The 144,179-nt window shown below is 33.6% G+C and overlaps 1 protein-coding gene, 1 non-coding gene and 1 pseudogene across 2 annotated transcripts; all 3 read left to right on the top strand.

Moving 5' to 3' along the window:
* The first annotated feature begins 15,596 nt into the window (after nucleotides 1-15,596).
* LOC126010417 (U6 spliceosomal RNA) lies at nucleotides 15,597-15,703 on the top strand. The gene has a single exon (XR_007496447.1). It is a non-coding gene; the product is annotated as a U6 spliceosomal RNA (small nuclear RNA).
* A 14,215-nt stretch (nucleotides 15,704-29,918) lies between these two features.
* Nucleotides 29,919-134,415, top strand: FSIP2 (fibrous sheath interacting protein 2). The gene is made up of 24 exons (XM_049772930.1): nucleotides 29,919-30,017; nucleotides 30,332-30,457; nucleotides 32,273-32,434; nucleotides 33,245-33,334; nucleotides 34,794-34,930; nucleotides 38,446-38,587; nucleotides 39,055-39,165; nucleotides 42,961-43,087; nucleotides 48,622-48,708; nucleotides 54,010-54,122; nucleotides 55,000-55,045; nucleotides 58,250-58,356; nucleotides 67,307-67,386; nucleotides 75,336-75,372; nucleotides 77,907-78,617; nucleotides 78,654-84,328; nucleotides 84,365-86,784; nucleotides 88,403-97,818; nucleotides 101,084-101,575; nucleotides 103,394-103,494; nucleotides 114,922-114,968; nucleotides 118,684-118,727; nucleotides 132,346-132,385; nucleotides 134,279-134,415. Exons 1-24 carry the CDS (start codon nucleotides 29,919-29,921, stop codon nucleotides 134,413-134,415), a joined length of 20,547 nt encoding a protein of 6,848 aa, XP_049628887.1.
* Nucleotides 99,638-99,746, top strand: LOC126010215 (uncharacterized; annotated as a pseudogene).
* Nucleotides 134,416-144,179: the final 9,764 nt, after the last annotated feature.

Here is a 144,179-nt window from a genome sequence, read left to right as displayed (position 1 = left end):
TTTCTGCCAAAGGTTTATTATTTCTATTTTTCCCCAACTTTGCTGCTGTTATGCAAATAACTGCAACTTTTTAAAAAAATCTTTTTGATAGGGGCTCGTGCCTTTTCCATAAAAACTTTGGACATGAATTACTGTTTTACCTCATATTTATGAGTTTTTTATATAAAATTAAGAAGGGAGAAATAAGAAAGTGGACTATGGGGTCAAGTGGTCTCAGGTGCATTGGTGGAGATAAAATAGGACAGAACTAAATATCCAAGCCAATGACAACAATAATGGAATCAAGAGATCACATTTAGAAATTAAACATAAAATAGGCCTGCTATCTTGGCAGGTCAGGGGGTGAAGATTGGTGGTATAGGATATACTCTGGAAATATTGATGGAGGAAGGTTTACACTGATGGTGGAATAGGCTGGTTTCATTGTATGTCTGAAATTCAACTATAAAAAACATTTCTTTATAGTTTCAATCATTCCAGCCCCTTCAAGTTTTATGATTTGTTTCTGTCAATAAAATAAAATTTAAATAAAATAAGTATATATTTACTGATTTGCTAAAGAGAATATACCTAATTAGAGAACTGAGGCAGTCTTACTTCCAACAGGGATTTGAGCTGCTTGAATCTGTTTCAGTTAGATTCAAGTGGGAATAATTTAATTTTCTTGTAATAGGAATTAACACATATCTTCACATGTTTCCTTAGTATAAACAAATTCCTGTTAGGAATTATTATGTCTAACTTGACAGAATCTTTTAAGATGTGAAGTAAGATGAAATACAATTTAATACAAGTAACAAAATGCTGAGTTAAGAGTTGATTCAATATAAAGAATTTAGTGTCAAACTCTGTAATAACTAACAGAATTTTATTGACCTTAAAGAGAAAGATTTTGCATTTCTTCAAGAGCAATTTCTGGGTAACCAGACATTCTGAAAATCACTAAAATCTCATATTCTAAATAAAAAGTTTACGCTATTTTCTTACAATTTCTTTAACAAAATTTAAAAGCTCTTTTATACGATTAATGTGTCCAAATGACTCTCCTGTCACTGTAGTTGCAGGATGTCTTTACTCTGAGCTAAATTGGGCTTCCTCACAGAGACACCAGATGTCTTTCTTGGTGACTGAAGCATTTTAAACAAAAGAATCAGGTTAAATTGCATTGTTATTAATATAAGTTGCATAAAGCCATTTGTGTAAAGCCATAGCGTTATCAAATTTTCTCTATCAAATGAGCAAGTTACAAGAATTTAGTGCTAGGCATATTAGAAAATAAATCTTCTTACTCAAACTAATAATGTAAAATATCAGTGTATAGTAGGAAATGTTAACTCGCCATCTATAACCAGATGAAATACAAGTGCTATATTATATACACATATATGTATATATTGTACATACTAATTTTCTTTATAAATATACTAAATAGATCATATCACTAAATAAAGTGAAATTTTATCCCCCATTACTTAGTAGAATTTTTAATTCCTACAAAAATGATGCAGTTCTAAATGCAGGACATTTTTTATTGTGTTTTTAACATGCACAACAGTGCTGATAAGGAACCACAGTCATTGCAGCAATGTTCCAACATGATATCAGTGTCTCATGGTTCAGTGCTCAGGACCATTTTAGTATTCTTGTGCTTAAGTCCCAGAAGTGCTGAGGTCCACCAGAGCCTAAAATAATGGAAATCAGGAGCCAGTGGAGGGTCATTCTTTTCAGAGCTTCGGGGACATGAGATACCTAAGTATTGAGATAAAACTCAGGCCTTCCCACATGCCAGGCAAGTATTCTATCACTTTGAACCATATCCAGATTCATAACATAATTTTGAGTTTTAAAAGAAGAAACAAATTTTAGAATAGAGTATATTAATGATTTTAACAATTTTATAATTAAATTTATTTTTTAATTTTCTAATTAAGGGACAGTGTTATCAGAAGCAGTATCTTAATACATTAGTTTTCAGTAACTGAAAATCATGGCTTAGATACAATCTCATTTCTTTATTTTGGTTTATTTTCTCTTGGAAATAACAAGGCTATTATTCACATATTTGCATTTTATTTCCAGATATAAAGCTCAGATATGCATCTGGAATGTTTCAGAGATGATTTTCCATCTGGGTCATTAAAATTTTGTCTGAACTTGGCAAGTGTTCCTAATTTTCTTTTCTCTGGCACGATGTTTTACAAACTTAATAAATTATATATAAAAATGGGAATTTAATGGGAACTTGAGGTTGGGAAACAAAAGAAGGTAGAGCAAAAGGGAGTTTTAAAATCAGAGAGGAGTATTTTGAATGAGATGCTAAAATAGGTAAAAACTAGCAAAACTGCAATGTTTGAATACAGGGGCAAAATGGTCATGGTTATAGGGAAATGCTATAATATGTAATTCCCAGTTCTCAGCAATGTATAAATATAGAAAGTGAATATGCAAATCTCAAAAAAAGAGGAGAAATGTGAACTTGCTATAATAGTTTATGAAAATATAATGGAGGCAATGCCTATTCTGCTAGCTAATTAATGCTGCCATTCCAGAAAACATCAGCAAAGCTAATGAGATTTCTTCCAATATGCATCTGGTTTCTATATGCATCTTGCAATATGTATCTGGTCTTATGAATTTGTTACCAATGTCACTACCTATATGCATCAATCCAGATCTGGTTCTCAAATCTTGATATTTTTCATTGCCAATTCTATATCAGCAGCTGAATCTCAAACTGATTGTTCAAACTTAAGCTCTTACCTGCACATTTGCCCCCAAAGTCAATGGATTATTTTTTTACTTTGTCTTGCAAGTCTTATTACTATCCTTGACTCTCAATTCTCTTATACTTTCTGCCAGATTAATCAGAATATCCATTGGCCTTAACCATACATATATTCATAATCTAACCTTGTTTGTAAACCTTCACAACTCACATTTTGCTCCACCCACCCTTTCTCACTTAAAAAGAACAGTCTTCTTTGTGTGTTTTCCTCTACCCCATCTAGGTTTTTGTTGTTGTAATTGTTTTGTGGTTTTTGTTTGTTTGTTTGTTTGTATGTTTTGGCTTCATCCAGCAGTACTCAGAGGTTATTCCTGGATCTGCACTCAGAAATTACTCCTGGCAACCTAAGGGACAATATGTGATGTCTGGTATCAAACCCAGGTCGGCCTCATGCAAGGCAAAGCCTCTGTGCTATCGTTCCAGGCCCCCCCCCCCATTCAGTTTTTTTAATAGAACATTTTTTATTTTATTTAATTTTGTAGCTTGTGATGAAATTACCCTACTCAGGGCAATGCCATGTTACCATCTCACTTTGTCTCTTCCATCAACACTGCTCTTAGTATACCAAATATACTGTTTGTTCCAATTGCACTTTAGTTATTTAAAGAAAACTTAAGCTGTTTCCTTGTCCACAACACAATAATAGTTCAGTAACTTGCAAAAAAATGTCAATTTTTGTTTTAGTGGTTTCTTAGTTCTCACATTATTAAGAAGTTCTACTTTTAGTGAAATATTTAATGTTTTATTTACTTCACAAGTCCTGAGCCTTCTTTTCTGCTCTATTATTTTCTTCTACAGCACTTATCATTAAAGCATGAAGAGTTGTTTCTTATCTTTATTGCTTGCAATCTGCCTCTCCTCATTAAACTGTAAACCAGCAAGGCAAGGATTTTTGTTTGATTTGATCACTGACACATTCCAGATACCAGTAACTAAAATTGTATCTGGTATTTAAAGTGTACATACCATACATAGAGTTTATAAAAATGAAAACATTTATTTTTTTAAGCTAGGAAATAGTGGCCGGAGTGGTCTGGGGGGTAGGGTGTTTGCATTGCATGCAGCTGCTCCAGGTTTGAGCCCCTTTAACCCATATAGTAGTCTCCTAACACTAACTACCATGACTTACCTGTGAGCGCAGAGCCAGGAGTAAACCCTGAGTACTGCCAAGTGTGGCCTACAAAAATAAACTCTAGAAAAAATTTAAAGGAAAAATTAATAATGAAAACATTCATATTTAGATTATGAAGATGAACTTCATATAGCAATATCACAAATGATCTGCATATTACATTTTTAATACTACTTTAACTTCTGTCCAGATCGCTTATTAAATTATTATTTTAAAGAGTATGTATATATTATACCAAATCGAACTTTATCGGTTTATTTTATAATATTTCATCACAGGGGAAAAAAACCATTTTTTTAATATGTATCATTGAATGACATTATCTGAGGAATCATATTTGATTCTTTTCCTGTACAAACTATTGAAAAAAATTGAAAATAACAGGGACCAGAAAGATAGCTTGAGGTAGGGCGTATGCCTTGCATGGAGAAGGATGGTGGTTCTAAACCCGGCATCCCATATGGATGCCCAAGCCTGCCAGGAGTGATTTCTGAGTGTAGAGTCAGGAGTAACCTCTGAGCACTGCCGAATGTAACAACAACAACAACAAAATAAAACAAAAAAAAATAAAAAAGAAAAGGAAAATTTGAAAATAACATTGTTTTCCATAACTGGTAAGATATTCTACAAACATCTACAAAATAGTCCTTATTTAATTTCTCTAGATTTTTACATATGCCATTGATTATTTTTGTTAATTAATTGTTTTATTATTTTCCTGCTCCTTTTTATGTCTCAGTAAATAGAGAATAGATTTAAACTGTTTTTCCTGATGGTGAAAAAAATATACAGACTTAAATTATTCAATAAAGATAATATTACATACAGTCCTGCCTCACAGTTTGATATATATGTTAGAATTCATAATAAACTATAATATTCTGTATATAAGGTACTATTTCTAAATCTGAAGGATGTGCCGCACTTAACCAAAGGAGGCTTCTAAAGTTCCTTCTTTGTCATCTCATCAGGAGGTAATAATAGAGTATGAACTATTTCTAAATAATGAGATTGATTTATATCAAAGGTAAATACAGGAGAAACCCAGTGATAATCTCTCAGTAATTTATAATTTTCTAATATTGAGGACATAGTTTACAATGGTGTATTTTTCGATATCTTCGATGTACAAAATTACTGCACCGTCACCCATGTCTCTCCGAACCTTCCATCATTGTCTGTGCCATTTAGAAGGTCCCATCTGCTCCTATCCTAATCTCTAACTCTTCCTTTGATCTTCCAAGTTATAAAAGTTAAAAAAAATTTGTTTTATTCATTCTATTATTTCATTATTTTTATATTCATATAAATAATATCATCTGGCATGTCGTTTTTCTGAGTTACTTCACTTTAGATATCTTCTGGAGCTATCAAAGTAGCAAAAAAGTAAAATTTAATCCATCTTTAGAGATGGATGATATTCCATTGTGTCTATGCATATAATTCTTTTGTCAGTAATGCAACCATTGGGTGTTATCACATCCTGGCTATTGTTGAGTGCTACAACAAACATAGATGTGCATCTTTTTGAATTTATGATTTTTTATTCTCAAGATAAATGTGAAGGAAGTAGACTAAGTTATTTCCCAAATTCTTGAAAAAATTAGGTTAGTAGAAATACTGTTAACATGAATTAAACAAGACAGAAAATGTAAATTAAAAAGTGTCTATCAGGGCCCGGAGAGATAGCACAGCGGCGTTTGCCTTGCAAGCAGCAGATCCAGTACCAAAGGTGGTTGGTTCGAATCCCAGTGTCCCATATGGTCCCCCGTGCCTGCCAGGAGCTATTTTTGAGCAGACAGCCAGGAGTAACCCCTGAGCAACGCCGGGTGTGGCCCAAAAACAAAAACAAACAAAAAAAAAGTGGCTATCAGATCATTAATATTTTACTGATTGTAAGCATGTGAATAAAACAACTTATATTCAAGCATGTGATGACTTTTCTGAAAAAATAATAGGGTCAAAGTAGGAACTTTACGTTTTGATATTTGAAATTTCAAAATACTTTACTTTTAACTTTATCATATTTGGAAGATGTAATTATTTTTAGCCAAAGTACTACATTTTTCTCTACTTCTTGACAATTATTTTCATCATTATGCAAGATATGATTTATTTTGCAACTTATTCAGACACATTAATACTGAAACATCTTTACAATAACATATTTGTTATGTATAATAATATTCAATGTTCATTGATATTATAAAAACACAATTTTATATTCTGGTTTTATTATAATAGCCATAGATTTAGGACTTATCCACAATTTAGGAGTTAGAAAATGAATATTAGTTTTATACTATGTGCTGCTTCTTTAGTAGAATCTCCAATGTTGGTTATATAATCTCTTTTGCAAGTATGTTATTTTGTCTGGAACCAAAATCCTGTATTTAATCATAGATTAGTTTTTAAACAGTGTATTTTATCATTCAAAATTAAAATCCCTAATTAACTCTTGGATACTTCAAATTATAATTATCAAGATTTTTGCCTGCGGATAGAATACTTTGGTTAAACTTTATACGTATATGTGTGCTCACACGCATAGACACATATTTATATAAGCAGGTAAACTTGATCTTGTAATTTGACCTAATGATTGGTGTAAAAGTGTTTTTGCAGCAACTTGAAATTACCTTAAATACTTTAATATCTCTGTTGGTTTGAATGATAACCTTAGTATCTCATTTCAGTAAAATACTTTTTTTGTGTTTAGTTTTAATAGTTGCAAACAATGAAAAGAGCTGAATTTAAGCAGTTCAAGTCAGTTTTTATTTGCCATGTATGGAAATCTTTTTCTCCACTCCCTTCCATGTATGGAAACCTTAAAAATAATAAATATCTGAACTGTATATGAAACACATTGTATTTCCTCAATGCCTCATAATATCATTTTTGTTATCTATCTTGCCCACAAATACAACTGAAATAGTATTTTATGGATTAAATATCAAATATTGTTTTCTCAGTTTAATATATACAAGCTTTCTAAGTATATTTTTAATAACATACTTATTCCTATTAAAAATTAAGTGTTGGGGTCAGAGAGATAGCATGGAGGTGTGGCATTGCCTTGCATGCAGAAGGTCAGTGGTTTGAGTCCCGGCATCCCATATGGTCCCCAAGCCTGCCAGGAGCGATTTCTGAGCATAGTGCCAGGAGTGACCTCTGAGTGCTGCTGGGTGTGACTCATAAACCAGAAAAAAAAAATTAAGTGTTATATTGGGCCAGGGTGAATAGGGCATTTGCAGTGCACGCAGCTGATCCGGATTCAATCCCTAGTATTTCCTATGGTCCCCTGAGCTTGCCAGGAGGAATTTCTGAGCACAGAGCCAGGAATAAGCCCTGAGCACTGCTGAGTGAGGCCCCAAACCAAGAAACAAAATAAAATTGGGAGAAATAATGACATAAGTATCTACAATAGTGGTTTAATTATCTAATACTAAAATGATAATCAGTCAATATTATTATATGGATTCTAAATTTGAAATATTGATGATGTGTTAACAGAAACTAAGTACCAAGTTCTTTCTATATGTAAGTAACTAAATAACATAAATTCCTATCTACTAGCATAGGATAGTTGAAATCAAGGTTTGAAGCTGAAAATTCATTATTTTCTTTTTTAGGCTGAAGGCTGGAAATGCATATTGAACACTGAATTCTCATAGAGTGTGGGAGTTTATCTTGTGAAGGGAATTTGAATTTTGTTCATAAATGTTTTGAGCACATCTGGCACATAGAATAAGCAAAATGATAAGTCATTAGACAAATGGCAGAGTCACAATGGAGCATGTGTCCATGCATGAATTTGAGGACTGCACCCTAGAGAAGTGTAAAGCATGTTTGTCTCCTACTTTAATTTGTCCTACATGATTTGGTAAGCAAACAAAAGAGTATGGAATGCTTGCTTGTCTGATTGGGCCAAAGTTGCAATTAGGCACGGCACCCATTCTTTCCAGCCCACCACCTCTCAGAGAGTTGGAGATGCATCAGAGCTTGCTGCAGTGCTAAGGTAAATATAGCATTGTAACTAGAAAGGGTTTCAGACAAAAATAATGTCCATTGCAGGTATACTGAAAGAAAAAACAGGGGTAGAAAAAATGAAAATAAAAGCAGTCAAAAATATGCTTGGGGGCCCGGAGAGATAGCACAGCGGTGTTTGCCTTGCAAGCAGCAGATCCAGGACATAAGGTGCTTGGTTCGAATCCCGGTGTCCCATATGGTCCCCCCTGCCTGCCAGGAGCTATTTCTGAGCAGACAGCCAGGAGTAAACCCTGAGCAATGCCGGGTGTGGCCCAAAAACCAATATATATATATATATATATGCTTGGAAGGCAAATACTAAAATCTCCTTTTAGATAGCTATTGTGCTCTTAAACATGGCACAGGTATTTTTTAATAAACATTAATGTGCATATTATTATAGAAACTTGAGTATAATAGAAAAATAACTTTTAGGGCAGAAATAAAAAACCCTATACCATTAAAGGGAAATAGTTTACCATAAGACACCATAACTTAGAATAGGAATAAAACTATAACCTGAATCTCATAACTCCCAAGTTTAATCTTTCTTTTCTTTTGAAGCATGCTGCCCACCTATAATAACTTTCATATTTATTAGCATTATTACTCATACTATGTTTTCAATATTAACTGTTTTCTTAAATATTATTAATTAACAAATTCTAAAGTGTCTGTTTTATAAATTTAGTAAAATGTATAACTTTCAGTAAATTTTTCTTTATTAAATAATGTGAAATAGTAATTTAAAATTTTTGAAGATGATCATAATATATAATGAACTTTTTTCAAAAATTTTCCTTCTACTTTTAATTTTTATTTGTTTGGGTTCTATTTACTTATCTAAAAATACTCCCTACAGGGCCAAATAGTCCAAAGTCTGAAGTGCATGCAGTTGACTAACTTCAATTCTCAGTACTTCATGGTTCTCTGGACACATAGAATAATATACTGAAGATGTGGCTCAATGGTACTATGCCAGACTTGCATGCATTATGTTCCAAGCACTGAAATCAATTATATGTGCAATTCTTTTAAATAACTTTTGTTATAATTTTTAAGTATTTGAAATTTAGTTATAAAATTAAAAATGTCTTAACTTCTATCTGCTCTTCAATTCCCATACCAGGTTAATTCTGTGGAATATCTATATCTAAAGCAATTCTGGATTTTTAACTAAGGAAAAATGTAAGCCAGTAGTTCCTTATACACAGCATGTATATATTTTGAATGAACTCTTTATTACCAAGGTGTCTCTTGCATTCTGATTCTTAGTTATATTCTCTTCTATGCAAAATTACTTATATCCTTGTCATCAGAAGCTCAAGTTATCTTGCTTTTCCAGAGATGAGTCGATTCTTCCTTCTATTGATGACATAATTCCTTATTTTATAGGAATATGTTCTTTTGTTGTTGGAATGTACTGAAAAGATTTCAACTAGATTTTTTTTTGGTTTGATTTAAACTAGATTTTTATATATATATTTTATTTAAACACCTTGATTACATACATGATTGTGTTTGGGTTTCAGTCATGTAAAGAACACCACCCATCACCAGTGCAACGTTCCCATCACCAATGTCCCAAATCTCCCTCCTCCCCACCGGACCCCCGCCTGTACTCTAGACAGGCTTTCCATTTCCCTCATACATTCTCATTATTAGGACAGTTCAAAATGTAGTTATTTCTCTAACTAAACTCATCACTCTTTGTGGTGAGCTTCCTGAGGTGAGCTGTAACTTCTAGCTCTTTTCTCTTTTGTGTCTGAAAATTATTGCAAGAATGTCTTTCATTTTTCTTAAAACCCATAGATGAGTGAGACCATTTTGTGTTTTTCTCTCTCTCTCTCTTTGACTTATTTCACTCAGTATAATAGATTCCATGTACATCCATGTATAGAAAAATTTCATGACTTCATCTCTCCTGACAGCTGCATAATATTCCATTGTGTATATGTACCACAGTTTCTTTAGCCATTCATCTGTTGAAGGGCATCTTGGTTGTTTCCAGAGTCTTGCTATGGTAAATAGTGCTGCAATGAATATAGGTTCAACTAGATTTTATGAGGAGAAAGGATAAATGTATGGACTCTGCCATCTTGAATTTGATACTCATTTTTTATCTTTATTTTATACTGCTTCTCTTGAGCGACCATGAAAAGTCAAGTAAATCTTTTAGTTTAGTTTTTCTCTTTATAGTTTCAATGTTATGCATACCATACCAGTGATGCTCAGGTGTTGAACCACTTAATCAGCCTTGGTGTTCCTTCAGTGGGATGCATGGCTTGTGGGATGCATGTGCTCTAATTACGGGTCACATCCATGACTGCCCCACCTCTGTAGTTTTATTAAAGATATTTTGGCCTCTCTAATAATAGTATTTTACGGTCTTACTCATTTCTAGGTTTTATCTATTTTTTCTCTTTCTGTATAATTAGGAAAAACAATAAATAAAATAAATGAACAAATAAAGGGCAATAATATATGATTTATTTGACTTTTTTTAGACAAGAAATTAAGAAGGAATAGAGATGATGTGTAATTGAGTTTTAAGTATGAAATTATAGCAAAAGTCCCCCAATTTATTTGATTTACTTTTCTAACTAATTTCACTTTTTAGGGAAAAAGGTTATTGGAGCACTTCTGAAAATTGTTCTTATTTATAAGCAATCAGAAAGTGCACCTGTGATTGAACTCAAGGCTACTACTGGCTCTAGGGGTTATTGAGTTGACCCCACTGCATTAGACACTGTCACCAAATGAGAGAAATTCTGCTATAATAAGGCAATTAAAGCATATCGTAGGACACAACATCCTTCTTTTGCTCCCATATGGAATGTTCTATAACTGAGTTAATAAACTAATTATTAAGAAGTTTTTAACATTTGTATGTATTTTTATGACAGCTTCCAGAAGAAAACTTCAGAATGAGAAAATCATGATGTTCATTCCTAGGCTTCACTTGTGATCTGGAGTATGCTATTTTAAATGGTTTTCTTATTTCTCACTTTTACTAAACAAACTCAAATAATTACGAAATAATTCTTTCATGAGCATTCAGGATGCCTTTTATACCTTCTAGCTCTAATATTTGAACCTTTTAAATTCTGTAATAGAATAAATGTGTTTATATACTAGATTTGTGACAAGTTTCTTTGTTCAACTGTAGTATGACTTTAAAGTTTTCCCTTTGTCGAAGCCATTCAAAGCATAAGTGTTTATTTTAATTTGGTTAATGTATTATACACAAAAATTTGCATCTCAATTATTTTTCTCTAAGACTTATTTTTGAATCAATTAAAAATTCATAGCAAAATTAAAGCGAAGATATAGAGATACCCTATATCCTATTTCCCAAAAGTGTGTATTTTGAACCTAAGAATTCTTGTATCCACTTCTTCATTTCATTTCTTTCTGGTACTAGAGATAGTTTTTGATTTTGTATGTAAATGTACTTATAATTATATCTTGACATTTTGTATTTTGAGTTAATGTATTTTGCTTTTGTAAACTATTTTTGTAGAGACTTTCATTAAAAATAGCTTATTTTTATCACTATTTGTAGTAAACAATTACATAGACTTTTAAATTCATATTTGTTCTGCAAATGCCATGAAAGCCTGACATTATTTACTTAATTTTCCTTCCAGAATTCTTAATATACTTTGTCCAAAGTCCTTCTCACCTTTTGCTATATCTTTCATTATCCCATCTATGAATCAGTTTTATACATCCTTAATGGGGAAACTCTTTTATCCTTCTCTTTTCTTCTTAATAGCAATAAAAATCTCAAGAGATAGATATTGATACCAACACTAATAATAAACACATCAGCAATAAATATATACATCCCAGTTTAACAGTGTACAACAAGTGTTTGAAAAAAACAGTGTACGAAAAGGATATACAAATATGAATAGCATCTGAAAAAGCACATCATTGTTACTTATCAGAGAAATAACAATGAAATTCCTCTCTGTTGTGCTTACTCCTGACTCACTCCTGGCAGAATCAGAGGATCTAATGTAGTTCCTGGATCAAATCCTGGCTAGATACCTTACCTTATACTATACTATATCTCATGTGCAGAAAGGAGCTAATAGTTTTTGTACCATAAAACACATTTTTCCTTCAAAAGATGGGGGGGAAATGTCTGTGGTGGTCTGGAGCTGAAGCCTGAGTGAAGGGAAGGAGAACATATAATAACCACTTGACTTCTAAAGTGTTATGCCCCTTTATTGCGCAGACATACCCACATAGTATAAGCAAACAGGTTAAATAACGTTTACTGTCGCATATAAAGATTTTGTTTAAGACTATTGATTGCTGCTGCGACTTTTACTTTGCATTAACAAAAAAGCATTTGAAAATGTTTTTTTTTAATTTTCTGATGTAAAAAACAAAAGTTAGGTATATGTATTTAAACAGCTGTTGGACCAGTGTATTGTAAACATACTTCGGCCTCGCAGGCTGGTTTTCCCAGCCACCATCTCCTGAAGGTGTCTTGTGTTGAACCATTTGCTTGAGAATATATTTTTTCTTGTTTTACTCATCTAAAAACTGTGTATGGTCAGTGTGTCTTATAGAGTGAAAAATAAAGAAATACTTTCTAGTTGAGTAAACTTAAACTAGCTAAAAATACAAAAAAATTTAATTTTTAAGAAGTTTAAATCATTCAAAAATCTTATTCTAAGGATTTCAAAATTTTATGAAGTTTTAGTAAATCACAAAATATAAGCACAGTCTAAGCAACTGAAGTCTGGGATGTTGTTTCTGTTTGTACTGGCCATTTGTTCTCAAAATTATTATACATAAAATAATATATGCCATAAATATTATATGTTTAATAACTACAAAAGATTTGCTATATACAATAATGAATAACTATTATGTAAAATTATGAGAAAATAATGTTAAGTATTTAGATAATCAAATATTTTAGTACTTCTCTCTGAAATAGTATACACAATTTTGTCAACCACTTGCCAATATTTTTCTAGATGTTTAGCTCAAAAATTGATTATCAATAGTCTATTTTCACTAGAAAAATAGACATTATAAAAATATTTTATTTCAGATTTGAAATTTTTGTTTTGTTTTGTTTTTCATACATATTCAGCTATGCTGGAGAGAGCTCCTCCCAGCTTAGTATTTGGCGATCATTTTAATTAGTGCTCAGGGGAACATGCATTAGTAGGAATTAGATTCAAGGCCTCATGTATGCAAGACAAGTGCTCTAATTATGGGCTTCATCATGTCCTTCAATAACAGTGCTTAATATTTTCCAATTGGAGAAATTAAAAACAGTTTTTTCTGGGGTTAGAGCAATAGCACAGTGTAGGGCATTTGCCTTGCATGCGGCTTATCCTGGAAGGACCTGGGTTTGATCCCTGGTGTCCGAAATGGTTCCCCAAGCCAGGAGTAAATCCTGAGCATCACAGGTGTGGCCCAAAAATGAAAATAAAAAGTTGTTTTTGTGTCGTGATACAAAAATTATTAAAGGTAACTTTACAAGTCTACCTCTTTTCAGCAAAGTAAATAATTTTCACTGAAAAACAAACTGATATGCAGAGATATTTGTGAGAGAGAATTATGCTTAAAGAAAAAATTCAAATTTTACATTATTTACTGGTTGGGGCCACTCTCAGCAGTGCTATTTTTCATCCTAGGTAACCTCTAGAGGGCTCAGAAATGCCATCAGGGATCAAACTCAAATTGGGTATTTGCACAATAAGCATGTTACCCACTGTACTATCTCTTGAGCCTCTCAAATTTCACACTTCTGACAAAATTTGATGCATGCAATCTTCACGAAGCTAATTTAAATAAATCAATTGCTTTGTTCTTCCTCCTGTGAAGCAGAAAAGAGTCTTCATAAGGAAAGAATAATATGCTAGGATCGAAAACCATAAAAACTTCTCTTATAAAGACTAATTTTCAAGATATAATTGTTTTATATAGTTATTTTACATAGTCTCTACAAAAAGTAATAGTTTCAGTAATTACCAAGACTATCAAGAAAATTTACAGTAGAACAAATTTAAAACTTGCCTTTCCAATGTTTAGACCTTCAACTACTAATAAGATCATATTTAAAATAAGCTATTAGATACATGGTGGAATATTTAACTCTTAAAAGGCAAGCTTTTTCTGAACTTTAATCTCTCCAAACAGTTGGATATTGACTAGTATATGGACAGTACTCAGAGGCTACCCTTAATTCAGTGTCAGTGCTGACCCAGTTTAGTGTCTATCTAATAGACCACATGGTATCATGGTGATCAGTCTGTATCTGCAGCCTGTATCTAACTCAAGACCCTTTGGATATCTCCCAGTCCCTTAGTTTTGCTTTCTTATTTATTTATTTATTTATTTATTTATTTATTTATTTATTTATTTATTTATTTATTTATTTATTTATTTTGCTTTTTTATGGGGTTGCACACCCAACAATATTCAGGGGTTATTACTGGCTCTCTATTCAGAAATAACTCCTAGCGGTGCTCAGAAGACGATATGAGGTACCAAAAATAGAACCTGGGTCAGCCATGTTCAGAGCAAACACCAGACCTGCTGCACTATTTCTTTGACTCTTAGCTTTGTTTTTATATCCAAATGTTTCATCGTGAAATAATGGTAATTTTAAGCAGCCAGAATTTAGAAAACTTTGAACATGTGTTTTGAAAACTTAAAAATTTGACATGTTTCTAGCCCATAATGAAAATATCAAGACTAAATCTGTGAGTCAGAAATAAAAAATAATATCATTTATTTTGATGGGTAAGCCATTAAAATGATTTAGAAACAATAGCTTAAGGACAGTTAGAATCTCTAACAAGCCAAATCAAAAAAAAATATATCTAAAAAATTTAGTAACTATAGCACAAAATAATTTGATTATAAGAACTTCTCTATTACTTATGTTTATAAAATTTGTTTTATTATTTGTAAATGAAAAAAATATTTGATATCATCACACATTTCAGGGTGCTCCATACAGGTGGTAGTAGATCCAAGTAAAATTAGAAACACTTTGTTTAAGGTGCAGACACCAATATACCTATATACGTATATATATATATACGTATATATATATATCATATATGGATGTGAAAAGGGGAAATAAGCCAATAGTAATAATAATGTAGATCATATTAAAAGGCATTGTACTAGGGATGCCCTGGTCTTATCTAATTTTCTAATGATAGCAAATGGTATCATGAAACAAAACCCAACTGTTTTCTATATATAGGATCTATATTCAGAATACAATTATTGAGAAATATTGAATAGAGAACAGATAGATAGGCTTATAGTATTGCCTTTTACGCACCTGAATCAGGTTTGATCTTCTGCATCAGAACAGCCAATGACTTGGGGAATCATGCCGGGGTCTCAAACTCGCGGCCGCGGGCCGCAAACAGCCCTCTGTACAACATTTTGTGGCCCTGCCCTAGAGGAATCTTTTTTGTTTTATTTTGTTTTAGTTGTTTGGGTCACACCCCTCAATGTTCAAGGCTTACTACTGACTTTGCACTCAAGGATCACCCCAACTTTGCCTCATGCGACCCGCAGGTAAATTGAGTTTGAGACCCCTGATAGGATCAGTGGATGTGGTCCAACAATTTCCCCACAAAATATCAATAAATAGTGCTCGCTTCGGCAGCACATATACTAAAATTGGAACGATACAGAGAAGATTAGCATGGCCCCTGCGCAAGGATGACACGCAAATTCGTGAAGCGTTCCATATTTTTAAAAAAAATATCAATAAATAAATAGATGATAATATGAGAAACAGGATATACATCCAAATGGACGGATATCAGAAAAGAAATGAGAGAGAAATAAAAGTGCACTCCATAAAAAGTAATAAATGAGGATTTTTAATAGTTTCTACTAAGATCTCTTTTAATATGATCCACATTATTTTTGAAATTGTACAGAAGAAACTTTTCTCATGTTATTCATTAAGTAGATGAGAAAGTAAACCAAGCAAATAATAAAAACTTCATAACTGATTTACTGTCTTCTGAAATAGTTCTGCAATGTCAATATAAAAAACCAGCAAGCAGAAAATAAGGCTGTAGTAGTATTTTTAATTGAGGCATATTCTGAACACTTAGATTGGAGAATATTTATACTAAGAATAATATAAAGAGGTGCCAATTTTTCATGTTAGTAGGTGACAAATCTTTAATTCCATTCTAGGTATATAAAAGAAATTATAAACCGCAGTCACTATTAAAATATATGTCAATTCTTTAAATTAAATAAAAAGTACAACCACATATCTATATTAATTGCATTTACTGTAACAAAGGTATTTATTCAAAAGTACCTAATCCCAATTGAATACCACTTTTATTTTAATGAGTTTGGTTGGACAGCATAAAATCTTTATTCTCAAAAAACTATCTAACTTCATGGAAAACTAACAGAAAATAAATTACAACCTTAAATCTTTCACTAATCTAGTCTGGTATGCTGAAAGATAATTTTATTTAATTGTATTCTTATTTATAAAGTGTTCATCAAAGTCTTGGCTTCTTAAACTGTGAGTCAGGATTATGTCCCATAACTGGATGTGGGAGTTGTAAAAATGGGACAACAGGAAAAGGTTTCTGGCTATGCAGTGACCAAAAATTCATTCAAAAGTCCTGACTGTGTGCTTAGGAGTCACTCAGTGTGGTGCCAGAAACTGAACAAGAGTCCTAGAAAAGCAGCAATATGCATGGCCTATATAAAATACAAAATATGTTTTGTTGTAATCAAAGAAAGTATGCAATAAGATATATACTGTATAGGATTAGTCATTTACATTCTCATTGAATTAGTAAAAAATAAATTATAATCTATTGTACTCTTTCTTTGGGAGGATGACCCACCCAGAAGTGCTCAGAGTTTATGCCTGGCTATGTGTTAAAGGAGTTATTCCTGAGGCAGTTCCTGAGATTGAACCAGGGAAATGGTTCAACAATGCATCTGAGTTGATTTTGCCAATGCTTCTCTGTGTTGTATGTTTTTTCAATAGAAAAAGGAGTTCTTATTTGTACAATGCTCAGTAACATTTGGAATGTTTTTCACTTTTCAGAATTTTTTATTGAACTATATATATGTATAATCGAGTTCCTGGTGCAATTCTAAATCTTTCCTGAAACTCAAATATACATTCATGCATAATTGAAATAAATTTGAATAAAGTTGTATATCAGAATACAATTTGCATAAAATAGTATCTTGCTACTCTGAAAAAAACACTTTAATTCTCTCTTATTTTTTTATAAAAATATTGCCTTTAGAGCACTCAGTTAATTTTGCAAGCTACTAACAAGTGTGATCCTCCACTTGGAGATGGCATTGTAATATACAATAATATTCCCTGTGCTTCAATTAATTGACACCACTGACAAGTTTATAAATATTGCATATTAAAGTCAAAAATCATAATTGAAATATTTTGTTGTAGTCAAAGATAGTATGCAACAAATTTATCACTACATTAATGATATACTTATTCATTTAAGTAATAAAAATAAATTATAATCCAAATTACTATGTTTCGGGGGGTGGCACTCAGAAGTCCTCAGAGTTTACTCCTGTGTGTTCAAGAAGTCATTCTATTTTTTTAATTTTTAATTTTATATTTAATTATGAGAACAATGATGCAAAGAAAGAGGACAAGGTAAAGTTACCATGGAAGGACAATCACCAATAAACAGAGTTCTCAGAAGAAATCCTGTTGCTGACACCTTAATTTTGAACATACAGTCAAGGAACATTAAGAAGAAGTAAAACAGAACCCATGTATAATTACTTTGTCCCTCAAGTCTCCAGATATACATTATAACATTTCTTAGTGGTACACAGAGCAATTTAAAGCCATATTTGTGTAACTCCTTAAACATTGAAGGCATAGTATTTTTTACATTTCCATGCATATGCATATTAGTTTATGTTAACCTCAAAAGTTTAAGTAGGTTTTTTTTTAAATTTTATTTAAACACCTTGATTACATACATGATTGTGTTTGGGTTTCAGTCATGTAAAGAACACCACCCATCATTCTTGAGACAGTGCTAGAGATTGAACCAGCACAGCACCTATAGGCAAGACACATGTCTTACCTCCCATATTATCTCTCATACATTTATCATACTCATTGAAATGTCTCATAAAGAATACTTTCAATGTGTAGAGGAAAAACAGTAGTTTAACAGTAATCCTATGTTCTTCTTGTGGGGTGGGGAGGGCCACACCTGGTGATGCTCAGGAGTTACTTCTGACTATGCACTCAAAAATCGCTCCTAGCTTGAGGGACCATATGAGACGCAAGGGGATTACACCACGGTGGGTACTAGGCTACCGCCTTACTGCTCTGTGCCACTGCTCCAGCCCCAAATTCTACACTCTTAATGTGGGATGCTAAGACAAATCAATTAGAAGAATCATACTTTAAAGATCGATTAAATGACCACCTCAGTCAACACCACGGCATGGTCTTTTCTCTATCATTGAAAAATGGAATAAGTTGTATGGAATAAGATTTTTAAGGTGCCCCTTAGAGGGAGTTAGTTTAATTATATTGTTTATTAGGGTTTCCATGATGAAACATGGATTTAAAATTTTAAAAAGTATCTGATTTAAAGATCAGAAATGTATGTTTTTACAATTTTATGGGCTAAAAATCTAAGAATAGGGTGTTACCAGAGATAATTTATTTAGCAGCAGCCTTCCTGGTTCCTAGAAGACCACAGGGATATCTTCACATTTTCTTTGTGCCTATCTTTCCTCATCTCCTCTTCTTATTACTATGCCAGTCATATCAAATTAAGACTCAGCCTTCTAAGGTCACATTAAGTTACTAATCTATAAAGTCAGTTCACATTGAGAGAATAGGGTTATTACTTATAGGCATTCTCAGTGCACACAAATCAGACTATAATCGAGCTTCAGGCTTCTATGGGGGCTGGTCATGTAAGCACCTGCTCTTAGCACATATTAACATTCCAGATACACTGCTAGAGTACATGTGTTCAGCTTAGATCACAGATTAGACACATTGATATAGTTAGAGTTCATAAAGAGTTCAGCTGCCAAATTCCCAGACACAGCCCAAAGAGAATCTTATTAAATTGCTTTTACTAAAATATAATCAATCTCTGACCAAATGTAGTCACTCTTTGGTGCAGTCAAGCTGTCAAGTTCAATATTATCTTAAATCTGTGACATGTTTTAGATCATATGCACATATACCTGCATATATGTATATCAGAATTATTGTGATTTCTAAATTTGTTTTAGTTTTGCCTTGTCTTAGTTTTGCCAAAGCTGCAAAAATTATATGCCATAACAAACAACTTGGCCTCTATTTTTCTTTTTCTAATATACTCTCAGCTTATCTAGTTTACAAATTACAAAATAAAATAATGATTTTCTCACTGTAAAGCTATTTTACTTCCTGAGGCCTAGAGCAACAGAACAGTGGCAGGATGTTTTCTTGCACATGGCCAACTTCAGTTTCATCTCCAACATCCACATGATTCTATGAATACCACCATGAGTAATTTCTAACTGCAGAACTAGGAGTGGCCTCTGAGAAATACTGGGTATGTGTGCCTGGCTACACACACACACACACACACACACACACACACACACACACACACACACAAATACCTTTATTTGTTCCTGAGTTACCATTTGGGTTTTAGTACATAAAATTAGTGTACAAAAATTGATACTTTTTTTTTAAATTTTTATTGTGACCAAAGTGCATTACAAATCTTTCACTGCATCATTTATGGTACATAGTGACAATGAATGAGGGGCATTCCCACCACCAATGCTCTCCTCCCTCCACCCCTGTTCCCAGCATGTATCCCACATCTCTCTCCTTTACCCCCCAGAATGCTAGTGCAACTGGTCTCCACTTAACAGCTCATGTAGATTGAGCATCCATTCCACCATCATTGGAGATAAAAGGATAAAAAAAAGAAGAAGAAAATTTGGTAACAACTATCAAAAAAAGAAAGAAGAGAAAATAAAAAATACAAAAGGAAAATGGAAGGAAAAAGAAAAATATGCACCCGGCAAAGAAAAATAAAAAAAAAAGACACCAAATAATAACCACAAGAGTGAAAAAGAAAGAGAAAAGTGGAAGAAAAAAGAGAAGGAAAATAAAGTAAAAAACTAACAAATCAAAACAAAACAAGAAAAAGAAATTTTTATTTTGACCAAAGTGGATTACAAATCATTCACAGTAGTATTTTAGGTACATAGTGACATTGAATCAGAGGCATTCCCATTACCAATGTTGTCCTCCCTCCATCCTTGTTCCCAGCATGCATCCCATATTGCCCCTCCTTTGCCTTCCCAGGCTGCTCATATAAGCGCTTCCTTCTGTTGTAGATAGGGTATCGATTCTGTTGTAGTTGGCTTTGAATTTGGTGTTTAAGTCTGATCATTTTTTATTTCTACTCAATGTTCATATGACTGGTCTTGGTGCCCTCCATTATTTCCCCCTCAATTTGTGAGGCAGAACAGGATGGTTCAAGTTATGTGGTTCTATTTGAAGGTAAGGAAACAAAGAAAGAAAAAAGGGGGGGTGCAAAAATTCAAATAAGCAAAAAACGAGAGGAGTCCTTTTAAAGATAAAAGTTTTATCTGTTTAACTTCTTTGAGAATGTAGTTTTAGATCCCATCATGTTGTCTCCTAGTCTCAAACTCATTTCTTGCTGGTTTTCTATAGACATTTCTCCCACACTAGCACTTTCCTGTTGAAAGGTTAAAATAGTTAAATGCTTTGTAAATTTTATGTACAGAATTAACCTCACTTTATCAATATCAAAGAGCCCAGGACTCTCCACCACAATCCTATAAAACTTCTTTGTTACTTCCTTATTACCTCCTTAATTCACTTTCCCCCACTGCTTAGTAAATTCAGATTTGAAATCCAATGCCAAGGACTTGCTTTCATAAATCATTCATATTTTATAGCAAGAAGTTGTATTAGATTATATAATTTTCCATCTAGTCATTATACACAAATTGGAAAATGAGGAAAGTCTTATTTATTAAGCAGTTCTATCAATTTGATCAGGCTCATTGTACTAAGAAAACTTTCTACAAAACTTTTTGCTAACAAAAATATTTGCTTCTGAGGCTGGAGCAATAGTACAATGGGTAGGGTATTTGCCTTGAACACCACCAGCTAACCAGGGTCACATAAGGGTCTCAAACTCACCAGGAGTAATTCCTGGAGTGCAGAGAAAGGATTAATCCCTCCTCATCTCTAGTTGTGTCCCCCAAACAAACAAATTTTTGTTGTTCTATTGGGTATTTTGCTAGCATGTTTATAAAAGTATAATTTCATTTTATTTTCCTTCCTATTTTTTGCCCTCCTCTACAAAATGGCTTCTTAAATGGAGTGATTATATATTATTACATATTACAAACAGGCAATTTTCTTTTCAGATAAAATGAATGGGCTAGCCTTGACATGCTGATTGAATATATTTGCATTAAAATGAGAAAAGAAGTAGTTAAGAAAGGTCAAGAAAGAAAATTAGTATAACATGGTAAATTTACATTATTCTGTATTAAGCACAATTACCAAAATAATAAAAAACAAAAATAGATTTTTATAGATGAGTTGATTACAGGAAATTATTAAATCAGGCAAAGAATTGAGAAAATTGGAACACCTGGGATACAAAATTTAAGGAAAAAATTAAGAGCTTCAATACTCTACAATTGTTTACAATCATAAAATAGTCAAATACTTCATGATTCAATGAAGAAAACCCAAGTGCTTTTTGATAGATGTTTTTCTATTGTTTCCCTAATTTTATACTAATAAAGTAAAACATGAAAAGCACATAGGTATTCTTAAATGATATGGAATAAGGATAATATTTAGTTGTTTAAATAGTTAATTAGAATTGAGCCAGTTTCAGAATTTCCTCACAATAGTAACAGCTACCCTAAATAAATGAAGTACATATATCAGGGGGAGATGTGGGCAAACAGTTGATTTGGTCAAAGGAAAGAAATAGGTATCTCAGGTAGAGATGCAGGAAAATGTTCTCCTTTTTCTCTGTCAGGTAGTGAAAATTTGCTTTACCATATTGTACCCAAAGAGTATTGCTAGGATAATTGCAAACAGGTGAGCTTGGAGCTCTGTTGGCCTTTAATTTCTTATTCTTTTTTTTTTTTTGTTTTTTTTGTTTTTTGGGCCACACCCGGTAACGCTCAGGGGTTACTCCTGGCTATGTGCTCAGAAGTTGCTCCTGGCTTGGGGGACCATATGGGACACCGGGGGATCGAACCGCGGTCTGTCCAAGGCTAGCGCAGGCAAGGCAGGCACCTTACCTTTAGCGCCACCGCCCGGCCCCTAATTTCTTATTCTTACTACACAGCCTCCTTCCACAGATGGAGCTTCTTCAGGGATCTAATTGTTTTATGAATGGTTTTCTAGGTTGGATTCCTCAACTGGCTCATGTATTTATCTCAAAGACCTTCATAGCTTTAAGTTGATAGGCCCCAGGCAGTATTCTTGTCAATATATATGACCAAGATCAGCTTTCTTACTGCTTAGAACAAAGGGATCTAAAGTTGTATGCCTTAACATCAGGATACAACAAGGAATAGCACATAGTAGGCATTAAATATCTGGTGTGTGTGTGTGTGTGTGTGTGTGTGTGTGTGTGTATACATACATATTTACCAGATAAGGGCCGGAGAAATAGCATGGAGGTCATGCATTTGCCTTGCATGCAGAAGGACGGTGGTTGGAATCCCGGCATCCCATATGGTCCCCCGACCATTCCAGGAGCGATTTCTGAGCATAGAGCCAGGAGTAACCTCTGAGTGATGCTGGATGTAACCCCCTCAAAAAATAAATTTACCAGATAAAACAATAAAAACTGGCTTCTCAAAGTTTCAGGGCACAGCTTGCCTATATACATCTGGCTCAAGATCTCTGAAAAGGCTGAAATTAAACTGTTAGTCACCCTTGAAAAGTACTCATATAAGGTGTTGCCATTAATGGTAGTTATTAGGACTTTGAAGTTAATGTATTCAGCAATTAAATAAAAATAAATCTATAACAGAAAGTACAGTTCTCTATTTTATCTGTGTCTGTAAGCTAGAAGTCATGGTAATACAATATAAGCACTATGCTGAGATAAAGCACTACTGGCTAATATTTATTAAAGTTCTTATTAATGCCACTTAATCAAAGTAATGCAAATAGTCTAGTCATCACAGGTTTCTTTCTTTCTTTCTTTTTTTTTTGTTTTGTTTTGTTTTTTGTGGTTTTTGGGTCACACCCAGCAGTGCTCAGGGGTTACTCCTGGCTCCATGCTCAGAAATTGTTCCTGGCAGACACGAGGGACTATATGGGACGCCGGGATTCGAACAGATGACCTTCTGCATGAAATGCCTTACCTCCATGCTATCTCTCCGGCCCTTCATCACAGGTTGCTAATAATAAAGGTATCCTGGTTGAACATCACTGTGGGCTCTACTTTCCGAGTGCTTATGAAATTAACAAATTTGGCAATTAATGAAATAAAAATTATTATATTTAAAGCTTATCATTATGCTAAGTTAAGCAATGAAGAAACTAATGTCAGGAGTTAAAATAAATAGGATGTGGGATCTGGAGTTTTAGTACATTAAGGTATTTACTTGCAAATACACAGGTTAAATCCATGACATCACATATTGTCTCCTGAACCCACTAAGAGTGATCCTTGAGTTCAGAGTAACCCTGAGTGCTGTTTGGTATGACAAAAATTAATTAATCAATTAATTAATTAATGAAAATAATATGTAGGATTTTAGCTCTATATCTATACTACTGATAATACTTCAATATTCTGAATGCTTATTTATATTACTTTTTACCACCCTCTGATGTATTTTTATGTACTCTTGTATTTGTATTTTATATAATCTTGTCAAAGTTTAAAATACATTTAAAAATTACCTTTAGTTTAATATTTTTAAGATTTGTCTATCACTAAATAAAAGATATAATAATGATATTTCAAACCAATATTAATTAAGTATATATTTTTGCATCATTAATATATATTAACAAATCTGGAATTTGCATATAGTATTATCTTATAGTCATTATTAAGATATATCTTTTTTGTTTGTTTGTTTGAGGGGGCACATCTGGTGATGCTCAGGGGTTACTCCTGACTATGTGCTCAGAAATCTCTCCTGGCTTGGGAGACCATATGGGATGCCGGGGATCGAACCAGGTTCGTCCTTGATCTGCCACATGCAAGACAAATGCCCTACCTCTGTGCTATAGCTCCAGCCCCTAAGATATATTTTTTAATGTTTATTTTTACTACTGGCTTATACTTTATGAACCAATGCAAAAATATAAAATATGTTGCAAGATATTTTATAACGTGGAATATTAACCACAAAATACACTTCATATACCATCTATACTAGACTTTTGTTCCTGTATATGTGTGCACATGGTTATGTGTATGCAAGTGTATATCTGTGTGAGAGAGAAAAAAGAGAAAAAGAGAGACTTATAAATGCCTAAAAAAATAATCAATATATTATCAACAGCATAAGATCTTAGTTCTTGGTACTGTTGACCAAGGGATCTATCAATTTAACTTATCTAAAGGTGTTTAGAATCTTATTGATGATATCAGGTCTTCAAATATCCATTCAAAAAGAAAAAGTAAAAGCCAGGAAAATAGAAACTTATGCCAGGTTTTAAGTTTCTCAATAAATTGAAAGGCCTGCTCAGCATGCAGGAGACCCAGTTTCTATTCCTAGCACTGCATGATCTCCCAAGCATCTCCAAGAGCATCCACAAGTACTGAGTCAGGAATATCTCCGGAGAACTGCTGGTTTAGGAATCAAAACCAAACAAATTAAAAAAATTCCAGAAACAACTAAAACAAATACACAATACATAAAAAATATTTTTTCAATTTATTTTGCATCACACAATAAAAAACAAAGAATTCTGAAAGAAAAATAAGTAAAAGTGAGTCTTATGGACATTAGGAGGATGTAGAATACACAATAAAATTCATCTGATACCCTGTGTCCAAGACATAGAAGCCTGAAAATAAAAAGACCAATATGACTGGAGTCTTTGACTATAATTTGTAACTTTTCTCAATGAAAACTAGGGAGATAAGGGTTGAGCAAAACCAAGTTGCCCAGAATGACATTGTAGTATTTTATCTATTTGGTTTGTGCATATTATAGAGGAAACTGCCAAATAAATTAGAAATAATCACTGAAAATAATTTTAGACAGCAAATAGTATTTGAAATACATCGAAAATATATGGTTTTTATCAACCTACCAGACTGGGAAAATACTCCTATTAGGAACTGGTAGGATATATAGAAGGCAATGCCTTATTATTGAGCAATAATGGATCCTAGATTTAGGACTATATTAAATTCTCTTGTATAATCTTAAAAGTAAGCACCAAAAAAAATTCATAATAACTTTTGGAGTTGATTCAATGTTAAGCATTCAATCTTCCAGCTGAGTTCCAAATCTCAAGAGAAACAAACTTACTTCTTGTGCCCCATCAAAATTAATATGCAACAGAAACCTCTAGAGATAATAAATGATTAGTGCAAACTAATTTTTAGTTCATAGATCTTCAAAGAAAAGCAACCCTAAAGAAGTTACCACTATACATATTGGCAGATGTATAATATTGTAATTTGAACCTGGTAATATAATTGAGACTTTTGAGGAGAAATATTTACAAATGGGAAGAATGTGAAACATAGGGATTAAAGAGTGCTGTGTGATAAATTTCAAAGCAATAACCACCAAAATATAGCTTAACTGTAGCCAAATTTATGTAAGGATTCTTTGTGCTGGTGCTAAGTTTAGTTATGTAAATTGCTTTGACCAATGGAACTTTAAAAAGTATAATATTGCTTCAATATTTGAAAAGTATAATAGTGCCTGAAAGATTACTTTCTCTAGCTGGAAATCCTGGAATTCTTCTGTACTTCTGTTCTTCCATGGTCGACTCATCTGTAGGATCTATAGAACATCAAATAATATCTTTTAACAACCTGAGTCATATCAGCCATCATAGTTGAGGCTAGAATCACATAAATTAAAATATTCTAGATGACCCAGCCTTACCTATCACAAACCAGAGCAAAGAAGTATCAGTGAACTGACAAGTTCTGAAAAGTATAAATATTTAATAATTACTTTGAATGATTTATTAAGCAAAAGTCAAGTCCAAGAATATAATTATTTCCTTACACAATTATACTCCACATTCACCTATTCTTACTTTTCCTATTTTCATTCTAAGATAACTTTTACACATTATAAGGAGTTTATTATCTCTTGTCTTTTAACATATATTATGAAGTCTATTGGTTTATTGTTTCTACTCTTTTAATATATATTATGAGGTCTCTTAGGAATTTCATCTACAGATTCACACTGTATATTGCAGTGAGAGTGGCCTTTAACTTAAATTTATTTCTAGAGTTCTCATTTGGGTCTATTGAGGTCAGAACAACAAAGATAATACACTTGGAGCTTACAAAATACTGGATGTCATTGTGCAAGTTATAATAAATTGAACATGTCAATATCATAAATGTTCATTTTATTTAATGAAGATGAGTTGATAAAGAGATTTGTGGTGTAGTGTAAATAAGACTCTGATAGAGAAAAACATAAAAGAAGACTGTTTGGCAAAAATATAGAATATAAGAAAATCTTCTTAGAGAAGATGAAACTAAAGTTGTCCTAAAAGCTGATAGAAATTTGTAAATTGGGGCCGGTGAGGTGGCGCTAGAGGTAAGGTGTCTGCCTTGCAAGCGCTAGCCAAGGAAGGACCACAGTTCGATCCTCCAGCGTCCCATATGGTCCCCCAAGCCAAGGGCGATTTCTGAGCGCTTAGCCAGGAGTAAGCCCTGAGCATCAAATGGGTGTGGCCCAAAAAAACAAAAAAAGAAAAAGAAATTTGGAAATCAATAAAGTGCAAAAGATTTAAGCAAGGGTATCAACACAGATAAACAATATCTATGTAAAGAACCACCAAAAGTTCTACATCATTAAAAGCTCAATTTTGAGGAGGTGTATGTTAGTTATTTTTAGCAATGGGAAAATGAAACCATAGTAGATATATGGTGTCTCACAAAGATATCACCATCCTCATTTATAAGACATATAACTATTTTATATTTTATAGTACTGGAGAATTAAAACTGATTTTGTAATTAAGATTGTGAGTTTTTCTTAAAATAATGAGCTATTCTGACTTATCTAGATGTACTCTATGTAATCAGTTCATTTAATTATAAAGGAAGAAAAGAGAGGCCTGACCTATGATTTTAAGCTGCTATAAAATCTGAGGTAGGAGAATTCTGAAATAACAAAGGTTATTTGTTATTTCTGAAGTCTTCAGAACAAAATCTTCTTTTTTTATTTGTTTTTAATCTATAAATTCTGGGTCTAAATATCTTATAGCACCAGTCCAGTAGTATTACAGGGAATCTGATGGGAAAGTTACCTAGTAATCTACTCACCTCAGTGAGCCTATACAGTAATGACTTTAGTAATATAATTTAGTAATATCATGGATAAAAATAACAGTCATTTCAAATTGACCTAGGTTGATCTAAGATTTGATTATTCCACTTGCCTTTGTGTTGTAACAAGCAATATGGATTAAATTTGTTTGTGTCTGCATGGAAGCAGGCTATAGTGGTAGGTGGGTGACTTTAACATTAGGTAGGAGCATATTATGTATTGTTTTAGTAGGAAATATATAAGGTATATTATGATCAAGTCTGATCTTAAGGCTTTATATCATACTTTTTTTCTTTATTTAAACATCTTGATTACAAATATGATTGTGATTAGGTTTCAGTCATGTAAAGAACACCCCCTTCACCGGTGCAACATTCCCACCACCAATGTCCTTCTTAATTCAGATCTAAGCGATTAATTGCAAACTGTTGACCTTACTATCATTAGTAATGATAGAGCTACTTTATCTGTTAACTTTCTGTAATTTGTTTCAGTAGTGATAGGAAACTAATATAGGGGGCCATGTCATAAAATTTATGCATTGTGTTGTCTTCCATGAGAGACTGCTGAAGGAGAGAATGATGGTCTCAAATCTCAAAGATGAATTTGAGAAAATCTAAACTATTGGAGTTCTAGAAGAAATAGATATCTGCTAATAATAATGCTTGGTGGGGTAGCAAGGAAATAGTATAGGTTTAGGGCCAAGGTCCATAGATCATGACCAAGGTTTGATACCTAACATCCCATTACAGAGTATAGCAGTAGACCTGCATAATGCCCTAAAATTTTACCACCACTTGTAGCTCTGAAGACTCCAAGCATCAGCAAAAACCTAAGTGGTTCCAAACACTGAAGTGTGCTAGCAATACTGCAACTTTTCAAGTTTGTCAGGTGGGTTAGGTTCCAATGGTGTTCTTTGAGCACTGTTTGGGAGATTCACCTCTGGAATCTACCTCTAAAATATAATAATACCTGGTTTGGCCAGGTAGAACTGGGAAGCAATTAAATTTATGATAAAAAATAAACTGAACTGAAAACCAAACTGAAAGTGGATAGGAGATTATCTAGGGCAAATTCTGGTTCTGGTTTTAATATATCTTGGTACTCAATTTATATGGGAAATAAAAGAAGAATATGGGCATTATTTTGCCTTATTTTGATGAATTGGAGGTGTATGATGAAATTTGAAGTGGAAGTGGTGGTAAGAATCCTCCTGGAGGACAGTTAATCCCAAGACTAGATTTCAGGTTTGAGAATACCAAGAACACATACGTGGCATGAAAATAAGTGGACACATGTAAGAATGCAACAATTAAGAAAGTTTCTTTAGGTTCACTATTTAATAAATATTATCACCTATCACAAAAAATAACTACTTAAAATTTTAGGTAATTATTGACAATACTGTTGCAGAAATTAAATGTGATTAGTGTTATATATATTTATATATACATACATGTATAGATTAGTAAATCTCTTGTAAACTATTATCAGAGGTATTACTATTAGCTCTCCTAAAAAATAACAGAGAAAACCAAAAGCTCCAGGAAGCCAAGTTCCAGTTCTGGGGAAAACCAATAGTCTCTGTCTTTAACATATTTGCAGCCCAATTAGCTCTTTGAAGGGAGGAGTTTTTTTCGCTCAACTCTATATTTCTATTAAACCACCAAAGCCTCCAATCTACATATAGTTTATGATTCTAGACCATAGACCAAAGTGCTAACTGATAGTCCATCATTGGCATTTATAAACAATCACAGTTTATAAATGTTTGCAGGAGGATTAGCAAAGATGGAGATATTATAGCAGACAACTGAAAATAGGAGATGTAAGGGAGGCAGAGAGGACAGGAGAGTGGAAGACAGAAAAGAAAGACCAGGAGACTAAAGGAGGCTGATGAGAAGCTGCTCAAGAGACTCCGAAGAAGAGAAGGATCAGAAGGGAGCAGAAGTCAGAAGCATCTCTGAGAAATTACACGGGAGCCAGAGGAAACCTAATTTTAACCTTGGAAGGGTCTTTGCTATTCCCTTTGTAGAAAACAGGAGACTCAGCGAGTGAGAAAGGCCTTGTCTGCAATTTTAGAGCAATTTCCTGTAGGAGATGAATCATGGCCTCTGCAACAAACCCCCAAATGAGTAGTTCACCCGCCCAAGTCCCGAGTCTCAGAGGAAGAAATAGTGAGGGGCCCGAGAGGCCGACGGTGCAGGGGGGGTGGGGGTGGAGATACATTCTGAGGTTGGAACCTCTAGGTTGGGGCTCGGGCCAGGGGTACTGGCCATTCCCGGTCCGGTGGGGACAGAGGGACGACGACAACCACAACCACGGGAAAGGGGTGCGAGGGGCAGTGGAAAGGCAGGACTGTGCGGGCTAATGCAGGGGCCCAGGCCAGCCATGAACCTATACTTCAGCACCTGCTCCAAGGCTGCCAACTCCGCTGCCAATGAAACTACCACCAGCAGCTTGGCCACTGACAGCCAACAATGTGGAGACGTGAGTGGATGCCAGATGGGGCAGGACTGTCAGGGTGGTGTCCTTGGGCAAGGCTGAGGTCTGCAGCATGGGGGGCTGGGACAGCAGCGGGTCCTACCTCAAGGGCTCTGGGGTGCCAATCTAAGTAGACCAATCTAAGTGCCAATCTAAGAGGTCTGGCACCTTGGAGAGCTGCAGCAAGGCCACTCAGGGCTGTTTGAGTATTCTTGGAGAATGCTTGAAAGCATTTCTTCGTCCTCTTAGCGAGGAGTCGAGCCTAAAGAACAGATGTCAGATGGAGCCGATAGCAAACCGTCGCTTTTGTGTCCCAACAGGGCGTTCACAAAACCCACTTTCCAGGGGTTGGAGCCACTGAACTTCTGGATCTGCCTCTGGGGGTCAAACTGCCGATGCTCCCAGGGGGCCACACGGTCTACTACACGACCAAGCTAAGTGAAAAGGTCCGCCACACTCCCTCTCATCAAGGCAATGTGTGCATCACTCAAGGGCACAGGATAGGGCAGGTGGCTCCCACTGCCAAATTAGGTGTAGCTTGGCCTCTTCCAGCTGAGTGACTGCATCTAGAATGGTTTGGGCAGAGTGATGGATCGCAGGTCAAGATTCATGCTCACAAACAAGCACCTCATTTCTATTCTTTTTTTTTGGGGGGGGGCAACACGCCCGGTGAGGCTCAGGAGTTACTCCTGGCTATGTGCTCAGAAATCGCTACTGGTTTGGGGATCAAATGCGATGCTAGGGATCGAACCTTGGTCCCTCCTTGGTCAGCTGCATGCAAGGCAAACACCCTACTGCTGCGCTTATCGCTCCCACCCTAGAAGTGTCTCTTAGTTTTTTGGAGAAGTGGGAGACTTTAGGACCACACTGCTGCCAATGCTCAGGGGTTACTCCTAGCTCTGCTCTCAGAAATCATTCTTGGCAGGCTTGGGGATGCTGAGAATTGAGCCCCATGGGCTGAAATTAAGGTAAACGTCCTACTCGTTGTAGTATCTAACCAGCATATCGAATAAGATACACACACACACACACACACACACACACACACACACACAAAACACTATTATTAGCTGCTATTTTCCCTTCATTAAATAGACTAATAGTGCATACATTTGTGTTTGGTACTTATGATGAAACTTCAGTTCTCATCATTATTCTTTGTAGTTACTTCTTAAGTATGTCAAATTTGATTATAAAATTTTTGATTTTTTTTCTTACTAACTTACTGGTTATTGGCTTCTCCTATCAGATATAATTGGGCTGGAGATAAAGTACTATGGTACTGTGCTCACGACACACTATATAGACCCCGAAGTTGTGGCTGTAGTGATCCTTGAGCACAGAGCCATGGGTAACTCTTGAGCACAACTGGGTGTGGCCAAAATCAAAAATAGGGAACAAAAATACAAAATACAATTGTTCTATCATTTTTAACACAGGAGTTTTACTTATTTGTTTCCAGGATTTCAATGAAAGATTATTTTTCTTCATTTTCAGATTTCAATGCTATATAATCATAACCAATATTCTATGTCTCTCTCTGTCACTTTTTGTCTCTGTCTCCTGTGATTATTTGTCTCTGTATCTTTCTGTCTCTCTGGACATCTTTTTCTCTGTCTCTGTGTGTTTGTCTCTGTGTCTGTTTCTCTCTCTCTCTCTCTCTCTCTCTCTCTCTCTCTCTCTCTCTCTCTCATTCACTCTCTTGATTGCAGTAACACCTGAGCTGGAAGAGGGAAAATTAAAAAAAATTTTTCACCACAAACTATGTTATTAGAGACAAATTTAATCCTATTTCCTTTCCTCTACTCTTTTCTCTTCTGGATAAGGAACTGGGGACCTGATAAAGATCTGGAAAGAATTAATTGAATGAGGATGGTTTTTAAAAACAATTCAGGTAAATGTTGGAGGGGGTTGGGGTCAAGGGCTTAAAACAGCAGTTCACGGAACTGCAATGATAGCATAGAAGTAGAGCATTTGCCTTGCAAGTAGCTGACCTAGACAGACCTGGGTTTGATTCCCAGCATCCCACATGGTCCCCTGAACCTGCCAGGAGTAATTTCTGAGTACAGAGACAGGAATAACCACAGAGTACCTCTGAGTGTGGTCCCCAAACAAACAAAAATAAAATAATAGCAGTTAATATTGTTCAATCAAATGTATTTGTTGTTTTGTGAAAGCTCTTCATGCTTTTTTTTTGTGAAATATTTTATATTAAAAGTCATTACTTTTAATCATAATTTTAAATATATATACAATTGCAGCTTTTTCGTCCTTCATATGGTTTTAACCTGACTGATCCTTATTGTCGACTTTTGGAAAATCAATATCAAAGTCTCCATGACCCACATTTAAGAGCATACTATAAGCGGAAAGATAATCTGAGACGGTTAAAAAAAGGTGGCTACATCACCAGCAATAATAAAGTATGTAGAAGATTACTTATTGTTAATCACTGAAATGTCTAAGTTGAATATAAATTTGCTTCTTTCCTCACTAGGGAACTTCTACCAACTTTAACTTGTACATGAGAAATACTTACTAGGAAATTTTGTAACATAATATTACAGAAAAGTGAATTAAAACAAGAGTTTATTAAATAACTTGTTAATTTTACAAGTTTTCTTTGTAATCAGAAGAGGACTAAAATAATGTGAGAATGCAAAGATAATTATCCCAACCCTTCTAATATGGTCCCCTCTTCTGTCTCTAATGATAATACATACTTGTCAAGTTTTTGTTTTGTTTTCTTTTGGGGTCACAACTGACCATGCTTAGGGGACAATTCCTGTGTCTATGCTGAGGAATCATTCCTGGTGGTGTTCTGGATACTTGGATAGATTGTGTGCAAGGCAAGCACCTTACCCACTTAATATGGGTCTAGTCCTGCTTGTCCAGTTTATTGTCCCATGTAGTAAACAAACAAACAAAAAATGAAAACAGGGCAAATGAGGATCCTAAGAAATCAGTCTATAGAATTCTGAAAAATGCAATTATTCTTACTGAGTTTAACTATCATTAATTTGTTGCTTTAAAAAAAGTTAAAAAGTATTGTATATAAATTTTGGGTGACAATTACAAAAATGAAATTATAATTTTAATAGGTGTATTAAACTTGACAACTAAAACGTTACGAAGTTATATATTATTATTCCTTTTCCTCTTAAAGTGTTTCTATGATTTTTAAAATTTATAATTAAATGTTTGTGATTATTGTTATTTTGCTTTTATCTTAGATTATATGTTCATTGAGAGAATTGAATAAGTACAGGCAATATCTCACCAGTTTGAAATTAGACTTTGAAAGAAACTATATAAAAGAACAAGTAAGTTAAATATTTATATTTACCTTCTTGTAAAGTGTGGAAAATAGCTTATTTGTACATTATTTTCTTATAATAAATTTATCTTAGGTTTTAACAAACTACAATTTTTCTAAAATAAAATCTAGAGCAGAAATAAATATTTTGAGGATGCTGTGTTGAACCAAAAAAGAAGGAAAGATCAGGACATCTATTAAAATACAAATGACAAACCAAGTCATAGGTTACTATGCCAGTAGCATCTGGTATAATTCTGTAGAGAAGTTGTACTTCATTCATATTCCTTCTATCAATTTTGGGCCAATAAGGGGAGTCTTTTGTAATAGTGAAAAAAAAAGTTTAAGAAATGTTGTGAGTAGAATGACAGATATCTATAACTCAAAGAATATACACAGGCTGTACAAACATGCATTTATATTCATGTACTGAATACTGAGGAAGAATATTATGCAGAGTGAATAGGAATAGTAATTTTCTTTCAATTTTTGATGCAGCGTTTTGTTTTGTTTTGTTCTGTTGTGTGTGTGTGTGTGTGTATGTGTGTGTGTTTGTATGTTTGCTGGCAGTGTACAGTGAGTCAGTTTGAGAATGAATTCAGGTATTTGAAAGAAAGACTAAACAAAAATGAGAAAGTTGTGTGTATTTGTACTTTTATAAATTTATATTATAGTTTTAGTGTTGTATAAATGTGAGAATATTTCATTGTTTTAAAATACTCATTATTACTCCTATTTTCCCCTCTATAATTTTTCATGTTATTTTCTTATTTAATTTTCAGGGTGGTATATAAATAAATTTAAATATTTATGTTTTAGATACATAAAATTTGACTTTGGTTCAGTTAGTTACCCAGGTCTACAGTTGATTAAAAGTAGATTGAGGGGCTGGAGTGGTGGCACAATAAGTAAGACGTCTGTCTGCTTTGCCTGTGCTAGCCTAGTATGGAGAAAGGTTTACATCCCCTGGCATCCCATATGGTCCCCCAAGCCAGGAGCAATTTCTGAGCATCACTGGGTGGGGCCCAAAAAGCAAAAAAAAAAAAAAAGTAGATTGAAATGCAATTAAACATAATCATCTTCTTCAAAGTAAAGAAATTTAACTGTGCCAAATATAAAAAGAAAAATCAAAGGGAATTACTGTCTCTGGAAAGTACATATTTATATGTGTGATATCAAAATATATGGCTTCTCTCTATATATGCACATATATATCATAAAATATCATAAAAAGACAAGAAGAAACAAATTTAGATAAACAGGAAGAAATCCAGCAAAAAACAGTGTTAGAAATCTATGCACATCAGTTCTTCAAATAGCATTTATTTAAGCTAACACTGGGAAGTAACTGTTATGTGAGAACTTGACCTTACATTTCTTGTTTTCATTGAAATTAGTTTTCATATATAATGATATATAGCAATAACAGAGGTACACATATTTATATTTAATATACAATTTTTTAGCGAATACTTTCAAAGGAATTCAATAGACTACAGGACAATAATCAAACACCTCGGCATAACACGGAAAATTACCAAAATTGTTCATTACAAGAGAATGGCCAATTTGTAAAGGAGCCAGACCGATTAATAAAAAATAGGTAAGATTAAAATCAATATAAAATAATATATATTATGGCTCTAAACAAATTTAAAAATGAGAAAAAAATTAAACACAGTGGCCAGACTGGTGGTGCAGGGCCTTGCTCACGCTAGCCAAGGAAGGACTGCGGTTTGATCCCCTGGCAAACCAGATAGTCCCCCAAGCCATGAGTGATGTCTGAGCACATAGCCAAGAGTAATCCCTAAGCATCACCGGGTGTGGCCCACCCCCCCACGAGAAAATTTTGAATATAGCTTTTTTTTTAATTTAATCAAAGTGGATTACAAATCGTTCAGAGTAATATTTTAGGTACATTGTGATATTGAATCAGGGGCTTTCCCATCACCAATATTGTCCTCCCTCCACCCCTGTTCCCAGCATGCATCCCATATTCCCCTTTTACCCCCCATGCTGCTAGTATAAGTGGTCCTCTCTGCGTCTAGTAGTTGTAAATTGGGTATTGGTTCTGTTGTAAATTGGGTATTGGTTCTGTTGTCGTTGTCTTTGGATTTGATGTTTATGTTTGATCTTTTTTTTTATTTCTACTTAATGTTCATATAACTGTTTGGTCTTGGTGTCCTCCATTATGGATATAGGGTTTTTTAAGTGCTACTAACTATTTGAAGAAAAGAGGAAAATACAATGATCTCAATATGGAAAAAAAATACAAGAATTGGGAATTTTGGTACTAAGGTTATTGAAAAAAATTCTCTAGTTTCTAGAATTTCAAGAAGTAATCAATCAAAACTGTAATAAAGAGCAAATCAAATCCAGATTTTTTCTATAATGATATGTCTCTAGTATATAACTCTAATATATTTATTTATCTCTAAAGACTGGCAGCATTAAGTTCAAGGAATGCACTGCAAAGTCCATAAAAAGTGGTAAAGTATTGTTACTATATTGTGTAAGATTTTCACATATTTCTATTGATTATAATATTGATTATACCATGGCTAGCTCAATTTCTTTGAAGAAATTATCATCCTTCTTCCACCTATAAAGTGAGGTATTGAGGCGCATTCCATGACCATTTAACTTTTAAAAAAATTTTAAAGTGAGAAACTATATTTAGAAAATTGAGGTCACAATTCACATTTCAATACTAAATTTATTATAATACTATTTAAAATTGTCAAGTTTTATTTTGTTTGTTTGTTTGTTTTTGGGTCACATCCGGCAGGGCTCAGGTGTTGCTCCTGGCTCTACGCCCAGAAATTGGCAGTGCTCAGGGGTTATTCCTGGCTCTATGCTCAGAAATCACTTCTGGCAGGCTCTGGGAACCATATGAGATGCCGGAATTCGAACCACCAAACTTCTGCACGCAAGGCAATTGCCTTACCTCCATGCTATCTCTCTGGCCCCAATTGTCAAGTTTTTGAAGCAACTCAAAGTTGAACAACAAATATGTGGATATAGAAATTGTGTTCATATATATTTAGCTATAAGAAAAAATAAAACCTTGTATTGCACTACAATTTTGATGAAGTTGGAAGATATTTTGATAAGAACAGTGAATGTGAAGGAAAAAAACAGATAGAAAATGAACTCTATTATGTAGTGTATAAATACACAAGGCAAAAAATAGATGTTGTTCAATAAAAATAAACTTAAGGCACTGCCAATACAACTAAGGCTGAGAGAGCATTCTGATATTGAAGTTGGATGTTAAGTCTTGCTCAATATCATTAAGAATGTATAAATTTAGTATTGAACAATCCTGTTTTGGAGGAGCTTACTCTTGGTTTAATACTCAAGCAGATTTGGAAAAACTGTATGCAATGCCAGTGATTGGTTTATACTCAGTCATATGAGGGCAAGCACCTTATCTATTGTACTATTAGCCTCTCTCCCTGCTTTACTTATTTGCTTAAATATTTATAAATTCACATTTCATGTCCTTGAGTTATATTCCAAGGTTTAATTTTTATATATTGTAATTCATATTTCATTGGTTAGGGGGCCACACGTCCTGTGCTTAGGGCTTACTCTTGGCTCTATTCAGGGATCACTCCTCATAATGTTCAGGGAATTATATGTGGTGCTGGGGAGTGGACTCACCTAAGCCACATACAAGAAAGAGCCTAACGAATTGTACTAGCTTCAATATTTCATGGAGTGGAAATTCTGTTTCATTTTGAATTTGGAAGTATGTCTCCATACTATTTTCCACAGCAGCTCAATCATTTTACTTTCTCACGAGTAATGAAGGAGTGTTCTTTTTCAAAGCATTTGTGCCACTGCTGGCTGTTTCTGGATCCTTTTGATATAGTTCATTCTAAATGATATGAAGTTATACCACATTTCTGATTGATTTGCAGTTCCCTTATTATTGCCAATAATAAGGTGTATTTATTTATATATCTATTGGTCATCCATGCACCTTTCTTGAAGGTGCATATGTTTATATTCTTCCCCATATTTTGATTGTATTTTGGTTTTTTAATATTGTTCTGTAGTTTAGATAATTCTTGGGTCAAAAATATGTTATGTAAATATTTTCTCTGTTTACTAGAAAGTCTTTAGTTATCATTTTCTTAGCAGAAAGGCTCTTTAAATTTCAACGTAGTTTTATTTTCTTGAAATACCTCTGAAATTGATGTAATGGAGAGCTGTGCCTCTTTTGCCTTGATGTATTTCATTGTGTGTACTATCTACTTCTAAGTCATTTTGAGTTGACTTTTATGTATAATGAAGTTAGGTATATAATTTAAATTATTTGCATGTGTCTTATCAATTTTCCATACAGTGTCTGGGAATGAAGCTCTTCTAGTTCCATTTAATGTACCTAGGTGTTCTGATATAAATTGATTTTTTATACATTGGAGTGGTTTCTTCTGGACTCTTAATTATAATTTACTGGTTGGAGTCTGCCTATTCCACATGTACTTAGAAATATGCTTGATTTTTTTATTCAATGGTTTGATTTTTGACTTACTGAAAGCCTACTTTATGTATGGAAGATTTGTTAAAGGTATTGTAAGTAATAGTGGACCCAGAATGCATCTTATTTTCTGATTTTGGGTCACACTCATGGGTTACTCCTGGCAGGACTCAAGATACCAAATGTAGTGCCAAAGACTGAACCCAGGTTAGCTGTGTACAAGGCAAATGCCCTACTCACTGAGCTATGGCTCCAGTCCAGAACATCTTTGATCACAAAACTCATTTCCCACTGATAATTTTTCAGTTAATTAAGCTTCCTTACAAGCTTATAATCTCATACTAAGTTATTAATAGTTAGTATGGAAAATATTTTAAACAGTCTGCTCCACATTTATAGATATCTTGACCATAAAAACAAAGATGTATAGTAGGTATATATTCCTATTTATAAAAGGCAAAATGGCCAGTTGGGGATTCAAATTAAGTAAAGACCCATGAATAGAACTGATAGATAATTGGTTAAATGTTTGTTTGTTTGTTGAAATATGAAAAAAACAAGTTTAGAAATAGGAAAGCAAATAATCCCATAATAAGGTAACTCTTACTTCACCTTGTATTTGAACTTAGATATATGGACATGATAACTAAGGAATTAGAACAACTTGAGCGTGCAGCGGAAGAGCAACGCCTCCTTCGGATGGATAGAGAAGACAAGCGACAACGGGAACACGCGAAACGAAAACTTAATCTTCGCAGAAAAATGGAAGAGGTGAGAGATATGCTTTAAATATTATAGAAAAATATCAGGCTGCTTCTATCTTATATATTGAAAATCAATTAGTTATAAATAACTTATATTAATCTTTATTTAGAGATACATGATTAAAGTTGTTACTCATAACGATGATGTTACAAATTATATAAATATAAGCTAATAGATGACTTAAAAAGACATATTTCTAGACAGTACTTTTCCTATAGCTCTATGAGTGGAGAGAAAAGCTTTTCAAATTTAGCCTTAACAAATTAAGTAAATCAGTTAAATAAAGCACAAAACTACTACCAGGCTTATAGTGTTAAGAATAAGGAAAGCCTAACGACTGTATGTGTCTGACTCATTAAGTTTGGCTTGATTTATGTTGGGCCTTTGGCTTTTTTTTAACTTACTGAGAGTGGAAATAATACAATATCTTATTTTTAAGTCAGACTGATTTCAATTACCATCATATTCTTCAGGAATGGAAGACAAAAGAGCTATTACTTCTGGCAAAAATTGGAGAAGATGTTAAACGAGAAGCTAGGATAGAGGAACAACGACGTAAAAATAGAGAAGAAAGTGACAGAAAGGTAAAGTGGGTCTTCAGTTTTACATGGAAGATTGAGGTACTCTTGCCAATTTTAGTTAAGAAAAATAAATATTGTTTTGAGATATGCTGATCTATTACATTTAACATGCATTGTGATAAACTAAAATAGTTGAAAATATTAGCTATATTTTCACACCACACTTTATTTTCTGGCTGTGAAATAATAGTTTTGGGAGTGATCAGAAGTGACTACTGCAAACTCAGTGCCCAGGATTTGCTCCTGACTGTGCTAGGTACCATCTGGTACTGGAGGTCAATCCTAGGCCTTCTCTACACAAGGCATGTGTCAAACTCATTGAGATCCCTGTCAATCCCTAGCTGAGTCTTTCTCTGAATACACTATACTTTAGTTCTTACATAAACAATTTGAGCCCTAGAATCCCATATGAGTCCTTGAGCCTGCAAGGAGTAATTTCTGCATGCAGAGCCAGGAGTAGCCTCTGAGTGGTGCTGAGTGTAACCCCCCAAAAACATACTAACAGAAATATTTCTTTTATGTTACAATATCGTGGAATGAATTCTCAACTTTTCTTTTATCAGTTTATTTTTAAGTGTTTTTGTAATTTAAAATCTTTAACATTCTGAGGTTTAGAGTATAAAATTGGTATAATGGAAAGGAGAAAATAAATCTTAAATAACTTAATATTATCCTATACATATTGACTAATAATTATTGGTTTAAGATTCTAAACAATTGTTTTAATTAGTTTCTTGTATAAAATCCAGAATATAAGAGAGAGACTTGCATGATTGGGTCATATTAATATTCATAGTATATAAAATTTTTTTTGACATTTGCTTCATATACATTAGTGCTTAGGGTTCATTCATGGCTCAGAAATAGGGGTCATTGTTGGCAAGACTCAGGGAATGATGCAGTGTCAGGAATAAGAACCCAGGTTGACTACCTGCAAAGAACCTACCAACTGTACTAACCCTTTAGTTCTTAATATTAATATTTCTATTAATTTTGAAATATGAATGATGCATTTTTATACTTTATACTATTGTGCCTTTTTTTTTTTAGCATTTCAGGGAGTCACTAGTACTCTAATATATTATTGAAAGTCTTAGCTTGTTTCAATTTACTAGAATTGCTAAATTTTTTTTGTTTTTGGATCACACCCAGCAGTGCTCAGGGGGCCACTCCTGGCTCTATGCTCAGAACTCGCTCCTGGCAGGCTTGGGGGACCATATGGGATGCCGGGATTTGAACCACTGTCCATCTGCATGCAAAACAAATGCCTTTACCTCCATGCTATCTCTCTGGCCCCAGAATTGCTAATTTTTAACGTTCAATTTCCAACATTTGTTTTTTCCAGTGGGTAATTTCTCCAGATGGACTCTTGGCTCCTAGATATTTCTGAAAGTGTTTTTTTATTTTTGAGAGCAACAGAATTCCCAAGCAAAATAAAATTATCCTGTTATAATTTTTACAAAAAATTTACAACTGAAAACTAACCAATTACTATATAAGGAATTCGAATCATTTTAGTAGTAAATTAGTGCAGCTGACTAAACTTTGGCAATGGGAGTGTCCATTAGACATAATAACTGATGATAGGAATTATAATACAGCTAGCTACTTGAGCCACATTCATGGCAAGCATTTGAATGATTGATATTCAAATCACTGGTCATTCAAAATTATCTTTTGAATTACGTTTTAACAGTAATATTTGATTCAGTTCTTTAAATATTTTTATCTTATTAGATCACATATTATATTTCAATTAGTGTTCTTTAATAACAATCAAGTCCCTTAAACATCTTTCTCCTCCATCTGTCAAAAATATTATCTTTATTTGAACTCTTTTCTGTTCTTTTATTCTGTCCTTTTTATTGTACCAATAATAATGATTTAAATGAGTCCTTTTCCAAGTTCATTCTTCTAATTGGAAGTTATTTTGACTAATTTAAGCCTCTTACATTCCTTAGTACAATATTGAATAAGATTGTTATAATGTTGTCTTTATAGGTCAGTTTCTGCCTTTAATCAAATATTGTTTTTCAACTCTTGAAAAAAATTAGATTTTCCATTTATTTAGGTTTCCTTAATCTTTCTCATTATTGTTAGTTTGCTATATAGTAATCTTAAATTTATGTTAATATTTTCATTTCAAAATACTTAGGAATATGTGCAATCATTTTTAAAATTCTGATTATTTGATATATAATTAAACATGTTAATAGATATCTATTATCTTTGTTGTTACAATTAGTTCTCATGTGTTTTCATAAGATATGAGATACTCTACATAATTATCATGCTACCTCTATAGTGTTTTTATTTCTCTTTAAATGTAGATGTCCTGTCTTTTCTTTCTTTTTTAGAGGGGTAGAGTATCATATTTAGTAGTGCTCAGGGCTTATCCTGTGTTGCACTCGAAACCTAAATCTGGGGCAGGAGCGGTGGCACTAGAGGTAAGGTGTCTGCCTTGCAAACGCTAGCCTAGGACGGACCACGGTTTGTTTCCCTGCCATCCCATATGGTCCACCCAGGCAGGAACGATTTCTGAGTGCATAGCCAGGAGTAACTCCTGAGCATCAATGGGTGTGACCCAAAAACAAAACAAAACAAACAAAAACAAACCTAAATATGATGCATATAAAGCCGGCTTCCTGCCCATTGCACTATCACTCTGGTCAACATTTTCTTTTTCTTCCATGATTTCACCAAAGCTCACCACACAGAGTAGTAGTAGAGTTAGGGAAATAACTACACTAACAATTATCAATCTTAATGAGTGAGAGAAGTAGAATGCCAGTCTCAAATAGAGACAAGGTTTGGGAAGGAGGGAGGGGGGCATTGATAGTGGGAATGTTGCACTGGTGAAAGGGGGTAGTGGTTTTGTTTATGACTGAAACCCAACTACAATCATGCTTGTAATCATGGTGCTTAAATAAAAATTATATATCTATATGTGTATATAAAAGAAAGAAATTATAGGGCTGGTGTGATAAAAAAAATGCCCTCATATCTACCTTGTGATAATTTTCTTTGCTATCTGAGAGAATAAGCATGATAAATTGGTGTCAACTATATGAATTCCTTAATATTTTAGGTGGTCTTTTTTTTTCTTCAGTAGTAGTAGTAGTTGTTGTTTTTCACACAGATGTATTGGACTTTCATTCTGACAGAAGTTTTAGGAGAAATTCTTGAGAATTTATTTATGGTTATACAATATTTGATACAGCCATATCAGTCTATCAGTATAAATCCATATATTCACAAATGGAAATCACATTTCCTGTTTTATTTTTTTAATTTGGGGGGCAGGGCCACAATTTGCAGTGCTCAGGGGTTGCTTCTGGCTCTACTCTCAGAAATCAGTCCTGGCAGACTTAGGGGATCATATGGGATGCTGGGCATCAAACCCAGCTCCATCCCGGGTTGGTAGTGTGCAAGGCAAGCAATCTACCACTGTGTTATGACTCTGGTCCCAAATTTTTTGTTTTAAATGAATGTTTACCTTGGTAAATCTGAAGAACCTTTTGTTAAATTACTCATGAATTTATTAAATTGAAGATTATCTAGAAATGACTTAAACCCATCAGGGTAACTTACAAATTAAGAATATGTGTTTCTCCAAAATCATATAGTAATATATAAATTTACTGATTATCTTCTCCAAATTAGATTTGTATAATTTTCCAGGTCACAAGACTACATGACTATTTATTTTCATTATACTGTCACATTTTAGGGGTTTTATTTTGTTTTAAATTTCTAAAGCAAGCTAAAACGAATGTAAAAATTTTGTTAATATTTTAGAAACAAGCTCTTCTAGAGAAAAAAATGGCTCATCATTTACAAAAATTTCAAGAAAATGGCTTTAAAAGAGAAGAGATGGGAAAAAATGCCTATGAATATAGAGGACAAGATGTGGCTAACATTGAATGTAAGAACATTAAAAGTGGAAATATTTATGTGAAAGGTGCTTTTCTATATATTTCTTTAAAAAGCATTTTGTATTTATTTACAGACAAGTGTATCTTTTTATTTATACGTGATATATAATTTATGTATCTTCTTTATACTTGAAAAACCAACTTTATGCCTATATGATTTGGCATTTTCTATGACAGCTGAAGCTGAAAACTAGATATATATTAAAATGTATCTTGAGAAGACCAGTTTTTATTAAAACAAGCTTGTCCTTATCCCTATTTTAATCAACTTCTCCCTGATAATTAAACATTGTATAATTTTGCTTTTAAAGCTTTAAAAATTGGGTATAAATTAATTTTCACTTTATGACAATATTCTCAAAATTGAAAAATTATATAATACCAGAAAAGAAATGGTCAACATATGAGAGGAAAAAGGGAGATAAAATTAAAGAAAAACAAATAATAATTTTGCAGTGCTCAATATAGCTAATTAATAATATTTTTCAAATTTCCGATTCTATATTATAATTTTGTTGTATGTGGTGATGAAAAAAACCTGAAAAAAAACATGGTAATCTATGCAATTTTCATCATAGTGTCTTATCACATTCTTTAAGTGACAATTCTTTCTTTTACTCTAGTAGATTATTCACAGGTTCCCATAGGCTCTTACTTTTACAAACTCAAATGCATTTTGTAGACTGCTATTCAGTTATATGTATATCTCTGTTTTGGTGTATTTGCCTTCCCAAACCTAAAGATCCCTATTTTTTTTTAAACAAAACTTAGCATCCAACACAAAGACAATTAAGTCCAAGATAAACGTTTGATATACTATTAATGTAATAAGTAATTGGATGAATTATTTAAAACCTCTTTAGTCACTTTTTTTTTTTTTAATTCTGCAGCATTCAGGTGTCATTCCTATCTCTGCACTGGAATTGAAGCCAGGTTGGCCAAGTGCAAGGCAAACACCCTACCCACTGTGCTATTGCTCCAGGGCAACAATTTTATTATCTGAAGAGAAAGCTTCAGATAAAGCTAGTATTCCAAAGTATCTTTCTAAGAAAATTGAAAGTTTAAGTTATATTTATTTTATTATCCCATCATATAAAACTACTGACAATTCCTAGAACTCAAGTTACCTTTCCTCTCTATTCAATTTTCTCAGCTTAGAATGATATGCTCATTAGAACCATATATCAGAATGTTACAATTCTTTAAATTTTATGTAGTTTATATTTTATTTTTTAATTATGATTATATCTTCATTTAAGCACCATGATTACAAACACATTTATAGTTGGATTGTAGTCATAAAAAGTACCCCTCCCCCAAAACCAATGCAACCTTTTGGCACCACTCTCTTCATCTCCCTCCTCCCCTAACCCCTTCTTGTCTTTGAGACAGGCATTCTATTTTTATATTATCATTGTCATGATAGTTGTTAATGTAGTTATTTTTCTAACTGCTCTCAACACTCTTTGTGGTAAACTTCATATCATGGCCTGGTCCTTCCAGCCCTCATCTCTATTGTTTCTGGGTGTTAGTAACTTACTGTCTTTTATTTTTCTTAATTCCCACAAATGAGTGAGACTACTCTATTCCATGTGTGCCTCTCTCTCACTGACTTATTTCATGCAGCATAATAGTTTCCATGTTCATTCATGTACGGAGAAATTTCATGACTTAATTTCTCCTGTAGTTGCATAGAATTCCATTGTGTATATGTTCCACAGTTTTTTTAGTCATTCATCTGTTGTCAGGCATCTGGGTTGTTTCCAGATTCTAGCTTCTGTAAATAGTGTTGAAATGAACATATGCACATGCAGAATACATTTTTAGTATTTTGTTTTTGGGTACATCCCTACGAGTGGTGTAGTTGGATCATATGGGAGCTCAATTTCCAGTTTTTTGGAGGAATATCCATATTGTTTTCCAGAAAGGTTGGACTAGATGGCATTTCCACCAGCAGTGAATGAGCGTTCCTTTCTTCCCACATCCCAGCCAGCACTGACTGCTCTTGCTTTTTGTGAAGTATGTCTGTAGCATGAGATGGTACCTCATTTTGTTTTGATTTACATCTACCTTATGATTAGTGAGGTGAAGTATTTTTTCATATGGTTTTGGCCATCTGTATTTATTCTTTGAAGTGTCTGTTCACTTTTTCCTTACCATTTTATGACGAGGGTTAGATATTTTTCTTGTTCATTTCTGTCAGTACCTTGTATATCTTAGATATTAACACCTATTTTGATGGGTATTGGGTGAATAGCTTCTCACAGTGTGTGGTAGGTGGCCTTTGTGTTCTAGTCACTATTTTATTTGAGGTATAGAAACTTTCAGTTTAATGTAGTCTCATTTGTTTATCTGTTTCAATTTATTTGGACAGTGATGTTTCTTCCTTGAAGATGCCTTTAGTCTCAATGTCATGGAGTATTTTACCTATCTTTTCTTCTATTAAACTTTGTGGTTTCAGGTCTGATATCGAGATTTTTTTTAATTTGTTTTTTGGTCACACCTGACAGCACTCAGGGGTTACTTCTGGCTCTACACTTAAAAATTGATCCCGGCAGGTTCGAGGAACCATATGGGATGCCGGGATTTGAACCACAGTCCTTCTGCATGCAAGGCAAACACTCTACCTCCATGCTATCTCTCTGGCTCCATGATATCAAGATCTTTAATTCATTTGGATTTGACCTTTGTGCATGGCATTAGATGAAGTTCTGAGTTCACGTTTTTTGCATGTGGCTGACCGGTTTTCCCAGTATCATTTGTTGAAAAGGCATTCCTTGCTCCATTTTATACTTATAGCCCCTTTACCAAATATTAATGGATTGTTTGCCTGGCAACATTCTCTGAATAGTCAAATCATTGATCTGAGGGTCTGTCTTTATTCCAAATATCATGTTGTTTTAATGACTATTGCTCTGTAATATAATTTAAAGTTGGAGATATGATGCTTCCCTATTGCTTAACTATTCATGGGCATTTATTGTTCCAAATGAGTTTCAGGAGTGTTTGATCCACTTCTTTGAAGAATGTCATGGGTATCCTTAGAGATATTGCATTAAATCTGTACAATGCTTTATGGACTATTGGCATTTTAATGATGTTAATCTTGCCATGAGCAGGTTATGTGTCTCCATTTTCTTGTGTCCTCTTTTAGTTTTTGAAGAATATTTTGTAGTTTTCTTTGTATAGGTCCTTCATCTCTATAATTAAGTTGACTTCAAGGCATTTGAGTTTGTGTGACACTACTATGCTGCAGGCATCTTGTGTCTCAGCATCTCTAGTGGGGAGCAAATCCTTCACGAGAGGAAAATGGATAACACAAGTGGCCAAATATGAAATAATGAAACCACACACAGAGTATGTGGGGTCAACCATCTTCTGGCAGGAGTGCGACAAGTTTAATTTTTTAAGCAAGGGGATTTATAAGGGTAAAACCAGCCATAAGTATAGAGAAGAAAGCAAAGTTTAACAGTAAACATGCTTAAGCTATGGGTGTGAACTATAAGGATTCTGAGTTACAAAGGAGAAGGTTATAACTCAAGGCAGCTCTTTGCAAGCTTACCTCAAATGCAAAATCAGGGATTATTAGGAAGTAAAAAAATATCTAAAAACATGGTCTTCAGTGAGCTGGGTTCTATTGTTTTAGAAGTCAAGTAAAGGAAGGAACCAAATCCCATTAGGCATGGTTAGGTGTGGTTCCCTTTTTCTATAGAAGTCAATAGCCTCTAGGGTCTGCTTTCTGGCTTAACCCTTCACCAGAAACTGCAGCTGCAAGGACATATTTGAAAAAGAGAAAAAACATTGTCTTTGCTTTTAGGTGCTAGATATTATCCAGAAAAGGGGTTTGCTTAGTAATCTTTGGTGCTGAAATTTCTGAGCCAATTTATTTGATAGAGGCCACAATTTTACAAAGGAAAGATAGCCAAATAATGACCGAAAATGTAATGCCAAGCATCTCTTTGGAAATTCCTCAACCATCCAGGGGAAAAAGGTGTCCACAGTGGGCCTTTGGAAGAACCCCGTGGGGTTATTTCAGTTTCTTCCCACCAGAAAAATCTGAGGATACATTTGGTGGACTGAGCTCTCCTAAAAGTTTATGTATGCCGTGGCACTATTGTGAATGAACTTGTTTTTTTCCTTTATTTTTTAATGTTCATTATTTGTATTTAAGAAGGCAATTGATTTTTGTGTGTTATTTTGTACTCTTACACTCTGCTATTGTTTCTAGAAGCTTTTTGTAGAGTCTTTGGGATTTTCTAAATACAGTATTATGTCAGACTCAAACAATGAGGACTTGACTTCTTCCTTTCCTATCTGAATGTAGTTGACATGTTATAGTTTTCCTTTAGAACCACAATTAAGACTAAAGGAGATAGTATAGGGGTTTATATATATTTATTTATTATATATTATAATTATATTTAATATATAATGTATGTTATATATCATAAATATAATTATATTTGATATAATATATTAATATATAATATATGTGTTTTTCATGTACGTGCCCCCAGGCACCAAATGGCCATAAGGCTCATGATCACTATATCTGCAAGGTCTATGAACAGTAAGTACTAGCTCTTCAGGGTGTAAGCAGCACAATGCCAGGCTTAGTCCTAACATTTAGCCATTATAGCTTGGTTGGCCTCTAATTATTTGGAGAGGCCCTTGGACCCAGTAAGCATTGCTTAGTGACTTTCTCCCAAATAATATAAAAAACTATATTTGAAAGGTTTCTTCTGATTTGGTTTCCTGTATTACTTTGTATCATTCTTACAGCATACTTCACATTATCAGTATCATTCATATATATATATATATATGTATATATATATATAAATATAAATGGATTACACACACACACACACACACACACACACACACACACATATATATGTGATCCACACCTAGCAGTGCTTATGTGTTACTCCTGGCTCTTGGCTCAGGATTTATCCTGGCAGTGCTCAGGAAATCATATGGCATCCTGAGGATAGAACCTGGGTTGGCTGCATGCAAGGCAAATGTACTTTGTCTTTAGTTCCATATTTTTATTTCATATCTTTTTATTTCTCAAAGAAACTTATACACATGTGTCTACATGTAAAATGTGTATATAATTTGTGACATATAGATATTCATATAATATATATAACATGCATGATATATGGTATATAAAAGTACCTTTAGACATATATGTACTTTCACATTATCTAGTTCTAGATCTATACCTGTATATATACAGAAGCAAGCAACAAACATATAGGTATGTAGATATTGAATATGTGCCTAAAATAATATTATGTTCATTAAAATATATTTTTGTCATATTTTTAACTGGTAAGAATAATATTTCAAGGTAATTATTTCCTCCCTCTACATATCCTACCATCTTTCATTTTCAATACTTCATTGTTTTATATATGAACTGGAATATTCAATTTCTCTTGGGCATGAAAAGATAGCTGATCTTGGGCAATTTTACTAACATCATTAAGAGCAAGTGTTTTCTTATATTTTAAAGCTTTATCTCCAAAGAAGAAAAGGGCCTATGATGAGCTGAAGTTTGTTTATCCTGTTTCTGAGCAGAAAACAAATAAAGGAATAGATGGTAATTAAATATGTTAAATACTAAGTAGCAATTTTGGAAAAATTTTGTTTGGTGTTGGTTTCTCTTGCTTAGGTACAAATGAATACTAAGCAACTATAATACAATCTCGTATTTTCAGAATTTGGTTTCTGACTATGGTATTAACATTTGAACTTAAAGTTGTCATTATTTTGAAACAATTAAGTGATTTGTTGAATTGGGGTGAACAGAAATGTAATGTAAAACTTTACAGCATAATTTAAAAAAATTATTTTATAAATCTCTTATATGGGTAATAAATTAAGTACGATCTATATATCTCATGTCTATTAAATGTAGTCAAACTAGTTTTTGGAAAGAATATAGATGAAAAAGTGATAGTCTTGTACGACATTTGGTTCCATAAGCACTGTAAAACTTGACCCATAGCACAGAACAGGAGAAATCTATGAACATAATCAAGAATCACCCACAAACTAAAAAATAAAACTAAATATGTGTAGCCAAACTGAATGTTCTGTCTTCAAAGAGTGATTTTTCTAAACTTTGATATTTAGTATAGCCCTCACCAGTTTCATTTGTTTACAAATCTTAGTTGTATTAAATAAAAAATGTCTTTAGTTTCACAGGCTTCTGGTCTATCTGTGGCAATATCCAGGAGCAGATATATAAACTTTACTCCATTTCAGGATGAATTCTGAAATATTTTAATATATATTCAAGGGAGGAATTCTCTTTTTATCTTGACAAAATCTAAAAGAATGGCATGAATTGTTCTATTGATTTTTAAAATTTAGTAAAATACAAAGATGGCATCCCAACTCAATATAAATTGTTAATTTAATGTGACCCTCATTTTCATTTTCCATAATCAAATTCTTGTGGTTTGCAATTCATCATTGACCTCAACCATTAACTGGACAATGTTATACACAGCCTTTACATTTTCATAATTATCTTATCCTCATGTTTTAGTAACTGTCTATTCTAAGCAAAATTCAGAGCTGTAGATTCCCAATAGTTTCTTCTTTCTTCCTTGCTTGAAAATATATATCCTGTTGCTAAAGCTATAGCACATTGGATAGGGCTTTTGCCTTAAACATGGCTAACCTGGGACTAACCTGAGTTTGATCCCCAGAACCCCATATAGTCCCCCAAGCCTGCCAGGAGAGATTTCTAAACACAAAGCTAGGAGTAATCCCTGAGGACAGCGGGGTGTGGCCCAAAAATAGATGGAAGGAAGGAAGGAAGGAAGAGGAAGGAAGGAGGAAAAGGAAGGAAGGAGGAAGAGAAAGGAAGAGGAAGGAAGAAGGAAGGAAGGAGAAGGAAGGAAGGAAGGGAAAGGAAGGAAGGTGAAGGAAGGAAGAAAGGAAGGAAAGAAGGGGAAGGAAGAAATGAAGGGGAACGAAGGAAAGAAGAGGAAGGAAGAAAAGAGAGGGAAGGAAGGAAAGAAAGGGAAGGAAGGAAGGAAGGAAGGAAGGAAGGAAGGAAGGAAGGAAAGGGAAGGAAAGGAAGGAAAGAAAAGGAAGGAAAGGGAAGGAAGGGAGGGAGGAAAGGAAAAAAGGGAGGGAAGGAAAGAAGGAAGAAAGGAAGGAAAGGGAAGGAAAGGGAAGGAAAGAAGGAAGGAAGGAAGGAAAGAAGGAAGGAAGGAAAGAGAAGGGAGGGAGAGAGGAAAAGAGTGAGGACACAGGGAGAAAATAATGGAAGGGAGGAGGGAGGAAGGGAATTAGGAAGGTAGGGAAGGAGGGAGGGAAGGAGGATGGGAGGAAAGGAGGTATAGAGAGTAGAAAGGACAGAAGGAAGGATGGAAAGAGGAAAGGAGAGAAGGAGAAAAGAAAGGACGGAAGAAGGCAGGGAAAGAAAGGGAGGGATAGAGAGAGGAGGAAAGGAAGGAAAGAAAGGATAGAAAGTGGTAAGGAGGGAAGAAAGGAGAGAAGAGGGAAAAAGGGAAGAGGGAAGGAAGAAGGGAGAGAGTGAGGGAAGGAAGGAAGGGAAATGGGGAAGGAGGAGGGAAGGAGGGAGGGATGAGGGAAGGAAGGAAGAGACAGAAGGAGAGGAGGGAGGGAAGGAAGGAAGGAGGGATGGAAAGAAGTTAATATATATGCTAAGGCAAGGTCTAAAATATTTCTTTAAAGTAATATGTGAATTACTTTTTACAATAACATGAATTGGAACACATGTATATATACATATATATACATTTATCCACCACAATTATTTACAGAACAGTTTCAGCTTTGCAGAAATTTAATTTTGATGGTAGTCACTTCTCCCTCTTACTGATTAACCACTAATATGTTTTCTCATAGCCTTATTCCTTGGGAGAGTCTTCTATTTGATTTTTCATAATGGCGTACTTCAGTCTGCTTAATGTGTTGAACTTCATCCAAATTATTGAATGTGTCAACATTCAACCACAGTTGAGGGATATTTGGGTTGTTTATAAATGTTGCTGATTTTGAATTGAAGTATTAAAAGTACTTATACTGAGGACCAGATGATAGTGCAGAAGATAGGGTTCTTGCCAATCCAAACTCTCAATATGGTCTCCACCATAAATGATTCTTGAGTGCATAGCCAGGAGTAAAATTGGCTAGCCACAAAACAAAATCAATCATAAATATGAAAGTATTTGTATTGAAATGCAAAAGTTTCATTATAATACTGTATTAAGTTTTGTTTGCAAAACTTTAGTTAATGTATACTTAAATTTCTGAATATGACTAAACTATTTTCCTTAAATAAGTTTATATTTTCATCAGCAATGTATGACACAATTTATTCTAATCTTTGTAACCATTGATATTTTCAATAGTTTTAATTTTAGTTATTCACAAATATATAGTGATCCCTTTATATGGTTTACTTATGATTGTCATTTGCATTACAGGAGGGTTCATTGTAGTAAATATGTTATAAATCTGTCATATTTAATAACTTATATTTAGCATTTTAACATATAAATATTTAATATTTAATATTTAAAATATTTAACATATTTTAATTTAACATATAAATATATGTTATAAATATATGTAAATATATGCTATATTGTGTTTCCCTTTTATAAATTCTGATTGAAGAACATCTATAAATTTATGCTCACACAAAATTAGATAGGTTTAATACTCTTAAGTTAATATAGTTTATATCTCTGTATACATTGGCTTTACAGAGATGTCAGTTCAAATAGTTTCTGACTTTTTCTATATTTTTGTTTTATTACTATATATATACATATATATATATGCATCTGTCCATGTGTCATTGTTGATTTGCTTTGATAAATATAATCTTCATTTTCTTTACTCTGGGGCTATACAAACTTATTTTCTTTTTACATGTAAATTTTATTAGCAGCTTGCTTAAAACTTTATATTAATATTTTTAAATAAATTACATTAAATTAAAATTTAAGTATTTTATGGAAACATTACCTTATATTTATCTATTTCCCTGTTCTTGTGTGAATATGATATTCTTCTAATTTGTTATTATAGAAAAAGCATATTTATTTGGCATTTCTCAAAAATTTTATTACTGCTAGGAAGTCATGGTTACCAAGGACCTTTGCATCTCTACATATATATTACAAACAACTTTTGAAATCAATATTTGAGAATTTTATTTGATTTTAACTTTTATTTATTTTTCTTGCTGGCAAGGACATTCAGAATGGTGTTGAGAATAGATGTTGACAATGTTCATCCTAATAATGTTTCAAAACTTAAGGAAAAAATAATGCAAACATTAGCTAAAGAGATGCGACTGAGTAATTATTATCATATATTTTCTAACTTTTAATATATATACCAATATTTTCTATTTTTCTGTTAATGTGATAGGCGAGTTTAATTATTTCTATTAAACAAACCCTGTATTTTTGGAATATAATTCTCTATTGATTATGCATTAGCTTTGATATATAGAGTTATATCTTTTACTCCTAAAATTATTAAAGATTGACTTAAAGCTTTCTTGATTGAGCTTTTTCTTTTTCATAATATCATATAATAATTTTGAGGAAGAGTTAGTCGAATCTCAATTACTTGGAAGAGAAATTCACTCTTAAATTTTCTAGAAAATTTCACATATATTTTGTTTATTCAGATACATTCTTTTATATCTATATATATCACAATATATATTCTTTATATATGTTTCTTTCTCTGCTACTAGGTCTGACTCCAATAGCAAGTAATTTGAGTTTAAATTTTTCTTTGTGAAAAGTTTTTAGCCAAAAAACTTAATTTAATTTAGTAAAAAGGAATTGCTTCATATTATCTGTTTAATTATAAATTACTTAATATGTTGTGCTTTTAAGAAAATTAGCCCTAGAATTTGTTGTAGGCTTAATTGTCATATATTTACTAATTACTATTTTGAAAATATCTATAGATTTATATAGTTTTACTCTTTTATTTCTGACACTGAAAGTTTAAGTCATCTAAATCTAAGTTTTCAGTTTCCTCGAAATTAGTCTTCATCTACTTATATATTTAAAAATACATATACTTAATTTTCACATTTTATTCTCACTAGAAATATTAACAAATTGTATAAAAATTGTAACCCTGATGGTCTGCTAAAATTATGCTAAATGGTATAACTATTTTTGGAAGCAGTTTCTTCAAAATTTAACATATGCTTACCATATAACTTTGCTAGGTATTTAATAGCTGAAATGAAAATAACATATGTTCAGCAAGTAACATGATGAAAATCCATAAATGTTATATGTAAAAGCAGCAAACAATGCAAGCAATATGTGCATTAAATAGTGACTCATCCAAATAATGAAATACTACTCAAATAAAAATCATCAAATTATTAAAACTTACAGCAAGAGTTTGGAGCTAGTATCAAAGAATACATCAAATATAATTCTAGAAAATTTATACCAATCTTGTGTGAGAGAGTAATTAGCAACATTGTCAGGATATGTAAAATATAAACAAATTACAAAGGTACATAAAGACCTTTTATATTTGTTTGCTTTTAAGACACACCTGGCATGTTCAGGCAATACTCCTGGTTCTGTGCTCAGAAATAACTTCTGGTGTGTTTTGGGGGAGCTATATGGGATACTGGGCATCAAAGCCAGGTTGGCCACAAAAAATGGAAGTGCCCTACCCTCTATACTAGCGCTAGTCCTGGGTAAGAAAACTTTTATAAGTTTGTGAAAGCTATTTAGATTGCAGTTATGGACTCTCAATTTATATATTTTTTTAAATTATAAAGTAATTCAGTTAAAATAATTATAGTCTTTCTTTTTTCAAGCCATTTGAAGTAATGTGGTGTTTCTTATTCATTTAATTTTAGGACCTACAATAACTTCTATTTATCAATCGAGAAGTAGTCCAAAGAATGTTTGGAAATCTTCAGCAACTTCAGTTTATCAACCAGATATAAAAGATATTTATACTGAAAGAAAGGTACAAAACTATGTCTCAAATTTTTGTGTGGTGATTATTCTTTTATCTAGTAACTTTTAACTTCTATAAATAGTCTGATTACTAGGATTGATTTATTTTATTAAATTTTAGGAAATATTCATAAGACGTTCTTTCTTAAAAGCATTATTGTACTGAACTCACTAATTTAACATATACAGCTATCATAAAATATTAATAGCTAGTAATTACTAATCATCTATGGCTGACTAAACACTGTAATATAAAAGAAGAAAGGGAAAATTAAAAAAATCAGTAATTTGGGACAAAGATTAATAAGATGTAATCATATTCCAGTAGAGCAAAACAGAAAAATGTTATTACAATAAAATGAGAGTCTGAAATGGTAAATGTTGATATTAAACCAGTATGTTCAAAATCAGTACATTGGATTGCAATTAATTAATTGTATTTTCCTGGAACAAATTTACTCTGTGGTGCTCTGCGCATGGGAATCATGCCTGGCAGTACTAAGGCCACCATACATTATGCTGAAGATCAAACCTGGTCAGTCTTTTGCAAGGCAAGATCATGCCTTCCCTCCTATCTTTCTGATTCCAGCTCTAAACTGAATCATACAGCCATAAAATAAATTAAGACTAAAAAGATAGAACAAGTGAGTACACTAATACATATTAAAATTATTTGGAATTAAATGTGAGATGCCTGTGAAAGGTATCCTAGGAGTTTGCTAATGCCTTTTGTCCCCAAGAGAACTTTCAATACACAGTTAAATGTTAGAGTAATAATAACAACAACAGTAACAATTACATTTTTTTAATTTAGCTGATTGGCAGAGGGTTTATCTCTTCCAGAATATGTAAATGACTTTTTTCTCCTTTACTGTTGTACTTAATAGAAAAGTGGAACACTTACCATAAAGACGAGTGTCGCTGATGTTAGAGGTAAGATACAAAAAATAGCTTTTAGTTGATAATTATTATATACAAATTTTAGTATGTGTTAATACTTTGTCGTATTATTTTAGGTTGTTTTACTTAATTGTAAAAATCATAGTTTTTCTGGAAAGTGAAGGATTTTATAAAACTGTTAATGTATAACAATAATGTATTTGGCCAATATATTCAAATGATTGGTGAATATTACTTTGAAATGTTCTAAGTATGGTAAGTTAGGTTCGCTGCTGTGTTGTTAATTGGGTGAGTCTGTGACTGATATACTGTCATTAAGAAAGCAACAATACAGAAAACTCACCCTAGAAGTTTCTACACATCACAATCACAAACTAAACAACCTATTTCTCATCTCTTTCCAAGTAAATTATACATTTAGTTTTCTATGCTTTATTAAATTTCTACATTGTAAAAATATCCCAACTAGTCTGCATACACACAAATATTAGAAACCTTAGATATTGACTAAATAAAAGCCCTCTCAAAATCAATATAAAGTCAAATTTATAGCTTCTATAACCTCCCTTCTTCACTCAAATAAAAGATCTGAGTTATATTTTGTAACTCGTCTCTTCTGCAAATAGCATTTCTCTGTTAGATTTACCATATTAGTTTCTTTTTTGTAAGATAATAGGCATATTTTTATTTTTAAATAATTACTTTATTTAAATATAGTTACAAAATAATTCATGATTGAGTTTCAGTCATTCAATGTACATTACCCTTCACCAGTGCATTTTACCAACACCTATATCCCCATTTTCGCTCCCGTTCTACATCTGCCTGCCTCTGGAACAGGCATTTCATCTCTCCCCTCCCCTCCCCTCCCCTCCCCTCCCTTCCCCTCCCCTCCCCTCCCCTCCTCTCCCCTCCCCTCCCCTCCCCTCCTCTCCCCTCCTCTCCTCTCCTCACCTCTCCTCTCCTCTCCTCTCCTCTCCTCTCCTCTCCTCTCCTCTCTCTTCTCCTCCCCTCCCGTCTCCTCTCTTCTCCTCCTCTCCCCTGTCCTCCCCTTCCCTCCCCTCCCTTCCCCTCTCCTCTCCTCTCTTCTCTCCCCCTCCCCTCCCCTCTTCTCTCCTCTCCTCCCCTCTCCTCCCCTCTCCTCCCTTCCATTTCTCTCCCCTCTTCTCTGCTCCCCTCCCTTTCTCTCCCCTACCCTCTCCTCCCCTCTCTTTCTCTCACCTCTCCTCCCCTCTCCTCTCCTCCCCTCCCCTCTCCTCCTCTCCCTTTCTTTCCCCTCCCCTCCCCTCTTCTCTCTTCCCCTCCCCTCCCCTCTCTTCTCCTCTCCTCCTCCTCCCCTCCCCTCCCCTCTCTTCTCCTTTCTTCTCCTCCCCTCCCTCCCATCCCCTCACCTCACCTACTTTCCTCTTCTCTCTTCCCCTCCCTTCCCCTCATCTCTCCTCTTCTCTCCCTCCCATCTCCTTTCCTTCTCCTCCCTCTTCTCTCCTCCCCTCTCTCTTCTCCTCTACCCTCCTCTTTTTCTCTCCTCCCTTTTACTTTCCTCCCTCTCCTCCTCTCCCCTCTCCTTTCCCTTCCCTCCCCTCCTGTCCCCTCTCCTCTCCTCCCCTTACCACTCTCCTCCCCTAGCCTACATGCCCTCTCCTTTCCTCCCCTCCCTGCCCATCCTTTTTATTCTCCTCCCCTTCCCTCCCCTTCCTTCTCTTCCCCTCTTCTCCCCTCCCCTCTCCTCTCCTTCCTTTCCTCTCTTCTCCTCCCTTCCCTTTTAGTCCCCTCTCCTCCCCTCCCCTTCTCTCTCTTCTCTTCTCTCTCCTCCTCTCCCACTTCCCCTACGCTACCCTCTCCTGTTCTTCCCTGACCCCCTGTCCTTCCCTGTCCTTTCCTCTCCTCTCTCCTCCCCTGTCCTTCCTTGTCCTTCCCTGTCCCCCCTCTGTCTCTGTCTCTCTGTCTCTCTCTCTTTGTCTATCTCTCTCTCCTTTACAGTGTTTTGCACTATTGTTAATGAAGGGCTTCCAGAAATAACACTTTCTCCCTTTTTAGCACTCAGTTTTATCAGTTCTCTTCCAGAGTGATCATTTCTAACTACCATTGTCATAGTAGACCCTTCTCCACTATAATTGCACTCACAACTCTTTGTGTCAAACTTTCTGCCATAGACTAGTCCTCCTGATACTCATCTCTTTTGTTTCTCTATATTATTAACATATTATCTTTTATTTTTCTTATATCCCACAAGTGAATGATATTATTTTACATCTATTTATCTCCTTCTGACTCATTTCACTCATCATAATAACTCTGTATCTATGTATAAATAAGCAAATTCTATGACTTCATTATTTTAACAGCTGCATTGTATTCCATTGTTTACTAAATACATAGCACTCCTTTGTGTAGATGTACCACTGTTTCTTTAGCAGTCATATTTTCTCTGGCACTTGGATTGTTTCCATATTCTGGCTATTGTAAACAGTGCTACAATGAACATAAGAATGCAGTGGGCTTTTCTTCGTGGTGTGTTGGGGTACATAAAGCTATATCTCTAGTAGTATTACTGTTTTATATAGAAGCTCAATTTTTATTTTTTGTGGAATATTCATATTTTTTTTCAGAAAAGGTAGACTATCAACCTTCCTATGAGTAGTGAATGAGAGTCCCTTTCTCCTAAATCCACATAAGCACTGGTTGCTCTTGTTCTTTGCAATTTATGGCAGTTCTGTGGTGTGAGATATTTCGTTTTGCTTTGATCTGCCTCTCGCTGATTCATTAGTTTTTCTTATCTTCTCTTTTTCATTTCTAGAACTCCCATTCTCCCCTCTACTCCTGGTGATTTCAAAAAGTTTTCTCCTCTCTAAAATCTGCTATACATCTTCTTGAATACAATCTTCCAAAAACATTGCATTGCTGATACAACTGCATTCGTCATGAATGCGGTTAATTTAAAAGCAGTTATATAACAGGGGCTGCAATTAGCTAACGCTATCATAATGTTAATATATGGTCAGAAGTCAAAGATCTAATCTTTCTCTTTAAAAGTAGTGATGAATAAAGAGAAATTTGTACTAAGTAATTATTAAAAATATCCCATTGTTACTGGAGGTCCTAGATTCAAACAAATTCTAATTTTAATAATCTAGAAGATATAGCAGTGCACCAGGGAGAGTTGTATCAGTCCTCAGTAACCCTTGTTTAAGCAAAATCTTTTTTATTCTCTTTAAAGTTAATTCTTATTCTTTCTAGATGTGATCGACAATACAGAACAAGAGTCAAACATTTCACCTGAACCATCACCAATGAGACATTCTTACAGGTCTTCAACTTCTCATTACGTTCCTCCAAAGGAGGAGGTATGCAAACATATGCAAACCAAAATATTAGCTATATCATATTGGCATAAAAAACTAGATTTAGAGAGATTAGTATAATGGGCAAGGCACTTGCCTTGCAAGTGACAACCTTGGTTCAATTATTTATTTATTTATTTATTTATTTATTTATTTATTTATTTATTTATTTATTTTTATTTTGGGGCCAAACTCAGTGATGCTTGGGGGTTGCTCCTCAATATGAGCTCAGAGATGGTTCCTGGATTGGGGGACCATATCTATATGGTTCTAAAGCTGGAAGATCAAAACACAGTCTGTCCTGGGTCAGCCGTGTGCAAGGCAAATGCCCTACCATTGTGCTATCTCTCGGCACCTTGGTTCAATTCTTTTCTGTTTGTTTGTTTTTGTTTTTATTTTTGGGTCACACCTGGCAGCGCTCAGGAGTTACTCCTGGCTCTATGCTCAGAAATCACTCCTGGCAGGCTCAGGGGACCATATGGGATGCCAGGATATGAACCACCAACCTTCTGCATGAAAGGCAAATGCCTTTCCTCCATGCTATCTCTCCGACCTGACCTCTTGGTTCAATTCTTATCACAGCATGTCTAATCACTGTCAGGAATTACAGAGTTCATCCAGTTATGTCACCAAAACACTACAAAAATTACTTTATGAAATTACTATAAATTTTTTATACTTCAAGATAAATCATGTCATTAAATTTTAATTGACTGAGTTACATTCAATTATTTGCAATATTTACTTGTACCCTTTGGAGTAATAATAAAATTGGGCTTTGACAAGTCAGCTATATTATTTCTTTTTCATTCTCATTTGATTAGTAATCAGCAACTTGATTTTGGAAAGTTAATGGCCACAGTTTGTAGTTTGTATTCTGACTTCTGACTATAATAGTTTTTCTCTATAAATTGTCAATTTGTTGTAGTCATCAAAACTATATTCTTTGTTTCATTAGTAGCAAAGAGTTAGCTTGTTCAGTTGTTAATTAATATGGGTTATAAGTGGCTATCACACTTTTAATTTTATTATTGTAGCTTAGTAATATTTTTTACAAAAACATTAATCTCGAGAAATAGTTATTTTGCCTTACCACTTCCAAAATCCCCCACTAATATTTTATTTTGCTTCTACTGGCAGACCTAATCATGTTCTCATACCAAAACTCACATTCTTATGTGATTTAGAATCACTATTTTGTAATCCAAGGTCAAGTATTTCATTGTTTGATACTGTCTATTCCCTAGTTTTACTTTTCAATATATGACAGATGAGGAAAGTTAAGGAGTAGTAGTAGTTATTCTACCTATTATTTTAATTAACATAAGATCCTTCAGATGCATCCAGGTTGCAGTGAACTAGATATTTTATTCTTTTTATTGTGGCTGCACAGTATTCAATTGTGTAAAAAAATCCCATCTTATATCCATTTATCTTTTGTTAAACATATTGGTTATTTTCATATCCTGGCAATTGTACTAAGTAATTGCAATATAAATAACTATAAATATAACTTTTTATATTATTTTTTTGTGACTTGTGGATAAATGCCAAAACGTAGATTAAAGGGTTATATGAAAGCTCCCTTTTTTGAAAGCTCTTTTATTACTTATTTTTTTTGAGAAATCTTCATACTATTTTCCATAAAGGCTGAATCTGACAAAATTACCATCAACAATAGATGTTTTATTTTCACTGCATCACCCAAAATATTTGCTATTTCCAATCATTTTGGTACATGAAGTTCTTACTTGTGTGCGATGTCTTATTGTCACTTTGATTTGGATTTGACTAATAATAAAAGAGCATAAACCCTTTTCATATATATACACTGCCCTCTTAAAATAAAATTTTCTTGTTTTATATCATTTTTGATGAAATGATTAGGTTATTTTAGCTATGGTAGCTTGTGTGTGTTATATAGTTTAGATATTATCCTGTTTTTGATGTTAAGAACAAATGTTTTCTTTACTTTCAGTGAGATATTTTTATTTTAGATCTATGTATCTTCTGCCACATAAATAGTAATATAGTCCCTTTTTATTGTTATATTTGCTGTAGAGTTTGGTGTTGTTGTTGTTGTTTGTTTGTTTGTTGGGCCACACCTGAGGACACTCAGGGGTTAGTTACTCCTGGCTCTGCACTCAGAATTTGCCCCTGGCTTGGGGGACCATATGGGACTCTGGGGATCAAACCGTGGTCTGCCCTGGGTCAGCTGCATGCAAGGCAAATGCCCTACCACTGTGCTATAGCTCCAGTCCTTTTTGTAGGATTTTTTATTTAATTGCTTTAGAAAAGAATAAAGTATAATTTTAAAAAACTAACTTTCCTGTAGGTACCATGAATTATCATACTGATAATACTGAATTACAAAACTTGTAGAGTTTTATACATACAACATCCCAGCACCACTCCCTCTTCCAAATGCCTGTTTCCCTCCATCATTGTTCTAGTGCCTTCTTTACTTTACTATCCCTATCCTTGTGTTCCATGGAATAACATGCTTCCATGCTTCTGGAGAGAGAGTACAATCAATAGAGTGCTTGCCTTGAATGCAGCTCATCTGTGTTCATTTACATCTGGCTTCTCATATGGTCCTATGAGCCTGTCACATGTGAACCTTGAGCGCCAGTAGATGTAACTCCAAAACAAAAAATATTAAAGATGAGTTCTCAGTTGCTGTAACTTTTTGGCATTTGTTATTTCCTTTATTGTATTACTTTATATTACAAATATAAGATCATTTATGTATGTAGATATATGAAGAAGATAGTTTTGTATATGTCCCTCTGCTCTTGATTTTTTTTTGCATGATACTCTCGAATGTATCTAAATAGCAGCAAATTGTATTACTTTATTTTTTTCTTATGTCTGAATATTATTCTATTGTGTACTTGTAGCATAGTTTCTCTATTCAGGTCATCTGTTCTAGGACACTGACTTGTTTTCAGATTTGGGCTATTGTGAATAGTTATAGGAGCTCAAATACTATTTTGGAATGAAGTGGTTAGGCTTTGCAGTCAGTAGTTTATTGTGAATTGTTATAGGAGATCAAATACTATTTTGGAATGCAGTAGTTAGGCTTTGTAGTTGTTTCCAAGAATTGCAAATGAAATGAAGTTCAATTTCAAGTTTTTTAAGAAATGTCCTAATTGTTTTCCAAAAAGGACAAGATGGTCAACATTCTCACCAGCAGTGAATGAGTATCTTTTCCTCCTCATCTTTCCCAATACTGATTATTCCTGTTTGTATGTTTGATTTAAATTTCTCTGATGAAATGTGATGCTGAATATTTTTCATATGCCCCTGTGCCATATATATGTATTTAAAGAAATTAGTTTATTTTATTTTACAGGGTTGGTTGTTTTATTATTCTAAATTACTACTAGTGCTTTATATATCTTGGATTTTGACCCTTGGTCAGATGTGTATGGTGGGAAAATATTGTCTCCAGTCTTTGAGGTGTATGTTCACTCTGGTCATTATTTCTTTTGCATAGCCTAGCTTCTTTATTTTATAGTTCTATTTGCTAATTTTTGCTTTCATTGGCTTGTTCATTGTAATTGAATTATTATATATATTTTGGATTCATACAATATTCTATGTATTTCTCAATATAGTTTATGGACTTAATTTTAATATTTAAATCTTCAAACTTTTACCTTTGTGGCTAGTGTTAGAAAGGGGTCCAAGTTCCATTTTTGTATGTGACCTACCAGTTTTTCTTACAACATTTATTTTACAAGTTTTCCTTGCTCATGATGATTTTTCCACCTATCTTGAAGATTAACTGACTCTTAACCTGAGGATCTGACTGTGGGTTCCCTTATCTATTCCATTGATCTCAGAGTCTGTTCCATATAAAACATGTTGTTTGGAGTTACTGCAACTTTACAGACTAATTTAAATTAGGAACGAGAAGTCTCCAATTTTCCTTTTATACTCTTTTTGTTTCTATTCCAGGGGGTTATTCCACCATATAAATTTCTTCAGCTTCTGATTTCTGACTTTAAAAAATGTCATGGGGGCATGTAGCAAAAATTAGGACATTTGCTTCATATGTGGCCACTTCAGATCAAATCCTGGTATCCCGTAAAGTCCTTCAAGCCTTCAAGGAGTGATCTCTGAATGCAGCACCAGGAGTAAGCTCTGAGCACTGCTGGGTGTGGCCCCAAAATAAAAATAAAAGACAAATAATGCAGGGGCCTGAGCAATGGTACAGTGGTAGGGTGTTTGCCTTGCATGTGGCTGACCCTGGACAGTGTGTTCCATATGGTCCCCCCAACCCAGAAGTGATTTCTGAACACATAGCCAGGAGTACCCCCTGAGCATCACCAAGTGTGGCCCAAAAATTAATCAATCAATCAATCATGTCATGGATATTTTTATAGGGAGTGCATTGAATTCGTATAGTGCTTTGGGCAATATTGCATATTGATGATGTTAATTCTTCCAATCCATGAACCGAGACTGGACTCTCACTTTCCTGTGTCCTTTTTATTCTGTTGGAGTGATTTGAGTTTCACTGTATGTCTTTCACCTCTTTTGCTTAATTTGTAGATACATGATTGTTAATTTTTTTAAATTTCTTTCTCTCCTGTTTCATTATTCAAATGTGTCTCCTAATGTGAGAAAAAGACCATGAAGAAAATTTCCTGGTAGTTTAGAAATTCAATATTTTTTTCTCCTTGTTAATTTATAGTAAATCCTTTTACAGTAATAAATTGTAGGTGCAAATAAAGCTATGTTTTTTTCTTAATTCTTCAAGTATTTTCAAAATGGCAAATGTGTGGTGTTCTTGTTGACCTAGTTTGATAGTTGTGTGATTTGTTTGTTTGTTTGTTTGTTTTTGGGTCACACCCAAAAGTGCTCAGGAGTTATTCCTGGCTCTATGCTCAGAAATCACTCTTGGCAGGCTCTGGGGACCATATGGGCTGTTGGGATTTGAACCACCCGAACCACCATCCTTCTGCATGCAAGGCAAATGTCCCACCTCCATGCTATCTCTCCGGCCCCCATGTGATTTTTTTTATTTATATAAGTATAGTTATAAGTGTAGAGGAGATAGTGTTATATGGCTTAAGACTATGTCTTGCATGCACCTAATCTAGGTTTAATTTTTAGGGTAATACAGCTTCTCAAGCAATGTCTATTGCATTTCCAGAGCCCTTAATTACTCCAGTGTTTGCTAATATCACAGAGTCTAGCACTGAACCACCAGGCTAATTGACAAAGAATCACTGAGAGTAGCCTCCAGACCCACCTAAGCAAAACTTGGGAGTCCCATCCCCCTAAATACGATGTCATATAAATACCACAATATGTGTACCTTTCTTTATTTTTTTTTTCTTTTTGGTTTTTGGGTCACACAGGCAGCATTCAGGGGTTACTCTTGGCTAACACTCAGAAATTGCTCCTTGCAGGCACGGGGGACCATATAGGATGCCGGGGTTTGAACCACTGTCCTTCTACATGCAAGGCAAACGTCCTACCTCCATGCTATCTCTCCAGCCCATATGTGTAGCTTTCTTAAAAATGTATATTTAAGAGAATTTCTCGAAATTTTAGTTTCATATATATTCAATAGATATTTGATATTAAAATTCTGGAAAAATTCTTAAGATGTTTGCTTTATCATTTGTATTATTAGAAAGACATGGATGCTGTTTGGTATGAAAAATCAAGCATGAAATCAAACCACTACTATAATGCAGGTAAATATCAGCAACAGATATTGAATAAGTCATCCAATCTATGAATTTATTATATCAACTACTATATATTAAGCTCATGCTTCATGACAGGTAACTGTTAAATACAGAATGAAGAGAACCAGTAGTGGTTACTGAGGGCTATTACTATGCAGTGAGGAGATAGTTATGCCAATAACCACAGCCCAGTATGATAAGTGCAATAAAGAAAATAGCCATGTATATAAATCGAAGAGTTGTTAGGTCTTTCTAGGCACACCTAATCATGAAGAATAATGAGGAATTTACAAGTGTACTTTTGAGAAAATTAGTATTTTATGTTATGTTCTCTTTATTAGGAAAATGACCATTTGTTTGAAATATGCCTTGAATATTATTCACAATACATAAACATCTCATGTGACATAAATCTCTCATATGACTTGTAACAGATACTGCATATTGTTGGTTTAATTTTTATAGTTCTAAATTACTTGATAAATTTTTGCATCTTATAAATTGAATGAATGAATACATTGAATAAATTTATTTATAAATGAAAACATTTTTACATTTGATTATACATTTCTTTCTTTTATACATTTCTAATAGTATAAATTTTTTTATCTTTCTTTGTCTTTTGGGGCCACACTCGGTGATGCTCAGGGATTACTCCTGGCTATGTGCTCAGAAATCGTTCCTGTCTTGGGGGACCATATGGAAAGCCATTAAACCCTGGTCTATTGTAGGTTAACACATGCAAGGCAAATGCCCAACTGCTGGTGCCGCCACTCCAGCCCCCCAAATTTTTATCTTGTAGCAAATTACTAAACTCACAACTTTAACAATTTTGTTAATATTTTGAAAAATAATTTCAGGAGAACATTTATTTTTCCCCAAATTACTTCACTTTTTAAAATATTTTTCTAACCATTTACTAGGACTTTCTATATTAACTAGCCATGATGTTTTAAAAAATACTCATCAAATTCTGCCTTTCAATAGAAATAGTATTTCTAATAGATATAGTCTCAGTAGAAATAATTTCTAATAAAAATAGTTTCAGTAGAAATGGTATTGGCCACTTAGGGTAAATGTTATTTACTCTGAAACATATAATTAATTACCACTAAATCATGCATGTATTTTTCTTTTTTTGCCTGAAGATGCAATTATGAATTTAATTCTACTCTGATGAGATAATAAACAAAATTATAAGTTTATACTGAAATTTATTAAGTATATGAAGTCTTTTTCATATCTTTAATAAAAGAATATTTTTTCTTTAACTCATATGGATTATATTGATATTCTATGAAATATAAGTGGGCAGGGCAATAGTTTTTCATGGAGCTGACTCTGATTTGATCTCTGGCACCACATATGATTTTCCAAGCACTGTAGTGATGGGAATTATGTGTAAAACCCCATAATTAACAGTATTGTAAATTGCAGAATCTCAATCAATTTTTTAAAAATACAAAATAATTTTCCATAATTATAGAGGAGTGCTGGGCAGTTTTCTCCTCTTCACTTTGCTTTATCATGACCCTTGTGATTATTCAATACACTTTCTATCTACATTCCCAATTTGAATTTCCTTTTTGTATTTCTTATCTAATTCTTACTAGTATTTTCAAAACTGCCTGCAGTATAGTTGAGAATGAAAATCCTGATCTTGTACACTTGAAATAGAGGGAATTTTTTCTTCCTTTGTTGCTAGCAAGTATAATGTCTATAACACATACTGTGTTGAGACATGAACTTTTAGTGATCAATGTATTATTTAGATCATAAATGGATATGTTAGAACTCTTCACACTTCTGGCTCTCGGTACTCTGCATTGTATCTCAATCTAGAGCTCAGTTAAGAAGCAACATGGTACTTCATCCTAACTGTGGAGACCATCTGTGCTAGTTTTGGTGGACTAAAGCATTCCACCAGCTATTTCTCAGTCAGGAATGATTGGAGCTGAGGCCTTCTTATCCCTTTCTATATGACAGCACATCACACCAGTGAACAACCAGACAACAACCTCAGAAGAAAGTGTTAGCAGCTTAAGCCAACAAAGTAGATGACTTGATGAGACTTCTATGTAGATAATTGTGGATTATCTTAGTGGAGAGAAATCAGTAGTCTATTCTGCCATGTCATATCATATCAAAAATCGTCTTAAAATTGGGTAATTTAGGTCATGTGGTGCAAAGGGCTATCACTAGTGCTGAACAATCACTCCTGGACATACTCTGGGAACAATATGTGTGTTGGGGATTAAACCAGGATGGGCCACATGTGAGTTTACCCACCTTTACCTGCTGAATTTTCTCTTGGTCCCCATCAAATTCTTATATTCAAAGATTTCCCTTATTAACAGGTACCTTGTTGAAGTATTAGCTACTTCAGAGAGTGATTTTAATACTTTTTAGATACTTAAAGTATTTTTTTAAGAATTTTTACTACAATATATTAATTACTGCACACCACAGGAGTATTTATTAGTATTTATTGTGCTTTTAAAATAGTAATTCTTTTGGAGATGGAGAGATAGCACAATGGATAGGGTGCTTATCTTGCACACAACAAATTATATTTTGCTGCCTGGCATCCTATATGGTTACCTGAACCTTGCTAACAGTAATCCCTGAGTGTAAAGCCAGGAGTAAGTTCCAAACACCATTAGATTTTTCCATGAACCTGAAAATACACAAACACACACACACACACACACACACACAAACACTCAAAAAGATTCACAGAATTTAAGACCTATAATATACAGTTCGGTACCTATTTATTTATTAGGAGAAAGAACTATTACCATTCCAAATTGACTGTGAACTATTATTATTATCACTACATTTTGTAACTCTTGTGAAAAAATTTTATTAACAGTGAGGTCAGAGAAATAATTCAGTGAAGTAGGGCATTTGTCTTGCAGGCAGCTGGCCCCAGCATCCCATTATGGTTTCTCCAAGCAGCCAGAAGTAACCTCTGAACACCGCTGGGTTGGTTCCAAGTCAAACAAACAAAAGCTTTTATTTATGATGGGGTAGTAGTGACAAATAATAGTACAGCAGGCAATCCACTTGGCTTGCATGTGACTGACTGATGTTCACTACCTGGTACTAACGTGGTCCCCAGTTTGCCAGGAATGATCCCTAGATGCACAAGTAGGAATAATGTCTTCAGCACTTCTGGGTATGGGACAAAAAAAAGTTTAATTTATTTGTATATTTGTGTAATTGACATATACCAATTTAAGATGCCCATGGAAATGACATGTTGTGTCGGAGTATTTACTAAAACCCAGATCTTAGTGAATATTTCTAGATTACATGTCAAGTAAGTTAGATAATATTTGAATGGGAAGAAATTATGGAAATTCAATCAATAAATTGGTATAAATAAAAATAATAAAATAACAAATATATGCTATTGAATATTTACTGTGTTTAAATTTAGTACAAAGAAAGGAGTAGTTAACTTATTCTAGATTCAGGGAGATAGAAACAAACAATTATGACACATCATAATGACTTTTAATAGAAAAATGTTTCATGTGCTTTAAAAGCACTGAAGAATATTTATCTGAACAAGGTCAAAGAAGGTTTCTAAAGAAGTTAACACAAACAGAATGATACCCAAAAGATGAGAAATTAAGTTATGTCCAGATTCTTTAGGCAGAACAGATTACAAAAACAAGGGTCTTGAAGTACAAGGAAAAGTGAGTTTCAGGAAATTATGAATTGTTGTGGATCTCTGGACATAAGGTACTTACAGAATACTGATAACAGAAACTATTGGGTAGATTAGTAAAGAATCAGATTTTATATTTCATATCTTCATGAGGAATTTTGACTTCTTTGTGGAGAAATTCTAGAGGCTTGTAAATAAAACTATGCCAACAAAGACCAACTAGTTTCTGGAAAAATATATGAACTGATTATAATATTATTTTTCTAATAAATAGCACCTCAATTTTATGCCAAAGCCCACGATGTTTACCATCATCATCCTTTTACAAATGTGTAAGTATCTGAGAACAATACTTTCATAATAGTTAAAATGCTATTCAGCTGCAAATTGTTCCATAAAATTCTCCAGCCTTTGTAATTCCTAATGAAGCAATAAAGATCTTATAGCTTATTAAATTTTGAGAACTAAGATTTAAGTTGTAAAGTTGAATAAGTGAATGTTCTTCCTCCTTTTCAATGATCTTATGATGTTATATTTTCCTATATTATATATATAACATGATGCTATGTTTTCCTATATTCAGGGCTTTGTTTCACTTATAAGTACATATGTACTTTCTTCTTTCTTTCATATACTTTGTTCTTCAAGCTTTTCACAATATGGACTTGTCTCTGCATTTTTCCTTTCAAACACTAACATTTCTTAGAATTTTAAGATCAATGACTTATTAAGGATGGGTTAAGAATTAATAGATTTTGGGGTCAAAGAAATATCACAGTAGGTAGGAAGTTTGTCCTGGATGCGACCCACCTGAGTTCAATCCCCGGCATCTATATGGTTCCCCTAGCCTACAAGGAGTGCTTTCTGAGCTCAGAGCCAGGTATAAGCCCTGAGCACCTCCAGGTGTGGCCCTGAAGCAAACAAACAGACAAACAAAACAATAAATAATTAATGGATTTTAATTATCCTTCAGAAGAATTTTTTAGTATTATAAAACTAACATTTAATAATAAAATTTCAAGTCTCTGAAGAAGAAATTTTGGGAATAAGGGTTTTTAATTTCTTAAATCTTGGTTTATATATGACTTTCCTCAACTTTAGTGGAGAAGGTAAGAGTATATTTTGGACCCACTGTGATAACCTTAAAAAAGACCAGTAAGCCAAATAAGGCCAGTAAGTCAAATATGGTCAAAGAATTTTAAAACAAGTTAAATGTTAACAACAACAAAATACGTTTTGGCATATGATAAATTATTTTGATATATTCATATAAAACTTTATTTCTAAAGGAATCTTGACTTTACAAAAAAGAGATGTCAGTTTGACTGAGTTTATAAGAGGTTATAGGTTACCTACTACACTAATGGATCAAATAGGTCAAAAGGAATGATGTTAACTAATCCACTTAAAACAATAAAACCAGAAAGAATAACTGCCACCTTGTGTTAAATATTATTTTATTTAGCATGATTTTATAGAAAATATAAAACTATATTAAAATCCCAATATGGCTGCATGCAAGAGAAGCCCCTTAATGACTGTACTATTGTTCTAGTCCCCATGTGAACTATTGATGACAATTCCAATTTCTGAGCTAAAACATTCTTTTATTTAATGCTAAGACTTAAGATGCATAGAATTCTATGAGAATTATGTGCTGGTTACAAAATTGATTTAATACTTTACAATAAAGTTATAATTCAAAGCAATGCATAGACCTTAGAAAAAATTAGATATATTTATTTTTTAAGAAAGTATGAAGAAGATCTGGGAGATAGTATAATAGAGAACATGTCTACCATACATCTAAACCAGGATTCAGTTTTTAGCACTATATGGACTCTTGCACTGCATACAGTCTCCAAACACTGCTGGAACTTTAAGGCCTAAGTAGTTTCTCATTTTTGGACCTTTGTGCTCAAACACCGGAATGATTTATCATGAATTGTTTGTAGGCTCAGATATCTGAGTCTTCATCAAGTAGGAGTACACCTGAACCCCACACAAGCAAAAAGAATAATACAAAGATAATCAAAGAAGCCCATGTTGTCAATATACATGAAAGTCAGTTAGAACTACAGTATTAGGTCTTGCTTTGTTTTCATATTATTCTCTTTTAAATTATTTAGTATTTTGTTACTAGTCACAAAACAATTTTATTTAATTAGTTTGTGAAAATCTTTGATTAATTAGAACATATGATATATCTGAAGAAACTAAACAATGAAAATTGTCTCAATTAACTTCTTTATCTTTTTACTATCTATATGCACTTCTAAATTCAGTCTTTTAAAAATAATGCCCTCCTCCTTCCACCCTGAACATTTGTTATAGAAACTTGACTTAGGCCTCAATTGATTGGATAAAAACCGTCCAACCTCAAACCCTGAGTCTTAACCTTAGAACTGGCACAGTTTCCTGCACCAGCACCAAGATTCAAACTCTCCCAGGGGGAGGCCCTTTTACCACTCTGGCACCAACTTGATAGGTTCATATGACATCCTGATGATGAGGGAACAGCAACTACTTGATCTAAGAATAGGCTGCCTTACCTCACCACCTAAGGTGACATGAAATCAGAGGACACTCCATCCTAGGATCTGTGCAAAACCAAGATCTCTAATTACAGAAGCCTGACTATGACAAACACAACTGAGCAGAACTTCCTGAGACCATAGAGAAAGACCTTGGGATTGGACAACTAACATGCCTGGAGTCTGTAGTTGATATTTTGACAGTATGCTTCACAGATAGAGATACCCTGTATCTCTTAGGCTAATGGGAATTTCCTTTCTAATTTTCCCAATGTTTACAGTGCCTATGCAAAAAAGGGGGGGCACTGCACATCTAGCCCTCTGCCCCTATATTTCTTTTCTTTTAATTTTATTTATATTTTTTCTATAGGGTCTCCCACCTTTTTTGTAGAACATTAGAACATGAATCATTTTTTTCTACCTAATATGTCTGGCTTTCTACAAATTGAGAAAAGAAAAAATAAGTGGATGGTACCCAGGGGCCAAGTAGTCTTAGAAGCATTGAGTGGAAAAAAAAGTTAACTCTAAATACCTAAGCCAAAGTCAATGACAATATAATCGAGACCCAAACTATAATAAGCTAAACATAAAATGGATGTAGTTTATGAGTAGTCCAGGAGGCTAAAGGTGGAGGAATGGAATGCAGGCTGGAAATTATGGTGGAGGGAGGTCAACACTGATGGTGAAAATGGCCCTAATTCACTGTCACTATATGCTTGAAATACAACTGTGAAAAAAATTGTAACTTATAATGTCAATAAAATATTTGGGGTCACACCCAGCAGTACTCAGGGGTTACTCCTGTTCCTGTGCTCAGAAATTGCTCTTGGCAGGATTAGGGGACTGTATGGGAAGCTGGGGATTGAACCCACCTCCACCCCAGGATGACCAAATACAAGTGATATGCTATCACTCCAAGCCCTGAACTCATCATTTTAATTTGCTAACTTTGAGAATCAATAAGTTAACTGTTGCTAGTGTAAAGGCCCATTGTTATTTTTAGGTCATCAAAGATGCTAAGCTATAGGTGAAGAAAATCAAATTACTTCTATGACAGAGGGCCTGTTGTTGTGAGCCACAAACTAAACCAATCAAAGCCTCTGCAACAAAAAGGAAAGACATTCAATAGATGCATAGTAATGAAGCAGAGATACTCTTAACTTGATCTATATACACTGAACTATTATTAAGTGAATAAAGTTCAAAAGAGAGATCATATTTCAAAACTCATTTCTCTTTCCTAACAAGAAAGTTTCCAGTAACTTTGAAGAAGTCTTTTGAATGACTTTCTTTTTATTTTAATTTCTATTTTTAATTTTTTTATTTTTAATTATAAGAACAAGGATGCAAAGAAAGAGGACAAGGTAAAGTTATAGTGGAAGGACAATACATAACATAATTCTCAGAAGTCCCCTTGCTGATATCCCAACTTTGAAATTTCATCCAAAGAACATTAAGATTGTAACACACTATAATATTTCTTAACAGCACACAAGGCAATCTAAAGCCATAAAACTTACATAACTCCTTAAACATTACAGGCATAGCATTTTTTTTTACATTTCCATATTCATGCATATTAGCTTAAGTTAACCTCAAATCTTAACTGGGTTATTTTTAAGGATTAGAGTCAAAGGAGCACAGCAAAAATGGTGTTAGAGTGGCAATTGTTGTTTGCATAGGCCCACCAAACGTAGAAATGAGTAATCTCTCAAATGTTGTAGAAGCGCAATACTTTTTTCTGTTTAATACATAAGAAAGTATTGCGCTTCTACAACATTTGAGAGATTACTCATTTCTACGTCATCTCTAAGGCATTGCAGCATCTTGCTTCTGAGGGAATAGACTAATTTTGCAAAGGAAGAAAGTTCTGTCAATTTCACTTTTATAAATCGAAAGGAGATTATATTTATGAACAAATTACACTTACAGCATAAATGTTAGCATGTTTATTAAGCATAGATTTTAGGTCTTGTACTCTCATTTTTTGCTTTATATTAAAATTCAGAGTCCAACATTGTGCTTAAAACTTTTCTTTCTTTTTAAATCTAATTTAGACAATCAAATTCATTAGAAGTTGCATTTATGTTAATTATAATGATGAATCTATTATGAATTTTTAAATAAATTTGAGACTCTTAAAATTTTGATTAGGGATATAGCAATAGTACAGCAGGTAGGGCCTTGCATGTGGCTGAACTGGGCATCTCATATGATCCCCCAAGCCTGCCAGGAGTAATTTCTAAGCACAGAACCAGGAATAACTCTGAGTGCCACTGGGTATGACCTAAGGACCAAAAAACAAAAAGAAATAAAAATAAAATAGAAAATAAAATTAAAAAAGTGATAAATTTAGACCATTCTTGCAAATTTTGACCAAGTAACACCTAGATAAAGTTGAGCATTTAAATAGGTTAACGATCTCTTTTATATATGAGGTAAATATAATCTTTCTCGGGGCCGGGCGGTGGCGCTAAAGGTAAGGTGCCTGCCTTACCTGTGCTAGCCTAGGACGGACCGCGGTTCGATCCCCCGGCGTCCCATATGGTCCCCCAAGCCAGGAGCGACTTCTGAGCGCATAGCCAGGAGTAACCCCTGAGCGTCACAGGGTGTGGCCCAAAAACCAAAAAAAAAAAAAAAAATAATCTTTCTCTCCAAGGTTTCTGGACATGCTCTTACTGTTTTTGAAGTACATTCTTTCTAAGTTGTTCACCTCAAAAAGGCAACTGAGGGGCTGGAGCAATGGTGCAAGCAGTAGGGCAACTGCCTTGCACGTGCTAACCTAGGACAGACCATGGTTCGATCCCCTGGCTTTGTATATGGTCCCCCAAGCCAGGAGTGATTTCTGAGCACATAACCAGGAATAACCCTGAGCATCACCGGATATGGCCCCCCCCAAAACAAAAATTATCAAAAAAATTAAAAAAAATGGCAACTGAGTAGGTAATTCTCACAGATAGGCATAATAGCTTAGTTTTCAAAGTGTGTAAATGGAGAGCCTGTCTAGAGTACAGGCGGGGGTCGGGTGGGGAGGAGGGAGACTTGGGACATTGGTGATGGGAATGTTGCACTGGTGATGGGTGGTGTTCTTTACATGACTGAAACCCAAACACAATCATGTATGTAATTAAGGTGTTTAAATAAATTAAAAAAAAAACTTTGGTTTTGGCAAAGAGAGAAAACCCTGTGAAATAGTTTATATCCATTAATACAATATAATGTCATCTTATGATAATGTTTTCATAAATGGATTATCTCATAATTTCACTGATATGACTTTAGTATAAAACTTATGAAAGACATTCTAACTTCAATGGCGTTGTCTTACAGATACTCTTAAATAATATTAGGTCTTAATGATGATACTGTGAATACCTCTTGGGAATACCAAAAGGAATTAAGGTGTGGCCCAATAGAGTCATTTTCAGGAATCTATATTCATGTTGTTTTGTATTATAAGAAAAGTAGTAGAACACTGAGAAAAATACATATTTACAAATATTTAGCTATAAATATTGGCCTCTTATAATATGATTGTTAGGTATTTTATATTAATTTTGATGTATGTCATTGTTTTTATTAGAAGGCCAGTAAATCAGGATGACACCAAAGCTTATGCACTTTGTTTATTGTTGAAATACAAACTTATCCCTCCCTAGCTCTTGATAATATGAAAAAAGAACACGTTATTTCAACTCACTCTGAAAACTAATCAAATCTATACTGTTCTATGAATGAAATGACATTTTCATAGGAACAAACCAAAATTTTGGAGACACATCACTTGTCAATTATTTGCATTTTTACTTTTTAATTTAATTGTTTAAATCTATAGCTGTATTCATAGGTGTTTTCATAGGAGAAAAATATTCACATTTTTAAAGTACTGATTATATATAACAATTGTCAAATTTACTAATTGTTGTTAGTAAAGAATAACAGTTCAAACTCTTTTATTCTATTTAGGTAAGTTACAATTTTGCATTAATCTCTGAGACTTCACTCACCCAAATTAATATCACAGGAGTTGACTTATTTTTATTATCCATAGACATTTCTGATGTTCTTTATACTAAATGCCAGAAAGTATATATTGTGTGTATATATACATATATTCTATGACTTCTGTCAGTATGGTAAAAGTCACTTAGCTTTAGACCTAGTCTCACAGTTTACAGTTCTGATTTCTTATTATATTTTGTCTGAAAAAAGTAACTTTTTATACCTGAAGTCCTAAATAACAATGAATAGTTAATTAATACATCAAGACTAATTAGTATATTAAAATTGCAGTGGGGAGTGTTGCAAGATAGCCCAAGGATAAAAAATGTGTGTCGTGCATGTGCGGGATGTCAAGTTTCATTCTCCCAGCACTCACTATTACTGGAAATAGCCCCCAAGTCTCCTGATATATCAGTTTGGAGACAAACATATCAGGGATTAGAGAGAATATAAGGTCAATCATAGAAGCCTCTAAGACTCTGTGTCTGACTTGTAGCAAAAAGCTAGATATCAAATTTGGGTGAGTTTCCCTGTTTTTCATACATATAAAAATACTTCATCTATTGGTGTTGAATATTATATCACTGTTATAGCCCAGAATTATTCAATTATCTGTATGCTTTTGTTTTTATGAAATATGGTATAATTGTGGGATTTGAAAGAATACATGGCATATTATGAGAAATATCTGTTCAAATTTCTTGCCATCTTATTAGATCTCTTATAAAAACACTATTGTATTCCAATTTTTTCCTTCTTGTCTAAGATAGGTTAGAAGTAGAATTTATTTATACATATACATTGATGTGATTTGTGAATATATATACATACAATGCAGCAGCTAAATTCTGTTTTGATTTATAAGTATGATTCAGAATTCAACTAGCCAATATAAAAGAAAAATAAAAAAAAGTTGGGAGGGGACAACAAACTTTACTTTTTCATAAAATTTCTATTATAAAGCTCAGTTATAAGAAAAAATTATTACTTATGTTGGGAAAGTTGTATACAGATTTAGCCCAAAATAAGGACTAAATTTCTAACCTTCTGATTTTGCAGAAAGCATAAACTTCTAGAAAACTGCTTTCAAGAAAAAGTATGTACCATTAGCTTATTGATAAACTATGATACTTTTTATTGTATAATATTTAAATAAAACAAATCACATAATGATATATATTGATAATAACCATATTTCTTGCTCATTTTTTATTTTTAGTTTTGTTTTGGTTATATTGAGCTTTTGAAGTTGTCTAAGTTTTTATCAAAATATGTCAGCTATTGGTTAGAAATCTATTAATTTGAGAGTAATTAATTAAAACTATTTGCTTTATATTTTGAAGATCTTAGTTCGAACATTTACATTAAGTCCTTCAAGTATTGCCATCTTAGTTCTGGAGGCCCTTAAACTATTGAGCTTAAATAGTATCACATTGTAGGATTTGAGTATTTTGAACCTGTTAGCCCAGTTGTCTGTTTCTGGGAATGTCTCTAGTTTTTTTCTTTGATAACAGCCCCTGAACAAAATAACCCAAAAAATAAGACACCCCTTTTCCAGGAAATTGACTCATGAGATGTGTGGAATAGTAAGCAACCTAGCCAGAATAAATACCATCAAACATCACAAACCAAACTATCATCAATTAAAGTGATTGGATGGTGACCTGAGATACCTAAATTGGTTTAACGACTTTTATGAACAAGAAACCTTGTCACTTAAGTAGAATAAAAGTATCTAGCTACTTGTGAGTTCAGAGTCAGAATAGGTGGATAAATGGTGTGTTTTTAAGACCTGATTCTGGATCTTATTATAAAAGTAAAAGAAATGTTGAGAAAAAACATATACGTTCTTCTTCACATGTGTAGTTGTTCAATTCATAGCTATATAGCAATTAAGTATGAATAAAATGACTCACTTTTATCATGTCAAAACTATTATAATAAAATATAGGTTCTATTATTATATTTTAATACATAAGAAACTAGTAATATAATTATTGTGTCAGTATGAGAAGCTCACATACCTTCTCTATGAAGATTATTACATACGAGTGTCATATATCTTAGTAATAAAGAGTAATCAATATTTAATGTCTTAATTTATATGTGTTGGTAATATAGTAAAATAATTAATTTGTTAAAATTGATATTTTTTCTGAAAATATTTCATTTAGGATGTGATTACATACTAAAAGTATTATACCTCAGATATTGCTATGCAAAGTATTTTTAGTTTAATCAATTATTTAGTTTTTAAAAATTTAAACCATCATAATTTAAAGAAAGAGATTTAGTCAATGATTTCTTTGAAGTGCCCTCAAACACATTCAAGTAGGTCATAAAAAATTATGCTATATAGACACTAAATTTTTGTTGAATGATGACTTGCAATGTAAATAATTCTACATTAAATTAAGGCAATATGTTAAGTGTTAATGGCCAAATTTTAAGAATCCTATTAATTAATTAATCCTATTATTAATTATTTATCCTATTAAGGCCAATATATGCCAGACACATTTTATATTTTATATATAATATACTTAGTGTTTATTATAAAAGATAAATGTTATATATTTATGTATTTTAGTAAGTAGAGTCATATTTCTATATGCATATACATCCTATTTTGAGTCCTTTACCTATTATTGAGGACAGGGCCACTAAAATCTGTCTCCTGTGTTTTTATTTTTATCTCCAATGAAACATTTTCTGGAATTTTTATGCCACACTCAGTTTGGCCTAAACTATATAGCTTAGTTTTTATTTTTTTAATGAATCCTTCATTGAATCATTTTATTAGCCTTATAATATTTTTCATTTGTTTATAATGCCATTTAATCGCTACAAACTTTTAAAGAGTTTAGTTTGTGATTAATGCCTATCAAATAATTATTAACAATCAGCTACAATCATTGTATAAAGATCACAGATTCCTTGCTGCAACAGAGAATAGGGAAAAAGATACTTCATTTGCCATTTTCCCAGCTTAGCCACTGAAAACAAGCATGTGTTTTTTGTGTCAATATTACCTGTCTGTTCACTTATACAAATACTTTTGTGAATATTTTGGAAGAAGGAACCTCGTAATAGTGCTTCATGTTCACTCTCAGTGACACTCAGCTCAGCTGTGAATGTTCGATGATTTAATACTTCAGTCCAGTTATGTAGTGCTGTTCTATCACAACAGTGCTGTGACTACTTGGTCCACACCTATGATGTCAGAGGCCACCAGAGCTGTATTCGATAGTTTTCAAGAGTCTCCATGCTAGATCCAGTAATACCTAGGGCTACATGACCAGGGATTCGGTTAGTGGCAATGTAGGTACTTTAGCCCTTGGACTAACCCCCAGATCATAGTGACTTTTTTAATTGAAAATATTAATTATCCTGACAATAAATGTTTTAAAATGTTCAGAAGGATTTTGATGAAGTGAGAGCTTATACAGAAATATTTCATGGAGAGCTTCAGAATATGTAAGCTTGTAATTAGTTTAAAATTCCAAATAGATGCTTTACTAGTCTCTCTATGACCATGTAAATATTACTTGATATAATTAAGTCATTTGTCCCAATACAAAATAAGTAACTAGATGACTTTTAAAAAATCATGTCTGTCTCTTTTTTCAGGTAACTTCTAGAGAACTGAATAATATAATTCAGAATATAATGACCTGGGTTGTGGCTACAGTGACTAGTATATTATATCCAGCCATTACAAAGTATGAAGAAAGGTTGCATAATGCTGCCTTCCGATTGTCTGATGATTCTATTCTCTCTTCAGATAGTTCAAGTTTCTGTAGCACATGTAGTGATGAATTTACTTACAGAAATTATACAACTGCAACAACTAAATCATATCAAAGAGATCCCTGTACCATTGCAGTTGACATGCCAGTAAAACGACCAACTACACCTTTAAAACCACCTTCCCCCGTTAAGGAAGTGGCAATTGTGAAAAAAAACTATCACATGCAAGAACAGACTATAACATCTCAATTGGACTGCAAAAAAACAAAAATGATATGTGATGCAATGGTCCTAAAAAAATCTGATGCTATCCTTGTAGCACCATTTGATAAAGAAGTTAAGGATGCTACTACTGAAACAGACAACTTAATGAGTGTGTTGATTTCTGATACCAAAGCAATAGCCATGAAAGAATTGGAAAATTTAAAAAATGTTTTTGTTAACTTTAAATGTCACCTAAAAGGGGAAACTGAATTGATCTTAGAAAGCATTTTTCATGAATTAATGTCTGACTTAAAGCAAGCCATTCCTTCTATTTCTTCTGTTACTGCTGAAGTTTTTGTTGGCGAACATAATACTGAAAAAGAAGTGGTTCCTGAAAAAGAAGAGCCGTCTGAAAAAGATGAGCTTTCTTTGAATGTTGATATTTCGACAGCAGCATCAGAGATTGTGGACACCATACTTGAAAATCTACATTTTGCAGTTGAGAAAAGATGTGTTGAGATATCATCTGAAGAAGATTTTTCACAAAGCATTGCACCAAACTTGCTACCCAGTAGAGAAAATGTCCCTTCATCGGACAGAAAACCTTCACAGTCACCCTTTTCTGAAATGGCGGAGGATATAGTTCATGGCATTTTAGAAAAGCTAAGGATTCTTGCATCTTGTAATCAAAATGAACCTCATCATGTACAATATGCAACCAAACATCCAGATCAAATAAATGTGCCCCATAAAAGAACCAATACAAATATATGTACTACGGAACTGGATGAGTCTGATTTAATTGTTAAAGAAAAAATACAAAATTTAATGTCGAAGACATTTTCAAAATCCTCTTTGGTAGGTTATATAGAGGAAGCAATTGGGACAATATTACAATGTATACAAACTGAACTTAATAATGACAGATTTTTTACATCTGAAGAAACAATCGTGCTCCTTCAGGTACTTGATGATATCTTTACTGAGCTCCATAAGGAACCAGAAAAAGCAAATGTTAAAAAATGTCGGCATTCTATGCTAAGGTCTCCTGATACTGAAGAAAGGTACAGACTCACGGGCACTAGATTATGTCACGGTCGCCAGGCAAAAAGACCATTTTCACCTGTCAATGTTCCTGGCATGGTGCTCTATCCTGAAGATAATGATGAAGAAATAGACATAATTGTAAAAAATGTAATTGATTCATCTTCTAAAGATAAAGAAGAAAAATCGAAACATCTTCCTGAGAACTTATTCACAAAAGGAAACACTTGTTTTGAAAATAGGAGAAATCAAAAAACAGCTACAAAACCTGCTCCTGAAAATACCAAAGTCTCCTTTCCTGATGGGGAATTAAAGACTGAATTGCCATTTTTTAACTGTGAAGAAATTTTGAAAGAAAAATCATGCATTAATAAAGATACCTTGCTTTTCACTCAAGATCAAAAGCGCCAAATACAATCAACTTCAGAAACTACAGTTAAATGTATCTTAACAGAAATGCTAGAGGAATTATGCTCTGTTCCTCCTGGTTGCTTGGATAGTAAAACTGGCAAGGAAAAGTTATTTTTTCCTTCAGGAAAACCCCATGGATTATCATATCAAGAATGGATGAATCAGATGTTCTCTATGTCAGAAATTAGTACCGTGGTCCAAGAAGTCACAGATGATGTGTTAGATATACTTATGAAGGCATCAGACTACATTCCCAATGTTATCAAATGTTCCTCATCAATTTATAAAAATATTCAAGATAGTTCTGATACATACCACATGGTTAAAGAAGTACCAAAGGAAGAGACATTAGATATATGGTTTGAAAGTGAGAAGAAGATGAAATATTTATCTTCACTTAATTTGGATCCTGAAGGTATGTCACTTTTACAATTGTCAGAAAATGAACCTGGACTTATTGATAGAATTAATAATAATATTATTAACACAGTTTTTAAAAGACTTAAATTATTAATTTTTCCAAAATTACAAATGACCTTTAAACCTTCATTTATGGAGAAATCTGCATTTCAATCTCAGCTTAGTACTTATACAACGAAAGTGGTAAATATTGTTCTGCATGCTATCCAGAATGAGCTTGATCTCAACAAGAAAAAATTAACTCTTAAGGAGACAGATTGCCCCAAATCCCTTACAAGTAAAAAGTATTATTCTGACCATGATGAACTGGAATCTCTTCTCTCCAGTATTGATGATGAGTGTATGGCTTCCCCATTATTAACCTGCATTTGTGATTTGTTGTCATGTAGACAGTCAGATGAAGGCAGTATTTTCTTCTCCTCGGATAAGTCAGTACCTGGAACTTCCTATGGAGCAACCAGCACTGGTAAACAAAATGTTTTGTCAGATAGACATGATAAATCTTTTAATAAAATGTTGTCAACTCCATGTTCTCTCCATAGTATATCTAATGGAAAAGATTACAAAGAGGATACCACAGTGCAAGTGTTGGATAATATTGGGGAAACACTCCATGAAATGTTACGGAAAATGATAGGAACCCATTCTCACTCTCTGCCACCTTGTAGTAACCTTAACACGAAGAGCATAAAGAATGATGAAAAAATAATGACTGAACTGAAGTCCAATATTCAGTGTATCTCACAAACAATTTTAGAATGTATCCTCACAAAACTGTGTAGTTTTGACACAGACAATAGTTTCACAAGTCCCAGATGTAAAGTTCTTTTAGGGTCTCTTGATACTGACAGCCTATCATTTGCTTCAGTTACTGAAGAAATAGCCAAATGCCTGAAAATAATTTCAAAATTAGTTTCCAGAATAGTTAAGAAAGATAATACAGAAGTTATTAAAAGTATACCAAAAACAATTACTGTACCATCTAATACACCAGACCCAAAAGTATTGTATCCAAATAAACCGAAAGATATTGCTTTAGATATTCTTAATATGGTTTTTGATAAGCTGGAAAGATTTGTCAATGTAAATGTAGAGAATTCTTACTCTATTGATCATGAAAATAAGGAAAGCAGTAAGACTGACTGTGAAATTATCAGTGACACACAGGAAGAACCAATGCAGTCTGCTTTATACATGAATGCAAAGAAAGTAGCAAAAACTATTTTGAAAGCTATTCAAACAGAATTAAACATGAACTCATTAGATTTGAGATCTAGTGTAAAAAATGTGCCATCTGAGAAACAAATTATTAAGAATATAGTTAATTCTATTTTAAGTGCAGTATCATCAGATATATTTGATGAAGCTAAATCTGAAGAGATAGGAATGAATGATTTTCATTACAAACCAATCTATGGAAATTACCTTCCTGGAGGAGGCGAATCAAATTCAAATACAAAAGATTCTGAACAGACGGAAAAAGAAACAAATGGAGAAAAAACATCACAAAGAGATGAAACTAAGTCCAATAGTCTGAAACAATTGATTTTAGAAAGAACCCTAAATGAAATTGAAGTGAAACTCAAAGAACCACAAAAATCTCCAATTATTCCCATTGTAAGAAATATTCTGAATGAAATTTTTCAAGGTTCTCTCATAGACCAATTAAATGTGCTTCCCCTGCCCTACTCTAAGTTAAGGGACTTATCTCACACTCACAATGTGAATGAACCCATTTCTCAAGCATCCTTTCAACTTATAGATCAAACAATAAACCCTTTAGTTTCTGAAGCAGATGTTAACATAGTGGCACATGATGTGGTTAGAACTGTATTTCATAAACTCTTTATAGTTGCCATGACAGAAAGAAATGCAAGTGACAGTAGGTATAAAACGATCACTTTTTCAACAAACGTTTCTTTTCATGAACATACCTATGGAGGAAAGTCCACTCTTACTCTGCTGAATAAAAATCCATGTACTCTTCAGTCCAGAGTCACTGTTGACAAACAGACCAAAATGAATGTAGTTGAAGATATTGTAAAGGCAATATTGACACATTTGGAAAGCTTTGCTACTTCCAAAGTAAAATCTCTCTTTTGTCATGAAATCAACTTCACAGTCCCAGCACATTTATCTAAGCATTCAGACAAGACTATAGTAAGCCAGGTATTGTCAGTCAAAGACTCAAATTCTGATGATCCACTGCCCTGTTTCCCAGTGGATCATATTACACCAAAATACACCAACTCATTGGCTCAACTCTCTTTTAGTAAATTAAATGTATATGCTACAGAAGTAGCTAGAAAGATTTTACAAGGGATCAAGCATGAGTTAGATAAAGAGAGGGAAAATCCTCTCTTAACTCATAATATTGTGGTTTCTGAAAATATTGCAAGTCAAATCGTTAATGCAGTATTAGATATTGTTTCATCTAAAAGTAAATATGAAAAAAGCAGTCCTAACATAGAGGTTGATTCAAATCACCAAGAAGGCATAATTGAAATGTTTTTTAATAAGACTGAATATCGGGAAGTACTTCAGTTTCAAATACAAGATACCATTGAAGATGTGTTATGTGATATTTATGAAAAAACATTACATCAGAACAGTCTTTCTATAGGAAATCTGAAATCTAACATAGATAGTGAGTCTTCTGGAGCAAATTCTGAAATGCTAATTGAGAGATCAGGTGGGATAGCTCCAAAACTTTCAGTTCCTAAATCAGATGTTATTTTGATATCCAATGATATAATTGATACTGTTCTTCATAATCTCAGTTCTGCTGTCATGCTGGGTATAAATGCAAAAGATTCTACTTCTGTAATGTTTCCCCTGACCTTCTCTGATACATTTCCAAAAAGAGAATGTCAACAGTCACTACTGTTCGGGTCAAAAAATGAAAGAAAAACAGTGTGTTTTCCATCTTCAAGAAATATAAAATCAGATTTAATGAATGATAAACAAATAATTGAAAATGATCAAAACAATTTCAAGAATTCTATTCCTGACCTATGTGAAGAAAATGCTAATTCCATTACTAAAACCATTTTCAATAGGTTAGAATTCTTTGCCACAGAGAGAATAGATTCATTAATTACTCTTGCTTTCCAGCATAAAGAGAAGTCATTTGTTAACCCAGAACTAGAAGATTGTAAACAAGATGACATTGTTCATGAATCAAGCCAAGTAGAATCAAATATAAATGTTCTGAAAATATCAACTGAAACTCTTCCCACAGATTTCACATTTGCCAATTACAGAGAAAAACATGGAGCAACAGTTCATCTATCAAAAGCTAGTCTTAAGGAATATGCTGACATCATTGCTAGTGTCATTATGAAACTTATTAAAGATTACTTAGATCTAGAAATCCAAAAGTCATATACATATTCAAACAATATTTCATTCCAAGAAAATATCTTTGTCAGTGAGATTGTTAACGGTATTTTAAAGATTTTATATGATAAAAGATCTGTTAAGGAAATTACTTTTTATTCCAGAGATAATTCTAAATTATTCTCACAACTAAATATATCAGATAAAATATTGTTGGGACAAAATGAAGAAAATACCATACTGCCACTCTTGTCAAAGCATCCATTAGAACAAAACCAAATGATATTAGAAAAGGAACACAAGAGAGGGGTTCTGGAAGAGATATTTATGAGAAATGAAGAATCAAAACAACAAAAAGAGGCCATGCTAATCAGTGCAGTGGAAGCAGTTTTATATAAAGTGCATCAAAGAATAATGGAAATCATACACGACTTGCCTCCATTAAGTGAAATTTCACACCTTGTACCTAATTCTAAAATTAAAGCAGACACAACAAAGAAAAATGGCTTTCAATCACATATGAACAGTGTAGCAAACGATATCCTTGAAAGTATTTTGGAGAAAATGTATTCTGTAGTAGTGTCATCAGTATATGAACTTAATAAAAATAGAGAAGTAGATATACATGATCATGTTACATTATCTGAGAAACCATCATGCATCATAGAAAGCAATCAAGGAGGAAAAGAATGTAATCCTACTAGGTATGTGGTACCACAGGTTTATCCTAATGCAGGCATTCAGAATGCGTCTCTATTACAAAATACTTTTTCGCAATATTCACCATCACAAGTGGGGAAGGATTTAGTCCAAATGGTTGTCAATAAGATCACAAATTTTGCTTCATTTCTCTTAGACCTACAACTTAAAGGTCACTCTGATAAGTTGCTGAAAGATTCTAAAATGAACTCAAATTATAGCCCTAGGCCAGGTTTTAAAACAAATTTAAAGGCAAAATCAAAAGTTACACCTTTACCTAAATTTAAACCAAGATCACATATTGGATCTAGCTGTGCTAAAGTCAAAAATATAAAGTTAAGTCCTGGAGAGAAAACTATAAAAGATACAGGGGCAAAAACCTATGTTGGGTTGCCACACATTCTATCGACAGGAGATGCCAAAAATTTATTGGAAGCCAACTTGACTACTTTAGATTTTAAAATGTATGCCAACAATATCATAATAGATATCCTGGAGAAAATTGTCAAAGAATTTGAAAGGGTGGAGCAAGCTAGAACAACAACAAATGTTGAAAGGTTACCATCTGATAAAATAATGGAAGCAAATAAAATTGTTAAGACAATTTTGCAAGGATTATGTACTACTGCAAATAGCCATTTAACTGCTCATGTGGTTAAATGCTCACATCTGGATGATCTCAAGCCCTCGCAGGAGACTATTGCCCAAACTCAAGCATCTTTTTACTTAGAAAATGTTTCTTCACAGTTAGAACAGATTTTTCCTAAGGAAAGTATATTTAAAACAATTGAGGAATGGCAAGCAGAATCAAGTGACACAAAAAATGAGAAATGTAAGTTATTGACAATAGCTGAAAATATTTTGACTGAAATTTCAATAAAGGCAAAAGAATTAGAATATTCTCTTTCTATTTTAAATTTGCCACAGCTTTACGATGATGAAACTAGGCTCCACAATCCTGTTAGGGAAGCTCCAACCAGAGCTGAAGATACCAAATCAAAAATTAATATGTTTGGAAAGGAAATTGTTGAACTGCTATTGGAAAAGTTACAGCTATGCTTTTTATCTCAATTGCCTTCACTAGATAATAAACAATATCCAGGAAGCAGGAATGAATTTAGTAGTACTACTAAAGGTAAAGACAGTTTTCCAACAACGGACACCCTTAGCAATATACCAGTCTTTAATAGAAAGATGAAACACCAAATATATTCAGGATCCAGCAACCAAATTATTCAAGAGATTATAGAAAAGGTTCTAAATATGTTAAAGTCATTTGTAGACTTGCAATTAAAACATGTTTCTAAATACGAGTTTTCTGAAATAGTGAAAATGCCCATAGAAAACCTTATTCCTGTTCAACAGAGACTATTAAACAAAAAGACATTGCCAAACTCACAATCACTGAAACAATTCCATGAATCCAAACCAAATACTATTTCTAAGGAAAACATAGAGAATACCCTTATACAAGTTCATTCGTTCCATTCAGAATTGCTTACTTATGCCATTAATATTGTCACCGACATGCTTGGCCTAATTAAGAACAAACTCGACAAAGAAATAAGTCAAGAGAAACCACCTTCTGTTGACATATTGAAAGAGAACCTCGCTGCAAGTGAGCTCATTGGTGCCCTGATGAATCAGTGTACGCATTTCTATGAGTCTTTGATGAAAGATCTTCCAAAGGAAACATTCTTCCAAAGAGTTGAAAATACCTACATTGTTAATCAGGTAAAATGTCCAACTAATCCAAAAATTCCAATACCAAAATTGAAAAAAGTGAAATTGGAGAATAATATTTCACAAAACAAGGAACCTAGTTTAAGGCTTTATTCAGGAGAAATGAAAAAAAATTGCAGATCTTTATCAACTGTACCCTCAAATGGCAATGCCCTTGTAGAAAACCAAATTAAAAGCTCAGAACCAATACAAAGACCTGCTTCACAACATATGCCATCATGCTCTAGACAAAGATTACAAGACTACAGCCCCGGGAGATCAGACTTTGATGTTTTTAATCAAGATGGGAAAGAAAATAACTGCCCCCCTGAAGGTAGTGTCCTACAAAAACTGTTTAAGAACGTGAATGAATCCACAAAAGCAGTATTAAAGGAAGTTATATCATTCATGGAGTCAGAGAAAAGTGAAAACCCAGGAGTGTTTCATTATGAGACCCTGAATCCTGTCTTGCCAAACCACATGGAGACAACAGTTTCTCCACTCAAAATATGTTTAGCTGCAGAAAATATTGTTAACACTGTGCTGTCAAGTTATGGCTTTCCAAGTCAGTTTCATACAAATGAAAACATGGAAACTATTAAGCCATTTTTCATATCAAAGAAAGATCCTTTGTCTGAACTATCTGGAAAGCAAATGAATGAGGAAAAAGGTTTTCTTAGAATATGGGATAAAAGAAACAGATATACATCTGAAGAAGAAAACCTAGAGACTGAAATCAGAGAAAATGTTTCTTTATTGCACAAATGGAAAACTCACCTGTACCCCAAAATAAAGGGTATGAAGGAATTTGAATTCATTGCTATTTCTCATTACGAACTAGGTCCAAATGAAATCCATTGGCTAGCAAAACATGTAACCACATCTGTGATCATACATTTCAAGAACTTGAGAAACAGAGGTAAGCAAAAAATTCAGTTAGAAAAATTAATAGTTTTAAAAGTTAACGAATCCAAAAATTTATATTCACTGTATAATGTATGTGTGTGAGTATGAATGTATGTGTGAATATAATCTTGAGATATGGAGCATTTAATTTCTTTCTTTGAGTGATAAAAAATTAAGTTAAACATTTATGTGATTTGAATCTGTAAAGGATCTGTTGCCTTGTTTTCCTCTACTTCAAAGGAGTAAGAATATAATTACTATAAAGTAGAGGATTTTGGTTGACTATTACAGTTTTTACAGTTCTTATTACTTTATAGGCATATCAAATATAATTGATATGATGTGACAATTGATTCAAATAATAAATTTCTGAGACCAACAGAGGTGCATTTTATAAATTTATAAGTTTATAAGGACAGTGGTACTAAGTGTTTTGTTTTGTTTCAGTCTGATAGTCAGAAATTATTTTTAATTATTTAATCACATAAATCAATATAATATTCTTCAAATGTTACCTATATTCTCCTTCTAAAATGCCAATCTGTATTAGGTTGAATCATAGATTTTTGGTCAAAACTTGTTGATTTAAAAGCCTTGAATCTGACTCAAAGTTCCAGGTTCAAATTTTTTGTTACACACAAGTCTAAGAACTTCACTTGAATTTGAATAAGAGAATCACACTACCAAACCTACCAACCAGCACAAAGAGGTTATATCCCACACTTAAAACTGTATTCTTTTATGATGAACAGATTTGTGTCTGGAATTTCAAGGACAGATACAATTTATCCAAGAATAATTTAATTTGAAAAAGAAAAGTAAAATAAGCTGGAGAAAGTATGGGATTCTATCTCACTGGTATTTGTTACTATCAAATGTTTTTATTCCCAGATATGTTCAGTGCCTCTGTACCTGAGAGCAATTTCTTTCATGGTCCTCCTATGTGGAATACTCTTTCCTCTTTCCTTGTGACTCAACATTACCAAATCTTGTCTAGACAGTCAAAGCTAATATAAAAACTGCTCAACTCAAAAACTCTTACTTTAATTCTATATCCAAAGATATATACATGCATGTATACTGAAGAAGTTCTAAGGAAATAGTTATGTTGCTCTAGCTACTGCTAGAAGTTAACTTTCCTGAGTAGTTATATAATTTTCAATAAATAATACTGAGTTGAGTAGAAGTAAAGAGTTCTGTACTTGACTAAACTGAGACTGACTTCAGCCATGTGACAAACTATACTAGTCAATGCCCTATGTTATGTCAGTCTATAACTCTTTAGAATGATCATACATATATCATTTGTTATTTAGCTCCACAATTTCATAGCTACCTTAAAAAAATGCATAGTATAATATTAAATGTTTTTACTAAATATTGTAAAGTAATTATATGAAGTCTCTTTAAGATCACTAAAAACATTGTAGAGTATAATGCTAAACTTAAAAAAAATATTTATTGTAGCCAAGCTCCTATTGTTACTGTAGCCAAGTAATATCCAAAAAGGATTTGACCTAGAAAAATTGTCAGGCAAATCAAAGGCAAATCTTATATTTCATTGTTTGTATTGAAGATTATGCACAAAACATTTTATGAATGGTAAAATTGGTAATGTCTTCTTTTTTAAGTTTCCAGTGAGGCAAAAGTGTCTATCATTTCTACGTTGTCAAGAAAGTATTATGAATCAAAACAGTCTTTAAGAAATACATACAATGACTCTTCACTTTATCTACTTTGTGACCACCTCAGTGACTCTGTCATTTGCCACCTAAACTCAAGCATTTCTATTGGTTCTAAAGAGGACAGAGAAAAAGAGAAGATATGGAAAAGCCGAAATGAAGCATTTAACAAGATCATTTCAATCAATTCTCAGGTGTTTGATAACAAGACAATTTCAGTTGGAGAGGTTGCTTTAAGTATTTCTGAGACTATTATTGAAATTCTTTTTAATAGTAATCTCATAAAGGTTAACATTTCTCAGGAAACTTTTTCTTTAAGACCTAATTACATATATTGCCCAGAAATATCTGCTGCTGACTTTGATTATCTTTTTCAGGATATCTTAGTTGGAGTAATTTATGTGCTGTCCAAAGAATTTGGGTTAAATTGCCACCTAAAAGACAATTGGAGAAAATCATATTTTGTGCTTAGTAATAATACTGTACCAAGTTGCAATGAAACAAATTCTATGGAAAATCAAAAAGTTTCCGGATATTGGGAATCATCTACTCACCAACTTGATCACATAATTAAAAAAAACAAACTAAATTATCTGGCTAGTAAATTAGACAGTCTTGTTGTTAATGTAAAGAATCAAGAATCTAAAGAAATAGTGAATAAGGTTTTTCATATTGTTGTTGACTTATTTTTACCAGATGAGTACAAAAATGAGATCACAGATTCTTATAAAATAGCAAGAAGTTTTTCTTTATCTTCAAATGAAAACACACCTGAAAATAATCTAGGACTCACCAACAAATCAGTTTTTCTACTAAATGTAGTATGTGAAAAGCTTATTAGAACACTTTTGGAAAAATGCACAAACACTGTCTTTGAGAATTTTGATAACGGTGGACATTCTGTAGAAACATCAGAAGAATGTCTACATTTAAAAATGCCTCAAAATGTAGAAGATTACCATAAAGGAATTATGGACTGTGAGCAATTACAAGGATACTGTATGCCCAACTTTTTGGACAATCTGGCAGAAATGGATCAAGATTTATTGTTATCAGACTCAATACTTACTGAAATTTCCCACAGCTTGGTTAAATCACTGATGGAAAATCTATCTCACAGTATACAATTTTCCAAAAGTCCACCTGTTGAAAACAAACATTTAAAATATAGAACAAGAGAAATAAATTCTAACTTTGTGAAAGCAAAAGGATCTGAATTAACAGAATTAATCCAAGGCAAAGGTTCTTTAGGAGTCACAAGTGATCAAAGTTATGCTTTGAGAAAATCTCTAGGTGATTGCACAAGGAGGAGTGACTCTAAGTTACAAGCCCAATTTGGCAAGAAATATTCATTAAAATCTCCTAATTTGTCACATCTTAAGAGAAAGGTAATAAACAATATGAATACACAAGCACTTCAGAGTTCTCTATATTTAGGAGATATGAATACAAGTGTCTATTCAGCCACATTTTTGGAGGAGATAATTTCAAGACTGTTTTTTGATCTGACCATTTCACTTTGGGGGCAAAGTGAATACATCACTGTGACCCGGCTCAATGAGATGAGTACATTATACATCAATAAAATAGTCAATGAGTTCAATAATACTCAGATCACTGTGTTGCGGGATGCTGAAGAAAAGCTGTGTTGCCCACCATTCAATAAGCAAATTGTTAGTAAGATTGTTAACTCTGTGTATTATGATGTTTTGAAGCAATATAAATTGGAAGCAACCTACGGAGTTAATCTGGCATGTGAGAATAACTTGATAGTAGAAAAAATAACTAATGGTATATTATTAGAGATTTTAGACTACCAACTCCCATCTTGTTATAAGGGAAAGCTTAAACTTAATTCATATCACTCTCTTAATGCTGAAATTATACTGAGAAAACTTCAGAGTAAACTGAAGGAATTTATGTGTCAGCACAAAGATTCGACAAGCTACAGCACCATGTTATCACCTTTATTTTTAGAAGATATCATTAGAAGACTCTTGCCACAACTCATCCCTCCACCCAATACAACTTCATCTTTTGGAAAATGTCATGTGAGTCAACATTTTAATGAAATGTCTACCAGTGTAGCAGACAAGGTTAAGTCAGCCATTTTAAAACATAAAATTTGGCTCACTATGTGTGATGATCAAAGTCTATATGCAGGAATAAATCTCCAAACTATGGTGGACTCTGTCTATAGCAGTATTGTGCAGATATATGGCACTCTTGATTCAGTACAGAAAAGTATAGCCAGCCAATGTCCTATGATGGTTGACCGAATAGCTAGTCTTATTATTCAAGAAATTGTTGAAAATCATCTCCAACCATTTTTGCAAATAGAGAGTTTATCTCGTTCAAAATCTCCATTGGATGAAGTATCAAATATGGTTAAGCAGGTTGTCGATGAAGCTGTAGATTCCCAGAGACCTTCAAAAGTTTTACACACAAGTATTTATCCAGATCAATTTGTAGAAGAAATTGTTGTCAGACTACTGTCAAAGATTTTTAATACAAAACATAGTACTGAAATAGATATGGAAAATGTGTCCCAAAAATTAGTTAAGTCAATAACTAGACACTTTGATAAAACTAAACTTCACATTGCAAATTGTGACCAAGAACAGTGTTGCCCCACTATAGATAACAATATTATTGATGAACTTGTCACTTCAATTTATAACAATGTTTTAAAACAACAAGGTATTAACCCTGAAGTTGATGAAGCACCTAGAGACAATGATATTTTTGTGGAAAATATCACCAAGTTAGTTGTAGCAGCGATTTCAGATTACCTGCTCCATCCATTGTTTTCTGGGGATTCATCTACTTCTTCCTATTCCATTTCAACAGCTCAAAATATTATTCAGGACATTATTAGTAATGCTAATAAATCCAATAAAGCAAGTCACAATTTAACTCCATATAACAGCTTGATGCCATACACATTTTTAGAAGACATGGTAAGAGAACTATTACATAGAATTTTTCCTTCTGCATCTAACATTCCAATCAAAGAGAAGCCAGATGATAGACCAAATACTAATTTCAATGAAATAGCTTCAAAGCTTATCAGTGATATCAGAAAGAAAATTTCCCAATATGAAATTAAAATTTCAAAATATGAAGAAGACAAAGTTGCTTATTCAGACTATGAAGTTCAGCATATTGTTGACTCAGTCTTCAAAAATATATCTCAAAGCTCTGAGTTTGAAGAATCACCTGAGCAAAATACCACAAGCATTAATGATACTCTGATTGATAGAATTGCAGGTTTTATTATTAAATATATCTGCCAACACTATCTTCAGCCATTTGTAGATAAAAAGTCATTATCTTTAAGACACACATATTCTGATGAGAGAAAACATAGGTTTAATTCAAATAGTTTTTCTGAAACTTTCATGGAAGATGTTGTATTTGGGATAGTAAGCAGGATAATTCACAGGGTATTAGGAATTGTACAAACAAATTCCATAAAATATTCAGATAATGAACTTCTTGACAAAGCTGAAAAACTTGTAAACTTGATAGCAGAGAATTTTTCAAAAGCTCAAGTTAACATTATAGAGAATGCCGAGGAACAATATTGCTTACCTCCAGTGGCCAGAGAAGATGTCAAAAACATTATTGATAAAGTGTATAGCAAAATTTTACAAGAATATGAAATGAAAATACTGCCTGATAAAGGTTTTCTTAGTGACACAACGACATTGGCAAAAAGAATAACTGAAATCATTCTAGCGGAATGTTTATGTTTCCAAATTCATTCAAATGTTATAGCAAAGCTGCCTTCAACTTTGCACTCCAAACTCAATACAAATTCTTTGATAAGAAGACTACAATGTAACATTGTTAAATCAAAACACCAAAGACAGTTTTCAACATATACAACTATGTTGTCACATTCTCATTTGGAAAAAATTGTCACCCAACTTATGTCCCAGATAAGTCCATTGGCCTCCAGTACAGAAAACGCAGAAACCTCTCGATCAATAATAAAACTGATCAATGAAATCATGTCAATAATTTCAAAACATGCAATATGCATAACTAAACATGGGAATGAAAAACAGAAGTCTATTTCAGAAAAAGACATTCAGTCTATGGTTGATTCCATTTATGCTGATCTTTCTTCTTCAAATACATACAACTCCCTTACAAAAGACAAAAAGGGTATAAGTAGCATACCTGTTTCAAAAACAGCAAGTTTTATAATAAAAGAAATCTTTAACCATCATCTTCAAACATTTTCATCCGAAGACAAAACTTGTTCATCATATGAAGTTAATCAAATTTATAAAATGAAAGAGACTGATGCTAAACAAAAAGACTTGTCTTTCATTGTAAACTCAACGTTCTTCTTTGAAGAGGTAATTTCTGAGCTTTTAAGTAAACTCCTTTATGTTTTCTCACATAATGTGTTAGCTGCTGAAAACCCACATACAGTAAAAGTCCAGATTACTAACATTGTAACAACATTAGTAAATTCAATTGTTCATGAGTTCACCACCTCAGAGATCTTGCTTGCAGATAATTTTGATAAGACTATGTGTGATTCAGAGGTATATAAACAAATGGTTAAAATTTCAGTCGATCAAATTTATGAAAAAATATTAGCTGAATATTCATCTATGGCTCATTTATATGTGTCTATGCAAAGTGATCCTGCTTGTTTTGGCAAAAAATTATATAATTTGTTGTTGGAAAAAGTGTATGAGTATCAAGTACAATCATTAATTTCAGGGGAATCTATGTCAGCTTCCTATTCTTCCCTGAATGTTGACAATATCATCAGAAAGGTGTTAAAGACTGTCATAAATGATGACCATGCCTTGCCATCATACATTACTGTGTTGTCTCGTCCTCTCCTAGAAGATATTATTTTCAAGCTTCTAGGATATCTCTTCCCTTTATCTAACAAAGAAAGTAAATTAGATAAGAAGAATGTTTTGCCAGATTCTAATTTTGTGGATGCGGCTTCAAAAGTAACTAATGAAATCATAGAGGAAATTTTTGAACATGAGATTCATCTTGATGTTGCAGAACAAAACCCAGAAAATGTGCAATTAGATTCAAGAGATACCATTGTTGATTCTATATGTAATAATATTTTGAAAAAATCTGAATTTAAAGCTGATATACAAAAAAGTACAGCAAAAAAAGGAGACTCATTTCTCACAAAAATAGCTGGTTTTATTATAAAGGAAATCATGAATCATCATTTGCAGCCATTTTTAAATGACGAAAAATCATCTTCCACTGACTTACCAGACTCCAACCATACTTCTGTTCCTACTAAGCCTGAAAAAGAAAAGAAACAGCCTTCATTATATTCAGCACAATTTTTGGAAGATGTAGTTGTTGATCTTGTTCATAAATTTTATTCTCTTCCAAGTAAGATTGAAGAGTCCGATATAAAGAAAATGGCAGAGCTAGACATTGTGGACTTGGCTATAAAATTTGCAAAATCTCTGATAGAAGAATTTAACAAAAGTGACATAAAAGTTCTACAAAATGCCGAAGAGATGTTTTCTTTCCCATCAATTGATAAAGAGACAGTTGATATGTTATCTGATCTTGTGTATGATCAATTTATAGGAAAGAATGGATCAAGCAATTTTCAAAAAGATGACAAAAATAACATTTTTATAGAGATGGTTGCTTCTTTAGTCCAGAAAGCAATTTCTGCTTTCAAGATTCAAACCTTATTTTCAGGAGATTGGTCTTCTACCTTGATTTCATTTCTAAATACAGATAATATCACCCAAAGGATTCAAAACCTTCCACAGAAAATCTCAACTCAGATAAGCAGATGCCTAAAAGAAAACCAGTTTCCTTTGCCAGAAACACCACCCAAGCATATTTCGCCAGCCTCAGAGCAGAAAACATCAATGCATCCTTCAAAAGTAGATGGAAATACAGTCAATAAAAAGAAAGTTTTTCAAACTGCGACATCAAACAAAATGTCTGACAAACAAGATCTGAAATGTACTTCTCTAACTAATTCTCTGAAAAGAAAAGTGGCAAATCTCTTATCAGGGTCAGGTATAGCCCACAAAAAGGAGAATGAAAATAAAAGAGGAATGTCAATTAAAAAATATAAGATTACAGCAAAAAACACTTATGCCACAAGTGGAAATGTGGAAAACAAAGCCACTAACGATCCAAAGTTGATGGTTACATTTGAAAACAATAAAATTGAAGAGAAAAGCATATCATCTTCAAAGGAAAAGGAACAAAATTCTGAAGTATATGAAGAAATCTCGGTATTTGCTGATACTGAATCTAAGAAAGAATTACATGAACCAGATTTTGAAATAGACAATGAAAAGAAAATTGGCAAAAGAGAAACCTCACTTAAAAAAGATGATAGTTCTAGGCAGCTAGCTTTAATACCTCAAGTGAATGATCAAGAGAGTACAATAAAGCCAACTTTGGAAACAGGCAACTATGAGACAGACAATGTGAACAGAAAAGAAGGCTCCTATGCAGATACATTTGAAGAACATTATTCAAATTATGAACATGTTCAAAATGTCGTTGAAAACATTTATGACAATATTCTAAAAATGTATCAATCTCATGAAACAATTAATCCAAAAGTGAAAGACCTCCCAAGCGACAAATCATCATTTTCATTTCAAGCATCTGTCAGAGATTTTGAAGAGTCTGTTTCAACACAAGAATTAGCACCCTCAGCTAATCAACATGCCAATGATGAAGGACAAAAGAAAAAGGAGAAAGAGCAAGAGGAAAAAGATAAAGTTAAACGTAAGGAGATTAAAAATGAATCTAGTAAACATCCTGAGTACTCACCAAAGAGCAAACCTGGAATATTTCATGCTAAATTTTTAGAAGATATTATCACTGAAATGATTAAGAAATTGATCTTCTCTTCCTCATCAGAAATAAAAACATATACAGATAAAAAGGAAAATGTAAAAGATGATGAGATTCAAGCTGAGATCTACAACACAGCTATGAAACTTATTGATTCATTATTAAAAGAATTTACAGATGCTCAAATTAAGGTATTTAAGCCAGACAAGGAAAGTCAGAATTATTCATCTGTAAGTAAGCCATCAGCAAGTCCTAAATTACCTCCTGTGAATAAAGTACCTCCCATGAATAAAGTACCTTTCATGAACACAGATAAATCATCATTCAGCACCAAGGAAATAACAGTGAATAAAATGCAAAATATGTCTAAAATAAGTGAAAAACCCTCTTTGAATAAATCATCTTTTCTAGATAAAATATCAAAAATTGATAAAACATTGGTCAACAAAATTGTTCATTCCTCTATATGCAATATTTTGAAGGAACTTAGATCTCAAGACTTCACTTGTAAGAATATTAAAATCAATGGGGAAAAAATAGCTAAAATACTAACTAGTACAGTGATAGATGAAATTTTTAAACATGAGCTTGATTTTCGACTGTGTGATGAGGTTCGAGATTCAGAATGCTTGCCTCAGGAATCTAAGGGCGTCATTAAAGAGAGCCAAAAGGTGGTTCAAACAGCCAGCAGAGAATGTCAAACTTCATCACCATATACCATCATGCTAGCTCACGAATTTTTAGAGAAAATAATTTCTGCTCTTTTAATAAAAATATTCTCTTCAGTACATAATGACAAAGCAGAGACTTCAGAGGGTGACTGGTTTACAGAACTCAACTTTCTTCAAATCAAGTTAGTAAGTACCATTAAAACAGAGATTGCCAAAGATGAAGATATGATTATACAGTATGTAGAATGTCTACATTCCAGTGATGACGAGATTATCAAAATTGTGGTTGATTCTATCTACAATAATCTCTTGTCACAATTTGGATCAAATCATAGCTTAAAAGATTGTGCATCCACTGGATGCAAAATTCTTTCAGAAACCATAGTGGACTTAGTTCTACGAGAAGTGACTGGCAATCAGTTGCAGAACTACTTTTCTGGTGAGCTAACCCCAAATCAGTGCGCAGAAGTTGACAGTGTTGTTGAAAATATTCTTAAAGGTGTTTTCCAAACTGCTAGTCCTCCCCAGAATGCACTGTCACATTGTCATATACTGCCTTACAATATAATAGAAGAAATTGCTGTAAAATTTTTATCAAAGCTCTTGTCAATGTTTCCAAAAGTAGAAAAGGAAAAATCTAAATCCTTAGAAAATGAAAAGCAAAAAATAGCCTCAAAAATATTAAATTCATTACAAGACTTTATCTCTAGGAGTAAGGTTAAACTGGTACCACCAGTCAAAGAAGTACCTACTGTAGCCTCTGCCAACAAAGTAACTATTGACAAAGTTGTTGACACTGTTTATGGGCGAGTTTTAAAGCATTCTGGCTCACATACATCTGTATTTAAAGATTTAATGGGTAAGAGTAATGTTCTCTCTGATATAATAGGTTTTTTAATGGTAAAGGAAGTTGCTAATACTGAATTCCAACCTCAAGTACAGGAAGCATCAAGTTCACAATTAGTTCTAGAAGCTGTCAAAATCATAGAAAAAGTCCTCAAAATTCTTGATGAAAGTAAGACCCCAGATAAATCCTTGTCCAAAAAAGATATTATGTTAGATACCACACTTTTAGAAGAAGCATTGGCCTTATTCTTGGCAAAAGTAGTAAAGTTGCCAAGTGCCTCAAGCAAAGAAGAAAAAAAATTATCAAAGGTAGAGTTAAATAAAATTGCATCTCAACTGACAAAATCTGTGACAGCTGAAACTTCCGAAAATAATATCAGTCTTGTCACTGCGGATGCTGAAGAACATGTTTTAAGTTCAGAGAGTATAGAAATTATTTCTCGTGTTGTTGATAATGTGTACAGTAAAGTGCTGCAACAATCTGGAAGCCAACAAGAACTTTATGATGATATAAGAAAAATAAACAATCTCTTCCCTAAGAAAGTGGCTAGCTTAATTATTAGTAGTGTTTCAAATATTTCATTAGACACTACATTGTCTAAAAATTCCAATTCCGATGTATTTAACGACCTAGACATTAGTAGAATTGTTGAGAAGGCAGAAGAACATGCTGACCAAATGAGCCCTACATTAGATCACGATTCAGATGAACACATAGCTGAAGAGGAATCATATAATAAAATCGTTCCACATATAGGGAATAAACCGCTCAAAATTGACCCAGACATTATCTCAGAACACTTAGCAGTAATTTCTGTAAAAACTCTTTCTCTGGAGAAACTTAAGACTGAATGTTTAAGAACCACAGGGCATAGCATAACAGAATTGAGAAAAGCATCAATAAGTGGGAAAAGTTACCAAACATCAGAATTATCTGTAGAGAAGATGAAAAAAGAGAGAAGAATCTCATTGGATAGGACAGGACGACTAGATGTAAAGCCCTTGGAGGTAAGTGAAAAAGCTATAACAAAATGAAGTGAATATTGAGTCTTGGTGGTTTCTGTTTCCTTCTCTCTCTCTCTCTCTCTTTTTTTTTTTTTTTTTTTTTTGTTGATTTGTTTGATCTGGATCACACCCAGCAATGCTCATCGTTTAATCCGGGTGCTAACATTCATGTTTTATTCCTGGCAGTGCTTAGGAACTATGTGAAATGCTGGGTGTTGAGCCCTGCTGAGGAGCAAGACCAACGCTGTATCCCATATACAATCTCTGCATCCTCTCAACTGATTTTTTTGTTTATTACCTATATTAATAAGAAAATTGATTGATTGCAGCAGTTCATTAATATAGTAATATGATTCGATGGGACTTCCAAATCACGAACTCTCACTCAAAAGTTTTCTCAACTATCGATTTAAATTGACACATTATTTTAAAGGAATAGCAACATAGGAACATACTCTTTTTTTTTTTTTTTTGGTTTTTCGGGCCACACCCGTTTGATGCTCAGGGTTTACTCCTGGCTAAGAGCTCAGAAATCGCCCCTGGCTTAGGGGAACCATATGGGACACCGGGGGATCGAACCAAGGCCTAACACAGATTGACTAAAATCATTATCATCTGGTGATTCAGAAAGAAAGAATACAATCTGATATCTACATATTATCATATATTAGCTCAATTTTTAGAGAGATTCTTTTTTTAAATAACATTTTATTTAAACACCTTGATTACAAACATAATTGTGGTTGGGTTTCAGTCATGTAAGAGGACACCCCCCCATCACCAGTGCAACATTCCCATCACCAATGTCCCAAATATCCCTCCTCCCCACCCCAGTATTTAAGACTATTTTAAAGAACCATAATCTAAAGAACCAGATAATAACAGGGGTCCTCAAACTATAGATCCGTGGGTCACATACAGCCCACCATGGACATTTATCTGGCCCGCTGGTTGTTTTTGCTGCTGGCTATCCTTTCTTAGCAGCTGACTTGTACTGTGCCACAGTGCGCATGTGTGGGATGTTCGCCTCACTCGCTGACTCTTCTTCTCTGTCTCTCAACTCCTCAGTTTTAGGCATGGGTCCTCAAACCATAGACCGCAGGCCACTATTGTTCATAATTGTTTTTGTTTTTGTTTATTAAACTATGGTCCCTGGCCCTCCAAGAGTCTAAAGAACTGTGAACTGACTCCCTGTTTAAAAAGTTTGAGGTGGACCCTCCAGTCCTCCTCTATTTTGTCTCTGAGAATCATTACACAAATGTTTTTCATTTTTCTCAAAACCCATAGATGAGGGAGACCATTCTGTGTTTCTCTCTCTCCCTCTGACTTATTTCACTCAGCATAATAGATTCCCATATACATACCAGGCCAGAGAGGTGGCACTAGAGGTAAGGTGTCTGCCTTGCAAGCGCTAGCCAAGGAAGGACCGTGGTTCGATATCCGCTCCCCATCCCGTGACCCATATATTCCCCCCAAGCCAGGGGCAATTTCTGAGCGCTTGGCCAGGAGTAACCCCTGAGCATCAAATGGGTATGGCCAAAAAAATTAAAAAAAAAAAGATTCCATATACATCCATGTATAGGAACTGGAGGGTCCAGCTCTCGACATGAAGCTCACCACAGGAATCATTTAGTGCAGTCACAGAAATAATTACACTGAGAACTAGCATAACAAAATCTGACTGAATGAGGGAAGTAGAAAGCCTGTCTAGAGTACAGGCTGGTGTGGGGTGGGGAGGAAGGTCACTTGGGATATTGGTCATGGAAATGTTGCACTGGTGAAGGAATATATTTATATATAATCAAAAAAAGAGAAAAGATAAGGCTTCCAATGCTTACCACAGGCTGTGTTCTTTACACTGTATAGAAAGAGGAGGTACAGTAAATGCACCCCATATACAGCTGGTCTGTATTGTGAATTGAGGGACAAAAAAAGTTTGAGGACCCCTGTAATAGAATGTCAAACATGAAAAATTGGTAGCAGAATATGTTTTAATCATCTTTCAACTAACAGAGAAGTACAAAACCATATCTTTTCAATCTTGCACTTAGACTTTCTCAATATTTTTTACACTTTTAAGAAATCATTTTTCCCTATTCTATATCTTGTTTTAACTGCAGTATATGCAGCTATTCTAATGCTGCCTCTTTTTTTTGGGGGGGGGTGTTTTTATGACACACTTCAGTGAGGTATTTGGGGCTGAATTCCTGGATCTGTACTGCTGGGGACCAAACTCTGGTCTGTTTTGTGCAATACAAACACCCTTACTCTCTGTACTATGTCTTTTGCCCTTCAATTATAATAATTGGGTCAGTATGTTATTTTATGAACTATATGTAAATTTATATTTGGGCGGTAATTGATGTTCACAGAGTCGCATAATATTAAAAATCAGTACTTAATTATCTATAGTTTACTTTCAAGTGTCTTATCACATTAAACACAATTATGATATTTAATCTTTAATAATTGTCTTAATGGCAAAAAACATTATTTTTTACATTAAAAAAACGAGCATACAGGACTATCTTCAAACATAAGAACTGCATCATTCTGGATGCCAAAGTTTTATACCTCATATAGAGATTGAGACGATATCAAAGAGCAGTAGATTAGAGAAGAAAATAAAAAAACCCATTAAGTTCTGACTCAGAGCTGTATTACCTGGGCACAAGGAACTGAATAGGATGCCAGGGATCAAACCCTGATTGACCTCTGGCCTCTCTGTTTGAAATTTTATTTTGCTGCAACATAGCTTGTATATGATGTTTTCATTTACCTTGAAAATTTAGTTTCAAAAATGGAAATTTCAGAAATGGAGATGAATTTTTATTCTTATTAGGGAATTACAGAAAAACACATATACATGTATATATCATCTGAATGCATTTTTGGTAGAGTGGGTTTGGACTATACCTGGTAATAGTAACACTGCAAAGAGATTCCAGAGTGCAGAGTCAAAATAAATCTCTGAGCATCATGGGGTATGACCCCCAAGCAAACAAACAAAAACAATGATGACTATACGCAGAAAATTGAAAAGCACATTTTAGACATTTTCTTACATTTTAATAAACAATGCTAGATTAATACAATCTTTGAAAAATGATAGAAACAAATATTTATCTTTTTTAAATATTTCTAATAAAAGAAAGTGGCATTTGGAATAATACATAAGTTAAAACTATAAATCATAATATAATAACTGTCAAAACACAGAAATGTGATTGAGACATTTGATTAATATTTATTATATCTTCATTTCCAGGCTTATTGCAGAAATTCATTCCAGAACGTAATAAAACCTGACATCACCAAGGTAGAACTTTTAAAAGATGTTCAGAACAAAAAAGAACTAATTATTCGACTGGTAGCTCATGATATTGATCAAGAGGAGATAGAGAGAAAAGACAGTTATGAAGATGAAGTTATTTTAAATGAAGTTATACAAGAAGGTTTTGAAGATATAGTTGAGATGAAAGAATCAATGAAACTAGAAGAAAACAAAAGTATTTCTTCCAAAACAACATTAAGCAATGGTAACCTGAAAAAAATGTTGTCATTAAGCAAATGTTGTCTATCCACATCCAGTGTAAATATAAAAAATGTTGAGACAACCTTGAAGAGTACTTCAGAAACTAAAAAAGAGCTAAGTAAAAATCCCATCATTGAGCATCAAACAGATGAACGCAGCAAATCAGTTCACTCAACATCGATGGTTCACAGTCACTCATATTTAGATAAAAAGCTACAGCATGAAGTAAGTGAGAAAAAGCATGACAAAAAATGGCCTATACCCAGGGAAAAGATATTTCCAGAATGTGCAAGCATGCATCTCTGGTAGATAGGTTAATCCAAAATTATTCTAGACAGTCTCCTCCTAATTTTATCAATATTTATCGTGTAAGAAAAATAAGAAACAGAGCAACAGTAGAATAAGTAGTGTACCTTCCTTTCATGTGGCCTACTTGGGTTCAGTCTCCAGCACCACATAAGGTCTCCCAAGCCCCACCAGTAGTGACTTAGGAGCACAAAGCCAGGAGTCAGTTATGAGCGCCTGAAGAATGACCTAAAAGAATAAAACAAGTGAGAGAGATATAAAAAAATAACAAAAGAAGTCACAAAATTTAATTGTGATATCATAATGTAAAGTGACCTAAATTATTAGAGGTACAAATAGAAAAATGAAAATAAGGACTATATTAGCTTAAGAGAAATAGCTATAACTAGAAAGTACTTAAATCAAATAGCCATTTTTTTTTTGCTTGCGTTTGGGCTTCATGTTTTGTATTATATTACAATGTGAATACTCATGGAATATTGTGTGGAGGAAGCTTATGCAAACTAGATGGCAATAAAAAGGAATCCAAAGTAGTAACAATTAAATACACACACACACACACACACACACACACACACACAAATTGTGGGTTTAAATCCCGACTCTAGAGAACTACATCACTTTTAGGTAAATTATGTAGATATCTTTTAAATCTGTGGTACAATACTTTCCAAGTAATGATCTTGATCAGAGATCCTTTGAGCTGACTCTATTTAAATATCTGTACCAGTAAGTTTTGTTGTTTAGATTTGAGCATGGTTCAGGATTTCCTGTTGTCATAGTTCCAAGATTGTATTATTCAGAGAACATTTATCTATGTGTAATTATTTCTCTATTCACCCCAAAGTTGAGATGAACCAGAGAAAAAGAATAGTATATAATTCTGTTGACAGTAAAACATTTAGCATGTAAGTTAACACAAATTTTCATCTCTCTTAATTAGGAAGCTATGTATGATTTCATGACCAGATGTAATCTGCAGAATTATTTTCATGAGCTTTATGATAGAAAATGTTGGTGGCGGGGCCGGGCGGTGGCGCTGGAGGTAAGGTGCCTGCCTTGCCTGCGCTAACCTAGGACGGACCGCGGTTCGATCCCCCGGCGTCCCATATGGTCCCCCAAGAAGCCAGGAGCAACTTCTGAGCGTATAGCCAGGAGTAACCCCTGAGCCTCACAGGGTGTGGCCCAAAAACAAACAAACAAACAAAAAAAAAAGAAAATGTTGGTGGCATTGTAGGAATATTATAGTATTATATTTACAAAGTTAAAATGGATTCCATGAACAGTAATCCCAGTTATAGATACCACAATAAAGACAAAGTTAGAAAACTCTTGGCATAAAACAACACATTACTTCTAAATAAATCATATGAATTAAGATGATTGACTTATAAAGATTCTGAAATTGATCAGGTTTATATGTCTGTTGTTTGTCCTTTCAACTCAATAACTATTATTTCAAATATTTTAAGTATATACAGGACAAACTTTATCTTTCAAACATTGTTTTTAGACCTGTCTTTAAGATTCTTTCAGCTTCTCTTTTATAATATAATTTTCACTGAGTTATTTCCAGGTAATTTTATTGGAAAGTGTTCATTTAATTTGAATTATGGTGTTAATAATATTTTAAGTAAATTTTAAACTTTGTCTCACTACAACATAGAAAGTAAAGAACATACCAACAGTGTAAAGAATTTTTATCTCAAATTTGTAAAATAATTTTAACTTTCACAGAAGGAAGAACATGGTGTTTCTTCTGAGCCAACACATTATTTTATACACAGAATTATGAGTACGTCTTCATATAACCATGAAGATCTTGCTTCTTCAGCTGGGTAAATTAAATTTTTTAATGTAAAAATATAAATAAGATAGAAGTAATGCTTGCAGAATAAGTGGATCCATTGTAAAATTATAATTAGACATTTGGCTCTCTAACTTTCCTCTCTATCCCTTATTCCACAGTGGGGTTACTTTAGTTGTATTTTATTTATATTTTTATGTTTAGAGGCAACACCCAGTATAGATCACATTTTATTCCTGACTCTGTACTCAGAAATCATTCCTGGCAGACTCAGAAAATTATATGGGGTCCTATGGATTGAACCTAAGTCAGCCATATGCAAGGCAAATGCCCTACTTATTGACCTAGCTCCCTTTTCTACCTAGTGTTGGAATTTTATTTATTTGACCTCTAAATTCATTTTACTGGACAAGAATTTGCTAAAGTGACCTTGTTTTTTGTTATACTCTGGTAGGTCAGCACTGGGTCACAATAGTACCTGTATTAAGAACTGAAGGAGTCTTGTTCAACTCTCTTTAAGTAGTTGGCTGTTTTAGTTTGCTTAACTACCAAAAAAAAATAAAATGAAAAAAAGCGGTGTAAATTGCAAAATTTAGAAATAAATTCTAACAAGATATGGCATTTATAGCAAATGAAAGCATTGTTTACATAATATGAATAGAATATGGGGCTAAAGAGACAGTACAATGGGTAGGTGCTTGCCTTGAATGTAATCAGCATCCCACACAGTCCCTGAGCACTTTCAGGAGTAATTCCTGACCATGGCACTAGGAGTAAATCCTAAGCATCACAGGATGTTGTCCAAAAACAAATATAAAAAAATAATTTGAGTTTGGGTGACTATAAGAGTGAACTCTGAACTGTGACATTGGTAGAGGTGTGATAGATAAAAGTACGTACACTAAAATCTAATTAACGATGACTTAAATGAATAGTCAAAACTTGTCTAAAATTTGTTAAAATGCTAAGAATATTTACACTTGGAAGAAATAGATATTCTATTATTAAAGGTGAACTCTATTTCTGGCTACAATAGCATGATAAAATTGTTTCATTTTGAAATTGATATAATAGAGTGGAATATTATTTATGAAACACCATTGTCTCTTCTACAGAATATCTATTCTTAAAGAATAAGAAATTCAGACATCTATTTATAGTAATGAAGAAAGATTGTACACATAAACTAAATAAACATAAATTTAGAAAAATATGGAAGAACAGAAAAATTTCAAAGAGTTCATTCTCAGGGAAACAAAAAATACACAAGTACTAATTTATAAAACAGTAGTTTTGCAGCAAAAATTCAGTAATATAACTGCAGTAATAAATGCAAACACAATTAACAAAAAGTTACACTCATATTTGTAATAACGTACACAGATTTTGATTGGCTTGTGATAACCATCTTGGTAACATAATGTGGAAAGGGTACAATTTATTCTTTGAGATGAAAAAGACTGAAATTCGAGATGATTTTTTCATATTTCTTTGGTTTGTCTGAGGGAATAATTTCTGCCTTAGATAAATAGAAAGTTAGAGTGAAGTAAATAAGTTGAATATAAGTTTGGAAACCACAGAGAATAGTTGATGGCAGCAATATTACATGAAAATCAGGATAGTAACAGATGCACAAATACTGGAGAACAAAATATCAGAAGCAAAGAAACATTGTGTGAATGCAAGGACTTGGAAGGAAGCATGATGAGAACCTTTAAAAATAAAACACTTAAACATGTAGCTGGAAAACTGGACAAAGACAATAGTATATAAATGCAGCAGATCAGATCCGAGAAAATAAAAAACCTAGGACTTTATTAAAACTTAGACACAAATTAGACGCAGCCGAGCTGGCATGCCTATCTTCAAAAGATAGAATAGAGAACTCTGTTCTTTCATTGAAAAAAGTTAAACCTAACATCACAAAGCATACTAACATCTTTTTTTGGGGGGGGCCACACCCATTTGACGCTCAGGGGTTACTCCTGGCTATGCGCTCAGAAATCGGCCCTGGCTTGGGGGGACCATATGGGACGCCGGGGGATCGAACCATGATCCGTCCTACGCTAGTGCTTGCAAGGCAGACACCTTACCTCTAGCGCCACCTTCCAGGCCCCACATACTAACATCTTGAAGAAAAAAAGTCTAGAAGTAAAATTTAAAAATGTCAAAATTGCTATAAAATTATAATAATTATACCTACATGGCAATGCATTTTTTTGGCAGAGAGGCATATAGGACAGAGCTTGGAATTTACTGGATCTATTATTAGGAGAGACACTTCAAATTATGGTAGTTAAAACTCCTAAATATGGAACTCAGGGTATCATAATTGATACTCAGATAGAAGCAAGGTTGGTCACATTCAAGGCTTTAACTCCTGTATTATCTCTCTACTTCAACCCAAAAATTAAAAGCATTGCATTAAATATTCTCAAAGACTATTGAAAAACACAGAGTTAAAGAATAATTGGAGAACTAATATTGACCAAAATGGAAATAAAACAAATTTAAAATTTAAATATAAAGTAACTGAATTGAAGTATTCATTATATGGGTTCAAAAGTAGATTTAAATAACTGATTATTAAAAAGAAAAATAATTATAAGAAAGTTACTATTAAATGTATACTAAACTAGTTTACCTAGATAAAATGAATATTTTTCTAGAATTGCATGACCTACTAAAATGAATCAGAAGAAATAGATAATTTAAAATGTCTTACTACAAGTAAAACTTTAAATCAGTTTAGTCATCAAAAGCCAAACAAATGTTTAGAACATGGTTTTACTATTGAACTCTAGCAAACATCTAAAGGATAATCTAAATTAAAATTAAGGTGTAAATAATTGTATTAGCATAAAAGTAATAATAATAAATAATAAATAAATAAAATTTATCAGAAGGAAAATGATTGCACATTGAAATGACAATACCAAAAAATTAAGAGAAAATAAGCCTACTGTATTCTTGAATTGGAACTCAATAGTTATGATATAAATATTAATAAAATTAATCTATATTAAATTCAACCTACACAAAAGTATTTTAGGTATGTTACAGAAATAGAAACAAGTTTATTTATGTAAAATATAGAATTCTCCTAATAGCCAGTTTTGAGAATATAAAACCAAATAGTACTTCTTGATTTCTAACCTTACATAAAGCCATGGAATTAAAATAAATGTGGTACCAGCTGAAAGATATATGGGAATATGTAATATATCAAGAGTTCAGGCCAGGCCAGACAGTACAGTCCATAATTTATCAATGGTTTTCAATATTACATAACTTCAGAGTACTGTTCTCAACTCCCTCTACATGAACTTTTACTGCTCTCACTCAATTCTTTCTTTAGTGCCAGTCCACCATGAAAAAGACTCATTTAATTATACTTTATATTTCCTTCTCTTACACTTCTAATAACTCCCCACGTTTTCCCAGGTTTTGTAATATTTTCGGAACCACGATCTGGCAATGGTTAGGTTTACTCCTGGTTCTACACTCAGGGATCAATTCTGGTGAGCTTGTTGGGACCAGATGAGATATGGGTAGTTGAATTTGGGTCAGCTTCCTGCGACAAGTTCCACACAAGCTGTTTTCTTCCTGTCCTCCCTTTGTTCTCTTTGTCTTCCTTCTCTCTCCCTCTCTCCCTCTCTCTCTCTCCCTCTCTCCCTCTCCCTCTCTCTCTCTCTCCCTCTCTCTCTCTCTCCCTCTCTCTCTCTCTCCCTCTCTCCCTCTCTCTCTCTCCCTCTCTCTCTCTCTCTCTCTCTCTCCCTCTCTCCCTCTCCCTCCCCCCATCCCCCCTCCCTCTCTCCCGACTATGGTTTGCAATATTAATATCGAAGGAGTGCGTTTATATCACTGTATCTCCTTTTAGCACTCAGTTCTTGTCCAGAGTGATCATTTCCAGCTTTATTGCCATAGTGGTCATAGTGGTCTCTTCTAGGCTCTAACTGTATTTTCCCACTCTTTGTGGCAAGCTTGGTCCTCCTGGCCCTTGTTTTTATTGACTCTGGATTTTATTACCATACTATCTATTTTTAAATATTCTAAAAATTAGTGTAATCGTTCTATGTCTATTCTTCCCCCTCTGACTCATTAAGCTGAGTATAATATGTTCTCTATATTCATCAATGTTTAAAAAAATTTTATGAGTTCATTTTTTCTAATAGCTGTGTAGTCTTCCATTGTGTAGATGTACCACATTTCTTCTTTTTAAATTGTTAGATTTAGCTCATGCTTTCTGTTTGTTTTATTTTTTTATTGCTTTTTTCTTTCCTTTAAAAAAAAACTTTATATACGGGTCACACTTGGCAGCGCTCAGGGGTTACTACTGGCTCTGCACTCAGAAATAGCCCCTGGTAAACTCGGGGGACCACATGGGATGTGCTAGGTTGATCACATGCAAGACAAACGCCCAACCGCTGTGCCATTGCTCTGGCCCCTTATTTTTATTTTGTATTTTTATCAGTGATATCAGACCATTAAAGACACTTTTGAGGCCCAAATACTGAAAAATTCTGCCTGTAACTTTGTCAATGTGCTTTTCAGTTTCTAGTTAGTTGTCGTTTTTTGGTCCACTTTGAAATGACTTTTGTGTAAGGCTTTGAGATCTGGACCAAATTTTAATTTTTTACTGTAATCCAGTTTTCCCAGAAACATTTGTTAAAGAAGATATTGTCATTTGATGTCTCAGCACCTTTATAAAAAATTAATTCTCTCTATTTGGGTTTATTCATGGGTATTTGATTCTGACTCATTGATCAGACACTCCTTTACTCCAATGCCATGCAGTACATATTGGACCCAAAAACCAAAAAAACAAAAAGAAACAAAACAAATAATAATAATAATAATGGCTGTGTATTTGAGGAAAATTCACTTCACCCCTATTTTATTGAGTTTTATTTTTATCATCAATGTGTATTGGATCTTGTCCAAAGCTTTCTCTGCTTCAATCAATAATATATGGTAATTATCTTTCCTTTTATTATTATGGTGTATTATGTTAATTTATTTGCAGGTATTGAACTATCCTTGCATTCTTGGAATGAATCTCATTTGATAAGGTTTATTATTTTTTATGGTTTTAGATTAGGTTATCTGTGATTTAGTTAATTTTTTAGCACCAATGTTTAGTAGGAAGATTTGTTTGAAACTTTTTTTCTGGAAATGTCTGTCTTCTTTGTATATCAATGCTATGCTAGTTTTATAGAAGGATTTCTGTGTCTTAAATATTTTGAAATAGCTTAAAAATTAAATGCATCAAATTTTCCTTGAAGGTTGGATAGAGTTCACCACTGAACCTATCCAGACCAGGACTTTTGATTTTGGGGTAAATTACTCATTATATTTCCATACTTATGATTGTCCTATTTCAGCTATTTTATTTCCATTTAGCTTTGGGAAATTACATGACTATAAGAATCAAGCCATTTCTTCTTGTTTCTCCTGATATTTCAATTCCTTCATTGAAATCTCTCATATTTTGAATTACTGAATGATCCATTGTAATTTTTCCCCTTTGACCTCTGATCTGATTGAATATTTTTCTTTTTTTGTCTGATGAGTCTAGCTAAAACTTTATCTACCTTATTTATGATTTTGAAGCAACAACTGATTAAACTGGCACTTTGATTTCTTGGTTTCTATGTGCTATTTCTTTCTTGTTTTTACTACTTCCCATCATCTACCCTTTGGGTTTGTTGTTACTTTTGTAAACTTTTGAAATGTGTGTTTAGGTTGTTGATTTGAGCTTATTTTTTCTTTCTTAATATAGGCATGCAATGCCATGAATTTTCACAGTAGTGAAGTGTTTGTTGTAAATTCTCATAGTTTATATATTTATTGTCACTTATTTCAAGGAACTTTTTACTTCTTCTTTTAGTTCCTCTTTGATACAGTTGCTTTTTAACAGTGTTTTTATTCAGCTTCCACTTATTATAAGTGTTTATCTTCTTTTTGTAGTTATTTTCTACTTTCATGGCATTATTTTATGAGAAGTTACTTTGCATAATTTCTATTTAGTAAATTTATAGTTTTTATGAGTAATGGCCTCTTATGTGATTTATCATGTGAACTAGAGAAGCATTTACAGTCCTGTTTTGGTGATGAAGAGGTCTGCATATATCCAACAATCACCATTCTTATGCCTCATTTAGGACTTTTTTGATGTAAATGTATAGATTTTATTTCTAGACAAAATTTGTATCTAGAAATATTAAGTTTAATATATTTTTAATAATTTTATGTGACCAAAGTGACAAGTCTTCCACAGTATTATTTAAGGTACATAATGACATTGAATCAGGGGTACTCTCACCAATGACTTTTATCTCTTTTTTGATATTATGTCTGGTTGTTGGAGTCTACCAGCACTGTTATATTTCCACCAATGTGTAGAAATATTATATGTTAAATGTATATGTACTTTGATAGCTTTTATTTGGTGCATAATGTTATATAGTATTTCTTGATCTACTAGTCCTTAACCAATAAGTAATGTCCATCACTTTTCTCTGATTACCTTCTTTATATTGACTAATATTTAGTCTGAAGCAGGTATGACTGCATCTGCTTTATTTTTCTTCTGTTTAATTGTATTATTTCTTTCCACCCTTTCATTCTGAATCTGTATTTATGCTGTGAGTTAAGGTGTGTTTTCTACAGACAGCAGATGGATGGATTTTTTTCCTAATTCATCCAGCTACTCTGTGCCTTTTTTTATAGGAAAGTATAGTTCACTGACAAAGAAAAAGATTAATAAAATATAGGGCTGTGTGATAATTTTGCCTATGTGTTTGTTGTTTCTAGCTGCTTTTACAAGTCTTTTTTTAATAGGAGACCTATTAGTAATTCTTGCATTATTGACTTAGTTGTTGCAAATGCTGCCAGTTCTTATTTGTCTGAAAATTTTTTTATCCCTCCCTTAAGTCTCAGTGATAGCTTTACAGAGTAGCGATATTTAGGAAAGAAGTGTTTTATATTCAATACCTTGAATATATAATTCAAGGTATTTTTCTGAATTTTAAGATAGCATAGGGAGGATCTGTTGCTATTCTTATATTGTTTTCCTTATACTTGAGGGTTTACTCTCTTGCTTATTTAAGAACTCTGTCTTTGATTTTTATTTTATCAATGTGATTACTGTGTCTTGGATTTTTTTGGAGGGGGGGGCTATCTTTTTTGGTACTCTATGAACCTCTCGAATCTGTGAGCTTGCCTCTCTGCAGAGATCATGAAAATACTTGGTAATTGTTTTCTTCCAGCCTTTGTTCCCTTTTCTATTTTTCTTTTTATGATTCAAAGATTATTCCTCTTATTACTATGATTTTACATTCTCTTCCCATTTGTTTAACACTCTATTCTCTTGTCAGTTCCTTCTTCATGATCACCAGTATTTTTGTCTTCAGTATCACTAATATGATTTTCTGCATGTTGAATTCTGTTGTGACTTGCTATTGTGTTTTTAAGTCTTCAATTCCATTTGCATGAACTCTTGAATACCCTGGTTCAGTTCATCTTTCAGTTGGTTGAACTGTTCATGTAATGACTGCTTTATTTCCATGACTTTTGCATGATGCATTGAGTTAAGTTATTCATCAATGAGAGTTGAGGCTTTATTTGAGCTTGATGATTTTCAAAGACTAGTGTCCTGTCTGCCAGAGAATATGAATGAAATTGTTTCTTCATTGTGTTTAAGGATTTGTAGGCACTGTAATTAAAGATTCAGATTCCAAATTGACTGAGATTGGAACTTGTTTGGAGGGATTTTTGTTTTGTTTTGCTTTTGTTTTGTTTTGTTTTTAATATCTCTGCAATGCTACTTTCTACAACCTATCAATCTAACAATGTCAGTGCCCGAACATGCTTTTCCAGTGTTCATTCTGGTGAATAACTAATGGTGCCAATAATATAGAGGATAATTATGGAGGTATCTGAAGCAAAATATCTAAACCAGAAACTCTTAAATGTAGAGTGGTTGAAAGGTAAAGTTGTCATGCAGACATGCTTAGCTGTTTTGGCTTTAAGAAATGGTTCAGGAGTCTATAATATAGGAGTGTCAGGGAGAAATACCACACACTTTATATATTAAAATTTTTGAAAATATATTTAAAATATATATTATAGCTTTATACAGATTAATTTGATGGTCATATTTGGGTTGATTCTCTATTTTTTAATAAAATCTTTATTAAAGCACTATGATTACAAGCATGATTGTAGTTGGGTTTCAGTCATAAATAGAGCACCCCCCTTTACCAGTGCAACATTCTTACCACCAATACCCCCTTCTCCTCACCCCTGCCTGTATTTGAAAGAGGCATTCTACTTCTCTCACTCATTAGCATTGTCATGATAGTCATTAGTGTAGATATTTCTTTAATTTTAACCACCACTCTTTGTAGTGAGCTTCATATTGTGAGCTGGTCCTTCTGGCCCTCATCTCAATTGTCTTTGGACATTATTACAATAATGTCTTTAATTTTTCTTAAAACCCATAAATGAGTAAGACTATTCTGTGTCTATCTCTATCCCTCTGACTTATTTTACTCAGCATAATAGTTTCCATATCCATGAGTAGAAAATTTTATTACTTCATCTCTCCTGACAGCTCATAATATTCCATTGTGTATATGTGCCACAGTTTCTTTAGCCATTCATCTGTTGAAGGTCATCTTGGTTGTTTCCAGAGTCTGGCTATTGTAAATAGTGCTACAATAGGTGTGAGGAAAGGATTTTTGAACTGTATTTTTGTGTTCCTAGAGTGGTATAGCTGGATCATTTGGGAGCTAAATTTTCAAGTTTTTGAGGAATCTCCATATTGTTTTACATAAAGGCTGGACTAGACTGCATTCTCACCAGCAGCGAATAAGAGTTCCTTTCTCTCCACATCTCCACCAGCATTTATTGTTCTTGTTCTTTGTGATGTATGCCAGTCTCTGTGGTGTGAAGTGGTACATCATTGTTGTTTTGATTTGCATCTGCCTGATGATTAGTGATGTAGAGCATTTTTTCATGTGCCTTTTGGCCATTTGTATTTCTTCTTTTAGGAAGTGTCTGTTAATTTCTTCTTCCCATTTTTTGATGGGGCTATATGTTTTTTTTTTATTAAGTTCTGTCAGTACCTTGTATATTTTAGATACTAGCCCCTTGTCTGATGGGTGGGTATTCGGTGAATAGTTTCTCCCGTTCTGTGGGTAGCTTTTTTATTTTAGGCACTATTTTCATTGAGGGGCAGAAGCTTCTCAGCTTATATAGTCCCATCTGTTTATCTCCACTTCCACTTTTTTGGAGGTTTCTGTTTCCTCCTTGAAGATGCCTTTAGTCTCAATGTCAAGAAGTGTTTTACCTACATGTTGTTCTATATACCTTATGGTTTCAGGCCAGATATCAAGGTCTTAAATCCATTTGGATTTGACCTTTGTGCATGGTGTTAGATGAGAGTCTGAGTCCCTTTTTTGAAAGTGGCTAACGAGTTTGCTGCCTATAAGAAACACACCTGAAAAGTCAAAACAAGCATAGACTCAAAATCAAAGATGGAGGAAAATCATCCAAACAAATAGCACCATTTAAAAGCTGGAATGGCCATATTAATATCAGATGACTCAAACTTTAGACTCAGAAAAGATGTAAGGGACAAAGATGGACATTTTGTACTAAACAAGGAATATGTACAATAAGAAGAAACAACACTCCTAATCATATATGCACTCAATGAGGAGCAGCAAAATATTTAATATAATTGTTGACAAATCTGAAAGAAGATATCAATAGCAATACATTAATTAAGGAAGACCTCAACACTACCCTGTCACCAGTTGATAGGTCAACCAGACTGATTCTTTGTTTTGACTATTGTGATTAATGATATTGTGAATATTAGGGTGAAAATATCCTTTCAAATTAGTGTTTTCATATTCTTCATATGAAATCCTAGAAACGCTATTGCTGCATAATATGAAATGATCTTTTTATTATTTTTAAAACTTTATTTATTAATTGATTGATTAATTTCTTGGTTTTTTGAGTCACACTTAAAAGCACTCAGGGTTACTCCTGGATCTGCACTCAGAAATCATCCTTGGCTGGCTGGGGGAACATATAGGATGCTGGGAATGGAATTGGGTCTCTCCCAAGTTTTGAACATAGGCAAGGCAAATAGCCTACTGCTGTGCTATCTCTCCAGCCCATAAAATGACCTTTTACAATTTTTATATTTTATGATTTATGATTTTGGCTCATACCTGGCAGTTCTTAGGGCTTACTCCTCACTTTGTGGTGGGGAACCATATGAATTGCCAAGATCAAAATTAGTGCATCAAGTGCAAGACACCCAATCTGCTATACTACCATCTAGCCATAGATTTCAAATTTTAAGAAATAAGCATTTCATTTTTAATTAAATTGCATTCCCACTAATAAAATAGCCCTATATACATGTGTTATGTATCTGCATGTGTTTATGTATGCTTATGTATATATGTATATACACACATATAAGTATAATCAATGTCAATTCCCAGTTCCAATTTTTAGTAGTTTTGTATTTACTTAAAAACTAAAAAAAGACTTGAGTAAGCATTTGTATAATCATGTTAATATCAGCTTTATTCACAATAAGTAAGTCATGGAAGCAATACCAAGAGCCCATGATAAATATATAAGTGAACAAAATGTTGTATATACATTAAGCAGAGATTTTTAGTCTTTAAAGACATTATTACATATGCTAAAACATGAACGAATCTTTACTGAATTATTCTGTTAAATAAATCATCACCGAAGAGCAAATATTACATAACTCAGAGTTATATGACCTATTACAAGTAGTCAAGCCATAAAGTCAAAAATAGGATGGTGGTCCAATGACAGAGATATGAGGAAAACTGGTGCAAGCATATAATGAGAAGTTTCAGTTGAGGAATGAAAAAATTCTGGATTTGGATGGTTCTGGATATAATGGTAACAGGTTCATCTGAATTTATTTTTTTTTAACAATTTGAAACAATGTAAATTATCTAAATCATGAAACTGTGTACTCAACAGTATTAATGAGGTAAATTTTCTGAAAAGCCAATTAAGAAATCACTATCAGGCCCAGCAAGGTGACGCTAGAGGTAAGGTGTCTGCCTTGCAAGTGCTAGACAAGGAAAGATCATAACCGCGGTTCGATCCCCTGGCATCCCATATGGTCCCCCCAAGCCAGGGGCAATTTCTGAGTGCTTAGCCAGGAGTAACCCCTGAGCATCAAACGGGTATGGTCCGAAAAACCAAAAAAAAAAAAAAAAAAAAAAAAAAGAAAAAGAAATCACTATCATTAAAATGAAGATCTGTGTAATATTGTTCCAAGCATTATTTTATATGAAAATTGACTGGCAAATTGCTCTTTTACTTAGATATTTTATTTACTTATAAGTACATAAAAATTAAACAATTTTTTTATTTATTTTAGTGAAAAAGAAGGTAGTACCCGTGATACAGGCGCCGAAACATTTGAAGGTTTGATTTTTCTTAATTTAAATTAGAAAGTATTTAAAAATGTATTTCTTGCATTAATGAATTTGTTTTTGTTTTTAATTATCATATATCTATTTTTGGAGTTATTCCAGCATATATAATTAAATTGGTTGTTAAAATGAGCAATCCAGTTATCCTTTCTAAAGTGTTTCTGATTTTATGATTTTAGGAAATACAGATTTTAGCATTACAGAAATAATTTAGGGGCCGGGCGGTGGCGATGGAGGTAAGGTAAGCCTTACCTGCGCTAGCCTAGGAGACGGACCGTGGTTCGATCCCCCGGCGTCCCATATGGTCCCCCAAGCCAGGAGCGACTTCTGAGCGCATAGCCAGGAGTAACCCCTGAGCGTCACCGGGTGTGGCCCAAAAACCAAAAAAAAAAAAAAAAAAAAATTTATACTTACTATTGCCTGAGAAATAGCCACAAAATAAGGGTTAATTATGGAGTAATTTATTTATTTGCTGTTGTTTTATGTTTTGGGTCATATCAGGGTGCTGGTGCTCAGGGTTTACTTCTAAACTTTGCACTTAGAAATTAGTCCTAGAAGTGCTTAGACTAGAGGATCACCTGGCATGCTGGAAATCAAACACGGGTCTTTCACATGCAAGAAAAGGCAAACATCCTACCTGTAATACAATCACTCCAGCCCTCCATGCAGTAATTTTTATCAAATTACTGAGACAAAATCTTATGACAACAAAATATTTTTTCTTTTATAAAAAGACAATTTCTTTTGGTATTTATTCTTCCTTTGTGTTTAGTTTTACCAAAAATTTCCACAAAAGTCCTTTCCAACTAGTTCTACTTGCTCTATTAGAATCTTTTAGCATAAAGTTTATACTTTTATTAGTAGATTTAAGATATTTATAAGGATTTTTGTCTCTATTAAAACCTCAAAGAATTAGTATAGTTTTAACAATAAGAACAAGTAAATGTTTATTAGAAAATCATCTTGAATTCAAACAAAAAATTTACTTCTGACAATTTCAAACATGCAAGTCATCATGGAGTTATAAGTATCGTATTTTTCAAGTTGGAAATGGCAATAACTTTCAGTAAATGAGTCAAGTAGAGTAATAATGCTAAAGTTTCTTAACTTGCATGGCATTGCCAAAAGCTGTAAAAGTAATAATCGATGTGACACTTACAAAGTAGTCACATATATATGTATATATGCATATATATATATATAAATCTCTTGATTTAACAATCTTTTCTTTTTCTTTCATGGGATAATTTAAGACTAGTTTGAAAAAGAGACTTTTCATTTTCTAGTGATTAATTCTTAGATCACTCTTAAAATGGTTACCTCATTTTCTCCAGGACACTTATTTATTCAACTTTTTGCTTAATATCCCACCTGACCCTACCCCTCACACTTTAATGATATATTTTATTGTTTTATTTTTCCTATCTGAAATAGGATGTAAGCTCTATGTGGAGTATACAGTTCTTTCCCCAAGCCTAAAAAAATAACCAAAAAAGAACTTTTAGTAGGATAGGAAAAAAAACAAGAATAATAATAATAAAAGTAGCACATTGGTGAGGGGTGGTAGATTGTGGCACAAAAGTTTTCTTTTTTAATGTGATACTGGTACTCATTAAATTTTCAAGTTGAGGTGTTATATTAGCAACAGAATATTTAAGATGAGTTCACTGGAGAAGTGAGAGATGGACATAAACATTCTAAGTTTTATATTAAACATATGGTGACCAAGATATCATGATATACCCTGTATGCAACTGACCTTTCAAACCTCCAACACCATATAAAAAAGAGTCCACCAAGTAATTCCAAGAGTGATTCCTGATCAAAGGGCATGGCATTAGTCTTTGAATATATCTGAGCGAGTCTCCATATCATACACACACACACATACTAACACACAAATCTATAATAACATATCTGAATATGTTAATTTCTCAACGTCTAGCAATTTTTCTGACTTTCACCATGTCAAATTTTGTATATTTTCATAAAAGACTATAGTGTTTCAAGACAGAAACTTTAAAAACTGAAACCCTGATGAGTAGCTTTACTGATGATCCAAAGAAAAATTAGTTATCGAAAAGCAAAAGTCATTTTAGTAATGTGAAGTACTGAGTTAAACACACATTCAGAATTTATAGACTAAAAATAGTTTATCACTTCTACCAGATAATTCAATTAAGCAGCCCTATCATATTTTATTTTTTAAAATCATATTTGAAAATTTACTAAAATTGTACTTACTCAAAACCTCCATTTCCCCAAAGTATAATTTAGATATTTACTCTTTATGTTGACTATCAATGATTAAATATTTATAAATGGATAGTTACTACTTATATCTTAATGGGGGATCCTATAAGAGATAGAGAAAATTGTCTCATTTATATAGTACATATTTTTTAGTGAACATATAGCTTCTATCAGTGAAACTGGATCAGATTCAGGTTTTCAGATTTTCGAACAGGTCAGCTATCTCCTAATGAGTGTTCATGAAAAACACTGACAATATATTATTTTTATCTCTTTGAAGTGACTTTTTTTTATTTAAAAAAAACTAACAAATATCCCCCCCGAAAGTATTTTAGCTCTATATAAATACCACCAGATAACTCCTTAGTATTTTCTCAAATTTTTCCTAATTATCAGCAGAAGTACTGTATTTTCCGGCGTATAAGACAACTTTTGAAATGAAAAATGTCAACCGAAAATTGGGGGTCGTCTTATACTCCAAGTATATCCCAAAAAAGATTTCAATATACCGCTAAACGAAAATCGTCTGGATATTGCCATGAAATGAATTTTCCAGCTCGACCCTGCCTGCACCAAACACTGCAAAGCTGCTCGGACCGCCTCTCTAACTCAGCCAATCCAAGCAGGCTTTTTACACATGCAAATGTTCTGTACCCAAATCTACACTGTAAAAAGCCTGCTCAGGTTGGCCAAAATCAGAGAGGAAGTCTATTACAGTATAACCTTCGAACCTTTGCTTGTTGTGATTGGCTCACTGTGGTACATTCAGTTTCAGCACAGGAATATTCTGTCTTATACAGCGAATATAGGCCTAAACCTGTTTTAACTGTAAAATTAAGGGGTTGTCTTATACTCTGAAAAATGTGGTATATTTCTAAGCCTAGGAATTTTCTTTAGTCTAGTCATCTGCTTTTTATTATATGGTGAATCAAAGATATTGGAATTGGAGCCAGAGAAATTGTACAGTGGTTAGGGAGTTTGCCTTACAAGCAATGCACTGGGTTCAATCCTAGCATCCTATATAGTCCCCTCTGTCTACCAAGATTGATTCCTTAGCACAGAGTCAGAAGTAACCCCTGAGTGTCATCAGGTGTGTACCTCCAAAAATACATATTAGAGCTTAAAATTATCTTTATAATATCTGTGGCAATCCTTTATTTTACCAGTAAATAACTAGGGCTATCAACTAAAATAAATGTACAGAAAAGAGAAGTTAGAAAAGTCACCCATTTCTATTATATTGCCCATGCTATTGTTCATAAATTCTACATCTATAAAGTTGATGACATGCCCAGAGTTATAGGATATTTTTTCTGTTTTAGTTTTGTTTATGCTATATGCTTAAAAATACTTTGAATATGCTTTAGTTAATATTTATTGAAAATTGACATCAGGTTTGTATCAACACTTTTTATGCTCAGAAAATAAACTAATTTGTTTAACTCCTTCCACAGAAAATTTTCAGAAACAGAAACCAGATAATTCAAGCAGTGTTGAGGTAAGGTTTTTTTTTTGTTTGTTTGTTTTGGTAGTTTCTGCTTGGTATATATGCATTCCAACTAAATATAGTGTGGTGTTGAAGGTCAAATTAGGAACTTATGATACTATTTGTGGCATATCAAAATACATTGCATCTTTATACTTTTATATCCTTCTGATACAAAGACCGAGCCATGGTAGTCAAAAATAATTTCTTAGCTCATCTCCCTTAGGATTGTCATTGTTCCAAGTGCTCTGAATAAACTATGGCAACCCACTACAACAACTAAATATGGTTTCATTCCTTAACTCTGCTATTAATCTTTCTAAGGAAATGCCTAGAAAAAAGTGTGTCCTTTCACTTTAGTAGGCAGGTAGATCCATATAATGGACTAAACAAGGAGGGAAGTTACACTTCAAAATGGAAGTGAGTTTTCTATATCTATCTATCATCTATCTATCTATCATCTATCTATCTATCTATCTATCTACATATATATGTTTAAGTCTAAGGACAATTTACAAGCAAATTTCTATATTACCCACTATTCTCCAGTAACAATAAAAAATTTTAGTTTTATCACATAAAGTTTCTTAGTTAAATTCTTTTTTAATATAATTTTATTTTAATCATAGTGGCTTACATATCATTCACAGTAATATTCCAGGTACATACTAACATTGAATCAGTGGGAATTCCCATCACCGAATTGTCCTGCCTCCCATATCCTACACCCTCACCCAGGGGGTGCTAGAAGGAGTTGTCCCCTCTGTGTCTAGTTTATTACTTAGTGATCTTATAACTGTTTGGTCTTGGTACCTCCATTACTTCCCCTTGTAATTGGGAGGTGGGACTAGATAGTTCAAGTTATGTGGTTTTGTTTGAGAAAGAGAAAAGTAATAAAATGGGGTAAAAATCAACTATGCCGACAATGGACAGAGTCCTTCTAGAGGCTCTCATCCTCGGTTTGAGAGACAAAGGGGAAAAAAGGTGAAACACCACAACAGTTCAAAAAGAAGTATCAAATAAGATATCCTTGAGCACTGCAGCAATAAAGATATACACCATATAATTGCCATGGTCTTGAGATAAAAACATGAGAGGGCAAAAAGGTAGAAGAGAAAAGAAGAAAGAAAAAGTAAATATATAAATAAAAAGTGGAAAACTACTTCAATATCCATCCCAAAACAAAGAAATTGACAAAAACTAGATAAAAGAGGAAAAAAAGATTATTTTTTGCTTTTTGTCTCCCTTTTTTCCCCTCCTGCATAGGCACAGTAAATATTGGGGTCATTTGAAACGGGAATCCCCTTGGCCTAAGAGATACAGGATTTCTCCACCCTTGGAATATATTGTCATAGGATTATCTATAGACTCTTTTCAAGTTCATTTACTCTCCCCTGGTGCTTTTGTGGTATATGGAAGACTTTTGCTCCGATCTGGATGATAAAATCAGAGCTCTATATCTAGATATCTCAGTCTCTGCATAGGTCAAGGAGTGGAATTTATGATGAAGTCTTTCTTTGTGATTTTAGGATTTCTGTTTCCTCAGTGTCATTTTAATCTGTCTTCTGTGTTTTATGGTCTTGGTGCTTGCGCTGAACCTTGGATGGTGTCTGGAATATAAGCTTTCATTATTTTTCCAGAAGACCCATTCAGTTGCAATTGCCTCAGTCAGATCTCTAGAATTAGAGATCATGGTTGTTGTGCAGGTAGTAGAACAAACCCTAAACTAGGGCTTTCCTATTGGCCCCAGAATACATACTGCCTGGACATGGTTCTATCAGCTAGTCATCTGTAGATCACGTTCTTGGCTTTTGAACAGCCCAAAGTGTGACAAGTCTTCAGATTTTGTCTTATCATTAATTGGTGAGGTAGGATAACCTGTTCTTATTTCATTTGTTCCCAATTTCCTCATTGTCAGGATATCATATTAGAGTTGGCACACGTTGGTGTCCTGGAGGGGATTTGACTCCTGTAGCTGTTGTGAAGAACTGTGTCATTTCTATATCTTGGATTCAGGGCTCAAGGCTGGACAGTCAGTGTCTAATCCCCTGGAGTCTAAGATGGGTCCACATGACATATTTTCAAGGTGGGAGATTCCCCTGTATTGTAAATAAGTATGAGTTCTTATCCCTAGTAGATAAGAGCATGTTTATATACATGAGATTTTCTCTTTTTTAGTGTGCCTTTGCAGGAAGAAATGGTGCTTCATTATAATGCTGGTGCATTTGGGGGTGGAAAGAGAAAAACAGAGAAACAAGTCACACACCCAAAAAAAGATAAAAATAGAAATAAAAAATATTTGCTCACATAGTATAAAGAAAAATGATTTAAAAAATGAAATAAAAATAAATAGTGTTATACAGGTCTTATACTTATGATGGAAGTATAGGTTTCCCCATTGATTTTTGAGATTTTCTTGTGGGGTATGGGTTCCCAGGCGCCTTTTCTTCACACACCCTGCCCTTCTTGAGATTGGTAAAGGATTTGCGGCAGGGGGGTTTTGGGTAGAGTTCTTGCATTGGGAGTCCTTTTAGGGCTAAGTCTGGTATCCAGCAACAGTCCACATTAGGAAGAGTTGGTAGGGAGCGCTACACAGCATGAGTCAGCAGGGGTGTTGGTTGTCCTTTCCTGCCGGGGATGAGGTGTGGGTGTGAGTGAGTGTCCCTTTGATTGGGAGCTGCGTACTGGTTCGTTGGGGTAGGAGGTCAGTCTTGATGCCCAACAGATTAAGAACTGAGGGTGAAGATTTTTAATAAGGTGGAAAATCTGGATGAGATTGAGGGGTGAAAGGATAGTCGGATTCCTAGAAGAGGGAAAGGGGAAAGTATATGGAAGGCGTAGAAAAGAATAAAAGAGAAAATAAGATTAAATAGAAAAAGAAATACATAAAGAAGTAGTAGCGAGAAGAGAGGAGAGAAGAGTGCAGGCATGTTATTTTGCTTGAATATGTTCAATGAGTAGACCCCGTAGTATAAGTATGTAGATCATGATTGCTGCTTCAGTGGTCTGGCTGGTCACATGCTTCAGGTCCTAAAAGAAGGTATAACCTCGAGATAAAGGATATGTTAAATAGTTTTATTGAGACAATTTTCATAACGCAGCCTGGGTATGGTATCTCGTGTGTCTTAGCTCCGAGGTGCCATCTTAGATTGTCCACCCTTTGTATCCAAGAATGCCTGTGGACAAAAAAGCTGAGAGGTTACTTTAAATATAGTAAGCATTATCACATATTATTTTGAAATGCTTTCATTTGAGTCAGTGCTTTCCCATGGTATTCTTTACCTGTAATCTTGTATAAGATCCCTAAGAGATTATTATGGGCCTTTGCAGTAACAGGCTGGTTACATACCTGTTCTCTCTATGCTGCTGTTTCTGCTGTTGCTGGTTTCTTTATGGTACAATGTGTGGTCGAGAGTTTATGTTGTTCCTCTTTCATGTGTTTTGGGCACTACTCCCCAGTATATGTGCGATGTTACAGTGTTTGGAGTTTCTACCCTGTTAAATCCTGTTATTTGATCTTTGAATATTAGTTGTATATATGGTGTAGTTTCTAGGTGCTTCAGAACAGTGATATCATTTTGTGTTTATCTTTTATCTTCCGGCTTACTTCGTTTAACATAATATGTTCTAGGTTCATCTATGTTGCTGCAAAGTCTGTGATTGTATCATTTCTGACTGCCATGTTGTATTCCATTGTGTATAAATACAACATCTTAATAATCCACTCATCTGTTATTGGACATCAAGATTGGTTCCAAGACTTGGCTATTATACTGAGTGCTGTAATAAATAGTGGGTGCACACATATTTTGGGATGAATGTCCTTCTGACTTGGGAGTAGATAACTAGGGGAGCAATTGCTGGGTCAAATGGTAGCTTGATTCTGAGTACCTCGAGCACTCTCCAGACTGTTTTCCATAGGGGTTGGACTAGGGGGCAATCCCACCAGCAGTGGATGAGAGTGCCTTTCATACCGCATCCCCGCCAACATAGATTGTTCCCATTATTTTTTATGTGAGCCATCCTCACTGATGTAAGGTGGTACCTCATTGTTGTCTTGATTTGGATTTCCCTAATGATGAGTGAAGGTGAGCATGTTTTCATGTGATTGTTGGCCATCTTTTGATCTTCTTCGGAGAAGTGTCTATTCATTTCATCTCTCCATTTTTCTATGGCTTTATTTGGTTTTATGGAGCTCATGTTTCTGAGTGCTTTGTATATTCTGGATATCAGCCCTTTATCTGACATGTTGAGTGCAAAGATTTTTTTACCATTCATTTAACTATCTTCTTGTGTTAAGTATGGTTTCTTCTGCCATGCAGAAGCTTTTTAGTTTGGTGTAGTCCCATTTGTCTATGTTTGATGCTAAAGTTCTTGCCATTGGAAATCTATCATCTAAGACTTTTTTGATATATAGGTCTTTGAGTGTTCTGCCTATTTTTTTCTCAATAAACTATAGATTCGGGTCTGACTTCAAGGTCTTTAATCCATGTTGAGTTGACTTTTGTATATGGGGTGAGGTATGGGTCAATTTTCAATTCTCATTGAGGATAATGTTGGCTGTGAGTTTTTTATAGATAGTTGTAACTATCTTGAGGAAGTTTTCTTCTAACCCTATTTGCTGAGTGTTTTCAATGTGAATGGGTGTTGAATTTTGACAAATGCCTTCTCTGCATCAATTGATATGATCATGTGGTTTTTGTTTTTCTTGTTGTTGATGTGGTGTATGATGTTGATTGATTTACGTATGTTGAACGATCCTTGCATCCCTGGGATGAAACTCACTTGATCATAGTTTATAATCTTTCTGATGTAGTGCTGGATTCAGTTCTCTAAGATTTTTTTTGAGAATTTTGCATCTATGTTCATTAGTGAGATTGTTCTGTAGTTTTCTTTCTTGTTGCTGTCTTTGCCATCTTTGGGAATGAGTGTGATATTAGCCTCATAAAAGGAGTTGGGGAGGGTTCCTGTCCTTTCAATGGTTTGGAAGAGCCTGTGGATCAATGGTAGTAATTCTTCTTGGAATGTTTGATAGAATTCACCTGTAAAACCAACTGGACTTGAACTTTTGTTCTTAGGGAGTTTCTTAATTACATCTTCAGTTTCCTCTGAAGTGATTGGTCTGTTTAGGTTTTCTAGATCTTCATTTTCTAGTCTTGGAAGTTGGTATTTTTCCAAGAATCTGTCCATTTCTACTGGGGTCTGTAGCCTAACTTAGTAGAGTTGTTCATAATATGTTGTATTTCTTGGGGTTCTTTTGTAATCTCTCCCCTTTCATTTGTAATCCTATTAATTTGGGTGTTTACCCTTTTTTTTTTTTTGGTGAGTCTTGACAGTGGTTTGCTTATCTTAAATTTTTTCAAAAAACCAACTCCTTGATTCATTGATTTTTTTGTATTGTCTTCTTAGTTTCTATGTTGTTTATTTCTGATCTGGTTTTTATTATTTCTTGACTTCTGGTTGTGGTTGGATTTCTTTGCTGCAGTTGTTCCAGTTTCTTAAGGTGATACTTTAAATTGTTGATTTTTGTCATTTTCCTGTTTTCTGACATAAGCCTGTATTGCTATGAGTTTCCCCCTAATTACTGCTTTTGCTGTGTTCCACAAATTTTGACAAGTTTTCTCTTCATTATCGTTTGTCTCAAGGAATCTTTTTATTTCTTTCTTGAGTTGCTCTTTGATCCAGCTGTTGTTTAGCAGCATGTTGTTTAATCTCCAGGTGTTTGATTTTCTCCATTGCTGCTTCTTACATTCAATTTTGACCTCTGTTACATAGTGATCTGATAGGGTGCTTCTGATGATCCTTACACTTGTGGGTTTTTTACAAGTTAGTTTTAATCCTAAGGCATTGTCTATTCTTAGGAAAGTTCCATGTGGGCTTGAGAAGAATGTGTATTTTGCTTTTTGGGGTGGAGGGTCCTATATAAGTCTACTAGCCCTAAATCTTCTAATTTTTTATTTAGGGCTATTATTACTTTGCTATCTTTCTGCCTGCTGGATCTATCCAGTGGTGATAGTGGAGTATTGAGATCTACTACTATCACATTTCCCTTCATGTGTTTCTCCAGGTTTGTTAGTAATTGCCTCACATATTTTGCTAAGTCTACATTAGGTGCATAAATATTGACAAGGGTTAATACTTCTTGATCTATTGTTCCCCTGATCAGTATGTAGTGACCCTCCTTGTCTCTGATCACTTTCTTGAGGTTGAATGCAATTTGGTCTGATATTAGGATGGCCGTCCCTGCTCTTTTTTGTTTTCCATTGGACTGAATAATTGATTTTCATCTTTTTATTCTAAGCCTGTGCCTGTCCTGCATTAGTAGCTGTGTTTCTTGCAAGCAGCAGAAGTCCGGTTTATGTTTTCTAAACCTGTTCTCTACTATGTGTCTTTTAATGGGAGAATTTAGTCCATTAACATTTAGGGAGATTATTGACAGAGAGGGCTGTTGTGTAGTTGTGTTGTGTAGGATTGTTGTTACAATCAGGGATTTGGATTGTGTAATTTGTCTCTCAGTAGGTCATTTAAGATCGGTTTTGTTTGCGTTAATACTGCAAGAGCATTTTTATTTGAGAATGTTTTTAGTCTTCCCTCCCATATGAATGAGAGTTTTGCTGGGTATTGTACCCTAGGTTGAAAATTTCTTTCATTCAGTTGCTTAAATATGTCATTTCACTGTCTTCATGCTTGAATTGTTTCAATGGGAGATCTGGTTTGATTTATATGTCCCTTCCTTTGTACTTGAGGGTTTTTTTCCTCCCTTATTGCTTTAAAGAGTTCATCTTTCTCTTTGTTTTTTGCCATTTGGATTACTATATGTTTTGGTGTTGGATTATTTGGGTCTATTATATTAGGGACTTTTTTCACTTACTGGAATTGCATCGAAGTCTCTTTCCAGAGGGTTGGAAGGTTTTCTTCTATTATTTCCCTGACCACTTGTTCTTCCCCTTTTCCTATTTTCTCCCTTTCTGGTATACCTACAAGTCTTATATTATTTCTTTTGTCTTTATTAAGTACTAGACTTTCTCTTCCAGTGCTTTGCCTTTTATTTTCTTGTTGGCTTCCTGGTCATTTGTTATTGCAGTTTTTCTTCGAGTTGTTCTATGCACTTCTGAAACTGTGAGATTCTCCTTGTATGGCTTTTTACATTGTTTATTATTTCCTTAAATTCCATTTGTATGGAATCTCTCATATTCTGTAGTAGTTTTTCTCTAAGTTGGTTGATTTTTTCATCCATGGTCTTCTTGTACTCGCTGGTTAGTGCTTCTTTCATTTTACTTACCATGATTTGCATTTCTTTTCTCATGGCTGTTTTTAGATTTTCATCTCTTGGATCTCTTCGTTTTGGTGAACTTGGAAACTTGTTTGGGTTTCTTTCCATATCTCCAGTTGTTAGGCTCTTCCTTGGTTTATCCATATTTCTTTGCAATTCTTGGTGTTGCCTGTAGTGAGGGCCTTTTGATTATAGCTCGCTTTTGCCACCTGTCTAGTTTGATATAGGTATTTCTGGCCTGTTCAGTATTTTATTTCCCATTTTATGGGCTATAAATTTTTTAAGAAATTTGGGTGTTGGGTTTGAGTTGGCTAGACCTATATGTTGTGTTAGGCTATCTTCACTTGAAAGTGTAAGTGGGAAAGACCAGGCGGGGCAGGCTTGGCGTGGGTGGGCAGGGCTTCCCTTCCTTGTGCAATTGGGAGAACAAGAAGGGGGGGTGCTCCCACCATTGGCAGGCTTGGTGCGGGAGGGTGAGGTTTCCCTATGTTGTGCAGGTGGGAGAGACCAGGCAGAAAGGGTGCTCAAGCCCTTCGCAGCTTGGCTGAGCACAGGTGGGCGGGGCTTTCCTACCTTGTGCAGGTGGGAGAGACCAGGTGGGGGGTGCTTACATTGTTCACAGGCTTGGCGCAGGTGGGCAGGGCTTCCCTACCTTGTGCAGGTGGGAGAGACCAGGCGGCGGGAATGCTCATGCAGTTAAATTCTTAATTAAATATGATCACATATTTAAGAGCATTTCACCAACAACCCAAATTAACTATGTAAAGTACAGAGTCCAATACACATTCAATAATTATCAACTAACATTCAAGATCATATCTCACAATTAATACTATGATAACTTTTATTAAACTCTCAAAGATGAAGCCTGAGTGTTATCATAATGGTGAGTCTGCTTGTATGAGGCCAATCCAGGATAGACCTTGGTTCAATCGCTGTTATCCCAAATGTTCCCCCGTGCCTGCCAGAAGCAATTTTTGAGTGCAGAGACAGAGGTAATCTCTGAGTGCTGCTGAGTATCCCCTCACTGAAAAATCAAAGATACTGGATTAGTTCCTCCATCAACATAATATTTGTGAATATGGGTATAGTTTTGATAACCTTGTGGATATTATGAACTCCTTATATTATTTGTCCTTTCTATTGCTTTCTGCTTTTCAATGAGAAACAATAGTTTAAAAAATAGTTTAAAATATTTTCATTAACTGAAATGAGAATAGTGATCTAAGCATGTTCCAGATAGTCATATTACTCATGTCATTTTATGCAAAAAATGCTGTACATTTAATAGAGTCTCTAAAATTGTTGCAGGAGTTTGGGTAGAGAACCCAAAACTCAAAGAACAGTCAATACCATTTCTCATAATACTTCTTCCAAATTTTATAACTTTGATTCTGGAGAGTTTAAATCCCAAAAGTGGATAAAGGGAATGAATAGAATAATATACTAAAAAAATTATATCTATGAGGAATCTAGTTGAAGAGGAAGGCCATTCCCACACTTCATCCTGATATTCTACACATGCATCTCTTCCTCTCCTGGCCCAGTCTTGACAAAGGTAATTTTCAATAACAAAGCCTACTAAGCTCTTAAAACTCTGAGACAAAACACTGTTACTTGACCAAAGGAACTCAGAAAAGGTGTTCAGAAATATTAAGCTTATTCAGAGCACTCTTGCTAATTTGTTTCTATGTTTTCTCTTGTCACTTTGCTTTTTTGTGAGAAAACATCCATAGACAGGCAGCCATAGGCCCTTTGTCAGAGGACCGTAAAAGGGATTCAAAGACTTTGAAGCAAAGTACAGAGAGGAGAGAAACCCGAGTATTTGAGCCCCATATATTAAAGACAGAGAAAAAGGGGAGGCTGTTGAGTTTCAAAGATCTTGGGGAACATCTCAGAAAAGACTCAAAGTCCCTGCAGTGAACATTCATGCAACTGTCCTGAGCTTATAAAAACAAAAGCCTCTGAGAACTATAGACATAAAAATCGTGTAATACAGGACACTGATGCCTGTTAAAATTAAATACTGAAAAGACTTTGGAAAATGAATTTTTATTAGAACCACAGTTATAAATGATAAAGTATGGTATGAACATAGACGGGTGTGTCATGAAATTGAGTTCACAAACTACTTAAACAAATGAAATGCAAGCATTATTCAAAGAACATTAACAATTTTTAGAATTTCATAAATTACTCAAGATACCCATAATATGATTCAAATTTACTCAAAATTTAAAGACTAGTATAATGTGTTTCTCAAATTCTAAAGTTCTAAAAATATCTATATTTTAGATATTAATAGCTAATTTATCTAGAAGTATCTGGAACTTTAAAGAAACAATAAGAGTTATTAATCCAGTATAGCCAAGATTTTGAAATGTTCAGAAAACAAATTTAAAGCAATGTTATGAAGTGATAATAAATACTAATGGAAAAGTATATTTTATCAGGAGAATTATAGACCTAAAAATGGCTCAGGTTTATTTCAGTAAAATAAAATTGAGTCTATTCTTCCCTTATAAGAATTCTCAGAAACCAATGTATAATTTTACATCTATTTTAAGAGCTAGCCAAATAATTGTGAACACAGAAGGCTGACATATTTGTGGTTTAAACTACATGAATCATCATTTAGATCATCAAGGTCCACATCTATGACCAGGGGCAACATGATACATCACAATTGAGAGGAAGTGTGAGGCTAAGTATCATAAATAGTTTTCAGACTATGGCACACAATGACTACTTATATAAAATGTTGCTATAATTATATTGTTTCTTAGAATTTCTCTCTGGAGCTCAAAAGGTAGTTTATTAGGTGAAAATACTTACCTAGCAAAAATAATCCTGTGAGTTTAAAAATCTAATACTATCCCAATGTGTGGAAAATATTCTAACAGTTCTGCTATTTGGGATTCACCCTCCAAACAAAAAATGCTTAACTATTGGTTCTGTAGTTAAGCAGTTCTCAGGGCAAGCATAAGACTGAGTTTATCCATTCATGTCCTGAGAATTAATGGTTAAACTATAATCTATTATACTGAAAATGGCCAATAAATAACAAATTAAAGAAATTTATATGTTTAATAGGAGTGATGAGAGAGGGCATCCTTGTCTTGTATCAGATTTTAGAGAAAAGATTTTTAAGATATCACCATTGAGAATAATTACATTGGCTTATGGTAGAAAGCCTTGACTATATTGAGAAAAGTTTCTTCCATTCTCATCTTGATGAGAGCTTTTATCAAGAATGAGTGTTGGACCTTGTCAAATGTTTTTTTCTGCATCTATTGATATGACCATATGGTTTATATTTTTTTCTTAATATGGTGTATCATGTTGATTGATTTATGTATGTTAAACCATCCTTGCATTCCTGGACTGAATTCTACTTGGTCGTGGTGAGTGACCTTTTTGATGAAGCATTGGGTCGTATTTGCCAGAATTTTGTTGAGGATCTTTGCATCTGTGTTTATCAGGGGTAGTTTTCTTTTCTTGCAACATCTCTATCTGGTTTTGGTATTAGGATGATGTTAGCTTCCTAGAAACTATTTGAAAGTGTTCATGATTTTTCAATTTCATGAAAGAGCCTGAAAAAGATTGAGAGTAGTTTCTCTGGAAAGGTTTGAAACAATTTATTAGTGACTCCATCAGGGACTGGCCTTTTGTTTTTGGGAAGGTTTTGATTACTCTTTTAATTTACTCAGTAGTTATGGGTCTATTTAGATATGCTAGATCATCCTGCTATAACCATGGAAAATTGCTGGAAGTTTTTGCCATAGCAATTAGGCAAGAAAAAGATACCAAGGGCATCGAGATAGAAAAGAAAGAAGTCAAGCTCTCATTGTTTGCAGGTGACATGATATTATATTTATAAAACCGTAAAGACTTTACCAAAAAAGCTTCTAGAAACAATAGTTTTATATAGCAAAGTGGCAGGCTACAAAATTAACACACGAGAATCAATGGCCTTCTTATACACCAATAATGATAGAGAAGAAATGGACATTAAAGAACAACCCCATTCATATTAGTGTCACATAAACTGAAATATCTTGGAGTCAACTTAACTAAAATGTGAAGGACATATGCAATATGCAAAGAAAACTATGAAAACCTGATTTATGAAATGAAAGAAGACACAAGGAAATGGAGACACATACACTGCTCATGGATTGGCAGGATTAACATAATTTTAATGGCAATACTTCCCAAAGCATTGTACAGGTTAAATGCAATCCCTATAAGGATACCAATGACGTTCTTCAAAGAAGTGGATCAAACCCTCCTGAAATTCATTTGAAACAATAAATACCTACAAATAGCTAGAGCAACTTTTGGGAAAATGAGTATGAGAGGCATACTTTCCCAAACTTTAAATTGTATTACAAAGCTATAGTCATTAAAACAGCATGGTACTAGAATAAAGACAGACTGTCAGATCAGTGTAATAGGCTTGAGTATTCGGAGAATATGCCCAAGATATACAATCAATGAATCTCTGATAAAGGAACAATAAATACAAAATGGAGCAAGGAAAGCCTCTTCAGCAAGTGGTGTTGGAGCAATTGGTCAGCTGCTTGCAAAAAATCGAACTCAGACCTCCATCTAATACCATGCACTAAGGTCAAATCCAAATGGATTAAAAATGGATATTAGACCCAAAACCATAAGATATTTTGAACAACACGTAGGTAAAACACTCCATGACATTGAGTCTAAAGGCATCATTAAGGCAGAAACAGCAAAAAAAAGAAAGAAAGAAAGAAAGAAAGAAAGAAAGAAAGAAAGAAAGAAAGAAAGAAAGAAAGAAAGAAAGAAAGAAAGAAAGAAAGAAAGAAAGAAAGAAAGAAAGAAAGAAAGAAAGAAAGAAAGAAAGAAAGAAAGAAAGAAAGAAAGAAAGAAGAAAAAGAAAGAAAGAGAGAAAGAGAGAAAGAAATAAAGTGAGAGAGAAAGAAAGTGAGAGAAAGAAAGAGAGAGGAGAGGGAGAGGAGATGGAGGGAGAGAGAAAGAAAGTGAGAGAAAGAGAGAGGAGAGGGAGAGGAGAGGGAGAGGAGATGGAGGGAGAGAGAAAGAAATAAAAAGATAGAAAGAGAAAGAAAGAAAGAAAGAAAGAAAGAAAGAAAGAAAGAAAGAAAGAAAGAAAGAAAGAAAGAAAGAAAGAAAGAAAGAAAGAAAGAAAGAAAGAAAGAAAGAAAGAAAGAAAGAAAGAAAGAAAGAAGGAAGGTAGAAAGGAGGAAGGAAGGAAGGAAGGAAGGAAGGAAAAGAAAGAAAGAAAGAAAGAAAGAAAGAAAGAAAGAAAGAAAGAAAGAAAGAAAGAAAGAAAGAAAGAAAGAAAGAAAGAAAGAAAGAAAGAAAGAAAGAAAGAAAGAAAGAAAGAAAGAAAGAAAGAAAGAAAGAAAGAAAAAGAAAGACAGAAAGAAAGAAAGAAAGAGAGAAAGAGAGAAGAAAGAAAGAAAGAAAGAAAGAAAGAAAGAAAGAAAGAAAGAAAGAGAGAGAGAAAGAGAGAAAGAGAGAACGAAAGAAAGAAAGAAAGAAAGAAAGAAAGAAAGAAAGAAAGAAAGAAAGAAAGAAAGAGAAAGAAGAAAGAAAGAAAGAAAGAGAAAGAAGAAAGAGAGAGAAAGAGAGAAAGAAAGAGGAAAGAAAGAAAGAAAGAAAGAAAGAAAGAAAGAAAGAAAGAAAGAAAGAAAGAAAGAAAGAAAGAAAGAAAGAAAGAAAGAAAGAAAGAAAGAAAGAAAGAAAGAAAGAAAGAAAGAAAGAAAGAAAGAAAGAAAGAAAGAAAGAAAGGAAGGAAAGGAAGGAAGGAAGGAAGGAAGGAAGGAAGGAAGGAAGGAAGAAGGAAAGGAAGAAGAAAGGAAAGAAAGAAAGAAAGAAGAAAGAAAGAAAGAAAGAAAGAAAGAAAGAAAGAAAGAAAGAAAGAAAGAAAGAAAGAAAGAAAGAAAGAAAGAAAGAAAGAAAGAAAGAAAGAAAGAAAAAGAAAGAAAAAGAAAGAAAGAAAGAAAGAAAGAGAGAGAGAGAAAGAGAGAAGAAAGAAAGAAAGAAAGAGAGAAAGATGAAAGAAAGAAAGAAAGAAAGAAAGAAAGAAAGAAAGAAAGAAAGAAAGAAAGAAAGAAAGAAAGAAAGAAAGAAAGAAAGAAAGAAAGAAAGAAAGAAAGAAAGAAAGAAAGAAAGAAAGAAAGAAAGAAAGAAAGAAAAAGAAAGAAAGAAAGGAGGGAAGGGAGGGAAGGAAGGAAGGAAGGAAGGAAGGAAGGAAGGAAGGAAGGAAAGAAAGAAAAAAGAAAGAAAAAGAAAGAAAGAAAAGAAATTTCTAAAAATGTGATTGTTAAGTCTTGTTTTCTTTTTTTGTATTAACAGTTTATAACTATGTTTGGAAGAAATGAGGACATTACTAATGGTGAGTATCCTTCAAAAGGTTTTTCAAATACAAAATGCATTATTCCCTTATCAGTTAGTATAATTCACTTTATGTTACATAATTTTTATTAATATTTTATCAATTTATTGGAAGGAGTGTTTTTTTTTTTTTTTTTTTGGTTTTTGGGCCACACCCGGTAACGCTCAGGGGTTGCTCCTGGCTATGTGCTCAGAAGTTGCTCCTGGCTTGGGGGACCATATGGGACACTAGGGGATCGAACCTCGGTCCGTCCAAGGCTAGCGCAGGCAAGGCAGTCACCTTACCTTTAGCGCCACCGCCCGGCCCAGGAAGGAGTGTTTTTTGCACTATTGATGACTATCACTCATCTGAGGCTTTAGTGTAATACTCCTACAACTTTTATGTATGTATTTCACTAGTGTAATTATCTTACAATGTTCTTTACACTTGATCTGAAACTAAAAAGAAACTCATCTTTGCCTAAAATCAACTATGTCTTTTATATTAAGAAAGGAAAGCTACTATACAGAAAAATAGTAAATGAAAGTAAAATGCATAAGGTCACTCCATAGACACAAATTTGCAAAACTGAAATTCAAATATGGATCTACCAGACTTACTTTTGCAAGCTAGATTTCTCAACTTAGCTATAGTTGGCACTGTCCAATGCTCATAAGAGTCAAGTAAATAGTATGCTAGATAGCTGTGTTATTCAGGTTCAGTTATTAGAAAGTTCAAAGTTTTTTAGATTTTCCAATTGAGGTTTTAACATTGTTCAAAAGAAGCTGAAGATAGAAATTTCTGACTTTAGAGAGGTGAGTGCAGTTAAAGAAATAACAACACAGAGAGCTATCATAATAATGTCAATGAGTAAGAAAAGTAGAAAACCTTTCTCAAATACAGGTGTGGGGTAGCGGGGAGGAAGATGGGGCATCGACCAGTGATGGGAAGGTGCACTGGTGAATGGGGGTGTTCTTTTTATGACTGAAATCCAACCACAATCATGTTTGTAATCACAGTGTTTAAATAAAAATATTTTTTAAAAAATTATGATTTAAATGTTTACAAGGTAAGCACAGCTTTTTGTAAAATGCTTTGGAAAATCAACTAAACAGTTCATCTTTTCTACTAGATACAGAACCATCTATAGATCAGAAAGCCCAAATATAAATTTAAAAAAATAGAGATACAGATCTGAGTTTTCCCTCAACAGAGACTTTTAGAACTCAAAAACAGATCTGACTTTGATCCTGAAGTCTTGCAACTACACTTGACACTATGACTCCATAGAGTTAACACTATATCCTTGAAAGAGAACCACATTTGTCATGACTAAGGGCAACCTATAGTGGACTCTGAACACACACACACACACACACACACACATACAATTTTTTCCTTTACGGATGAGTTCATGTATAGTTATCTAAGTTATCTATAGTTATCTAAGATGATAAACTTTAATCTTGATCAATATGCAGATCCAAAAACTTGTTCAACTTCAATCTGTGTGAATTTAGGTAGCTCACAATGCCAAAATTCACTTTCTATATTCTTTTTTTTTGGGGGGGGGGAGGGGGGATCAGACCCAGCAGCGCTCAGGGGTTACTCCTGGCTCTATGCCCAGAAATCGCCCCTGGCAGGCTAGAGGGACCATATAGGATGCTGGGATTTGAACCACCATCCTTCTGCATGAAAGGCAAATGTCTTACCTCCATGCTATCTCTCCGGCCCCCACTTCCTATTTTCACAAAAAATTGATTAGAATTTCAGATTAAAAAATGTTAATGTATCAAAATGTTTTATGAATATCAATTTATGAATTCTAAATAATCAATTTAAATTTATCTTATGAGTACTTTGTTAAAATGGTGAATAATTTACCCTATTTTTTTTTTTTTGCTTTGTTCATAGAAACCAGCAAATTTAATGTGCCCAAACAAGGATCCAAAATGCTGGCAAAGGTATCTTCAGCTCTGTCTAAGGTGTTTAGTCAAGCTAGCACCAATAATTCCAAATTGCCTTCGTCATCTCACCAAAACGAAAACTGAAGTTTTTATACCAGATAAAACTATTATAATTTTATTTACAAAATAAAAATTAAAACATAACAGTGTCCTATAGAATAAATCTCATAATTTTAAGCAAATAAAGAAGTATAAAATAATCTCTTTTCTTTTTACTTATATACTCTACTAGATATGCAAAGGGTTTGATAAATGCATTTTTATCAGAATTTTTTGATCAGAGTTTGTATAGAAAATGCTGAAAACTAATATTACTAATGTGTCATTAAACAGACAATAGACCTAATAAAATAGTTTTTGTTATATATAAATAAATTATTTTTTCTTCCCACACTTTATAAGATAGTATCACCAAAATAAATTGAAAAGAAACTTGTACTAAAATTAATTACAAAACTATTGAACTTATTGACTCACTTTTTAAAAACTGTTATTATGATAGACAAATAAAATTATTTTTATATGAGAAGTCAGGATTTACACCTGCTGATTTCATCAGTTTCATAAGCTCATTATATAGGTCTTATGCAAAAAAAAGCCCAACGACGTATAATACAGAAGTATATTACAAATACACACATGCACACGCATATATGACAATGCATATTTTTTAAATTATGTAATCTGAAATACAAATACTTTAAAATTACAAATACTTTAAAAAGTAATTGCAAAAGATACAATTGTCCAAGTAACATAAATATTAATTTCTAATTACTAGTAGACAAGCTAGAGAAAAATACTCAATGGGCTGAGTTCATACAATTGAGTGCAGAAGGTCAAAATTCAAATATTGAAACACATAACATTTGAGCACTGCCAGGAGTGACCCCTAAGTATTAATCAAGAAGTGGGCCATCAGCAACTGCAAATGTGCCCACAAAAGCAACTAATTTTCTAATTCAACAGTGAAGCTGTGTAGAGATGTAACTTGTTACTAAAATTGATATCAGATCAAATTACTTCATAAATTTAGTGTTTTAAATGTTAGCTTTGTAGTATCTGCAAACATATGCCTTTAAACATACAAATGAATAAAACTAGAATCAAATAATTTATGAAAGAAAAATTAAGTATACACAAAGGAAGGCACTGGTAGAGAAAATATGTTAAATTAAAACACATAGTAAATTAATAATAGAAAAACCTGCACTAGTAATTACTTCTAATGTAATTTAATTAAGCTCTCTAATCAAAAGAGTTTTATAGACTAAAAACTTCAGCTAATTCATTTTGGATGTAATAGTGACAAGAAGTCACATGCCAATAAAATGCAGATATCTAGGTTAGCTACATTGATAACACACAAAAAAGACTAAAATTTTACAAAAAGCTATTATAATTAAAATTATTAAAATGTAAGCTCATACAAAAATGCTTATTATAAATTGATGTTTATATTATATATAATTATTAAAATTTAGTAGATAACTAAAAATATAGCTATACACACTAACTAGTAATGAGCCACCAATTATAAGAAGTACACATTGAAATAATTTAATGAAAATAATTAATAGTTAAAATTTCAATATATCACTTCTAATAGTAAAAACTTTATTATAGTACTTTTATAAAGTCAAAGACTTAAAAATCTTAAAAATATTGTTTTATTAGACTAAACAAACAGATTTTTAATTGGATGTCCCATTTGTTTATTTTTACCTTGGTTGACTTTGTCTGAGAACTTGTTATGACCATGAATTTTAAAGAACTTCATCATCTAATGTTGTTTTCCTTTTTCTGATCATGATGAAGTAATACTAGAAATAAATTTAAAAGAAACTGGAAATTTCACAACCATGTAACAACCACCAAACAATAGTTAAAAAGAAATATCAGAAGAAATTAGAAAAAAATAACTTAAACTAAGTGAAAACAATGACATAGAATAACAAAACTTATGAGGAAAATTAACAGCATTATTCAGGAGAAACTTTGTAGCTGAAAATAAATTTAAGAGGAAAATGATCATGTTGGAAACACTTGTTCCCAAGTCGACTAGTGATGTATCATTGACCCCTGGCACTACAAGGCCTGAGCTGCACCACATCTTCTGGTCCTAGAATTCAACCACATAGATTTGCTGCACGTTATCCTGGGCTCCTTGAGCATCACCAGAAGCCACTCTTCCTCCACAAATAAGTAAAAAGTAAAACCCAAATAAATTATTTTAAATGAATGACTTGCAGAAAGAAAATTCAAGTAGATTAAATCCTTAGCTAACAATGAAATAATGATTAAATAAAATAAGACTAGAAAAAAATAACATTAATTCATCCTTTTTAAATTGTATTACTATACCAGGCCACACCCAGCAGTGATCAGGACTTATTAATGGCTCTTTGCTCAAAGATCACTTCCTGTGGTGTTGGGTCTTCATTGAGGGTGCCAGAAAAAAATCCATGGGTTCACATGCTTTACCCACAGTAGTATATCTCTAGTTCAAAGTCATGTTTTCTTTTTTTTAAGATGAATAACATTTATGACCAGTTTGACAGAAAAAGTAGAAGCAGCACATCTGTGAAATTAGTTGGGGAAAAGTAATAAATATATATTATGGTCTATGTCTCAGCCACCTACTGATACTAATTTAAAGGTATTACTGATAAATACCACAACATTACATGGACCTAAAGAAAAACATGATAAGGTAGTTGCATGGTTTAAGTTTATATTGGAGCCTGGGAACCCTAGAGAAAGCACTGCGACTCAGAGGTAAGCAATGGTCGTGAAGGAACTCACAAAGAGAGACCCTTCCTCAAACCTCAGGAATCGCGGACACCCAAGGAGACTCGGAGACTGACTTGATGCTATCGCAGGAGGGTTTATTAGAGCACGAAATCACACATCAGCATGCTGAGGCCAAACCTCATACTCCATGCATGAGCAGAGGAGGTTTGACCCCCCTCAAAGGTTTCAACAGGGTTTATATAGAGAAACCTTAACAAGCTTAGGAGGAGGTTACAGACAGCTATGGCCGTGGCGGGAAAGAGGTATTTGCTTATCGCTGGGAACACACATGGGGCTGCGACATACCTAGGAGACCCGTGAAGAGGGTCTGCTTATCTCTATGAGGCGGCTACGCCCTGTTCTGTGCGCATGTGGAGGGGTTGTAATTTTCCATCATACAATTTCCTATGAGCAAGCAGGAACAGAAGCTAAAAGCATAATTAACCTAACTGCTAAGAAATCACTTAAACAAAAAGGAATTCCTTCCTTAAGAACAAATGAACTCTCTTAAATCATAATCAGATGGAATGCTAAAGGGAAATTTTTATTCTCACAGTCGCAGCATGACAGTTAGGGACAAGCCAGCTAAGTTTTCTTATTTTCTGAGACCAGAGTTTGTGTGTGTGTGTGTGTGTGTGTGTGTGTGTGTGTGTGTGTGTGTGTGTTATTAACCTGTTACCCACCTTCTGCACAGTGCTCCACCTGACTTCCCTCCTATTCAGCCATTAACCGCCTGAAGGAGGAGCTGATCAGTAACTCAGGACCAAGGATGGTGTGATGACAGAGTTCACCTTACTCCCACAATGCAAAAACTGTCCAGAAGGAAACCTACTTAGGAGATAAGATGCTCCTAAAATGTCTGGGAATCCATATTCTTCCTCTACCTATTCTACATAACCATGGGGAAAAAAACATATAGTATGCATAAGACAAACTTCAACTTTCTTAAAACAAATTTTTAGCAGTTAATTTGGTCTTGGACATTACACAATTCACTTGAAAATATAATAGGTATTTTCTCCAAAACTATAATGAATGTTTTGATGTGAGTAACTGGAGCAAAAGTTCATGCCCAAAGAAAGGCAGGGAACTGACTGTTGCAAAAATTTATGGAAACATTTGGAATGAAGCACAAAGATGTATTTGCATATGTTCCAAAATAGACTTTGGAGGGTGAGAGCAAAATTACAGTGAATAGAAAACTTGTTTTGCATGCAGATGACCCAAGTTCGATTCCTGGTACCACATATTGTCTTCTGAATTCTGCACATGTCATCCCTGAACACAAATCAGGAATTATGAACTTGCAAAGATGCTTTTTTTGCAATAATGTTTGTTTTACACTTGACATCAATTTTTATGATATCACTTGAAACAAAATGCAATTTCAGAGGGTGTTTATTTGAGTTAATTTGAGTAATTAAGAATAATTTTCTACAGTTTGCTAAACATTCATTTTATGTTTAATACAGGCATTTTAAAAGTTTTTAAATTCACTTCTATTCTATAATGGTCTCTTACAGAAAAATATTAACAAGAATCTGCTAGAATCTTTTTAAGTATGGTAGCTTGATTCTTCTTTTTAAAAAATAATTAGTATTAATTTTTAAGTTGTGATTTTGCTCAACTACTCTCCATTTCTTATGTCTTTCATAGTTTGTTTATTCTGTGAAGAAAATATCACAAAGTTTAATGAACAGATGCTTAAAAAAGGGAAAATCTTAGATTTTCAGGTTGATTTTCATAATTGGTTCGTTGGCAAAGAATCACCTCAGGCCCCTTAAAAATAATAAAATGAAACAAATAAAAAATTTAAAAATGAAGGGCCAGAGCAGTAGCACAGCAGTAGGGCGCTTGCCTTGCATGTGGCTGACCCAGGACGGACCTTGGTTCGATCCTGGTGTCCCATATGGTCCCCCAAGCCAGGAGAGATTTCTGATAACATAGCCAGGAGTTACTCCTGAGGGTCACCAGGTGTGGCCAACAAACAAACAAACAAACATAAAAAGTTAAAACTTAAAGCAGTATAATTGTTATATTTTTCATTAATTCAATTAAATTCTGCTGTGATGAGAAAGAAGGCATTACATGATTTCTGTTAAAATTTACCAAGTTTCCGTTTAGGGTCTATAAAGGGTCTATCTTTATGACTTTCGTGTATGCATAAAAAAGAATTTGTATGAAGCGGTAACTAGATGAAGTATATCCTGTCAAATATACTTAATGATCTATTTGAATTCACATTTTTTGTTTGTTTGTTTTGGGGGGCACATCTGATGACACTCAGTGTTACTCCTGGCTATGCACTCAGAAATCACTCCTGGCTTGGGGGACTATATGGGACGCCAAGGGATTGAACCCAGGTCCATCCTGGGTCAACTGCGTGCAAGGCAAATGCCTTAGCACTGCACAATCACTCCAGCCCCTTGAGTCCACATGACATAAACCATTTAATTTGGAAATATAAAAAAATAAGGGTCAAAAATAATAAATATATTTTGGAAAGATTCATTCTACTGATACTGGACTTTGGGAAGATTTCATATTTAAGGTTGGGGGAGGCAGAGTACAATGGATAGGATGCTTGCATTGCCTAGATCAGAACCAGGTTTAGTCCTAAATACTCCATCAGGTCCCCTAAGACCTGTCTGGAGTATCAAGGAGCTATTTAGTGCAGAACCAGAAATAAGTCCTAGAGACAGCTGTATGTGCTCTAAAAGAAAACAATGCAAACCAAAAATAATTTTATTTCTTTTATCCTCATGTACATGCTATTTTTATGGGATAAATTGCTCCCATGGGCACAGAGGCACCATTAGAGAATACTACTGTATATGCTTAGAAAGAGCCAAATGACACAGGAAACTGGTCATAACTTTCACCATTATTATCTACTAGAAATGATCTGCCAGTTATGCCAAAAAATGAAAGTAAAAGGCAAGTTAAGTTGAAAGCAGAAATATAAGTTTACATTCTGATGGTTTTGAATGCCATGAATAGAATTGCATCATTGACTAAATTTCTGCTCTAAATTAGGTTTTATAAACAGTGATGAACTAATGCAAGTATAATTAAAACAGCTTGCAACCTTTGGCACAGCATCACATATAAGGGAATGCACATTTACTGGCAATGACAATGCTGTGTAATGAGTTTGACTAATAATGCATATAAAACAGACTTATAAAAGATAGATGGGAGACATAGTTAAATGTGCCAAATCATATTTTTAAATTCTAATCCTTAGTTCTTACGACTTCTATAAACATTAAAATACAAAAGTTTCTCTGGTGATTAAAAGATAATGTAAAAGGTAAATGTAAATAACAATATAATAGACTCAACATACAATTAAAACCAAGAAATAAAGAAGTCATTGATAAATAGGCATAATTTTTAAGTTCAGAGATGATGCAGAAATTTTTTTAAAACTTGATGTATTTTTTTTCTTTCATAAAATACTCTGGTAAGTTAAAATTAATAAAATAATATTCATCATAAACTACAAATCTTATTGATTGTTTTAATATCAGTTGTTCAGTTTCAAATTACATATTTCATATGACAGATTTTCAAGCACATTTCACCATTGAATTGCTTCAGAAATATATTTCTAAACATTAGAAAAAAATCAATGTAAACCTGGGCATGTACAAGACACATTTAAGCATGTCAAATATACATGATCTGGTTAATTTTGAAATTTGTATTTCATTTCAAGTTGTTGGTTTCCACAGATATATTTAGCTTCACAATTAGATGGCTCTTTGTTATAGTAGATTATATAGTCACATGAAGTAGGGAAATATTAGCTCTCTTTGCTCATTTCAAATTAAGTCATTAAAATTAACTTATTATGTCCAATAACAAGTATTAGAATAGAAAATTTTAATTTTCCACATGTGGCCATTAGAAATACATCCTCAGATAGCAACATTTTAAATATATCTAAATTACTAAATGTTTTATTTCTTTGCTCTATTGAATAAACTAGGGGTTTGTGGTTATTAATAAAACATTAAGTGGTAAGTACATTGCTCTGATGCTTATTCAAGAACAATAATATTCTTATTTCATTTAGACTAATCTAATTAAATTTTCATTATATTTTAATTGATAAAAATATTAAACTTTAATCAACATAATAATTTTACATGAAAAAGAATATCAAGAATTTATACCCTTATACAATTTTACAGGTAAAGATCATATTACCAAAATCCTTTTAAATAATTAGTTAAAATTATTTATTTGAATATTTATTTATTATTTATGGGGGATATACTAAAATGGTACTTAGGGTTCCTTGGGACCACTTGATCAATACAAAGCCAAGTAAGTAGCAATTCATTACTAGAGTGAGGAAATAAAGTGTTACTATGGTCCTGTGGTGTCAAAAACTAAATGTGTTAACCTAGAAGTATTTCTAAACCTCTAGGGCCAAAAGAAAATGCTGTGGGCTCAATACAGCATTGCAAGAGGACATGCATTGCTGTAATGAACCTGGAGTATATATCTTGTATTACTTGGGGTGTAGAATAAAAATAATATAGCAGTTAGGATCATACAAGGCCTAACCTCTGTTTTAGAACAGAGGTAGAGTATATTATTGCACAAGCTTACACAGGCCATTAAGTCTGGAACTTGATGTCCATTACAACCTTCCATGTTGAAGTAAAATTCCAGTAATTTTCTTACTTGGGAGCTCTAGTGACAACACAAAATCAGATCTTTGGTATATAGCAACCAGATGTGTGAGAGAACTAAAGAGGTATCACTGCAACTAAGTATGGAAACACCACATGTGATGATCCCATGAGCACCATCAAAAACATGCCAGGGCAAACAACCAAGAGTGTGACACTATTGAATGAGAGAAAACGTTTTACACACATGTAAAAAAGGATTTATTATCTGGGATATAAAAATCACTGCTCTTCATCTGTTTCACAATTCTGGACCAGCACAGATCCACCAAGAAGCAGGTCAAATAAAGTAATCACAGATATTAGGGAGATGGCACCTCTCTTTGCATTGCACTGTCCCATCTCTGGAGCAGTGTTTCTGAAGCTTTCACCTCAAGGATAATCTTCAGAACAATTGCTCTATGGAGTTCCATCTGCCAAATGGCTTGGGAATAGAGTCACAAGAGATATCCAATACCAGCTTATATCATTGATTGATTAGTGAGATAAAGACAAAATAAGAAAGCACAAAGTAATGATGACAAATCCTTGGTCGAACTATCTGATAAAAAAGGGGGGATTTTTCTGATTAAAAAAGAAATCAGAGGAGAAATAGAGATTAGACCACAGGGACATAAAGACAGTAGTAGACAATTATTGGTGGTTAGGTCTTATAACTTTTTATATCAGTCTAAAAACTTTATTGTAAGTTTTTACAACACTATTGTAAGTATATTTCCTAAAAATGTTTAAGAATTTAAGTGATATGAAGCTCACCACAAAGAGTGGTGAGTGCAGTTAGAGAAATAACTACACTAACAACTATCATGACAATGTTAATGAGTGAGAGAAGTAGAATGCCTACCTTGAATACAGGCAGGGGCTGAGGAAGGAGGGAGATGGGGGGCATTGGTGGTGGGAATATTGTACTGGTGAAGGAGGAGGTGTTCTTTTTATGATTGAAACCCAACTACAATAATATATATAATAATGGTGCTCAAATAAAGATATTATTAAGAAATTAAGTGAGAGTTTCTAAAGATGGACAGAGTTGAGTACAGTTGAAAAAAGTGTTGTATATTAATGTGTGGGTATTACGTTTAAGGAATAAAGGTTTACCTGAAAATCTGAGTATCTGTAGAAACTAATAGGGACATAAATTTTTATGTATTTGTATGCATAATCCCAAACAATCCCAGTAAGATCAATTGCAAGGAGAGAAAACTAAAAGTATATAAAGATATGGGAGATACAATTGAATATTGGTAATGGTGGTTTGGATTATTTATATGTTATGTGCTATTTTTTTTTACCAATGTAAACTTTTGCTCAATGCTACAGCCTGTCTGCTTGAAAGGGGAAAAGAAAAATATGGAATTTTTCTTTCATCAATAATTATTCCTGTCTTCACAAGGCTGACGAGAGGTTTTTCTTGGTTCTCACAAGGCTAACTAGAGATTTATACTTATTTGTTTCTTTCAGTTCAGAGATAATAACAAGACTTTTCTGAATTTTAAAAAATGTCTTCTACATTATTCTTTCTTGGGGGAAGGCATGTGTTCTATGGAATGAGCCAATAAATAAAATACCTAGCCAATAAATCATGAAAAATTCACAGAAACTGCTTTCCAATGGTGTTGGCTAGGAGAATGTCTGTTTTTGTAATGTGAATGAGGTTTGTGTGTGTGTGTGTGTAAAATACACATCAAAAGCTATACACTATTTTAAAGCTCAGTAGTTTCTAGATTGGTTCTTAAAAATGCTTTTAATTTTTAATTGTTAATTTTTCCTCATGACTACATTGTTTAAAGAGAAGATGTGCAAGATATATCCATTATGGGTCTGTATAGATAGATGGTCACCTCTACTGCATTTCTTTACTAGTTTTAGAGTGATCTTCAAAATATTAGATATTATCTGGGTTTACTAAAAGGTAAGCTTATGCTGATTGCCTTTTTAACTCTTTAAATATATTAATAAATATTTTTAAACCAGTCTTGCTGCTCAGCATTTATAACTGGCTTAGCACTCAGGAATCACTCCTGGAAGGCTGAGGGGACTATGAGATACTGAAAATATAACATAGGTCAGCTATACGCAAGTCCTCCCTGCGGCAAATCTTTTGCCAATCTCAAGAAGATCAGGTTGGGAGATGTAAAGGCACCTGGGTCAGTCCTAGGCAAGTTTCTGCCCTGATCCACAGGGCTTAGTTATTCATGGGTGTGGGGTGGATCCAGCCTGTGGAAAACAGAATGGGTGGGAAAGAAAAGGACCGAGTCAAATGGAAGTCTGATCAAGGTCCAAAGTTGTATTAGCCAGCAGGCTCTTCTTATATGCAGAAACTTTCAGGGGAGGAGGGTAGACAGGTTG

The sequence above is a fragment of the Suncus etruscus genome, chromosome 5, assembly GCF_024139225.1.
Source record: "Suncus etruscus isolate mSunEtr1 chromosome 5, mSunEtr1.pri.cur, whole genome shotgun sequence".
Taxonomy (NCBI): Eukaryota; Metazoa; Chordata; class Mammalia; order Eulipotyphla; family Soricidae; genus Suncus; species Suncus etruscus.
The sequence above is the reverse complement of the archived record's forward strand: the minus strand, read 5'-3'. Positions and strand labels throughout refer to the sequence as shown.

Excerpts from the sequence above, each read along its gene's own strand:
- FSIP2 (XM_049772930.1), top strand. The coding sequence starts at position 29,919 with ATGAACCTATACTTCAGCACCTGCTCCAAGGCTGCCAACTCCGCTGCC. Across the intron at positions 67,387-75,335 it reads ATTTCTAGATTACATGTCAA|AAAGCATAAACTTCTAGAAA; the intron begins GTAAGTTAGATA and ends CTGATTTTGCAG. Across the intron at positions 75,373-77,906 it reads AAAACTGCTTTCAAGAAAAA|GTAACTTCTAGAGAACTGAA; the intron begins GTATGTACCATT and ends CTCTTTTTTCAG.